The following is a 144,179-nucleotide window of genomic DNA, read 5'->3' as shown; positions in this document are numbered from 1 at the left end:
CAGCTTAGGGAGCCATATAGGAATTCACAAATAGAGAAAAAGCAGGCAGGCACTCCAGTATTCTACAAAAACAGAGGTTCTGTGGTAATATAAGAGTATGGGGCTCCTATCTGAGAACAAACAAAAAATAGCAGGGATTTCTTGTTGGCCTCCAGCTATTATTGGACTTTACCCTATGTAAGATATAAACATTTCATGAACAAGAAGACTGCAGGTTTGTCTAGTGAATGTCCAGTGAACGTTCTAATGATACCTGATCGGCTAGAGTTTGATCAGTATTGGAGGTCTAACCTTTTGTAAGGGTTGCCATCATTTATTCAGCCAAAAGCACAAGAATATTTAGGGCAACTATTAGGTATTTGCTATGGATCTCACCCAAGCTGAGCTTCAAGCCTTTTAGGTGTATTTAGGGCAACAAATCTTACTCTAACTGACCTTCAGACTGAACCCCCCCACCGGCCAACCCTATCCTGCACTACAGAAGACCCCTACTAATGGGTACAGAACCAAAAACCCATAACAATAGCCCTAAACAACCAGTGAAACCTGTCTACAAACACATGTACTAAGTGCATTCTAGATCAGGGATCCTCAAACTTCTTTACTTGTGAGCCACACAGGCATGAAACAATTACATCCAAATAAGGCCAATCAGAGCCAAATAAGGCCAATAAGAGCCAAATAAGGCCAATCAGAGCCAAATAAGGCCAATCAGAGCCAAATAAGGCCAATCAGAGCCAAATAAGGGCTGTGATTGGCTATTTTGTGGCCCGCAGGAGGCTCTGCTTGGAGTAGCTGTGTTTTTATGCCTCTAAACCTCCAAGCCTGCACCTACTCTGTACTTTAGGCCACTAGGAGCAACTTTAAAAGGGGTGGCAAGCAACATGTTGCTCATGAGCCCCTGGTTGGGGATCAGTATTTTAATACAGCGATGTCTACAAAATGTCTGCCAGTGTTTCACCATGCCTCATTGAGCCCACTTCTGGCAAGACTAAGAGAGCCTGATTTTATTGGAACACTTAGGATGCAGAATAATATTGCGTTCCTGCCAAATAGAACATTACCAGAACTACTGGAAGCAGTGAGACCTTAGTTCGAAAAACAAGGCGCCAGAATTGAAAACGCTACACAACAAGTAAAGTACACAACATTCCCTGTTAATAATAATAACCCTTGGTGTTTATTAAAAGCCGCACAGTACACAATCAGATATTTCTGAACATACGCGGCACTTACCACAGAAACTGGAAGAATTCACTGCAGACCAAAGCAAGCTTCTCCTTCCATATGCATTTCAAATACCTTTCCCCCAGCTTTATTACTGGATTTCCACTTTATTAGTGACTGGTTTCAGGGTTAGGAGCAGTGATTGCTTGTATTCTGGGTCACAAAATTCTTTGGAGAGAGCGAAAGAACCATATTGGTTAGGGAGAGAGGGGCTAAAAGGAGACTAAAGCTGGCCATACACGGGCAGATCCGCTCGCTTGGCGATGTCGCCAAGTGAGCGGATCTTCACCCGAAATCCCCACCTACGGGTGGCGATATCGGGGAGGCATGTAGGCGAATTCTGCACGCGGCAATGGGGCAGTCGGTTCGGGGACCGCATCAACGAGCCGATGTGGTCCCCGATCCAACTGGATTTTCTAACCTGGCCGATCGATATCTGGCCAATTTCAGGCCAGATATCGGTCGGCCAGGCCCCTCGGTTCTGCCCCTACACGGGCCGATAAGCTGCCGAAATGGTCTAAGGGACCGATATCGGCAGCTTCTATCGGCCCGTGTATGGGGACCTTAAGAGCCTTTTTGCAATACAAGACCACAACAGAAGATATTCTCATACACATAGCACTGCACATACAAAATATGAAAGACTTTGACCATCACTTATGGCATTATAGGTGGAGACATGCAGATGACTTCTTATTATCCCTCTGGCCAATTATGCATCCAGAAACACTGGTTTAATTGCACAAATAGAGCCTGAAAGTTCAGTGCCATATAGCCAAACTTGCAGACAGCCTGTTTCAATCTCTTTAAGTTTCATCACTGTGAGATTTTGTAACATGGCGTCTGAAGGGGTGGGACTTGGAAAGCAGCAAAAAAACCATTAGGGTTAGGGAGAGAGGCTAAAAGGAGCCCAAGAGCCCTTTCCAAATGCAAGACAAGCACTTCTGAAAACAGAAGGTATTCCCATGCCTGGTGCTACACACATAGCACTGCCTTTTGACCTTCACTTATGGCATTATAGGCCATAGAGACATGCAAATAGCTCCTTCATGTCCCTGTGGCCAACTATGTATCCAGAACCAGAGTCACTATATTTCAAGATGAGCAAAATAAATACAACTTCTGCCCATTCTTTTCATTTAAAAAGTCAATTTTTAATTCTGTTTTCATTTTTAAAACACAACATTGTTTTCAACACTCTAGAACTAGCTAAGTATAAATAGAGACAATGTGCACTGTATAAGCAACTCCTCCCGTTACAAGTAGGCAGAGGCCCACTATAGGGGCTTAATTAGTGCACTGGTTAACTACCTTCTCCTCCTAGGGCTGCCACCATTTCAATATAAAAAGTCCAGACAGGGGCAGGGATTTGACATTTTGGGGTGATGATATCAGGAGGAGGAGCTATGACTATGATTGGCTGATCGCTGCAGAATTTATTTTAGAGTCCCGTCTGGATGCCTTAATTTGGAAATCCAGACAGGCATTTTTCACCCGGATCTCTTCCTCTAGTAGCTGCTTGCAAGAACCAGGAAGCTGGCAACTAAAAGTAGTTTCTCTTTCCCTGTTTGCCCTGTTTTGGTCCAGAAAAAATACAAACAATACATGTATCATAAAGCAATAGGAAATAAGTATGTTTATTGGTTATTAGTAGTGATGAGCGAATTTCCGCATTTCGCCATTGGCGAATTGTTTTGCGAAACTTCAGTGAAAATTCATCAGCGCGGAATTTTTTTTGTTGGCAGTTGGCAGTCGCGTCAAAAAGGGTGCGGTCGCATCAAATCGGGCACGGTCGCGTCAAAAAAGGCATGGTCGCGTCAAAAAAGCACGAGCGAGAAAAGAATAGACGCGGACGACAAAAAAATAGACGCGGGCGACAAAAATAGATGCGGGTGACAAAAAAGACACGGGCGACAAAAAAATCGAGCGACAAATGCGTTTCACGAATTTTCTTGACGTTTTGCAAATTTTAAGGTGAAGCGAAACGGGACAGATTCGCTCATCACTAGTTATTAGGGATGAACCGATGCACTATTTTTGAGTTCGGGCAAACCCTGAATCCTTCGTAAAAGATTTAGCTGAAAACCGAACTAAATCCTAAATTGCATATGCACATTAAGCTACTTAACGCACACTCCAAAAATTCGTTTTTAATTCTGTGTTCACAAAAGTGAATTCGGTGAACACAAAAGTGTTGACTAAAAGTCACATGATTTTAAGGATTCGGATTCAGTTCGGCCAGACACTTGGATTCGCTCAGATCCAAATCCTGCCAAAAAATCTTGGCCAAATCCAGAACCAAATCCTAGATTAGGTGCATCCCTAGCTGTTATTAAACTTATGTTGAACATGGGAGTATACTGCCTCTTTAAAGGGAATGGTTTTCAAGAATAGGCTTTTTAATCATCCACATTATAAAAATAAAAGGAAAGTGCCTCTAAATCTTATGGTTTGTGCTTCTTTAATAATGCCCCTCCAAAACCTTACTAACATTAGTCAGCCATAGCAACCAATCAGACATTGGGGCTGATTCACTAAAGTGCGATAAAATTTATCCCACGCTTTTTTGCATTAAATTAGTCGCGATAATTAGCGCGCGATTCACCATAGTATTATCGCGTGCGTTAAGTCGCCATATCGCATGCGTTATTTTTCGCACGACCGCATGCGCTAGTTTTAACTCATGCGTTAATTTCTGCACTGAAAAGAATATGATCGCATGATTCACAAACACTTAAGCGCGCTAAATATCGCATTCGGCTATGAGAAAATTAACACCTACTACAGGCAGGCGATAATTATATAAAAGTACAGTAAATGAGCTTTTTGCAATAAAATATGGACTTACAGTGTTATTTATTCAAGTCTGTGTTTCCCCTAGAGTGACGCAGCCGCCAGTTTGCAGGGAAATGGGCATTTTTAATACAGTAATTTTCCACAAGTATTGGCGTGTATGGCTAACATGGCGTGCGTTCATTTGCGCGACTATTTATATGCGGCTACAAGTGATGAAATGTTTCGCCAGGCATGGATGCGCAGCGAATTTTTGGACGTGCGGCAAATTTTTTCATGCGTTTCGCAAAACAATCTGCCAATGGCAAAACTCATGAAAAAATTCGCCACGCAAAAATTCACCTCACGTCCAAAAATTTACACAAGCGGCAAAAAATAATAGTCGCGGGCAACAATTATTTTGCCCGCACAACATTTTTGCCGTTTCGTGGATCTTTCGAAAGATTTGCTAATTTTTCACTAAAGAAACCAGAACACATTTGCTCATCACTAGTGGCTACTATTTATAAGCATCTACTATTTATATGCTACTATTTATATGTGGCTAATATTTATATACACCATTTATATGTGGCTACTATTTTTATACACTATTTCTAAGCTACTATTCATATGCGGCGACTATTCGCGTGCGTTACTTAGCGCATGTACCGTCAAATACCGCTTGAAAATAGTCATCGCGAGTTAAATAACGCATGCAATATCGCGCGTAAAATAGCGCATGTATGCTTATAGTGAATTGTGCGAAAAGTCACGAAAATTAAGACGCGATAAAATTTTTACCACACGCTATAAATAGCGCACGTTTTATCGCACTTTAGTGAATCGGCCCAATTATGTGCTTTCACTGCACTAGACTGAAGGTAATTGCTGGTTGGTTGCTAGGGGTCAGTACAACGTAACATGGCCCAGTGGCGCCGCTGTACAAATGATATACCCACAGATCTGATGGAATGTTGTTTCTTTGTACTGCAGGGGACACGGAATGTCCCAACTCCCTCACACTGTGGGACTGAAGCGATGGAAAAGAATACAGGTCAGACGGAAAGCTGCTTGGCATTTGCTGTGTGCCCACGCTTACTATATAATTGTGGAACTACAACTCCCAGAATGCATTGCCAGTATGACTTGTTCAAAATGAAGTAGACGGTCGATTTTGAGACATTTTGCTTTCATCTTTCTAATAAAGAGTTAATCTCAAGCTGCAGGCATACCTTCAGTTGTCTCAATAGTGCCCTTAAGTCTCCCCATATTTCTCCCGTTCAGAAGATCAGAAGCCAAACAGGAAGAAAAAACGCTAAGCTGTGTAAAGAAAGTTCCCATAATGCCTCGCTCCTGCACTGAGAGCAAGACCCGTGTACATGCTCAGTGTGTAAGACTATGAGTCAGCTTCCTGCTGATTGGCTCAGATCCACATTCCTAAGGGGGGGTGAGTTCTTAGCATTCTTGAGGGAGGGGAGAGCAGGAGAGGGGAGAGAGCAGAAAGCTGCATGTCTCTGGCACAGGAAAACAGACACAACAAATCTTTTGACAAAGAACTCTGTGAGTGCTTATGGCTGTATTTACATAGATCTTTCTGATAAAGCTTACTTTATATATATATATATATACTTTTTACCTTTCCTACTCCTTTAAAGGGCTCCTACCATAAATAAATTGTTTCCCCCACCGGAGGGAAACACTCTAATTGGGGGAAATAACATTTTTCTTTCAAAAACTTGCCCCCCATGAACGATATGCCAACTGCCCCAGGAGGATCCCAGTGTGGGCGGCCATATTGCAGCACCATGAGCGAATTGGGGCACTCATTATACACGTGCATGTGATGTAAGATGGGGGGGTGTATGCGCATAATAAGCAAGTCAGTAGTGCCACCCAACATGGCCACGACGGCTGGGGCTTAAAATCTACGTAATCCCAGGATTTCACAACTATTGAGACCACTGGCAACTTACAGTTTTTACGGAACTCGATGCAATTTTGCATTAGTAAATCATGCACAAGTAGCAGCTGCATAAGCCTGAATCCAGTAAAGTAACTATAGCCAGGGCCACTATCAGAAATCATGGCGCCCATCACAACAAAATTTTCTGGGCCCCCCCTCCCACGCCCCTGCCCCCCAATGGCCCCTCCCACAGTGACCCCCTCCCATCAGTACAAAGGACAGGGCCCCCCTCAAACACTGGTGGCCAGGGGTTAAGTTTTGCATTGGTGCCAGGGCAGGGACCCCCTAAAACATTGGTGGTCCTCCCCCAGTGTCCTCATACCATGGCCCGCTCCCTGCTGATTCCTGCTCCCCCACTGCTTCCTCCCGCTTCCCCTGCTCCCCCCAGCATCCTTCTGCTCCCACCCAGCATCCTCCTGCTTCCTATGGCTCCCCCTGCTCCCCCCAGCATCCTTCTGCTCCCACCCAGCATCCTCCTGCTTCCTTAGGCTCCCCGCTGTGTCCTCTGGCTCCCTCCTCCAGCACCCCGCTGCATCCTCACTTTTATAAGGTTGCGCCCCATGCGTACTGACGTCACACCTACACACGGGGCAAGACCAATCGAATTACCTGCTGACCACCAGGGCACGTAATTGTTTAAAGGGGGCCCGAGCTAAAAATCTGTATCACGGTCGGGGCCCCTTTAAAGCAAAAATCGTTCGGGCCTGGTATGACTGTCCCCCCTGTGCCCCCCTGATGGTGGCCCTGACTATAGCCCTGCTGCTTAGTGCCAGATTCGGATGGGCCCCCAACCAATGTATCCCCACCGGCTCCCATTTTACCTAAAGACCAGTTTACATCACAACACAGGATCTTAGTTGGCCCCATGGGGGGGGGGGTACCATATGGGCCCGAGTGCAGTTGCATTCCCAGCACCCCAAGGCTACCCCTCCAATTTATTACATGTAATTGGGTGTGTAGGTGCAACTGCATTGGTGCACCTAAATATATAATGTGCAGTGAGATTGCTTGTCTGTGTATGTAACCCCCAAACAATAAAGGTCCCTGAGCAACTGCCTTTCTATCCCCCCCCCCCATAGAACTCTGTAAGAATGCCTATAGCCCATTCTACATGCTGCGTGTGTCTGGCTATAAGGGCAGGATAACGGGGAACCACAGAGGTTACACTAGGGAAACAAAAATCATGATTCTGCCATTAAACCTTGTCTGCCCGTCTGTGTGCGCCTGTAATGTGATTGGCTCTGCTCACCCATTGGTCAGCTCGTGGCCCTGTAACCAGACACACTAATTATCTTCAGATGTAGATTGGGCACATGGCTGACGGGAAGAGCGGTTTTAGGTCAATTTCAGTGGATTTAACAGAATTAGGAGAGAAATGAACGGATGCAGGATGAGGGCAGAAATCCATCATTCCCGGCTGCTCAGAGGGGTTTTTAGAGCGGGAGAAATGTAATAAAATACCATAAAATACCATTCTGGCTGGATATTTATAGTGAATGGTGTTAAACAAAGGAATCTATGGGGGGGGGGGTTCAGCTGCTTTGGTGTCACATTTTTTCTTCCGCTGGAACTTACATAATATTACGGCATAAAATCTGGCTCTGAGTATAATGGGCCATAGCGTTTAGCTGGATTCTGTTACTTGTAGTTCAACAAGGGGCTGCACTCCTCATATAAACTGTTGCTATCATTATCTGCCTGCCAACATCTTAGGGCCAGTGGCATAACTAGATGATACTGGGACCCACAGCAAATTCAATTTAGGGCCCCAAAACATTGGTACGTTGACCTTTTCTACCAAGATATATAGGAATTGCTCACTAATTAGGCTTTTACTGGGTCCCTTACACTCCTGGGCCCCCCTGAAACCGCGGGGTCTGCTTACTCTGTAGTTACGCCCCTGCTTAGGGCTCATTCATTACTGCCCTCCCATTCCTTCCGCCCTCCCCGCCCGTGACCTTACTGCGCTTCTGCAGTCTGTTTATAGGCGCACACCTGCCCAGCCCCCTTAGTGATGTCAGAGATGGGTAATGTCTATAAATAGCGCTAGATTTCCGGGTGAGGTACGGGTAAGAGTTTGGTGCAGGTTGACACCCCCCCCCCCCCGTGCACCTTGCCATTCATATAGTAAATTACCAATTCTGTCTTCCTAACCCAAGTACACTAGCTCACCATTTACACTCCACGACTCCTAGATTAAAAATCTGTGTAGTCTGCAGCATGCATTTGTACTGACCGCCAATAAGCCATTATAGGGCATACATTTCCTATGTGGGGATCCAGTTATTAGCCCATTGGTCACCTAGGTTTCCTGAGCGGTATTATGGGGCCCCAATGGAAAAAAAAATATCCAATAGCAATAACAGATCGCATTAAAATCACTGAACATTTTTAATTAAGGTACATTGAAAAGTTGCTTAGAATAACATGCTTAGAAACTGCTGTTGGGTGGAGTTGCCCTTTAACTGCAACACCTTCATCTAAATCAGATGCATTCGACCACACTCTGTACGGTGCCACAGCTCCCAGGCTGAGCAAATATTCCATTGAATTACTTGCTGAGTAACATTTAGCCAGGAGTCAGGCTCCCAGCGCTGCTTCAAGCTCCGTGTGGCGGATTTAATTACCCAGCATTAAATAATGCACATTTACCCATGCAGCCTCCTCCTTTGTGCAAGGTTTGTTCGTGCAGAATGTGCCACCTGCTGTTCAAACACTGAATGACACCTGAGAAAGGCTCCACGTTGGATACTAATACAGGTATGGGACCTGTTATACAGAATGCTCAGGACCTGGGGTTTTCCGTAATTTGGATCTCCATAACTTAAGTCTGATAAATATCACATTCAAATATTGAATAAACCCAATAGGCTTGTTTTGCCTCCAATAAGGGGTAATTATATCTTAGTTGGGATCAAGTACAGGTACTGTTTTATTATTACAGAGAAAAGGGAATCATTTAACCATGAAATAAACCCAATAGGACTGTTCTGCCACCAATAAGGAGTAATTATATCTTAGTTGGGATCAAGTACAGGTATTGTTTTATTATTACAGAGAAAAGGGAATCATTTAACCATGAAATAAACCCAATAGGACTGTTCTGCCACCAATAAGGAGTAATTATATCTTAGTTGGGATCAAGTACAGGTACTGTTTTATTATTACAGAGAAAAGGGAATCATTTAACCATGAAATAAACCCAATAGGGCTGTTCTGCCCCCAATAAGGGGTAATTATATCTTAGTTGGGATCAAGTACAGGTACTGTTTTATTATTACAGAGAAAAGGGAATCATTTAACCATGAAATAAACCCAATAGGGCTGTTCTGCCCCCAATAAGGGGTAATTATATCTTAGTTGGGATCAAGTACAATGTTCTGTTTTATAATTACAGAGAAAAAGGAAATCATTTTTAAAAATCTGAATTATTTGCTTATAATGGAGTCTATGGGAGATGGCCTTTCCGTAATTCGGAACTTTCTGGATAATGGGTTTCTGGATAAGGGATCCCATACCTGTACACAATTCTGCTACAGGATCCCACAGCCTCTTAAACCTAAAGTGCCATTCTGCTTAGTATATACCTACTGAAACTACACAGCAAGCGAGACCCCCCAAAGCATCAACTGCTTGTTTTTCTATAACCTACAAAATTAGTTCTATAAAGAAGCATAGTCCTGACAAAAGGCAGGTTGGTATTTCCCAGTCTATTCAGGGCTGGACTGGGCTGGCCAGGAGAAAACCCAGTGAGCCCTTGCCCTCATATGCCCCACTGACTAGGGTTGCCACCCTGGCCAGTATTTTACCTGCTTAGCCAGTAAGATACCAGCGAAGCAGAGCGGTAAATCCCCCTCTAATTTTTCAGGAGTTACCCAATTTTGGTGGCTCTCCCCTAGTCTCCGGTCCCCCAATAGCATTCTCCCCATTTTGAGAAAATCCCTTGAAGTCCTGCGGGGAATTCCGGGCACGCATGCGCAGTAAAGATTCCGTGATCCAAGGTAATTGCACATGTGCAGGTAGAAATTTTAGGTTTTCGCACATGCACGTGATGTCACTTCCAGAAGGGCACACACCCTATGTGACGTCACTTCCGCTTGTTGGGAAAGATTTTTGGCGGCACACTGGCGCATGCTGTACTATTCCCCTATGACAATGAGTAAGAAGTTAACAGCTTTGGTGAAGGCCAGGGCCATTATTATAAATTTACTGGCAATGTATTTGCCGAAAACAACCGGTAATCACCTGTTGTTTCCCCCCTGGCCACCCCTTCTTTGTTATTGCCGTGCCCCTTCTGCATCACAGCCCCGCCCTGTAACATAACTACCCCGCTCATTTCACATCAAAAGTGTGATTTTTAAATAAACTTACGATTTTACCCTAAGGAAAAATAAATACAGACAACCCAAACCTGCATTTGACAGGACTCTCCAAATTCTTCTGTGACTAAAGGTGGCCATACACATTAAGATCCGCTCGCTTGGCGAGGTCGCCAAGCGAGCAGATCTTCTCCCGATATCCCCACCTACGGGTGGGTGATATCGGGTGAATTCAAGCTGATGTGGTCCCCGATCTGACAAAATTTTTTAACCCGCCCAATCGATATCTGGCCGATTCCAGGCCAGATATCGGTCAGACAGGCAAGTGGTTAGTGCCCCTACACGGGCCGATGAGCTGCCGAATCGGTCTAAGGAAGCGATGTCATGGACATGATGTCATTTGGGGTCAGGGCTATGACATAATGGGTGGGGAAATGGGCGGGCTGGGTAGGGGAAGGTAGATGGGGCAGTAAATGGGCAGACTGGGCAAGGTTATAGGAAGAGTAGAGGTGGGCCCATAGTTATAAAGGGTGATCAGCAGCGGAGAGGGTAGGGGAAGGAAGGGATTTACTGGAGAGTACATTTACAGCAAATTTGTAATACCGGTGCTGGCCCTTGCTGGCCAGGCGAGTCAATCCTATTCCCTGATTTAAGCCCCCTCTCCCAGTCACCCACAGTAACAGGTCTGTCTCCAACTCTCAGTAATTTGCACCTGAAACCTAACTGCCCTGCTCCATTGGAATGCATGGATCATCACCCAAAGTCCCCCGATATTGCCCAAAGCAGCGGTGTGTAGGAGCTCTGTCTTGGGGGACTTATGGGGGTGTAAGTGTTGATATAGTAAGTGGTCCAGAAAGTCAAACCACCAGTCAGATACATGATTTTATCTTTCTAACTCTACTAACAAACCCACTCCTTTTATAAAGATTTGCTTTACAACTATCCTTTCCCTTTAAGTGGCTGGACACCAAGAGCCATCAAAATATTTACAACAGTTCATAGCAGAAAAATACATTCACACATTTTCACCATCGCAGGCAGCCAACACAAACAGCCTCTGTTGGACAGGAATTTGCTCTTTAAAACTCTGGAATGTTCTATCGCAGACAGGCAGGGGCTGCTAGAATATCCGTCTGCAGACTGCAAGTCAGTGTCCATCATGTCGGCTCTCATCCTGAAACCCAGGGAATCATCAGGAAGATGCGAGAATGTGTCTCTCTGTGCTTGGGATGTGAAAAGAAAGGAAAAGATTGAAAATGAACTAAAATACACACTCAGTTCCAGCAGGCAGTGGGAATGTGTAGAGCTGTAGGATGGAGTTCTGGGCAGAAAATTGCCCATAATAATCACTCAGCCCACATAGAGAAGGAAGCACATTATTTAGTAGTTTAGGCTGAATACAAGAATGTTGTTTCTTGTGTTGGCAAATAGTTGATTGCACTTCCACTTCCAGCTGGCAGATGGCGAACTTGAGTTCTGAATGCTCAACGTTTCTGAGCTTTGATTGGCCACAGGTTGGTTACAGCCCTGCCCCAACTAATTAAATATGGGTAAACAGAGCAAAAAGGTGGTTACAGTATTGCAGTTATTATCTTTTATTATACAGCCTGGGCATATTATACATATAATATATATATATACTAGGTTCTGCAGAATATTGGGTACCTACAAATTTGGGTTGTGTGCGTATTGCAGGTAGGGAATGCGGATGCAGGGCAGAGGGTCTAGTAGCAAAACAGGCTTCTTCTTAAAGGAAAACTATACCCCGAGAATGAAAATTTAACCAACAGATAGTTTATATCCTATTAAGTGACTTATTAAAGAATCTCACCAAACTGGAATATATATATCAGTAAATATTGCCCTTTTACATCCTTTCCCTTGAGCCGCCATTTAGTGATGGGCTGTGTGTTCCCTCAGAGATCAGCTGACAGGAAGTAATGCAGCTCTATCTGTAACAGGAAGTAGTGTGGGAGTAAAAGCCCATTCATTGGCTGATATGACCTAACATGTATGTGTGCTAAAAAAGTATATTTGTATGACAATGGTTTATTTAGATGAAGCAGGGTTTACATATCAGCTGTATATGTAATATATTTTATAGATATTTACATTGTTTGGGGGTATAGTTTTCCTTTAAGCATCTGCTGCCCTGGGATTATGGTGATTATGATGTTGCTGGTTTTATGGCGCTCAACTGGTACCGGGTCCGGCTTCAGATAAAAGTTCAGGTTGAACTGATTAGCAGGTCCAAATGCAGGAATGAAAAATTTTTAAGATTTAGTGAGGCTTCACCTCTCTATAGACTTTTACGTTCTCTAGTTCAAAGCCTTCTACTGATGGCCTCCCCAAACAAAAACCTTACCTTCCTCCTCTGCCGAACGGGTCAAACTATGGGTTGCGTGTCAGTGGGTTAGTTGCAGTTCTACCCAGTTAGACCTCTCACAGTCTCTATGACAAGCACTCGCCCTTAGTTGTCTCAGGAGCTAGCCCACCTGTAGGGGTTTAGCATTGTGAAACAAACCAAAAAATGTGGAGGAAACCAACACAGGAAGAACATAAAAACAGTTCACAAAGAGTGTCCTGGGCTGAACTGAATCCGGGACCCCAGTGCTGCAAAGATGTAATGCTACCCCTCTCCTATTACAGTGAAAAGCCCACTGTTTTATTATTACAGAGAAAAGGGAATCATTTAACCATTAAATAAACCCAATAGGGCTGTTCTGCCCCCAATAAGGGGTAATTATATCTTAGTTGGGATCAAGTACAGGTACTGTTTTATTATTACAGAGAAAAGGGAATCATTTAACCATGAAATAAACCCAATAGGGCTGTTCTGCCCCCAATAAGGGGTAATTATATCTTAGTTGGGATCAAGTACAGGTACTGTTTTATTATTACAGAGAAAAAGGAATCATTTAACCATTAAATAAACCCAATAGGGCTGTTCTGCCCCCAATAAGGGGTAATTATATCTTAGTTGGGATCAAGTACAGGTACTGTTTTATTATTACAGAGAAAAGGGAATCATTTAACCATGAAATAAACCCAATAGGGCTGTTCTGCCCCCAATAAGGGGTAATTATATCTTAGTTGGGATCAAGTACAGGTACTGTTTTATTATTACAGAGAAAAGGGAATCATTTAACCATTAAATAAACCCAATAGGGCTGTTCTGCACCCAATAAGGGGTAATTATATCTTAGTTGGGATCAAGTACAGGTACTGTTTTATTATTACAGAGAAAAGGGAATCATTTAACCATGAAATAAACCCAATAGGGCTGTTCTGCCCCCAATAAGGGGTAATTTTATCTTAGTTGGGATCAAGTACAGGTACTGTTTTATTATTACAGAGAAAAGGGAATCATTTAACCATGAAATAAACCCAATAGGACTGTTCTGCCCCAATAAGGGGTAATTATATCTTAGTTGGGATCAAGTACAGGCACTGTTTAATATTACAGAGAAAAGGGAAATCATTTTTAAAAATGTGATTTATTTGATTAAAATAAAGTCTATGGGAGAAGGCCTTTCTGTAATTCAGAATTTTCTGGATAATGGGTTTCCGGATAAGGGGTCCAATACCTGTACTGTATTCTTAAGGTCTTTCATGGCTCTTGTGGATTTTAACCATTTTAATCCTGATAATATGAATGAAGCAAATGCTTATAACAGCAAACGGGGAAATAAAAATAATAAATTCTGGGTTTTTTTGCTACAATATGTGCATAGATCTTTTCCTGTGAGTACCACCCTTAATAATAACAGTCCCATAGCTGTGCAATGTGTCAGACAAACACATATGATATAGTGTCAGTGCTGTAACAATAAACATTCCCTCTGGCCCAATACAGCATCGCTCTGTCCTCATATAACTTGTTGTTTTGGTTTTCCACAGGGTCAAAAAGGAAACCTGCATCCTGAACCGGGATGGAACACAGGGAAGATGCTCATTTGTTATCAACACAGGTACAGGGAACGCTTGGGCGAAAATACAGACTGCGCTTAAAGGGGTTGTTAACTTTTAGTATCTTATAGAATGGCAACTTTTCAATTGGACTTCATTATTTATTTGTTATAGTCATTTAATTATTTGCCTTCTTCTTCTATCTCTCAAAAGGGAGGTTACACTTTCTTTATCGTTATTATTACTAGGGTATTTTGGACCCTAGCAACCACATAGCTGCTAAAATTCCAAACTGGAGAGCTGCTGAACAAAAAGTGAAATCATTAAAAAAAAACACAACTAATAAAAAATGAAGACCAACTGCAAATTGTCTCAGATTATTACTCTCTGCATCATTCTAAAAGCTAACTCAAATGTGAGCAACCCCTTTAATGGATAGGCTGATTTTGCTACTCTCGATACAGGCATATACTGTACCTTCCCACACACCTGAATGGATAATGGCTCTCAGTGCTCAGTATTCATAATGATAAGCAGTTGAACATTACTAGTATGTTGAATGTGTAACAGGAGTGCCCCCTGCTGGTCTGTCATGGCGGTCGCTGTTTAACATTGAGTGATAGAACTCAGCAGGAGAGTTTTCACCACCAGGACAGAACAGTAGTGGGCGCTGCTGGTTGGGGTTGGAACTAGGGGTGGGCAAAAGAGGCATGTAGCTAGGGTGCAATCGTGGCGGGGTTAGGTACATACCCCTTCTGTCTGCCTAACCCTAGTTTAGGGCCGGAACTAGGGGGTAGGCAGAAGAGGCTAGAACTAGGGGTATGCAGAAGAGGCTCGTGCCTAGGGTGTAATGGGGGGGGGGGGGGGGCTCTAGGCACATACCTCCTTTGTCTGCCTATCACTAATTCTGCTATTTAGCCCATACAGCCAAATAGCTAATAAAGTGATGAAAAAAATATGGGCTGTATGTTTAAAATTAAAACTCCCTCTTCTGCTGAATTTGCCATATTTCCTATTTTTGAAAACCCTGCATTGTGACATTACCAGCCTACTTGCAAAGCATTCAAAAACATTCAGTCAGTTTAATGGAATGTTCCCTCCCCAACGTAGTGGGTTAAACACATTGTGGCCTATGGGAACAATCTCTTGTAGGCAAATCCAGTAAAGGGTTCTCAGATTTTTATAAACTACACATTTTAGGAAACAAAATACAGATGTAACAGTTGCTGGGTCAGTGACACAGAGGGGGAGAGTTCTGCTGTTTTGGCTGCTAAAAACATCACAAAATCATCCTCCATTGCTCCCTACTGGAATAACATGAACATGCCAGTACAGGTATGGGACCCATTATCCGGAAACCCATTATCCAGAAAGCTCCGAATTACAGAAAGCCTGTCTCCCATAGACTCCATTTTAATCAAATAATTCAGATTTTTAAAATTGATTTCCTTTTTCTCTGTAAAAATAAAACCGTACCTTGTAATTGATCCCAACTAAGATATAATTACCCCTTATTGGGGGCAGAACAGCCCTATTGGGTTTATTTCATGGTTAAATGATTCCCTTTTCTCTGTAATAATAAAACAGTACCTGTACTTGATCCCAGCTAAGATATAATTACCCCTTATTGGGGGCAGAACAGTCCTATTGGGTTTATTTAATGGTTAAATGATTCCCTTTTCTCTGTAATAATAAAACAGTATCTGTACTTGATCCCAACTAAGATATAATTACCCCTTATTGGGGGCAGAACAGCCCTATTGGGTTTATTTCATGGTTAAATGATTCCCTTTTCTCTGTAATAATAAAACAGTACCTGTACTTGATCCCAACTAAGATATAATTACCCCTTATTGGGGGCAGAACAGCCCTATTGGGTTTATTTAATGGTTAAATGATTCCCTTTTCTCTGTAATAATAAAACAGTACCTGTACTTGATCCCAACTAAGATATAATTACCCCTTATTGGGGGCAGAACAGCCCTATTGGGTTTATTTCATGGTTAAATGATTCCCTTTTCTCTGTAATAATAAAACAGTATCTGTACTTGATCCCAACTAAGATATAATGACCCCTTATTGGGGGCAGAACAGCCCTATTGGGTTTATTTCATGGTTAAATGATTCCCTTTTCTCTGTAATAATAAAACAGTACCTGTACTTGATCCCAACTAAGTTATAATTACTCCTTATTGGAGGCAAAACAATCATATTGGGTTTAATTAATGTTTTATTGTTTTTTTAGTAGACTTAGGGGCTGATTTACTTACCCACGAACGGGTCGAATGGAGTCCGATTGCGTTTTTTTCGTAATGATCGGTACTTTGCGATTTTTTCGTATGTTTTGCGATTTTTTCGGATTCTTTACGAATTTTTCGTTACCAATACGATTTTTGCGTAAAAACGCGAGTTTTCCTATCCATTACGAAAGTTGCGTAAAAAGTTGCGCATTTTGCGTAGCGTTAAAACTTACGCGAAAAGTTGCGCATTTTTCGCGTAAGTTTTAACACTACGAAAAATGCGCAACTTTTTACGCAACTTTCGTAGTGGATACGAAAAACTCGCGTTTTTACGCAAAAATCGTATTGGTAACGAAAAATTCGTACAGAATCCGAAAAAATCGCAAAACATACGAAAAAGTTGCAAAATGTTCGTTTTCAAGTCGGAACTTTTCCAATTCGGGTCGGATTCGTGGGTTAGTAAATCAGCCCCTTAAGGTATGAAGATCCAAATTACGGAAAGACCCCTTATTCGGAATACCCTTGGTCCCGAGCATTCTGGATAATGGGTCCTATACCTGTACAAGGGAGCTTCCCTCACCCAAAATCCCTAATAAGAATCTTAAAGGTTGAATGGCCCAGCAGCCTGGGGACTCGGTGGAATATAAACAACTCTTAGTTTTCTCTTTGGACTCTAGAAATACAGTATATGGCCAAAAATATCTGGGCACCTGTCTGTCCAACATCCCATTCCCAGACCAAAGGTATTAATAAGAACCTGCCCGTCCCTTTCCTGCTCTAACAGCTTCTGGGAAGGTTCCTACTAGATATTTAGACATTGTTGGTGGGCTTTGCTTCCATTCATACATAAGAATATTAATTGGGCACTGATGATGGGCATCAGACCTGGCTAACAGTCACAGTTCCAGTTCATCCCATAGGTGTTCAGTTGAGTTGAGGCCAGGGTTCTGTGCAGGCCAATCAAGTTCTCCCCAAACCCATTCTGTATGGACCTTTGTGCACAGGGCTAATAAACAGGAAATGGCTTTCCCAAACTGTTATTATCCTTTATTTATATAGTGCTGACACATTTCCGCAGAGATTATACAGGGATTATACAGAGATTATATATTATTCGCCACAGTCCCTGCCCCAGTGGAGTTTACAGGTTCAGACCCAGACTGATAATCTGTAAATTGTGGCAAATACCAGGGGGGTTTCTGTGTAATGCAATAGACAGCCATTGCTCAGTGGGCCTGTGGTGCAATAGCCTCTGTATACCTGAAATGCCCCGGCCTATTTTGAATCCCAGACTAAGGTCCCTATCACATTATACATACCAAGGCCAATTTTATCAGAAGTCAATAAACATGTTGCCATAAAGTAAGAAACACAGAGTTGTGTGCTTATCTGTACACCTGTCTTAGCAATGGGTGTGGCTTCCTCTGATGAAGTGCCCAGGAGCTGAGGGTCTAAGGTACCTCTGTCGATTGATATGGTCTGAAGTTTTTTTTTTTAATGTCATTTTTGGTATTGTGTGGCTAATAAGCTAATAGTCTATTATTCCACCAAAAATGTATGCATACGACTACACTACAGAACTGCTTTCAGATAAGCTATTATTGTTATATAATATAAATATTATATAATATATATAATATATATATATATTATATAAAATATAATATTATTATTAATAATAATTAATATTGTTTCTCCTACTGAAGGAGTCATGACTTGGCTGAGCCGGACTTGGATTTTTACTATTGGATGCTATTCTCATATCTGTCACTAGGTGGGAGCATTTTTATCGATACATTTTGAAAAAAACATGTTTTCCCGTGGCAGAAACATTCAATTGCAGGCTGCTGTTGCTATATAGTTGCACATCAACCCACTGGTAGCAAATATCAATGCTTGTTCGTTTAAAAAAAAGTTTAGTTGCAGGGTAAAAATGCTTGGCCATGTTTCCTTATGCTACAGGGTCATTGATCCCATGAAGGACAAGTCCTAAGCCTACTGTGTGTTGGGATTCAGTTCATGACAGCCCAGTTAAGAAACTCTTTATCCTCATGTTCTGAGAATCTGGGTCACCGTATTAGACATCAGGGTTATAAATACCTGACTTCTTTTAAATCTTTCCTACCTTTTAGTAACAGTGGTATTAAAGGGGAACTTCACCTAAACACAACATTATTTTAAGCAACTTTGCAATCTACATCAATTACATAATTTTTTTTTAAACTTGAGATAATTCCGAGTATTTTCTCGAAAAACTTGAGATTTTTTTTAGAACGTTCAAGATTTATAAACTTTTTTTTTTCTATTCAAGCTTTATTTAGACAAACATAGAAACATCATAGAAAGATACATTTTTGTACATTGGTTTTCTTCTCATTTTCATGTACTTTCTAGTCATATCTGCACATTTGTTACTTGTATTGTTTTAGTTGAACATCATATTTTTATACATATCAACAATAAAAAAGAAACTTATACATTCGGTAGTTGTGTACTAGTCTTTTTCAGCTTTTACTCTTTTTGTGCTATTGCTTCTGTATTTTGGTGTTTATTTTATTTATGGTTCTATTCGCCCTGTTCATATTACCTATTCTCTGCTTGCGCTTTTGTTAATATATTCTTTCCAGGGTAGCCAGACTGCTAGATAGTCCTGGTAGTTATCCCTAATTGATGCTGTTATCTCCTCCATTAGGCATAGCTCATTGATTACCTTAAACCATTGATCTTTTGTAGGAATTTTGTCTGAACGCCAGTGTACTGGTATTGTGGACTTTGCTGTCATGAGTAGTTTTAGTGTGAGATCTTTTTTAGTCCAATCTGCAGGTTCATATCGGTGAAAAAGGAGTATTGCTGAAGGATTTGTATTTATCCGACTTCCTGTGACCTCCTCGCAGATCCCTTCTACTTGGTTCCAGAACTTGGTAAGTTTTGTACATGTCAACCATATATGTTCTAACGTTCCTTTCGATTGGTTACACCTCCAACAGGTATCATTTGGTATCAGTCCCATTTTATGTAGTACTACTGGCGTTCTATACCACCTAGATATTAATTTGTAGGAGGCTTCCTGGAATCTACTGCTCACTGAGCCTTTTGATATAGTTCTAAAAATTTGTTTCCAATCCTCTTCTGTTATTGTTATGTTGAGCTCCCGTTCCCATGCCTTGGTATATTTGGGTAATGTTTTATATTTTTCCTCTAAGAGTATTTTATATAAAGTAGCTAAGCTATGTCGTATTGGAAAAGGTAATGCGCACAGAGTTTCAAACTTTGTCAGTTCTCTAGACATGGTTGAATCGCTGAGTGCATTGGCTCTCATCCAGGTAAGTATTTGTCTATATCTCCAATGATCAATTGGATCCCAATTTGCTTTATTTTGGTGTATGGGCGGGTCTTTCCCAGTTGTTGATTTCATTAGGTGTGCGAGTCTTAGGTTTTGTATACCAAAGGCATTTACATATCCCTTGTCTAAGGTCCCCGGGACAAAATCGGCATTGTTAACCAAAGGCATTAGTGGGGATGGGTAAGGGGCTAAGTTATATTTATTTTTAGTTTCAGACCATACTTTTATGCAGGCTTCTATTAGCCCGTTACCTTGGATTGGATCAGTTACTGTTGCCTTATGCCTCCAAGGCAGAGATTCCAGGATTCCCCCAGACCATACATTTTCAATCTTTCGCCATTGCATCAATGAGTTACCTTTATTATATTCTATGATTTTAGATAGAATGCTTGCCTGGTAGTATAGTTCGCAGTCTGGCATACTTAAACCCCCTAGGGTTTTTGGTTTATGTATTGTGGCTCTAGCAATCCTTTTGCTTTTACCTTGTCCTACATATATATCTAGCATTGTTTGCAATTGTGCAAAATAATTTTTCGGAATTGCTATTGGTACAGTAGAGAATAGGTATATGAACTTGGGCAATATAGACATTTTAATTGAGTTAATCCTGCCTGTCCATGATAATGTCTTGTGTTTCCATTCTCTCAAAGTGTTTTGGGTATTTTCTAGGAGTGGTTTATAGTTGAGTTCGAATAATTTAAGATGGTTGGCTGGGATCTGTATGCCTAGATATTTTATACTTTCAGGTTGCCATTTAAGTTTAAAGGTGGCTTTCAAGTTGTTTTCTTCCTGTTTCTGTAGGTTCAGTACTAGGGCTTCAGATTTATCCATATTTATTTTGTAGTTAGATAATTTCCCAAATTTTTGTATCTCTTTCATTATGTTTGGCAAAGTTATGATCGGTTTCGTTACTATTAGTATCAGGTCGTCAGCAAAGGCTGCCGCTTTATACTCTGTTTGGCCTATCTCTAGGCCTGCTATGTCTGTATTTTGTCGAATGGCATTGAGAAAGTATTCCATACATAGTACGTACAGCAAGGGTGACAAAGGGCATCCTTGTCGTGTCCCGTTACTAATATTAAAGTGATTGGAGAGTAGACCATTGACTCTTATTTGTGCAGAGGGTGTCGTATACACTGCCATTATTTTTTCTTTAAATTTAGTTTTGATTCCTAATGCTGTTATGGCCATGTCTATAAAATCCCATTTAACTCTGTCAAATGCCTTCTCTGCGTCCATGGCTAGGAGCAGAGACGGCTTATTTGTTTTAGCACACCACAATGTCCAGTTTATTACCTTGTTTGTGTTTTCTTTGGCTTCCCTTCCCATAACAAACCCTACTTGATCTCTATGGATGCATTTTGGCAGCAATGGTTTTAGTCTTTGGGCCAGGATTTTTGTAAGTATTTTCAAATCCAGATTTAATAGGGATATTGGCCTATAGTTTCCACAGTTCACTGGATCTTTCCCTGGTTTGGGGATAATCGTTATATATGCTAATAGGAATTCCCTGTTTAATGGTTCTTTGGTTGATAAATTATTGAATAGGGGTGATAAAATGGGTGCTATTATATCCTGAAATTCTTTATAAAATTTTGCTGTATACCCATCTGGGCCTGGTGCCTTGTTGGGTTTCAAGAGTTTGACTGTATCTTTAATTTCACTTTCTGTTATGGGATTTTCTAGCTTGTCTAGTTCAGTTTGTGGTATTTCTGGTAATTTATTATTTGTTAAGTAAGTTTTTATTTTTTCCCTTAGTTGTACTCTGCTGCTTTCTATTTGGTCTTTGTCTATATTATAGAGTTTCTCATAGTACTCTTTAAATACTGTTGCAATTTTATGTGGTAGTACCTGAGTCTTGCCCGAGGAATCTTTGATTTTATGTATATTTAAATTATTTTGTCTGTTTTTGAGAGCTTTTGCTAACATTCTGCCTGTTTTATTACCTTGTTCAAAATATGCTTGACGTGTTTTGGCAAAATTTTGTTTTATCTGAAAGTTGAGTAGTGTTTGGAGTTCTAGTCTCAACTTCGTTAGATTTTTCAAATCATTATCTCGTTGGTTCTGTTTGTGTTTAGATTCTAATTCGTGTATTTCGTCTAGGAGTTTTTTAATTTTTCCATTTTTTTCTTTTTTTAGTCTTGAGCCGTGTTTAATTAAGATTCCTCGGGCGAGAGCCTTAAGGGCTTGCCACTTTGCTATATTCGAGGAGGTATCATCTTTGATATTCTCTTTATATTCTGTCAATACTTTCTTTAATTCAAGTAAGCAGTCGTTATCTTCTAATAGGCTATTGTTCAGTTTCCATTGCCAATTTGCTCTTACTTTGTTTGGGATTGCTAATTGGATCTGGACTGCCGCATGGTCTGACCATAGAATACTGTGGATTTTGGCATTTTTAAGCCAACTTAAATGGTGTTGTGACAAAAATATGTAATCTATCCTAGTATATACCTGTTTAGCGTATGAATAGTGGGTAAAATCTTTTTCTTTCCCATTGTAGTATCTCCATGTATCTATCATACAGTTATGACGTATTTCTCTATTTGCCATATTTAGTGCTGAGAAGGGTAGGGAGGATTTACCATTTGATGAGTCTAGGGTTGGGTATAGGGCCATGTTTAAGTCTCCCCCTATTATTAGGAGACCTTCTGCGAATTCTTTGAGTTTTCGCATGAACTTCTTTAAGCTGGATGCTTGGCGTTTGTTTGGGAGGTATATAGAACCTATTGTGCATTTTGTATGGTATAGTAATCCTTTCACCAAAATATATCTGCCCTCTTCATCTTTTAGTGTCTCTTGTTCTTGAAAGTCAGTGTGTTTATGTATACCAATTGCTACCCCTTTAGCTTTCTGTGTGGGGTGGTTGCTTGTAAACCATTTACTATAGTTTGTAAATTTCTTGAGTGGTGTTTCTGTACCTTTAATGTGTGTCTCTTGTAATAATACTATATCCCCTTTGTTCTTATACATTTCCCTTATTATTTTACTTCTTTTTTCAGGTATATTGATCCCATTTACATTCAAGGATATCACATTTAAATTATGCATCATAGATCTAGGTAAGTAAAAAGTATTATACCATACACTTTAGTATTTCTTTGTGTAGCACCTTTGTACTTGTTATACAATCTACCGATTTCAAAAAACTTTCTAACATTGTAATAACCATTTAAACCAATAATAACCTGTTGCTTCTTATGAAGCATATCTTTTAACTGTTAGCGTTATAGCTCAATTGTCAATGGGGTTGTATTTGTCTGAGTGTTCAGACTTAATAGCAGGTCATCTGCTGGTACCCCTGGGGGGGTGCTGTACCTAGGGAGGAAGCAGTCACAGAAATTCTCCGCTTTACATCGACCCTTTAGCCAAATATCTCTTATCAGTCATAATAGTAAGTAGATCAGCCATTTTTGTATACTTATCTACAGAGTTCCGGATTCTAAGTGAGTCACTTTTGTTTTATATGTCCTCTGTAGGGCTTCTCTTATCTGGGGTTTGTTTGTTTCTCCTTCTTTTGCTTTTAGGTGTAGATACCTCGATCCATCCGTCTTTTCCGGGGAGCGGTGGGATTTGGGGTGATTGTGAGAAGTTCAGCCATTCCGTCAAGTCTGGTGCCTCGATGCCACAGGCTCTGCAGAACGGTGTTATGTCCTCCGGTGAGTTGAGAGTGAATTGTTTTCCATCTTTGTTTACTTGAATGCTGAAGGGGAAACCCCATCTGAACATTATTCCTTTTTCCTGCAAAATACTTGTTAGAGGTTTTATTAGTTTCCTTTGTTGCAATGTATACCACGACAGGTCTTGCAGTAGTATAATCTCCACATTCATATACATTAGTGGTTTTATTTTCCTTGCTTTTTGTATTAGTTCCTCTTTTACTGGGAAATGGGATAAACAACATATGATATCTCTTGGTTTATCTGTTGGTAGGCCGCGTGGCCTTAATGCTCTGTGTACCCTTTCTATGTTGATCTGACTGGTGGGTTCTCTTTCCAGAATTTGGTTAAATAGTTGCGTAACAATATTTTGTAGATTACCCCCTTCAGATTGTTCCGGTAGCCCCCTTATTCTTATGTTGCACCTTCTGCCCCTGTTGTCTAGATCATCTAGACGTCTTTGTAGCGTGTAAATAGCTTTATCTTGTGTTAAGGTGGCAGCAATTAGTGCTTCTACTGTGTTTTCTACCGCGCCATTTCTGGTCTCTATGTCTGAGACTCTAGTATGTAGCGTGGCTATATCATTTTTGAGGGTGGCTACTTCTTCTTTCAGGGTGGTTTTTATCTGTGTAACCATATCTACAAAGTCCGTTTTAGTTGGTAGTGTCTTTAGGTATGCAAGGGTAACGCAATCGGAGCTTACCGATTCACTGTCTGATTCTTCCACAGGGCTGCGCGGCCGTCTCGGCGCCATTTTGGAAACCTGTTGCTCTCGGTCCGGATCCGTCGGAGCGAAAAATTGTTTCAATAGACGTTGGCTTTCAGATGTCTTGGGTGTCTTCCCCTCCTCTCCGGTGTGTTCTTTACTTTTGCCGTGTTTCCCCATATTTTATAGGCTGATTTTACTGCAGTTTTTGGCGGGTCTGCACGGAGCTCCTCTAGTCTGCTTCCATCCTGTCTGGCAGCTAGCCACGCCCCCCCAAGATTTATAAACTTTATCTAACTTTTTTTGGCTGTCAAAAAGTATGCCAGCTTTAAGATGGCGAGAACCATTGAGTCCTATGGAGGCTTAGAATAGTAGAGAAATAAAATAGTGTCACAGTGACAGCCTGTCCTTGACACATTTTAAAGGGGCGTTAATCCCATCATTGTTTTCTATTTCACCCAGTTTCAAGGAGAAGTTAATCCGATTATTGTTTTCTATTTCACAATTTTCAAGGGAAAGTTAATCCCATCATTGTTTTTCTATTTCAAGTGAAATTTAAATACATATTGTTTTCCAAGAATGAGCGCCAATGCTCCTAAAATGGCCACTGGAGCAATTCCTGTTTGGGAAAAATAAAGAGGATTCATGTAAATGAACGGCCACTGAAATTTCACAAATTTCTCTAATTTTTCAGCTAGAAAAATCATTATTTTCAGAAAATAAACTCGATACTTCCGTTTGACCTTACCAAAATTACCATGATATATAATAAATGCAAGAATAATTGTGTTTTATTCGAAAAAATAACAAGTCGAGTTTACGAGTTTCAAGGTCAGAAAAATTCTAGTTTTAGTAAATCTGCCCCTATATGTAATAATCTGGTTTGGAACAGTTCCCTAAGCCCCGCCCCCTGTTCCCCTGCTGATCTGGCTGACTACTGGAGACTCAAATAAAATGTAACAGTAGTTGCCTGTCCTCAGCCTGCCTTCAGCCTGCAGCCTCCCAATCCCACAATTCCCTGCACACGTGATGTCAATAAGGAAAGGAACATCATAGTGCAAAGCATTGTGGGTTATGTAGTTCCTGCATGCTGTCTGTAAGCTGTGGAGAAGTTGTTACAATTTGTTTTAGTCCCTCCTCCCCTGCCAGGATTTCTGTAAACGATACAGGATGATACTCACAGATTAAAGTGGTAGGTATATTAGGGGTTCAGAAGCCGGAGTTCCTCCTTAAATATGTTTGGATCATGTTGCATGGGAATGAGATACAGACATGATAAGAGACTGCTACACATAGGGCAGTTTGGTCTCTGTTGGGCTCAGACAAAAAACAGCTGCAGCCAGCGCCGACAGATGGACCAGCAGATAAGCCAAAGAGATATCATTTAGTGTGTAAAGCAATGCCTATACTTGGTGCCTGTGCTACAGAAACTGATAAAGAATTTTCATACCATGCAGAGGGCCCGCCCACTAACGTACATAGCAAGGACCAAGAAATGGAGGCGGCGCAATCTGCATAAAGCCCCCTGGGGCAGCTCATTTTTTGGTTAAAGAGAAGGGGGGAGAAGGGGGGGGGGAGTTCTCACAATTTGCCACCCCCTCCCTAGTGATAAATCATGGGTCAAATGATGTTCAGTCCCATCAGTTCTGGTGAAATTGCACAAGAGACTTACTGAAAGGAAGGAACACAATATCTGATCAGGAAAGAAAAAAATATCACAAAGAACTGTTTAGCAGCTGGATTTCAGCATATAAAAATGGTATTAATTATACTTTTTGAAGGGACAGATTCTTTTGGTTCAGAAGCCAGAATTCCCCTTTAAACATATTTTTACTGTCCAGTCTGGTAAAATACCAGCCACATAGAATCCCAATGATAAAGTCTGCATTTTCAGGGCCTAAATATGCCTGGATATCAATATTGTTATATTGCAGGACATCCTTTGCATTCCTATATGGCAGGCCTGTAGCACTGTTGCATTAGTTTGCTACAACCTTAGTATTATTTCGCTGCATTTTAAAAATACTCTCCTTGCTGCTGTTTTTAGCCGAGTGTTATTACTGTAAATTGAAGCTGTGGAACAGGAAGGTTCAGTCAACAGGCTAAACCCTGGCTTGTTCCTCCCAGTTATGTAAGTCCATGAGATGGGAAACCGACTTCCCTCTCTAAAGGCTTTCACTTTGCTTTTATAATATTACTTGGTTTGCTGAGAATCAGGTGTGGCTTCAGTGTCGGACAGGTCCAACAGGATACCAGGAAAACTCCCGGTGGGCCCAGGTGTCTTCTAGTTATTTAGCCTATTTCATGGTCATTCCCTATTTCTGTATGGGAACAAGGAAACATCATGGATGGAACAACAGTATAGTATATAGAGAAAAGAGACTAGGATAATAAAGAGTTTGAGGGAGGAGAGGAGGAATTAAAGTTTTGAGAGTGGGCCCATGGTCCAGGGTTCTCTGGTGGGCCTCCGCCATCTCAGTCTGACACTATGGGGCCGATTCACTAAAGGGTGATAACACTTATCGCATGCTTTTTTGTGTTAAAAAGCATGCGATAATTAAGACCCGATTCATCAAAGTAATTTCCCATGCGCTAAGACGCATATCGCATGCGCAAAAAACCGCACCATCGCAATGCGTTATTTACCTCGTATTGCGTGAATTAGCGTATAGAAATAGTACTAATGCATGATTCACAAACACATATGAAGCGTTAGACGCGCTAAATATCACATTAGTCTGTGCGGATATTAACACCTACTTGGGGCAGGTGGTACTTAAAGAAAATTGCGGTTCCTGAGCTTTTGGCAACACAATATGGACTTTGCAGTGTTATTTATTCAAGTCTGTGTTGGCCCTAGAGTGATGCAGCCTCCAGCTTGCAGGGAAATGGTCATTTTCAGAACAGTAGTTTTCCGAAAGTAATGGTTACGCGCATAATATCGTGCGCCAATATAGCATGCGGTGAAATATATCACGCAGTGGGAAATAACACAAGAAAAAGGCTCATCACGTCTTAATTATGACGCCTGTCCTTTTAGTGAACCGAGCGTTAAAAAATAAGAAGCGATAAAATTTTTAACGCATGCTATAAATAGCGCTCGTTTTATCGACCTTTAGTGAATCGGCCCCTATGTGGCCTTAGAGAAAGGCAATAGCAGAGGGTAAGTAGTTGTTTAGCACTGTCCATTTAAAATAACAATCCCCTCAATGGCACCGGTAGGGCTATAGGTTCAGAAGCAGGAATACATGCAAGACTTGGTCCTGATGGAGCCTCATGCAGGTGGGGAGGAAACTCTAAAGCTGGCCATACACGTGGCGATCTGATCCGCCACACACAGTCAGGGCTGAAACAGCAGATAAGGAGGTAGAAACAATAGGATTTCTACCTCCTTCTGCCGATTCAGCCCTGACGGCAGATTTTGGTCAGGCGCCTTCTATGGCGCCCGATCAAAATTTTCTAACCTGGCCGAGTCGTCCGATATCAGCAGCTTCCTGTGATATCGTCGACTCGCCGACATGCCATACACGCACCGAATATTGTACGAAACAAGGTTTCGTACGATAGTATCGGTGCGTGTATGGCCAGTTTTAGGGTCACGCAGATAAGCGCAGGTTGACAATATGCCCCTATGCTTAAAAAATCTTCTCATTGTGCCTGCGCCCAGAAGCACTGAATCATGCATCAGCCATACACAGCCAATATCTGCCAACAAATGCAAAGTCTTGTGCTTCTCCAGGAATCTCTTTATTCTTGAACCTCAGTAAAGTGGACAGAATTTTTACCCTCCTACTTTGGGAAAAATGGCCTTTAGGAAGTTTGGTAGCATTCTGTAAGCACTGCACTTAGAATTTCCAGTCCAGAGGTCAAGTATAAATTCAGTAAGTTTACTTTACTGGGGTTATCCATTGCCATGTCTACTTGCTTGACATTCTTTATTAAAAGGTCACTATACTTTCCTGCATATCTTAGCATAGTTAACAGGACATTTACAGAAGTTTTATGCTATCTTCAAGTAGAGATTTTGAGATTAAATTAGGTAGAGTGCCATTTATATTCCAGTTTAACTAACCCCACCCCCTTGCTGCTGGGCCACACCCTCTTCTGACTCAGATGATACTATATATAAGCTTTAGAGGAAGCAATGTAAAATAATTATATATAGACAAATAAAAAGAGACACTAAAACAATGTGTTGACAGGCCAGCATGCCTCTTCACTGTGATAAAATGCTGACGTCCTGTTTCTTCAGAAAAGTATTTCTGGTGTTACGGAAGCATTTGGCTTTAAGTGCTATTTCACAAGAAAAGACCATTCCAAGAACATAGGAAATTGTCCAAAATGTAGGTGTCTGTATTTGTTGTATGACTAATACCTTATTAAATACTGCAGCCTATTGTTGGCTACTATCTAGTTACACTGACACCTTTTAGCAGCAGCTGCCCTCACAGTGAATGCAAAATGCCCAAATCTCAGTCAAATAATTATTTAATATCACTAGGAAATATGAGTTTTAAGCTTTGCAGGTCTGGAACATTTCTATTACAGGGCTGCTTGACCCGTGGGTTTGTACATCCTTTAACTGTACCTATGTAATAATCAGTAATTACTGTATACTGTAATACCCAAGTACATGGTACACATAATGGCACAAAACATGGGGTGCTGGAACAGAACTAACATTTTACCTGTTACTACATAACATGACAGTTTTCCTTGAGTAGATAAATACAAACAGGATAACCATAATAAGAAAGGTTAATATCAGTAAGATTTAATTATCAAATAAATAATCCCACAAGCCGTAACACTGGGAATCTGAACTATGGATGGCACTAAATGGATAAAAAAAAAATACTGAAGGATAAACCACTGGGACATGAGCGCGAGATCATACAGCCAATATTATAAAGTAAATGGACAAAATTTACTGTGGCTTAGTAACTGGTAGCAACCAATTAGTAATTTTGTTGATGCTGATATGTTTGATTGATGTAAGCAAAACAAGTTGGTTGCTGTGGACTACTCCCTGAGAGAAATGTTGCTTTTGTAACAACAGAATCACCTTCGGCCATACAAAACCAGATGAGTTTGACCCCAAAAGAGCAGGCCTGGGACCAATTTGGCCATACACATGCTCTATGGAGAACTGCCAGATAAAGACCATATTGGTGGGCCTCATATATATATACACTATATATATAGGCTAATGAGCTCCCAACCTGGTCTGGAGAGACTGAGTAGACAGATTTAATTGGCCATATTTGGCCAACTCAGATATCTCTAGTTGTAGCCAAACGTCTCTGCTGTTTGGGGGTAATAGGAACTGCAATACATGGGGAGATTTCTCTATGGCCCACTTGGGAACTAAATTTGCAGCGATACTTTTTTACTTTCTTTACAGCAATATCTTATTATCAAGTAGTCGGAGTGAAGGACCAGATCTAGATCTCATCCATGGTTTAACTGAGGTCCTCAACTAATTGTAGAGTTTCCACCACTCATTTTTTTTACAGGTCTAGCCAGTAAAAATAATGTTTGATGCCAATGTTTTTAATAGTGGCGGAAGACAATTTTATAGGAAGTCCATTTTTTTTCCAGAAAAGTGGTCAGATTAATTTTAGATGTGTGATCCATTAGTTTGGAAACTATAAGCCAGTGGTTTCCAAATGTTGGGGCTTGGAACAGGGAAGGAGGACCCCTCCTAACCCAGCTTGAAAAGTTAGGGTAACACTTGAGGAAAATGTGTATTTGCTTTTATAGATACATGAAAGCCCAGCTTGAAGGTTAGTTAGGATGACATTTGTTGTGAATACTTATTTGCTGCCCTAAATATTCTTGGAACTATGGGTGAATCCAAAACTCAATGCAGAAACGAGTATTTTAGTCTACAATTCATCCTTTATTGGTTTTGGGAGTTGACTCCCTTGAAAAAGGGATCTACTTCTGAAACATGTTGTGATAAGCACCAGTAAAGGGTGAATTGCAGACTAAAGTACTGCTGCTTTCTGACTCATTTCTGCATTGAGTTTTGGATTTGTCATCGCACTGTGCATGGTGTGTGTGGTGAAAGTGCAAAAAAGCACCTAGGGGTTCCACTCTGACACTGATTGATGAACTATGGCTGAATGACTAATATAATATTTAACTATATCTCTACTCTTTTTAAGGGAGCCATAGGGAACCCTGACCAAAGGGTTGATCTCCAAGAGTCTGGCAACTACTGCTATAAGGTAAAAGATTTGCTGCTTGAACCTAGGCACCCCTATTCTAGGTGCAATAATGGGTGCAATACTCCCCTCCAGGATTGAACAATAGAATCCGAGAGTGACTGCATTGCTATCCTGCATGAGTTAACTGCATTGGGCCGGATGTGCCTGCTCACATTACCCTTTTGTGTTTCTTTTCCCAGGCTTATGATTCTAGCCAGCAGAGGTGGGCCTGACGAGCCGAAAATGAAATGCACATTACTCGTTATGTACAGAAATAAATAAGCTTTTAGGAACAGAGAGCTGGCAATAAAGTGTGTCATAAAATTCCTAGTACTGCATATAATAAGGAACAGGTGAGAGGTCTACCATGACTTCCTTTGTAGCCACCTTTATATGTATTTACTTTGGCTTCTTTGCTTTGAGAGCTGTAATTAGAGCCAAGGCTTTCAGGCAATGCAGATCTGGACATTAATCTCCTGGTTTCCTTATTGGGGCATCTGTATTCAGGCAGAACTTTTTTTTCCCCTTCTCTCCCATCCAGTCCTTTGGAATTTACTGCCCTGATGTCACTCATGAGAACAGAGGCCTACTGATTTATAACCCCTCGCGCTTGACCTCTTGGGGGAAGAAAGAGCTGAAACCTGGTTGGAATTCACTGTGGTTCTTTCCACAGTATAAATGAAGTGGTAAGCCAGAGGGGCTGCATCAGGTGGCAAAGGAAATTAGAGCAAAAGAATAAGTGACTTCAAACAGGGAAATGAAATGCTGCTTATCTGTTTGCCCTTACTAACATGAAAGGGTATATCTAGGGGGAGGTAATGCTTAGTCTGCTACAAGGGAGATCAGATGATATATCAGAGATCAACTCCACCCCTTTCAAGTTCTGGGGTATGCGTTTGGCAATGTATTAAGGAGGCCACCTTTTCAGAATTTCTTTACTGGCCAGGGCTGGGGGTGGGTCTATAAGTGGCGGCCAGTGACATCAAGGGGGCAAAGTCATGACACTGAGAGGGAAGAGTTGTCAAGCTGGAGATTTGGTAAGTATGAAATCTAGGAGGGGGATAAAAGGGTGGTTTGCATAGTTATTACAGATTTACCAGAAAGTACATTGCCAGTAAATTTGTTATACTGGCCCTGGTTGGTATTTTACCAGCTAGGCCAGTAAAATGGCAGCCAGGTGCCAACCCTATAATGTATGGTCTTTGTGCTCTTTTCTTACTGAATAAAACGTAAAGGAAGCAACAACGATATCATTATTCTGATGCATCATTATGTGACTCAACATTAAACAGGGCCAGGGTCGGACTGGGCTGATGAGACACTGAGAGAAAACCCAGCTGACCCAGGTGCCCCAGGCTCACTCCCCATTCCAAACTTTTGGAACTCTACTTCCACCCCCGAGCACAGCCACAGAAAGTAAAAGGTATGAGCAGTGTCAGACTGGCCCACAGGGATACCAGGAAAATTCCCGGTGGGCCCAGGTGTCAGTGGGCACTATTGCTTCTAACTATTTGGCCTAATACATGGTCATCGCTTATTTTTCTATGGGAACAAAGAGACTAAATATATAGAAGAATAGGTTATAGTATGCAAAGATAAAAAAAAAACTATGAATATACTGACACTGAGTATAAAGTGAATGAAAAATAGTTTGGAGAGTGGGCCCATGGTCTAAGGTTTTCTGGTTGGCCCCTGGCATCCCAGTCCTACACTGGGTATGCAGCGCGCAGGGGGGTGGCCCTGGGGGGGTCCTGGACACCCCAGTCTGACACTGAGCATGGCTATTAAAAGTCTGTATACAGTTCAGCCATAAAAAGAAAGGGGACCACTGTTTCTTTATCAGACAAGCTAAATATCCGGAAATCTGCTAGATAAAAATGAGTTTGCTGGGGTCCAGGGATTGCACTTTCACTGAATTTGTCAGACCAGCCGCCTCCACCCCCCACTCATTTTTAGGTGAAAAAAACACAGCTGTTGGCAAAATGCCAGAAACTTGCTTGAAACTTGTGCAATAGGCATTATACTATACAGAATCAAAAGGCTTTTACTGGTTGCTGTGGCTACTACCTCCGTGCCAAAGTGCAATTATAATTGTAAATTGCTGATAGGATGTAAATCAATTTTTAATGAATTCAATAAATTCGTAATAAAAGTTCAGATACATATTTATGCGTTTTCAAAGTTTTGGCTTTGTTCGTTCTGTCTCAGCCTTGGTTCCTTTAGCCTCAGTTCTCATAGTAAAAACAGACCAAGGCCTCGCCAGGCAGCTGTTTGGAAAAGGTACATGAGCCAAATTGTAACTGATCCTAGTCGTTTTTGCTTGGGAGGCAGAAGGGAGAACCCAGGACAAAACAAGAGAATATATTAGTTGTATAATTAATTACAACTTGATTTTTTTTCTTGAAAAAACTCCCAACCCCTCCCTCTCTTTTATATCTTTTCGTCCTTTTTATAACATTGCAGATATAATTTTCAGATCCCAGACTTAATCAAGTACAAGTCCAATTTTTACTGTTTTGCTGTTTGCAGATGTACCGTATATACTCGAGTATAAGCCGATCCGAATATAAGCTGAGGTACCTAATTTTACCTAAGAAAACTGGAAAAACTTATTGACTCACGTATAAGCCTAGGGTGGGAAATGCAGCAGCTACTTCTAAGTTTTAATAATCAAAATAAATACCTATAAAATGACATTAATTGAGGCATCAGTGGGGTATACGTTTTTCAATATTTATTTAAAAGAAAAACAGTAAACTAGCTCTGTAAGCGGAGAAGAGGGTCAACAAAAACAATATGAGTACTACCACACGCTCATTGCACATTGGCAAACTGGCAGCAGACCCGGTCCCGGAGGAGATGTAAGGGGGAATAAGTATTGCTAGTGGGAGCCTAGGCCAGGGCACTGGAGGATCTGGTTGCAGGTGGCCTAATTTGCACACAAAGGAGAGAGGGTGCTAGTCTAGAGGGATCCGAGTATAAGCTGAGGGTGACTTTTTCAGCACATTTGGGTGCTGAAAAACTAGGCTTTTACTCGAGTATATACACTAAATGTCACCGAAGAAGTGTGAGAGGGAAAATGGGGCTGCTGGGTTAAAGCTGCTATTTCTTTTAGGAAAATGTTATGTTGCTGGTGAACAGAGGGCATATATGCAATAAAAATTGTGTGGTTTGGGTGGGGGAGATGTGCCCAACTTATTTACATGGTAGGAAAATGTAGGGTTTACATGTCCTTTAAAGGAGAAGGAAAGGTAAAAACTAAGAAAGCTTTATCATAAGGTCTATGTAAATACAGCTATAAGCACTCACAGAAATGCTATCAAAAGAAACACAGGATTTCTTGTCTCCTTTTTTGTAAACATGTTCTTGTGTATCTGACTTCTCTCAGAAGGCATTTGACCTCTCTCAGAAAAATCCTTCATTCCTGGGGCCAGAGTCTCACTTCCCCCACCCTTAGGAATGTGTGATCAACAGAATCTGCAGCAGCTACTTAAAATGGCAGCTGCTATCTTAAACAAACAGAGAAAACTTCTAGGGCCTTTTACTCAGGTATAGTAATGCTTTCTGCAGAATGGCTGTGCTTATGGCTGTATTTGCAAAGACCTTTCTTATAAAGCTTACTTAGTTTTTACCTTTCCTTCTCCTTTAAGAGCCAATGCCCAAACCTTGGTGCTATTTGAGCCTGTACATTATCCACCCACAGGGCAGCGATTTCTTTTACCATATGGCACTTAATTGCTATATATTTACTTACTTACATTTATTTACTATTTATTATAAATTTGTCTTCCGTGTATGTACTTTTCTATATTGTAGGGCTACATATCCTAGTAGCACTTTATAAAGTTGTACATACATACCTACATTTGGTCAGTTTTAAAAAATAGGGACATTTCCAGGGACAAACCAAGAACTCTCTACGTTCTGTGAAGCAATGGCCTCCTTCCTTCTGAGTTTCTAGATCTTTGTAAAACATCACTGAAGCACCCCAACTATTGTTGCCTTACAAGTGTTGTCACTACACCTCTAATCTAAACATTGCAAATATCTAACATTTATTCAATGATATAGAGACCTTTCTAGTTATAACTATATTTTATCCCATAAAGAGCCACTTTGATGCTGAAGATCCCAGCCCCTTTTGTCCTACCCTGACTTAAACCTGCTCTCATACTAAAGGTGGCAATACACTTTGCGATCAGCTTGTTTAGCAAGGTTGCCAAGCGAGTGGATCTTCTCCCAATATGCCCACCTAATAGGTGGCCAAACGTGGTTAGTTGCATTGGTCGCACAAAAGATTGTTTGTACCCTCCACTAATGTACAGAGTTGAATTGTCAGATATGCAGGTAGAAACAAAAGAATTCTACCCCTATCTGACATCTCAGTGAGACGAACGATATTCAAGGCCTTGGCCGATATCGTTTGCCTCTTCTTTCGCCATACACGTGCTGAATAGTATACAAAACTTAATTTTGTACAATAATATCGAAGCGTTTATGGCTACCTTAAGGTGGGTGATACTGGGTTAATTCTATTGTTTTTAAAACCGTGAGCATAGGTGTCATTAGGGCTGCCACCTGTCCTGATGCTAACGTTATTAATTGGGAAAAAGGTTAACAAAATAGGAAAGCAGGTATTTTCCTCCATCAAAGGGGGCAACCCTAGGTGCCATCGGACTGAGGACTGCATCAAGAGCCAATGAGGTCTCCAATCCAATGTAAAATCAATCCTGCCCGATTAAGATCTGGCCAATTTTAGGGCAGATCTGCGTCAATTAGGCCCATCGGGCGTGCCCATACATGGGCAGATAAGCTGCCAAAGCAGTCTGAACGACCAGAATCAGAAGCTCTACCCATTTATAACCACTTTGAGCCCAAAGACTTTATTTGGCCTTACTAAAGTAGCAACCCAAAGCAACTAACTTTTCTGAGCTTGTAGCAGGTAACCTGCCAAGGAAATATACGATTGGTTGCCATGTGTTACTGCCCAGTTGCAAATGTGCTTAAGGTTTATATATGAGCTGACTTTGAAAACAGAGGTTACTGGAGTCAAAGTTAACTATATAAAAAAGGGCATGACTAGCAATACAACCCTAAGCCTTTTGACTGACAGTTCCTTAACTCTCTATGACCCAGGACAAATGAAAAGCGCAGCCCACATTTAACATGGCCGACTGCTTCTGTTGTTCCGTGACGTACTGCTTTGGAATTGGACGCCTGGCTAATGTGGGCGTGGCGCATTTGACAACAGACAGGGAAGTGGGTAAGACCATAGAGCAGAAGAAGCTGTAGAGAGCGGTGGCAAGCCGAGGCTCGGAGACGGGCAACATGAACCTGAAGGGGAACCGCGGGCGCCTATACAGCACTCGGTGCTGTGGCTGCTGCCATGTCAGGACTGGCACCATTATCCTGGGCACCAAATATATGGTGAGTGCGGCTCAATTGGCAGCCGGTTTTGCTGAAAGCCATTAACCATGGTTTCGTAATGCAGTTCCTGCTGGGAAGCTACGGGCTAAGAGTAGTTTAGCTAAAGTCAGGCTAGGCAGAAAAAGAAAGTAATTTAGTTGAAGTGAGGGCAGAGGTTATAGTAAGGTAGGGAGGTACTGATGGGAGTTGTAGTACAACACCATCTCTAGGGCTGGTATTTATATCTATAAAGCCATAGGGATGGGAGTGTATACAGAGAGGATCAGGCCTATAGAAGTGGCAGCTACTGCACAGGGATGTTTAACTGCAACCCCCACATCCAAATTGTCTACAGATCCAGTCCCCGTGAGTTGCAGCAACTTTGTAGCAGTCACTCCTATGACTCCGTTGGTTGTGGGCAGATTAAGACAGGTATGTCTGGAATGCACCTTTGCAGTTGGTTGTCGCCATGGGAATCCCAATGCCAAATTCTGCAGCACTATACAGGGATTATATGTGCTACCGTATGATTAGCGGAGTATGCCAATCCCTGCGTGGCGCTCAGTGGGGTAGTGGGTATCAGAATGCCGTGTGTTTGCCTGGCAATAGGGTAGGTTTGTAAGGAAGAGCTGTCTCTGTGGGGTTGGTTGTAAAATATTACTTGCCCTTTAACCCCAGGCCTCTGCTTTTGTCATGTTTGTAACAGGTTCTGTTTATGGAAAGTTACAGTCAGGGGTTCGGCAGGAACAGGTTACAAAGTGGCGGATCAGGGTTAAAGGGATACTGTTATGATTATTATGGGGTACTTTGTGTTAGGGTTCCTGACTGCAGACTCATTAAAATGTGAGTTTAGAGCTTGATACACAAAAACTCACCAACGTTCTATTTATTCCTATGGGATCTTTGGAATCGTATTTATCAATGGGTGAAAGTTAGAACTCACCATTTGATAAATACGCTTTTAAAAATCCCATAGGAATAAAAAGAACGTCTGTGAGTTTTCGTGTATTAAGCTCTAAACTCACATTTTGATAAATCTGCCCCTAAGTGTATGAACCTGAGGGAGCTCTCCTGCCAGGACAAAGACGTAATCACGGGAACAAGAAGGACACAACCACAATGGAAGTTTAAACTTGTTCAATTTATTGTCACATGCTCATATGCTTTTATAACTTTCTGTGTACGTGCAAATACATACGGGTGTGTTATAGCAAATAGAAAAAGACCATTGTAGTTTCAAGGATGGCCTTCGAGGATGGCCTGTACCGGACAGGAATGTAACTAATAAGATACATAATATGTATTTCACAATGTGCAAGCCATGCAGGCGCACTATTTGGGAAAAACAAACTATTGTGACATGTTCAAGCCTTGCTGTTTGCAGTTACAAAATGGAGATATATTTCTAAAATGGAGTATGATATGCTAAGCTCCAAGGTATATCAAAGTATGTGAATATATGGATATGTGATTACATTAATATGAGGATATAAGTTGTTCTGTCAAACCTCACACTTGAACCAATAAATGTATTTGTAGCTGTAATATTGGTGTGTAGGCGCCATCTCAGTGCATTGTGCCTGAGTCTGAGCTTTCAGCCAGCGCTACACATTAGAACTGCTTTCAGCTAACCTATTGTTTCTCCTACTCCCATGTAACTGGAGGAGTCCCAAGCCGGACTTGGATTTCTTACTATTGAGTGCTATTCTGATACCTACTGGGAGCTGCTATCTTGCTCCCTTCCCATTGTTCTGCTGATCGGCTGCTATGAGGGGGGTGGGGGATATGTGTGACTGACGTTAGAGCTGGGCGGTATGACCAAAAATTTATATCACGGTATTTTTCAAAATTATATCGGTATCACGGTATTTGACGGTATATAAATAAAAAATAAATAATAAATATTGGTGGCCAGGCCCCCCCCCCCCAGAAAGATAATGCTGAAATAGAACTTTAAAACTATTTAAATTGGTTAATTGTAGTGTATTAGACAAGTGGTTAGAATTAAATTTTCTTATTAGGCAAAAATGTGGGTGGAGTTTCTGAAGGGGCGTGGGGGGATACAGAGAGGAGGGGAAATGATGAAACTGATAGCAAAAGGGGAGGGAAAGAAAGCAATTTATTATACTGATAAAAATAAAGAAAACATACAGAGAGAGACTTTGATTTGCCATCTTACAACCTGACAGCTCCTGCTTCCTCCCTAAGTACGCGCTGCCTTCAGTCACTTCCTGGTCTTCAGTTCTTTGGAAGTGACGTCACATAGCGACCGCAAGTTACTTGCATGTGGCTTCTTCCGTATTTCTTCCTGGCGCTCTAAGGTATAGGTAGCTGTGTTCGCTACTCCTGAATTCTTTTCTTCGCTAGCGGCTTTTTTCTCATTTTCTTCCTGGCGCTCAAAGAAACCGGAATTGCTGTATTGAATGCGCGCGCAACCCGGAAATACTTCACACCGGTATGGCGTTATGCTAAAAATTTATATCATTTTTTTTTTAAAAAACGGTGTTCGGTTTTTATCGGTATACCGCCCAGCACTAACTGACGTTTATCAGAGCACAGGTCACACGGCTGTGGCACCCTAAGAAATGAAGAATATGGCTAGCCCCTATGTAAAAATTTCAAGATTAAATATAAAAAAAGCTGTTTGTCTTTTTGAAAACAGATTACAATGCAGGATTCTGCTGGAGAAGCTGTATTAACTGATGGGTTTTGAAAAAATCATGTTTTCCCATGATGGTATCGCTTTAAGTGCAGGTTGCCATTTTTGGAATTGTGTATGACAATGCCAGTTACTATACGGAAGGCCGACTGACATTAAATCGGTTTGCGGGAACCCTCTCTTGTGACTGCCACAGGCCCCTTTCCTGCAGTGTGAATAGAATGTGGCTGGGAAACAATATTTCCCTACTGAGTAGCATTGAATGGCATCACATTGGCAGCCAGTGAGCCTGGTCACGCTGTGCCATTCTTGGGCATTGTCTGACTCCAGCTGCTGCTTCATGGTGCTGCTACTTCCTTTGTGTACTTTATACAGAGCATAGTGCAGCGTCTACACACAACATCTGTGGCTTAGGCAATCTATGGCCGCATTACAGTAGCATTCTGTCTATCTGTTTTGATAGTCACAACTTGTGGTTGATGTTCAAGGCTGTTGTGACAGGGTGACTCTGTTTATATGGTAACTGACTCACTGCACAAAGTCATCCTGTGAATCCAGCATACACCCTCATCATGGCAGCTGGGATACAGACATATGGATCCACTTTGTTTGTTACTGAATCACCTCACCATTCCCCTAAAAGGATTCCCTGCTGGCTTTGGAGCTGTACCAACAGAATCGTGCTAGAAGGTAGTGATCCAGGTTACAAGGGTGGAACTAAACAAGGACTGTCAGACCTTTTCGGCTTAATTCCCTTAGCTGATAACCGGTTATATAAGGTAAGGGTGAAGACACACCGAGCTGCTACTAGCAGCTACTTGTCGTGGCTACTAAAATAGACAATGCTGATCATTTACTGATAACTGTCTTTACATGTGTTTTAGCAGAGGCAATTCTCAGTATTGTCTATGGCAGGGGATTTTCTGGAGTTTAGTAGCCGTGAAAAAGTAGCTGCTACTAGTAGCTCAGTGTGTCTTCACCTAAACAGATACAGGAAAGCAAAATCGCTGAAATGCATTAGGCCCTGGCTTTGTAAATTTTTTATTAAGCAAAGAAAATAAAGAATTAATCTTTTATTGGTAAATCGCGCTGCTGTCCATTATTATTTTTTATGGCACAACCTACATTTCTGGGACTGGGTTTTTAGGCAAGCAAATAGGCTTTCTCCCTTAATCTTACCCATACTGGAATTTGAAAAGTTGCTTTGAATTAGCTATTTAGTAACATACACTTACTTGACTTAAAGGTGAACCACCCCTTTAACATACAACCAGACATTTCTGGGCATTTTGGGAGTCGACATACAGATTTGGCACTTCCAGACAAAAGTCGTTGGTGGCCTGTGCAACTGATTATTGGGTGACAATTGGCCTGATATCTATTGGGCAGGACAGGTAGTCCTGTCATGTGATCCTCTTCCTGCGGGTGTCACAGTGTGGCCCTGCGGGTGGGTGGCATAATAACTGGCCACTATTCTAGCATTGTATTACACATGGAAGCTCTTGGACATTGGCCTGGGTCGGTTCTTGTGCCTATAATACCTCTATACACTCTCACACGTCTGTGCCTTGTATTTAAAGGGGTTATTCACCTTTTCAATTAACTTTTAGTATGATAGTCTGAGACAATTTGCAATTGGTTTTTATTTTTTATTTATTTATTGTGGTTTTTCAGTTTATGTTCTGCACATCTCCAGTTTTGGTATTTCAACAGCTATCAGGTTGCTAGAGCCTTGCTTACCTTAGTAACCAGGCAGTGGTTTGAAGGAGAGACTGAAATATGAATAGGAGAGGGGCCGAATAGAAAGATAAGGAATAAAAAGTAATAATAATAATAAAATGGTAACCTTACAGAGCAATAGTTGTTTGGCTGCCAGGGTCAGTGACCCCTATTTGAAAGCTGGAAAGATGTAGAAGAGAAAGGCAAATAATTCAAAACCTATAAAAAAATGAATGACACTTTTATTGGTAAATGGCGCCACTGTCCATTGTTCTTTTTTATGGCACAACCTACATTTCTGGGACTGGGTTTTTAGGCAAGCAAATAGGCTTTCTCTCTAAATCTGACCCATACTGGAATTTGAAAAGTTGCTATGAATACCATTAACCCATAAAAAAAAAAATGAAGACCAACTGCAAATTTTTTAGGAAAAGGATATTCTGTAACATACTAAAAGTTAAATTAAAAGAGAACTACCCCTTTAAAGGGTATACTTTATATAGGAGCTTTGCAGACATAGATATGGATAAAGTTGTTCCCATTAATTCTCCTGATCCTGTAGGAATAGCAATGTTTTGGGTTCCTGTAATGAAAAAGTTTACTTTTCCCTCGGGGGCTTTGTAACGTGCCAGAATGCGCCATCTGCTCGTGGGTTCCCATGGGGGCGCAGCGCCAGTATCTCCTGCGCTGAAAGGAAACTAAGCCTAACATACACTTTGCTCCTGTATAGGAGGGTTTTATGGCGCTCACTAGTGCGAGCAGCAGTCACGCACGGAATGCAGAGAAACGGCAACATGAGCTTTCACATATATAAACTTATATAAGGGCGATCATAAAAGAATTTTATGGGGAAGCTCTAGCTAAAATACAAGTGTGGGTGTGATGGCGTGGGGGGTAGGTATTTACATTTGATTATTATAGACGTGTGAATGTTCGCTCATTCTTTTAGAGTGTGAAATTGCATACATGGGTGCTCTGAGCGAGTATCCCACCACACAGTGCATGTACATGTATCATATTTACTGTGGAACAATAATAAATAGAAAAGTGGCCCTGGGTTAAAGTGTTTCCTGCACAAGATGGAGGCTGTTGATTTTGAGGTTGCCACAGTCATCCTGTCATTATGCCCAGCTTGAGGCTACCACATGCACTCAGAATGTCAGCATGGCAATGAACATACATTTAGGGGCATGTTTATTTTAGGGTGTAAGCCAACTTCACCGGTGATGTTGCCCATAGCATCCAATCAGCAATTAGATTTAACAATTCACCTGCAAGTTAGAAAACGAAAGCAAAGATCTGATTGGTTGCTATGAGAAACATTTGAACGTTAATGTTGGTTTTCACACTTAAAATAAATTATATGCACTGATTAGTAAGTGGCAAATCTCTGCACAACGGATGTCCTGTTTACTTGAACTTGAATTCATGCAACAAAAGGGGTTTTGTTTGCCCAAAACATGTGGTTGGTGGCGCCCACGTGTGCAGTTTGCATTGCTTGTCGGAGTATAAAAGATCAATATGTACCTACTGACCCAACAATTATATATTTTAATTAGCCTTCCCTGTGCATATGGAGAGCTTGTACATATATATGCATGGGGTTCAGTTACAACCAAAATGATTCTCAGCCCCAGATCCCAGCTTTTTAAAAGTGTTAGGCTCAAGGTTTTAATTTGTAATTTGGTAAATGGCCACCATCTGCGCACACATGTGGTTAATTCAGAATATTATTGACCTGCACTTTTACATAGCAGCTTGACCCAGTAACCCACAGTTCTAATAAATACCATCTAGCCAGCCACGTGTGTAGCCACAATGTACAGCCCGTTGTTTGATTGGCCAAACTGGGGGGTTCCTTGGGGGGTGAGGGCACCTAAGTACCACTGATCTTACAGTTTGCTCCAGTCAAAATACTGACTGAAAGAAGCATTGGCTGGGGTTGTGGTGTATCCATTCGCTTGGGTCATGTACATTTGGATTGGTTGAGGAACCCATTCATGCACTCTTGGTGGGCATTGGCTCCCCGATATTTTGGTTCAATCAGTTGTAGCTTAGATCCAAGCTCCAGATTTATATGTGTTTGCTGACCTGCTGTTTGATTGAGGATATCTTGAGTTAAACTTAATGTCCTGATTCAGGCCCAGAGTTGTGTACTCATTCTCACATAACATGTTATATAAAGTTACTGGCCGTGAGTCGGAACTGGCAGTGCATGGAACCAAAGATGTCTGCAATCCGAGTGTGTGGAACAAATGTATAAGCTGCAAAGTAAATCATCTTTAGTCCCTTGCCTTGTGGTGATGATGTTGCATATTGCCAGAAATGGCATATTGTGGTGTTGTGCTATTACTCAGCTGTGCGTCTCGTCTTTATTTGGCTTGTGTCTCAATGTTTCCTCCCCACGTCTCCGTGACCTTTATGTGTTGTTTACCTCTCAGACAATGTGTTTCAGGGAGGGGAGGGCAAAGCCAATGTCTCTTTTCTCCCTCTCATTCTGTTTCCTGATACTGGAACCGGGCCGCACTGGCAGCTTCTTGCCATTTATATAACAACTTTTTGTTTTCAGCGCGGGGGGACTGCATGGGTCACATGTCTTTTGTTGTAAAATAAAAACGCAGTTCTGGCTTCCGCTAGGATTCTCACCTAAAAATAACCACCTATCCGTCTGCCATTTTCAGCTGCCCTGTGGGCGGAAGCCAGGGTTACACCAGGCACGCCTGCAGTCGTTTCATGCAATTTGTGATATTTTGTTCCTTCCTGAATTGCTTTATGGTCATCAGATATTGTGTTCCTTCCTTTCAGTAAGTCTCTTGTGCAATTTCACCAGAACTGATGGGACTGAACATCAACTAGGCTGATGCATGATTTAAGTATTAATCACTGGGAAGGGGGTGGCAAATTGTAAGAACCCCCCCCTTCTCCCTCAGCTTGGTGCTTTTCTTTAACCAAAAATGAGCTGCCCCAGGGGGCTTTATGCAGATTGCTCCGCCTCCATTTCTTGGTCCTTGCTATGTACGTTAGTGGGCGGGCCCTCTGCACGGTATGAAAATTCTTTATCAGTTTCTGTAGCACAGGCACCAAGTATAGGCATTGCTTTACACACTAAATGATATCTCTTTGGCTTATCTGCTGGTCCATCTGTCGGCGCTTGCTGCAGCTGTTTTTTGTCTGAGCCCAACAGAGACCAAACCGCCCTATGTGTAGCAGTCTCTTATCATGTCTGTATCTCACTCCCATGCAACATGATCCAAACATATTTAAGGAGGAACTCACTGCTCACAGCTTCTGAACCCCTAATATACCTACCACTTTAATCTGTGAGTATCATTCTGCATCACTTGAAATCCTGGCAGGGGAGGAGGGACTAAAACATTGAGGTGACGAATACACAGCTTACAGACAGCAAGCAGGAACTAAATAATCCACAATGCATTGCACTGGGATGTTCCTTTCCTTATTGACATTACATGTGTAGGGAATTGTGGGATTGGGAGGATGCAGACGACTATTTTATTTAGTTTCAAAGTAGTCAGCCAGATCAGCAGGAGAACTTAGCGAACTGTTCCAAACCATATTATCACAATACAAATCATGGAAAAGCTGCGTATTTTTTAATTGATGTATATTGCAAATTTGCTTGAAATTAAACTTAAAAAGGTCAAGTTGTGCATGGGTGGATTTCCCCTTTAATGCCTTTCAAGTGACTACACCAAGGGGTATATTTATCATGCTGTGTAAAAAGTGGGGTAAAACATTACCGGTGATGTTGCTCATAGCAGCCAATCAGATGCTTTGCTTTGGTTTTCTAACTGTTGAAATCTAATTGCTGATTGGTTGCCCTGGGCAACATCACCGGTAATGCTTCACTCCACTTTTTACACAGCATGATAAATATAACCCCAAGTGTGTAAGGAGAATTGTCTTCATTTTATTTGCTTACAGACCCCAGGAAAATATGTCAAAAAAGTTCAAGCTGCCCTGGGAGCTTTATGAAGATGGTCCTGGACCATAGAAGTGTTTCATTGCAACATTGTTTTGTTCTGGAAGTCTATGGACTCTCTCTGCATTAACATTAGACAGTTAAGTTTGCAATGCACAGGCCAATATTAGCATCTCAGTTTGGTTTCTATGGTTGATATCTGATCAGAAGTTGTGTATTGATCAGGAATTCTACAGAATCAGGTGAGGAGCAGGCATTGCTGTGGATATTGGCCCATCTCCAGCCAGTAGGCTCAGGCCCATGTTGGTATCAGGTTATTGGGTTGGGGACCGAATGAGTGCATTAATCCAGTTTGCCAGTTTGGCTTACCACTTGGATGGCCAAATTAGGCAACGATCAGTTGAATGGATATCCCAGAGTATGACTGGGGCTCTATCAGTGCATGAAATGAAATAGGATTGAGAAATATTGAGTGGGAGACATGGACAGGTAGAGGAATTTCTTAAATTCTAGGTAGTAACTTGTCCAAGGTGCACGTGGGTGCTGGGGAGTGCAATAAATGAGTGTATGTACTGTCATCCTTGATATTATCTCCCTCCTTGGGTTACATTATGTGGGGCAGCTGTGTAGGAGCCATACAAGTCATAGCAGCTAGAGGAGTAACAAGGAATGAGCTCTGCTCAGTGAATATGCAAACTTGTTGGACTGGAATAGTTACACACACACGTACATATAGTATACACACACATACAGTAAAGAGGAGGCTTGCTGGTAGGAGTGTGGAAGGAGTTGTTCTTCTACAGTAGTAGTGACTTTGCCTTTAAAAGATTATGGGAAGGGCCGTATCTTTCCCTATGGCTGCAGATGCTCTCCCTGGGATTGTTTTTCTCCTGCTGGGGGCACTTTCTGGTAGATCACCAAGTGCGCCTCTATGGGAGCAAGCATGATAAATATTGATCCCCCCCGTCGCTATGTTCTGCAAGGATTTGCCTCTCGCTCCTTTTGTACCAGCAGATGAATTCTTTATATTATGTGTGTGTTGTGTAAACACTGTTTGTTTGTCAGATCTGTTTTGTGTATCTGAGTGTGAGTGCAGTGACCTTCAGTAGCATGCAGTGTTCCCAGCTTGGGCTCCATTATTGGATCTAGCCCCAAGCTCCATCTGCCTGGCAGGCACCCAGCCGCATCTGACAGCTCCTTATACAAGGACAGGGCTCTGTGTATATGCCAGTATCTCCCGGGAGCCTGTGTGTATGTTCCGCTGGCTCTGTTTGCTCATGGGAATGATTAGGAGATTGCAATGAATGCTAAATAACATTACAGTTCCTTGTTGCACTTGTGCCAGTGTCTTGCTTTATGGCAGAGATTCAAGATATACAGTGAGAATCAGAGAAAGTGTCTCACAGGACAAAGGAGGGATCACTGGTCCTTATCTGAACAGGCAGTAACCCTTCCAAGACTTTCCCCTGTCTCTGCCCCTATATATTAGGTACCTACCTAGTGCTACCAACCCCTATTTCTGTAGGGAAATGAGAGCAGAACAGGCAGTAACCCTTCCAAGACTTTCCCCTGTCTTTGCCCCTATATATTTGGTACCTACCTAGTGCTACCAACCCCTATTTCTGTAGGGAAATGAGAGCAGGGCAGGCAGTAACCCTTCCAAGACTTTCCCCTGTCTCTGCCCCTATATATTAGGTACCTACCTAGTGCTACCAACCCCTATTTCTGTAGGGAAATGAGAGCAGGGCAGGCAGTAACCCTTCCAACACTTTCCCCTGTCTCTGTCCCTATATATTAGGTACCTACCTAGTGCTACCAACCCCTATTTCTGTAGGGAAATGAGAGCAGAGCAGGCAGTAACCCTTCCATAACTTTCCCCTGTCTCTGCCCCTATATATTAGGTACCTACCTAGTACTACCAACCCCTATTTCTGTAGGGAAATGAGAGCAGAGCAGGCAGTAACTCGTCCATAACTTTCCCCTTGTCACTTTTGGCCTATAATGGTTCTCTTCCCATGGCTTTTCATTGAAAAATAAGTTTTGGGTTTTTTTGTTTATCTTTTGTTGCTTGGGCCATCTAGTCTGTGGCATATATACAAATGGTGGTGCGGGCTCTAGGGAACACAGAGAGAGGGGTATGAGGCAGGGTACCAGCTGCCAATATGGCAACAAATGTCTGAAATGAATTATTGTGTACTATGCAGCCTGATTGTACATATCAATAAACCAGCACTGCTTCAAAATATTACATTTCTGCTATGAACCGAACCTCTGGGATGGAACTGTCATTAACTTTTTTTTTTTTTAACCTAGGTTGTGAACCTGCTGATGGGAATCCTCCTCACAGTGAAAGTAACCCACCCCGATACCGTGCCAACAGTCGATATTCAGTATGAAGTCATTGGCAACTACTATACTTCAGAGAGAGTGGCCGGTGAGTCTGTGCCAGTGCTGCAAAATAGGCAGCAATATTGTGGGGGGGGCGACATAGCAAGTTGGGGGGATAGAGAGGGTTATTGGACATAGCAGGTTGGGGGGATAGAGAGTCTTATGGGACATAGCAAGTTGGGGGGATAGAGAGTGTTATGGGACATAGCAAGTTGGGGGGATAGAGAGGGTTATTGGACATAGCAGGTTGGGGGGATAGAGAGTCTTATGGGACATAGCAAGTTGGGGGGATAGAGAGTGTTATGGGACATAGCAAGTTGGGGGGATAGAGAGGGTTATTGGACATAGCAGGTTGGGGGGATAGAGAGTCTTATGGGACATAGCAAGTTGGGGGGATAGAGAGTCTTATGGGACATAGCAAGCTGGGGGCATAGAGAGGGTTATGGGACATAGCAAGTTGGGGGGATAGAGAGTCTTATGGGACATAGCAAGTTGGGGGGATAGAGAGTCTTATGGGACATAGCAAGCTGGGGGCATAGAGAGGGTTATTGGACATAGCAAGTTGGGGGGATAGAGAGTCTTATGGGACATAGCAAGCTGGGGGCATAGAGAGTCTTATGGGACATAGCAAGTTGGGGGGATAGAGAGTGTTATGGGACATAGCAAGTTGGGGGGATAGAGAGTCTTATGGGACATAGCAAGCTGGGGGCATAGAGAGGGTTATTGGACATAGCAAGTTGGGGGGATAGAGAGTCTTATGGGACATAGCAAGTTGGGGGGATAGAGAGTCTTATGGGACATAGCAAGTTGGGGGGATAGAGAGTCTTATGGGACATAGCAAGCTGGGGGGATAGAGAGTCTTATGGGACATAGCAAGCTGGGGGGATAGAGAGTCTTATGGGACATAGCAAGCTGGGGGGATAGAGAGTCTTATGGGACATAGCAAGCTGGGGGGATAGAGAGTCTTATGGGACATAGCAAGTTGGGGGTATAGAGAGTCTTATGGGACATAGCAAGTTGGGGGGATAGAGAGTCTTATGGGACATAGCAAGCTGGGGGTATAGAGAGTCTTATGGGACATAGCAAGTTGGGGGTATAGAGAGTCTTATGGGACATAGCAAGCTGGGGGGATAGAGAGGGTTATGGGACATAGCAAGCTGGGGGGATAGAGAGGGTTATGGGACATAGCAAGCTGGGGGGATAGAGAGGGTTATGGGACATAGCAAGCTGGGGGGATAGAGAGGGTTATGGGACATAGCAAGCTGGGGGGATAGAGAGGGTTATGGGACATAGCAAGCTGGGGGGATAGGGAGGGTTATTGGACATAGCAAGTTGGGGGATAGAGAGTCTTATGGGACATAGCAAGTTGGGGGGATAGAGAGTCTTATGGGACATAGCAAGCTGGGGGCATAGAGAGGGTTATGGGACATAGCAAGTTGGGGGGATAGAGAGGGTTAAGGGACATAGCAAGTTGGGGGGATAGAGAGGGTTATGGGACATAGCAAGTTGGGGGGATAGAGAGGGTTATGGGACATAGCAAGTTGGGGGGATAGAGAGTCTTATGGGACATAGCAAGTTGGGGGGATAGAGAGGGTTATGGGACATAGCAAGCTGGGGGGATAGAGAGGGTTATGGGACATAGCAAGTTGGGGGGATAGAGAGGGTTATGGGACATAGCAAGTTGGGGGGATAGAGAGTCTTATGGGACATAGCAAGTTGGGGGGATAGAGAGTCTTATGGGACATAGCAAGTTGGGGGGATAGAGAGGGTTATGGGACATAGCAAGCTGGGGGGATAGAGAGGGTTATGGGACATAGCAAGTTGGGGGGATAGAGAGGGTTATGGGACATAGCAAGTTGGGGGGATAGAGAGTCTTATGGGACATAGCAAGTTGGGGGGATAGAGAGTCTTATGGGACATAGCAAGTTGGGGGGATAGAGAGGGTTATGGGACATAGCAAGCTGGGGGGATAGAGAGGGTTATGGGACATAGCAAGCTGGGGGGATAGAGAGGGTTATTGGACATAGCAAGCTGGGGGGATAGAGAGTCTTATGGGACATAGCAAGTTGGGGGGATAGAGAGGGTTATGGGACATAGCAAGCTGGGGGGATAGAGAGGGTTATGGGACATAGCAAGCTGGGGGGATAGAGAGGGTTATTGGACATAGCAAGCTGGGGGGATAGAGAGGGTAGGAGACACATTTACAGGATTTATGCAAGGTGCAAAGCTGTATATGTTTCTGTGCTGGTATGAGTGGGATGTTGTTGGGTAAAGTTAATATATTAAGATACCAGCCTATATGTGTGTCACAGAATGATCATATAATTGCAATAGCTGAAAAATAATAAAACACATAGCAAAACCCATAATAGTTAGTCATATATAAAATATGTGAATGAAGAATGTGGAGAAGCCCCACACCAGGATCTACGCACGTACAGGAAAGGTATAATATAAACATATGAATAGACACACATTAATGGGTAAGGCCCTTAGGGCAGAGTTGGGAATTAACCCCAGGAGCAAATCTTATTCCTGTACTACCTGTTTGTTCAGAGCTGCTTCGGTTCATATTGTCTGTATTGTCTCATCTTTGCTGTAACCTAATCTTCAGAGCCCCAGCCTGCCCCCCCCCCCCCACCAGAGATTCTGTGGTTTACCTTAAAGGGGATAGCCCCCCATGAAATACATATTAATATGTAGGCAATAATATTCAAAGACAATCTTTATTTGGTCTTTATTTTTTATTCTTTTCATGTTTAAAATGTGCTCATTTATTTTTCTAGGAACCATTATGCTCTAGTAACCAAGCAGTCATTTGAATGACAGACTTATAGACGAATAGGATAAAAGTGATAACATAAATAAAAGCATCTGGTTGCGGGGGTCAGTTAGCCCTGACAACTGTATATCATTTTACATTTCAGGCTGGGGAAGGAAACTATATAGACCTAGAGACTAACTGCAAATCTGCATTCATTAAATTTAGACACATACGGGGACAAGTCTCTTAGGCTTCTGATGTACTTGATACTTTATGTAATGTTCCAGGATAACCAACCAGTTATAGTCAGGTCTGTGCCGTATTTGCATCTTGCTGCCTATTTATTTATTTTTGTATGTGAGCGAATGCTAAAAAACTATCAATGTCTTTGCTTTCAATTGCAGAGAATGCCTGTGTCCTCTTCGCCATTACCCTCCTCCTGTTCACCATGAGCGCAATGATGGTCTATGGAGCAATCACTGTAAGTGGATTGGTTTGTACTACTTGCATGAAACATGGGAGAGTGGAAGGGAACTATAATACTTAGGAGACAGGGGGCTTATTCTCCCTGTCCTAGAATAAGCTATGTAGGTAGCTTGAGTGGAGTTTTACCTGCAAGCATAAATTACAGTCATAAGTTACTTGGAAGTTACCATGGAAGTTACATTGGCTCATTGATGCGGTCCCCAAACCAACGGACGCCTATACCCATTGTTCTAATTCGATTGTTTGGCCCCAGGGCCAAACGACAGAATTAGCTCGCTATTGCCCACCCGTAGGTGGGGATATCAGGAGAAGATCTGCTGCGGATCTTAGTGTGTATGGCCACCTTAAGTCTACTAAAAATCTTAAATATTAAATAAACCCAATAGGACTGTTCTGCCCCCAATAAGGGGTAATTATATCTTAGTTGGAATCAAGTACAGGTACTGTTTTATTATTACAGAGAAAAGGGAATCATTTAACCATTAAATAAACCCAATAGGGCTGTTCTGCCCCCAATAAGGGGTAATTATATCTTAGTTGGGATCAAGTACAGGTACTGTTTTATTATTACAGAGAAAAGGGAATCATTTAACCATTAAATAAACCCAATAGGGCTGTTCTGCCCCCAATAAGGGGTAATTATATCTTAGTTGGGATCAAGTACAGGTACTGTTTTATTATTACAGAGAAAAGGGAATCATTTAACCATTAAATAAACCCAATAGGACTGTTCTGCCCCAATAAGGGGTAATTATATCTTAGTTGGATCAAGTACAAGATTCTGTTTTATTATTACAGAGAAAAAGGGAATCATGGGTTTATGGGAGATGGTCTTCCTGTAATTCTGAGCTTTCTGGATAACAGGTTTCCTTATAACGAATCTCATACCTGTATTGTGTGGTCAGTTATAGGATCAGTGCTCCCTTTTCTCCCTGTAGTGACACCAGTTATAGGTGACAGCTTCCATGCTAGTAACTGATATCTGCTTAATCCCTAGCATCGGGGAGGCTGGCTCATACCGTTCTTCTGCTACCAGCTGTTTGACTTTGCCCTCACGTGCCTCTTTGCAATTGGCTCCCTGACATATCTTCCTGGCATTAAAGAATATTTGGAACAGTTGGTAAGTTTGCGCACATGATCAGTAAGTGCCGACTGCTAGTGGTGGCGCTGACACATTAATATATACAGTTATTTAGGGTGCCCTTGTGCAGATGTTTCCCATATATCATTATCTTGTATCATTCTTTGTTTTTCAGCCTGACTTTCCCTATAAGGATGACATGCTTTCCCTGGATTCCAGCTGCCTTCTCTTCATTGTTGTGATTGTGGGGGCACTTATCATCCTATTGAAGGTAAATAATGCCACCGGCCCTACTGTGCCCGGGATTCATCAGCTTCCTGTTGTTCTGCTCTGTCTCTGTGTATGTTGATCCCATTACATGGAGCGTATCCCTTCTTTTTTTAAAAAAAAAAAATATACATTTTCCATGTAAAGCTGATCGTTTAGGAGTTTAGAATTTGCTATTTTGGTAAATGTGATAGCTTCTCTCAGTTACTCCGTTGTTAATACACTAGGGGTCATTTATGAAGCCCCCAAGCAGAATGTATGAACGTGCCTCTCCCTAACGTGCATGTCTGAATGATGCATAAGTTAGAGGACAGAAGGGAGGTGCCTACATGCCTCCCACTTTTCATGAAAAGTGTTGGATCCATGGAGGTGACCACAGGAGTCTGCATTTCAAAGTGGGTCACGCAGACCTATGGCTGATTGGCTTGTTTGGATAATGTTTAGGGCTCTTGGCCCAGTGGCTGTTGGGATACAGACTGCCTGTTGCAGCCAGTTGGGTCGGCAGGAGCAATATTGCTTAGCTGCCCCCTACTGGCACCAGTGCATTTCACACTGTAGGCCAAGTTTTTCCTGTTCAGGATAATGCAGAGCAATTGCAGGTGAGCAAGCTGCTGTATCATGGCTATGCTTCACCCCTTCCATGCCCCGTGCCCCAGCAGCCTAAGGCATTTGAAAAGCAGAGCGTCTCTGATAAAGGGAGGGCATTTATGTATTTCACTGGTTGCAAATGAGCAATGATAAACCTTTAACCAAACCCTAGGCTAAATAATGATGGAACTCTAGTTCTGTCATTGAATATGCAGAGCATTATCCATATATTACAGGTTTGAGTGACAAAACCCTGTGGGTAATGGTGGATCACAAAATGGAGGGCTACCCGTCTCCAGCAGCACTTGCCATAGGCAAAGTTTTTCCCATATATCTGCCTGGGACGGTGACCAGCAACTGGGGGCATTTTCACTGCCATCTGTCTGAAATGTATGTACTTTTTTTGTAGGCCTATTTGATTAATTGTGTGTGGAACTGCTACAAATACATCAGCAACAGAAACATGCCAGAGATTGCAGTGTACCCCGCCTTTGAAACCCCGCCACAGGTAAGAGCTAAAAAGGGTTATGTAATAAAAGGCACTAAGTTTGCCCAGGAGCAGTAACCCATAGCAACCGATCAGCAGGTGGAATTTGCTGGTCACCTGTTTAAAAGTACTGCTTATTATAGAGTAACATCAGCTGTTTATGTTGGGACCTATTTACTATTCAACATGTACTTTGTAATGGGAATGACTGGTTATTGGGCCCCACAGCAAGATCATTGGGCCCCTAAGCTTAAGCAGTTTACATTACTTATGCAAAAACGTACGGAACTTCCATATCAAGCAATTACAGCGCAGAGCAGGGGCAGGTAGGTGGGAAGGGGTTAAATTTAGGGCAAACTCCACTGACCCCCTATAAACCGACTGACTTATTAGTACATTAATCAATAAAACTCTTTATATGAACTGCTTATTATAGAGTAACATCAGCTGTTTATATTGCACACACACACACGGGCATGGCCAAAATATTGGTACTGTGCGCTTGTGTTCATGGGGGCCCCATGTAAATAACTTGTGCGGGGCCCCAAAGTTTCTGATGGCGGCCCTGAGTAAGAGTCCTAAAGTAGCTATACATGGGCAGATTTAAGCTTCTGATTCTGCCCCTTCAGACCAATTGGGCCGCTTATCTGGCCCTTTATGGTGCCATCTAATGGGCCTCTCTGGCCGCAAAATTGGGCAGATATTATGAGGCGGGTTGGATTTTCCCGCTGGATCAAGGACCACATCGGCTTGTTGATGCAGTCTTTGCCCTGACTTTGTGATCCTGTTCGGCATTAGGAAGGCAGGTATAGGGGAGTGGGGCTGTTTTGAGAAGTGAGCTGGCAGCGATTAAGGCTTTAGCCAATGGGTACTGAGGTAGGTGGGAATCCCCTCCTTAACCAGCACCCGCACAGCAGCCCAGTTCCTGATTTGTGCTGCAGGCAGAATCCGTGTGAAATGCAAATCCTTGGGCTGTAGCTGGGATGCTGAAAGGTGTAGTTCAGCTACAGCCCCTGATGTAGAACATTGCTAATGCTTTGATGATGGTGTTTTGCAGTACCTGCTTCCTACATACGACATGGCCATTAAGATGCCCGAGAAGGAGAAGGATCCCCCTCCACCTTATATCCCCGCATAATGCCCCAAAGAGCTTCTGCTGGAACCCTGTGGTGCCCGGAGGCTCTGCGGCTGGAACCCTCGGGGGAACCCATTGTCATCGCTAGTGCCGCAAAGATGAATACAGATGAAAAAGTGTATTTTTGTGCATTATATTTGTATTGCCTTAACATGTAAATCTAATATGTATTTCATTACTCGCCTTCAGACAATCTCTTCTACTGATTAACGTTTACTGGGAGAGTTAGGCTTGGGGAAGGGTTAATAGCGCCTCTTTTCTGCGTATTCTTCGTGTTTTATTCCCACCCTGCTTTTTGTCTGCTGTATATGTGTAAGTGTTCATGCCTTAACTGAGGGTCGGCAGACTCACACTACAGCTCCCAGCATCCTCGGCAACAGCACGTGCACAGCGGGGGCTTGTGGGAGTTGTATGGCAGTTGGCTATCCTTGCCTTAACCCTTTCACTGCAAGAGAGCAATGCAACAGATTGCAGGCAATGCATTGGCGCTGCTTGAGGCAAGTGAAGGTATTTATAAAAGAAAAAAAAATGTTTTCTTAGCGGTTTGGTTGTTTTTATCAGCATGGCGGTACTGTGAGCGAACGTACGCGGTAGTACTTGTGACACATGCGCTGTCGCACACAGCCTTATTCTTTTAACTTGTGTGCAACCTTTTAAGTGGTTACATTTATGCTTTAATAAATCTTTGTAGAAACACGGTGGTCCCCTGCCTGTTATATTCAACATAACCTCTCACCGTTAAAGGGGTTGTTTCACCTTTAAATTAATTATTAGTATGCTGTAGAAAATGATATTCTGAGACAATATGTAGTTGGTCTTCGTTTTGTCTTTGTGGTTTTTGAATTATTTCAATTTTTTTTCAGCAGCTTTCCAGTTTGGAATTTCAGCAGTTATTTGGTAGCTAGGGTCCAGATTACCCTAGCAACCAGGCAGTGGTTTCAGTGAGAGACTGGAATATATTTGGTTAGAGGGTCTGAATAGAAAGATAAGTAACAGATAACAATACAATTGCAGCCTCACTGAGTAATCAATATATACAGTATAGTGGGACATTTATATTCTATATATACAGGATAGTGTGACATTTATATTCTATATATACAGGATAGTGGGACATTTATATTCTATATATACAGGATAGTGGGACATTTATATTCTATATATACAGGATAGTGGGACATTTATATTCTATATATACAGGATAGTGGGACATTTATATTCTATATATACAGGATAGTGGGACATTTATATTCTATATATACAGGATAGTGGGACATTTATATTCTATATATACAGGATAGTGGGACATTTATATTCTATATATACAGGATAGTGTGACATTTATATTCTATATATACAGGATAGTGGGACATTTATACTCTATATATACAGGATAGTGGGACATTTATATTCTATATATACAGGATAGTGGGACATTTATATTCTATATACTATATACAGTATAGTGGGACATTTATACTCTATATATACAGGATAGTGTGACATGTCTAACCTCAGCCTTTTTTAAAGGTATGTTTTCTTTTAGTTAGGGCTGTGACACATGGGGAGATTAGTCACTGCGTTACAAATCTCCCTTGTCGCGGGCGACTAATCTCCCCGAAATGCCATCCCAAATGGCTAGAATGTAAATCGCCCCACCAGTGATCCCAGTCATTTTCGTCTTAGTGAAATGAAATGATGTTTAACGTGGCCTTTATTTCAAAATTACACTCAATGTATTTAAATGGGACACTATTTATGATGGGAACAGTGACATCTAATGGTTGGTTGGGGTAAAACCTTCATGTCCCGAAATAGGTGTAAAAGATTCAATGGCAGTGGAATAACCCACTGAAGGACTGATCAGCCATGGTGTTTTGAAGTAAGAAAATATCTTTTAACCCCTTTGTGGAGCTCCACACACACACACACACACAATATATATATATATATATTTATTTATTTAAATAAAGCTGATATTTACATCATTGTTTTTCCTACATCTATACCATACTGACCAAGTGTTGAGCCACAACAATTTCTGGTATATAGAACTTGCAGAACAGAACCAGCTCCTGCCTAGGGGCCAAAAAACCCAAATCCTTTGTAAAAGATTTGGCCAAATACTGAACTGAATCGAAATCCTCATTTGCATAAGTCTACTTAAGGGTTAAATAGAAGCGTGCACGAAGCATGTTTACATGCCCAAAAGTCATTTGAGTTTAAGGATTTGAATTTGGTTCGGCCAGGCACTTGGAAATCTTGGCCGAATCCTGGATTTGGTACATCCCTGTTAAGAACTATAAAAAAAATAATCAGGACCAATTGCAAATGTGCCAGGAATAAGGTATTCTATAACATATTAAAAGCTAATTTAAGTTTAATGCCCTGCCTGGTTCCTTGGGTAAGGGGATCCTAGCAACTTAATAAGGTGACAATGCCAAACCATAAGCATAAAGACCACTTACACATTGCCTTGCAATACCATTGTCTGTATTATCTCCCCCTATAGTATTGTGTGTAATCTCTCTGATATCTGTGCCTGTATTATAGTTACAGTTAATGTTTAGGTATGGGATCCTGTATCCAGAAACCTGTTATCCAGAAAGTTTTTGTTTTTCTTTGTAATAATAAAACAGTTGGGATCAAGTACAGGTACTAAGATATAATTACCCCTTATTGGGGGCAGAACAGCCCTATTGGGTTTATTTCATGGTTAAATGATTCCTTTTTCTCTGTAATAATAAAACAGTACCTGTACTTGATCCCAACTAAGATATAATTACCCCTTATTGGGGGCAGAACAGCCCTATTGGGTTTATTTCATGGTTAAATGATTCCTTTTTCTCTGTAATAATAAAACAGTACCTGTACTTGATCCCAACTAAGATATAATTACCCCTTATTGGGGGCAGAACAGCCCTATTGGGTTTATTTAATGGTTAAATGATTCCCTTTTCTCTGTAATAATAAAACAGTACCTGTACTTGATCCCAACTAAGATATAATTACCCCTTATTGGGGGCAGAACAGCCCTATTGGGTTTATTTCATGGTTAAATGATTCCCTTTTCTCTGTAATAATAAAACAGTACCTGTACTTGATCCCAACTAAGATATAATTACCCCTTATTGGGGGCAGAACAGCCCTATTGGGTTTATTTCATGGTTAAATAATTCCCTTTTCTCTGTAATAATAAAACAGTACCTGTACTTGATCCCAACTAAGATATAATTAATCCTTATTGGAGGCAAAACAATCCTATTGTTAACCCCATGTCCCAAGCATTCTGGATAATAGGTCTTATACCTGTACTTGTATGAATAATATGGGTTTTGCACTGAGAAAGTGAATGCTGAATTACTGAAACTGGGATAGCTATTTGAAATGATTGCCCCAGTGATGTTTGTTAGGGGATGCTGGGATATGTAGTCCTACAGAGTCTGTGTGCTGGTTCCTTAGCTGAGTGTGCAGGGCTGGAGGCAGGTGGGTGGGCTTCCCGAGTGCAGTGCTGGGTTACAGGACACCTAGAAGGCGTTACAGCCCTGTGTATACACTGCTCTCCTGGCTCAGCACTTTGCACTTGTCCATCCTTCCAGCAGCAGCAGCCACAAAGTCCCAGCATGAAGCAGCTCCTGAGCCCAGTGTTGCTGTCTCTGTTTGGCTTCTTCCTGGGGGCCGTTCATGGGACCCACTATAGGATGTACGGATACCCACCGGCCAGAAACTACAATATGCGCCCAATAGTCTATGGCAGCACAGTGTTGCCCCTTTCTAGGCCAATGCTGTTAAACAGCCCTCCATATACAACCAACGTCCGATACAAGCCAGAGCCCAAGACTCTCCAGGTGACGCAGCCTACAGGTAGGTGGGACACTGCTGGAGTCAGGGTGGCTAATGTCATCTTCATAGGTGGGGGGGCCCATTATTTATAGCCTAACTACCTACTATTCACTCTCCCCTATACTTTCCCTTTGCATACTGCTGTGTGGCTAATGGTGCCCAACCTTCCTTGCACCCCTCTACAAACATCTCCAGTTTATCTCCCAATATTTTTGGGATTAGATAGGCAGCCATAGTTTGCTAATCCCTCATATATTATGCTCTACAGAAACCATTTAGGCACAGTGAGTCCATTGTCTGCAAAGCTTACACTCTACGCCTTTGATGAAAGCAGTGCAGGAAGAATGTAATGTTGCCCATGGGAGCCTCCTGTTAGCCACCCAGCTGGCTGCCCTTACCTCTAGATGATTTGGGCAAAAAATGAGATGTTTGTTGGAAGTATTAACAGAGAAGGCACAAACAATTAAGCCACTAATTACTACATTAATGTGTCTTACTAATGCGGCAGGCATAACTTAAAGGCAATCTTAACTTTTATAAAAACCTGCTGTAACATTTCAATGGTTTTCTATCTCCTGTTGTATATTCTATACTTGTCTTTAAGAGAGTGAAAAGGTTAGATATACTTTAATTTGGAACCATAATGTCTATCATTATAGTGCCACAATGTTCAGTGGAATTTCCCTACTCATCAGGGCTCAATGAAAGGTCTACTTAGCCTTTGGCTCTGTACACATTATTAAACTTGTGTTGTGCAGTTCCACAGCATCACAACTCAGGGGATCGTTGGACTGGCTCTACCTTGTAGCTCTGTCATTCCAGTTCTGTGTCCACTCCTGTAGGTAGAGACCCATAAAGCAGAGGGAAAGATTAAGTGCCACTTGCTTTGCAGTGAAATGTGTGGGTATGGAACCCAAGCTATTGCCCAGCTGAGTTAGCCAATATAGATATCATGTAAACTTTCATGGTGAAATGTGTGGGTTTGGAAGCCCAAGCTATTGCCCAGTTGAGTTAGCCAATATAGATTTTGCATAAACTTTCCTGGTAAAACGCATGGGTATGAAAGCCCAAGCTGTTGCCCAGCTGAGTTAGCCAATATAGATACCACATACATTTTCATAGTGAATTGTGTGGGTATGGAAGCCCAAGCTATTGCCTAGTAAAGTTAGCCGATATAGATTTCACATAAAACTTTCCTGGTAAAACGTGTGGGTATGAAAGCCCAAGCTATTGCCCAGCTGAGTTAGCCAATATAGAGACCACATACATTTTCATAGTGAATTGTGTGGGTATGGAAGCCCAAGCTATTGCCCAGTTAAGTTAGCCGATATAGATTTCACATAAAACTTTCCTGGTAAAACGCGTGGGTATGAAAGCCCAAGCTATTGCCCAGCTGAGTTAGCCAATATAGAGACCACATAAACTTTCCTGGTTCATCCATTGCAGTTTATAGATCTCTCAACTAAAATAATTACTCTATACTATACAGCTCTGATATGTTCCACAATGCACCTTTGTTATATCTAATCATCACTGTACCATGGTAGAAATTAAAAAAAGTGCAATTAAAAAGTGCAATATTCCTATAAAGCAGAAAAGTGCAGAAGGCAGTTGCTGTGATTGCACTCAAGGCTCCGACTCTGGAGCTGCAGCACATTTCACCATCTGGATAATGCAGCTCCCAGTGGACCCTCCAATACCCACCTACAATGACACAAGCAGAGGAGATGCTAACTGGGCGTACTGATTGCCTATCTGCCCACGTGTCTTTATCCTGAGTCACATGGGGCAGATCAGTATAGGCATATTTAATGAAATACAATTAATTCTGGATTTTAGAGTTGCCCACTGTTAGATGGAGTTTCCATTATTATTATTGCAGTATAGATATTCAGTTTAGTAATCAATGCAGTTCAGTAGCATAGCAACAAATGAGTACATTGTTTGGTTGCTATGGGTAAATGGAACAGCGAGGCTACCAGTGGCATAACTAGATGTTCATGGGACCCACAGCAAAACATTAGAAAGCTGACCTATCCTGCCAAGATATATTGAAATTGCTCATTAATTAGGGCTTGACTGGCCCCCCCAGTAACTATGTTACTAAATCAGCCCCATACACCTGTATCTGCAGCAGTGCAAACAAAAATAAGTAGGCAAAGTATAACAGCCAATCAAATCATATTTTATTTGTGCTACAAAATAGATCTTTAGTTTTCCTGGATTTTTAGTGACAATGATTCAGGAGGTAGCAGGGGATACTTATAGACATTGCTGCAAGGGCTGGACTACAAAAAGCTCATATTGTTGCTCTAAAACCAGTGACCTGGGGGCCGATTTGGTGCTGCACAGGAGGCAAGTGATTTTGGACATTTAAATATAACCCCCCTTGGCAGAAGGAGAATATTCTTAGTAAAGGAATACCAACAACCTACCAGTATTCACTTCTATATCTTCCCCAGCCAATCACTGGGAGCCTTAGGGCTTGGCACCATGCTCTGCGGTGGGTGGGATACATCGAGAAGTGCCATGAAAGTATCTTCTTAGCCTCTCTGATCTGTTGCACATACACGTAACATGTCTAAAGGGGTATTACTCCCATTTTTTTTTCAATGGAAAAAAATATCATTTAAAAAGTTAATTTTTAAAATTCTTAATTGTTTCTCAAATTATTGGTTTTAGAATGATAGCAAAGATGTAATTACGATATATAAAGCAGAATTTGGTTATCGTTTTTTGATATCTGTCCCCCTGGGGTCTGTATAAAAGCAGTAGGACTGGGGTCTGCTATAGGGTTATAGGCTATAGGGTTATGGAAACCCTCCAGTGACTTTAAATATTCTTATATTCTAATATGATTTATAAGCCTTATTTAAGCAACCATTGTCTCTTTGATGGGCTGGACACAATTGATTTTGTCAGTGGGCACAGGTCTCCTATTGTGTTAGAAACCCATAAAGAAACCAAAAGGTTCATGGTCTGTCCCACTGCATCCTTCTTTCACTGGGGGCGTGGCTAACCCAATAGGGCTGCATATTAGTGATGGGCAGGTCAAGATCTCCTCGACCCGCACCCGACCAAAACCCGCCAACTCTCAACCCAAACCCTACCCAACCCGGCTTCCTTCTTCTATTTATAGACCTGCGCCCACCCTGCCCCACCATGACGTCACAAAAGGGGTGAGGCTTCCGGGCACGCACCTATAACTAGAGAAGCCGGAAGAGGAAGCCAGCAGTATAAGGTTGCGGGCAGGGAGGGCAAGCGGAAGAGCTCAGCCTGAACCCGCCCACAACCCACAGGTTGGCCCGAACCCGCCCGACCCTCGGGTTAACCCACGGGTCCCGCGGATATCGGGCAGGCCCGCACATCACTACTGCATATGGCATTTTCCATAATAGTGATATCTTGAATGTTTTTTCAAGTCTTTTACAGAGATACACCATAAAACTTTGTCAGATTAGTGTTACGGTACAGTGACCCTCCATTAGGAATGTTTATCTATAAGTCATTTTCTATAGGGCTCAACTTTCTCCTATGTCACCTTCCTCCTATTCTAAAGATGGTTAAAGACCGCTTTAGATTGTAAGCTCTTGTAAGCAGCACCCTCTGATCCCAGCCTTGTTTGTTACTTTCAGACCCCTGTTTGTTATGAGTGAATGTAAAGAGCTGTGTTAGTTGTTGGTGCTATATAAATAAAAAATGATGATGATATAGGTGGGTACAAATGCCAAGACTAGCTTGTGGGGATTGGCCGATTTCAACCATACAGTGTGATCCAAGGTGGGTTAGAGCAGCTGTTCTCAACCTGTGGGTCGGGACCCCTTTGGGGGGCAAACGACCCTTTCACAGGGGTCACCTAAGACCATCAGAAAACATGTATTTATGATGGTCTTAGGATAAATTTTATGGTTGGGGGGTCACCACAACATGAGGAACTGTATTAAAGGGTCGCAGCATTAGGAAGGTTGAGAACCACTGGGTCTGTGCCCAAACTAAATATATGAGATGAAAATGAGAAAGTGAGTAAAACCATGACTTCTCATCACTTTCATTCAGCTTAGACTTAATAAACAGGACAACCAGGCCAAGATTTATGGACTAATGCAGCAAAATGTTAGGATAACCTTATAGCCCAACTATCAACAAGTGAGCTACATGGAGGACTGGGCAGAAGATTCAAATAGCTGTCAAATCTGCCCACCCAGTACGGCCCAATGGGAGGGCTGAGGGGATGAGTCAGTGTAGAGCAGTTGGGCCAAGGGGTGGAATAGAATTAAATATAGCGAGAGCACCATTTAACCATCTGCAGGGAAGACTAAAACACAATAACATTCAACCAACAACTTAGATAAACATAAGGTTGACCCACTAATCTCACTTTCATTCTCCTCTACGGTTGCTGAAAGATATATATATATAGTTGCAAATTGAATCTCCTTAATTCCTGATTTCAGGTAGACCTTCTCCAATCTTCTTACTCGCTGCTTACTCTGTTGTAACCAACCCACTAAAATGGTAAATTATCCCATTTCACCAGGTCTGAAGGCTTCTACTGCTCATTCTTTGGCTCCTATTCTAGCTTTGGTAACTCTGTTTCTTAATTTTCCTTCTCCACAGTTGGCCTCTAAACTGGTGTTCCTCATGTGTATGTGCTTTTCCTATTCTTCTGTTCTTTGGTATTCTTACTTGTTTTTATGGCTAGTGATACTATAAGATATACAGTATGATACTATAATACTATAATATTCAGCTGACCTCTCAGTGATCACCAAACCAATGTTGTCTGCGTTGCTCCATCTCCATAGCATACTGTAATGTTATTTATCTTGGTCTCTGTCACGCTTAGATTTCTACTCTTCAGTTTTATACACAATGGCAAACCCAACAAAGGGCCCATTTATCAGAATGCCTGGTTCTTCCCAATCAGCAGGACAATCAATTATTATTTAGGACAGGTGACAAGGAGAAGAGGAATAGATAATAGACATAATCTATATATTAAGAATAGCCGAACACAGATGGCCATGCTACATCTAGAGGGGGATTAAACGTTTTGTTATGCATGCAAACACACTGGACTTCTGGAAAAAAGCAATGCATTGTGGATAGAAACCACTGGAAATGTTGACTATTTTTGCACATTTAACATAGCCCACTGTTATAGCCAAATATATATGGACACCTGCCTGTCCAACATCTCCCAAACCAAGGGTATTAATATCAAATTGGTCCTCCATTCCTGGCTGTAACTTCTATTGACTACTTCTACTGTCTGTTAGACAGACTTTCCACTAGATTTGGTTGGTGGAATTTGTTTCAGTTCAGCCATAGGAGCATTAGTACGGCTGAGCACTGATATTATTAGGCCAGGGATCCCCAACCTTTCTTACTCGTGAGCCACAGTCAAATGTAAAAAAGACTTGGGGAGCAACACAAGCACCATAAAAGTTCATAGAGGAGCCAAATAAGGGCTATGATTGGCTATTAGGCAGCCTCTATGCACCCTATCAGCTTACAGGGGCTTTATTTGGTAGGAAATCTTGTTTTTATTCAACCAAAACGTGCCCCTAAGTCAGGAATTCAAAAATAACTCCCTGGTTTGGGGGCACTGAGAGCAACATCCAAGGGGTTGGGAGCGCAACATGTTGCCCCTGAGCCACTGGCTGGGGATCACTGTATTAGGCCATCGGGCCTGGCTCACAGTTGGTTTTCCAGTTCATTACTCAGTTGGGTTCTGGTCAGGGCTCTGTGCAGGCCTGTCAAGTTGAATTTTGCTTTGAACACTGGGGACATTGTTGGGCAGAAAGAAGAATGGGCCATTAACAGCATTGTCTACAATGTCATTGTATGATGATATTGGCTATGACTTAAATAGCCAATTTTAATAATTAGAAGGGGGTGTCTACATACTGTACATCTTGCCATATAGTATATTAATGCAATAGTTCAATGTATCTATGGCCCTTGGGAATGTGTTATTTCTGTTTATATAAAAAAAAGTCTACTCATATCAGCAATATGACAATATACAAAATCTTTTTCTGTACATACAAGTAAAACTATAATATACAGTTGTCCTCTAGACATGGCTGACACAAAACATCTCAAGTTGACTGTAACACACAACTTCCTATTTATAAAGGTTTTAATAGATATGAATGTCATAAGTAGTTTTATGGCACTTCTGATCTCATCTCTGCCTTTATTGCCCCAGAACGTGCTTGCAAGAGTCGGCCCATGGACTTGGTGCTCATCATAGACAGTTCCCGTAGTGTGCGTCCCCAGGAATTTGAGAAAGTCAAGATATTCCTCTCAGACATGATTGAAACCCTAGATACTGGCGAATATGCAACGCGTGTAGCGGTAGTAAATTACGCCAGCACTGTCAAAACTGAGTTCTATCTCAACACCTACTTCAATAACGCAGAAATGAAGAAGGCAGTTTCCATGATCTCTCCTCTATCCACCGGCACTATGACAGGGCTAGCCATTCAGACTGCCATCGAGGAGGTGTTTACTGAGAAGGCAGGATCACGAAGGGCAGCGCTCGGGATTCCAAAGGTGGCAATCATTGTTACTGATGGAAGACCTCAGGACAGGGTACAAGACGTTGCTGCAAGAGCACGTGCCATGAATATTGAGATCTACGCTGTTGGAGTTGACAGGGCAGACATGAAGTCTCTAAGGCTGATGGCCAGCGAGCCTCTGGATGACCATGTCTTCTACGTGGAGACTTATGGTGTCATTGAGAAGCTTACCCTAAAGTTCAGGGAGAGTCTATGTGGTGAGTGCTGACAAACCATAGATTTACCCAGCCTCCATATCGTTGCATGCGTTGCAGCCAGGGTAGAACTGTTAAGCTGAGGAACTCACAATTAAATTGGTAAATATATATATTGAACTATGTGTAATTTAAACTTCTAACACTTATACTTTCTATCCAGGAGTCCCATCACTACCAAAGCATGGAGCCCATATCTCCTTGGCCCCACCATAAATGTAGCCCTGCTTATTCATCCAAATGCTTGAAAACTACACCTGCAGTCTTTTAATATATTTCTTAGGATGGCATCAAATACTTGGTTATACTGTATTAATGAACCTTGTTTTGAGCAGAGCAAGGTCTGTCATCTCGCCAGTGTCAAGGCTGGTTTATAGGGTAGGGTCCAGCAGGTCTGGAAAAGCCAGCCCTGGTATTTCAAGTACACAGAGGCACAAACAGTTCCCCACCAGCCCACTAAATTGTCATTTGCTAATTACTCATTATACAAAACTGTACCATATCCAGTCTATACTGGAAGCTCCATACACCATGTCATGAATCATGATCCTTCCTTAAAGGAGAAGGAAAGGCAAAATCACTTGGGGGTGCCAAAAGTTTAGGCACCCCCAAGTGACTTTAATCGCTTACCTCGTACCCCGGGCTGGTGCCCCTGTACGGAGAAAACAGCACCAGCCCGGGGTAGCAGCGAGCGCTTCCTGCTTCCTTTCTGAAAATGCCAGTGGTCGGCGCATGCGCAGTAGAGTGAAACGCCGACTTTTCTGTTAAAAGTTCCACTATTCACTCTACTGCGCATGCACGTGCAGGGAACCCGGAAGGAAGAAGCAATCGCTGCTACCCTGGGTTGGTGCGGTTTTCTCCGTACAGGGGCACCAGCCCAGGGTACGGGGTAAGCGATTAAAGTCACTTGGGGGTGCCTAACATTTTAGCACCCCCAAGTGACTTTACCTTTCTTTCTCCTGTAAAGGAGAATGCATCAAAATGTAAAAAAGCATAGTGCCCAATAGTCCTCCTATTGTTTAGTAAAAACGCCACACTTTTGACTCACCTAATCACATATTTACTCAGTCACACTTACTTCACATTTTCTAGAACAGGCAGCCATCTCTAAAAAGGTATTCTCCCTTCCTTTCCCTCCTTGCTTCATACTGCCCATGTGTTTCATTCCCTCCCCCCCTCCCCTCTGCCAGATCCACTTCTGATTGGCAGGTGGGCATGTGTAGCTCAGAACAGGAGACAGGATCAAGTTACACACATGCTCAGAGAATAGGAAGGCTGCCGCTGGCACCTACAGGAAGGGGAGAGAGATTTCAGTGATGTCACTGTAGGCTTCACACTGCTGTAGGCTGCCAGCACCATATCTCAGAGAAGCAAGCAGGGATCTGGGAATTTAGATAGTAAGTACTTAAAAAGAATGCCTTTAGACTTACTTTCAATTTATATTAACCTTTCATTGTCCTTTAACAGGTATAGATGCATGTTCAATGGGCAGACACGACTGTGAGCACATCTGTGTCAGCAAGAAGGATTCCTACTTCTGTAAATGTCGTGATGGATACACCCTAAATCCAGACAAGAAAACATGCTCACGTAAGGTTTTGCTTTCATACTTTCACATTATTGTGTATGTACTCGTGGTTTAGAGTAATAATGCTAGGGTATTGCAGGCCACCATCAGCAAGTTAGCGTAATACTATAATGCTACTGTGACTGAAGTCATTGTAAAGAAACATGGTGACTTTCCTGCTGATTAAATCCTATTACTGTTGCCCTCTGCTAGATTCCAGTACTGGCCCCTTTGTCATGTTCCAAGTCTACTTACCTCTTCTAGTCTACATATAAAACTGGGGTTTGACTGATATCAGCCATACTAACCGATGTACAAATAGATGTTTGTAGGCCAGGTCAGGGTTGGTCTTGACAGAATCTCCTGCAATCCTGTTGGATCATCTTCCTTGTTTTGATCATGACCTGTCAACATGGTGCCCTGGCAAACGGAGAAGTAGAGATGCAGCACCTCCTCATTGCCTGCAGTTCCAAACATATAGGCTCTTTGCCTGAAGTGTTTTTAAATGAGCCCCAATTATGTCCTATGTGGGAATGAATAAACCTACATGGGAAGGTTTGATGTTTTACTTCAGAGAGATAATATAGTCAAAGTCATTGAAACTATATCAGTTACATTGATGACATTTTCATTGTTTATTAGACAATTATTTCACTTCCCTATGATTTTAAATTATTTATATGAATAGGTGGAAAAGAAACATAAGCTGTTTATATATGCATACACTATATTAATTCTATGGGTCCCTGACCATCTACATGGGTCCCATCACAACCCTTGGTTCCCTAACACTTTCTACATGTGACTCGTGGGTAAAAAGTATTGGTTAAATTCATTCTGAAGCCTAAATTAGATTCTTACATACAACAGGTATTGACATTTGTGCATTGGGAAGACATGGCTGTGAGCACATTTGTGTATCATCTGATGGTTCCTACACCTGCAAGTGTCGTAATGGATACACACTGAATCCAGACAAGAAGACTTGTTCACGTAAGGTGTTATATAAGTGTATTTAGGTCTGTGTTCCTTGGAGCTTTTAGCTAAAATTCTAATTAAGAATATGTTGCCTGTTGAAATTGCCACAGCATTGGCTTTACTATATATTTTTTGAATTGCCCATACATGTAGATGTAGAAATGTATTAGCAAATCAGCCATTCTTGACAGATTCAGAAGTGTATTAGTCTGTGAAGAGACCCAAAGGACCATCATCTCTCCCTACTATACCTGCTATCCCACAGCCACAGTCCCTTCCCAGAGGCTATTATCCCACTACTACTATAGGCACCATCTCTCCCTACTATACCTGCTATCCCACAGCCCCAGTCCCTTCCCAGAGGCTATTATCCCCCCACTGCTACTATAGGCACCATCTCTCCCTACTATACCTGCTATCCCACAGCCCCAGTCCCTTCCCAGAGGCTATTATCCCCCCACTGCTACTATAGGCACCATCTCTCCCTACTATACCTGCTATCCCACAGCCCCAGTCCCTTCCCAGAGGCTATTATCCCCCACTGCTACTATAGGCACCATCTCTCCCTACTATACCTGCTATCCCACAGCCCCAGTCCCTTCCCAGAGACTATTATCCCACTGCTACTATAGGCACCATCTCTCCCTACTATACCTGCTATCCCACAGCCCCAGTCCCTTCCCAGAGGCTATTATCCCCCCACTGCTACTATAGGCACCATCTCTCCCTACTATACCTGCTATCTCACAGCCCCAGTCCCTTCCCAGAGGCTATTATCCCCCCACTGCTACTATAGGCACCATCTCTCCCTACTATACCTGCTATCCCACAGCCCCAGTCCCTTCCCAGAGGCTATTATCCCCCACTGCTACTATAGGCACCATCTCTCCCTACTATACCTGCTATCCCACAGCCCCAGTCCCTTCCCAGAGGCTATTATCCCCCCACTACTACTATAGGCACCATCTCTCCCTACTATACCTGCTATCCCACAGCCACAGTCCCTTCCCAGAGGCTATTATCCCCCCACTGCTACTATAGGCACCATCTCTCCCTACTATACCTGCTATCCCACAGCCACAGTCCCTTCCCAGAGGCTATTATCCCCCCACTGCTACTATAGGCACCATCTCTCCCTACTATACCTGCTATCCCACAGCCCCAGTCCCTTCCCAGAGGCTATTATCCCCCCACTGCTACTACAGGCACCATCTCTCCCTACTATACCTGCTATCCCACAGCCCCAGTCCCTTCCCAGAGGCTATTATCCCACTGCTACTATAGGCACCATCTCTCCCTACTATACCTGCTATCCCACAGCCCCAGTCCCTTCCCAGAGGCTATTATCCCCCCACTGTTACTATAGGCACCATCTCTCCCTACTATACCTGCTATCCCACAGCCCCAGTCCCTTCCCAGAGGCTATTATCCCCCCACTGCTACTATAGGCACCATCTCTCCCTACTATACCTGCTATCCCACAGCCCCAGTCCCTTCCCGGAGGCTTTGAGGGTCCCGGTATGTGTGAGGTCCAGGGCAGTTGCTTCTGCTTATCCTTTGCATGAAAAGACAGCTCAGATGACATCAGGATCCATAATGAGCTAAAGTCTTCAATGCAGTCTTCTGCTGCTACGTGCATTTCCTTTCAATGAATTGCTTTATCACCTGCTGTACCTTCAGCATTCAAAACCTTCTTTTAAACAAAGTACCTTTATTTAAAAACTCTGGTACAGCTCAGATTTTCCCCTGAATTCTACTGGAAATAAATGACTTTATTTGTATTGTAGAGGAAGTTCGAAGAGTTGTTCAAGTAGAAGATCCCTGCAAGTGTGAAGCCCTTGTTGCTTTCCAGAGGAAAGTCAATACACACATCGAGTCACTGACTTCAAGACATATCCTTTGGTTGTTGTTTCTGCTATGCAACGTAAAAAAGGTGGACATCTTATTAAAATGTCCAGAAATGTATAATCACATATAAAAGAAAAGTTGCTCAAAAATTGTTCAGTTACCTCTTCTCCAGTGTAAACAACCCCAACTTGGCCAGCCTTTCCCCATAACTGAGACCTCCCATACCCTTTACCAGTTGCCCTTCTCTGGACCCTCTCTAATTAAATAATGACCTGTTTGAGCACTGGAGACCAAAAAAGGTTTATCTGTCATAGAAGCGGATTATTAAATTCTGATGTAGAATGCCCTGGTTTCTGAGATGCCACTTAATAGGAATTACTGCATTAGTACAGAAATACAGAAGCCTAAAACAGTATTTCTAGCCTACTTCTTTGTTAAGCTTTGGCTGTACTTTAAGGGGCTTTCATCGTGAGTCATTTGGTTGCTCCAGGGCAAAAATGTTATTTATATGTAATTATGGTCCAATAAGGAAACTGTTATACTTCTTAACCACAGAACACTAGAACAACTCACAAGAAAATTGCAAACCTATGAAAGAAGACAATGAGGACACTAAGCGACTGCCAATGGACGTCCATTTGTTGTGCAATACTCTAGGTTTCTGCATTGTCCTCTACGTATATTGCAGGAATGGTTTTCTGATATTTGAGTAGAGGGACTTTTCAGAAATACAGAGCTATGATGGAAGTGAATTACGTAATACTATTGAGCAAATATGATATTCTCTCTGCCACTTCCTCTTTGAAACAATCTATTATCTGTAAATTGATATTCAACACATTTTTTAGCTTTGCACGAGTGCATTTGTGGTTATTTGCTCTAGAAATACTGTATAATGGTAGACAAAAATGTATTATCAAATTCAACTTCTTCTACAGTACATGCAGATGTAGTAATTTAGTGCGTTCTATAGTCCGTGCCCTCAATAATAATAAGTAGCATACCTTTGTTTACCCATAAGGCGACAGTAGTAGAATAAGAGGAACATTCCTACTCTGCAAATTTGTACTTTTACATAAGAATGAAAGATGTCATATTCTCTATAGATACAGGTATAGGACCTACTTTCCAGAAAGCTTGGGACCGGGGGTTTTCTGGATAATTGATCTTTCCATAGTATGGATCAACTTAAGTCTGGTAAAATCAGTAGGACTGTTTTGCCACTAATTTGGATTCATCTTCAAGTACAAGTACAGATGATACAGATAAGTAGGATAAAGTACAAGCAGTGCCTCTTTTACCAACCACTGAGAAAATGCCTGCGTGCCTAGGGTCAGGCGGCCGGCCCAGACCCGACCCTTGCCGGCGCTCCCCCCGCCCGACCGTCCCCCCCCGACATGTTAAATGTATGGGCTCGGGGGAGGACTTCGGGTGGGGGGCCCAGTGAGGGGGTTTAGGGGGCCCCCGCGGGGTGGGGGTTCGGCGGGAGCCCCAGTGGGCCCTTCACCCCCCAGTCCGACCCTGCCTAGGGTGCCCGGCCAGCTTGGCCTGCCGCTGAGTACAGGGTACTGTTTTTTTATGAAATTTTTATTATCACAAAAATGAAATCATTTTTAAAGGGGAAATCTATACCCCCAAACAATGTAGGTCTCTATAAAAATATATTGCATAAACCAGCTTATATGTAAAACCCTGCTTCATCTAAATATATAAATATACTTTTTTAGTAGTATGTGCCATTGGGTAATCCTAAATAGAAAATTGCCATTTTAAGAACTTATACCTGTACTAACAAGCAGCAGTACTGTTGTTAGTTAAGTGAACTATGGAATATGTTTCAACCAAGGCAACATACATGGCACCACCTACTTATACAAAAAATACACAGTAATCCAGCACAAGGCAACTGGTCTAAAAGGAATGTTCCATGTACAGTTAGGGTTAAAGCTCTTAATGCCATTTTGTACCATTGTAAACTTTACAGTGCCATGTAATTTTTGGAATAGAGCAAATCTGAACAAAGTTTCCTGGTCACCCCTAAGCTGTGAATGCAATGAAATGTGCAAGAGGGCTCAGTCAGAAGAAAACTTCACACAGCAATTATACTTTACTAAATTTGATTCTATAATGTGCCAGATCCTGCTCTATCACCCTTCCTTGTTATCTGAACCATCATTTTGTCTTGCATCCATTTCCACAGCCTATCCTGGTATTCAGTGCTGCATCTATATTCCTGCTCACAGTCCAGAATTAGATGTTCTACCCCAGTGTGATACCGTTGTTTCAATTTGAAGCCATTCATCAGTCCCTGTTCTCCAAAGATTTCTTTTTGCCCTGCATTGATGTCTGATTTCTTTCTGTAGTCACACACTATTCTTTCCTTTTAATATGTTTTAATATACACTGCATTTTTATCTAGCTCCACCTTTACCCCAGGGGGATAAGCCAATTTAGATGTTGTCAGGGGCACATATGATATAGCCTAAAGTTCGGGCTGGGGGCTGAAACCTATGTTTAGGGTAGTTAGTTTAGAGTACTACTCCTTGTCTTTTGAATCTATCATACTGCTCATCACCCCCCACTGTAGCACCCTTTGTTGGCAATTACCATTACCAGTCGCTTATCTGATGTTTATTGCTACAGCTCCCCCCCCCCATATCATCTTTGTCTTTTTCCTACTGATAGTGGATTCTCCCTATTTTGTCACTGTCTATTGCCTATTTCATCCACTTCGTCTCTTCCTGCTGGTCTTGTATTTTATTGTGGTCTGCCACCTGCACCAAATCCACTTTTTTGTATTTGGCCAAACCCCGAATCCTTTGTAAAAGATTTGTCTGAATACCAAACCGAGTGCTTGATGTCCTATCTCTATTTTGGTGAATACCAAACCGAATCCTAAGGACCAAAGAGAACTGTGCAGGTAGTGTGAGGTGAAAAATTTTCAACTTCTGTGTTTATGTGACAAAAAGTCACGTAATTTTAAAGATTCGGATTCAATTTGGCCAGGAGTGTGGATGTGCTGAAAAAAAGCAGGATTGCTGAAAGAGTCTTGGCCCATTCCCGAACCCAATCCTGGATTTGGGGCATCCCTACTTGCTATCCTTGTTTGTTGCCCACCTTCCCTATAGGATTCTGCATAACACTTTATAATACTTTATTGTTGATGTAGCTCTATAGAGCCATTCCACTTCATGTCAGCTAATGTCATATGTACATGTTTTCCTAACATGTTGCCATCTCTGACTCTGTCTTTTGTTTTCTTCTTACATTTCCTCCTCCCTTCTGTCTGTGGTTGCTGTTATGCTATGCTGCAGTTATTTACCCTCTCTTTCACTGCTTTCACTCTTTCATTGCTCTCCTTGTTTCCTATATGGGGAGGGATTGACATTTAAAAACTTTCGGTGGGGGTCCATGCCTATTCTGATCAGTCCACTCAACATGTTTCATTTTCTTCATGCATGTATGTATATCTTTATTTATAAAGCGCTACTTATGTACGCATGCATGTATGTTTCCTGCCGAGAACCTTCATTGTGCACCTCTCTTAGCCTTTGGGTTTCTTTTAGCAACTTAGTGCAGATCTCTGTTCCATTAGGTAATATACTAACTCTTGGCCATACATGTTCAGATTTTAGTCTTCTTCCAACGAACGTTCCGATATCGATTGTACATTTAAATGCCTTGATCTAAAACTAAAAATAAAGCCCTAGAAATAATAAATCGGAGGATGTTCTGAACATGAAATAGCTGGCAGACACCAATTGTACGAAAGTGACTTCCTGAAAATGCATTGTAGATCCCCCAAGGATATCGTCAGATACAAAATACATGCACAGATTTTATAATTAACCAAAATTTTGTAACTTGGCTATTAGACTAAACAACAGATCGCCATGCTACGAACGATATCGGCGTGATAATTTGGAGCCTACACATGGTCCAAAAATCATATAAAACTATGTTCCATAAGATTGTATCGGTGCTTGTATGGCTATCTTTAGAAGCTTTTCTGTGACAAAGGTTTGTCATTGTCAGGTAGTTCATAGTAACCAATCAGAGGTTTTCTTTTGTTATTCCACCTGTAGAAGGCGTTTACAAGCTGACTGCTGGTTGGTTGCCAAGGGTATTTGGATCTATCAGACTTTGCACATATTACTACATCTGCATCAATCACACTCGTTCTTTCTTTTTGGTGGCACAGTTATCCCTGCATATGAAAGCAAATATAATCTGTACAGTATGTAACATATGGAAATGTAAGAATAAATTTAATAATAAAATGATCTGTATTTGTTTTTGAGTAATATTAGCATTGCCTTAATCATCCTATAGATTTAATCAACTGAATATATATTTCCTATATGGAAAGCAAGAGTAAAAACACTGTGCTGCAGTTGTATTCCTGAGGCTTAGGGAAGTTCCACATGGCCTGTGTGCATAAAGGGCATATAAACCCAAGAATAAAATATTGCCTAATAAGGTTTTCAGTGTTTACAGTTATTTGTTAATGAATCTCTGGTCAAGTATGTAACATGTTCTTCAATCAGAATACTCTATATAGGCATGTAAAAACAGGTGGAAATTTCAGGTATAGAAGCCCAATGAAGCAATGAATCAGGTGGTCTTTTTAACATTTAATCAGTACCTACTAATTGCTTGTGACCTTTTAAATCAGCACCAATCAGCAGGCTTTTGCACCCCTTAGTTCTCTTGAGCTTTCATTAGGGGTCTACTTAAATGACATCTTATAACGTAACTGCTCTAATGTAACAATAACCCCACTGGGCCCAGACTCCTATACTTTCTGGACCTCCAAGTAGTTACAGGGTCTGATTCCTCTATATTTATGTCCCTGAACATAGTATATACCTAAAAGGTAGAAATGCCAACCTGGATTTGAAGTTATTTGTTGGAATCTTGGCTCATCCGGCCCGCCCACAATCATTTTTACTGCTCTACTGCTTCTAAGGATTTTAGCCAATGGCATAGGGGGTGAATTCTCAGCCTGCGGATAAACACAGGTCGAGAATCAGCACCTACACTCAAAAAGACTTGTGGTTGTGCCTGCACCGGGAGTCATTGCTTTGGCCTGCGTTTATCCGTAGGCTTAGAATCTGCCCTGTGTGGCACTGGCCTTTGGCTGACGATTCTTTTCAACAGCCCAGGTAAGTTACAAATTGGGTGCAAATTACTGACAGTAGGTGCATAGATGCCAGCCTGGATCAGAAGTGATACAGGTAAATCTTTAATGGAAAAAAATATGGACTTTCCTATATTTTTAGCTTTTTTCCCTATTAATAACATTAGCATCAAGCATCTTTTTTACAGGCCAGATGGCAACTAGGGTTGCCACCTGGCGAGTATTTTACCAGCCTGACCGGTAAAAATGATGCTTAATGCCAATGTTATTAATAAGAAAGAAAGATAAAAATATAGAAAGGACGGTATTTTTTTTCAGAAAAGGTGGCAACCCTAAAGGTGGCCATACACGGGCCGATTCTAGCTGTCGATATCAGTCCCTTAGACTGATTTGGCAGCTTATCGGCCCGTGTATGGGCACTAACGACGGGTCTGCCCAACCAACAGCTGGCCTGAAATTGGGCAGATCTCGATTGGGCAGGTGAGTCTCAGTTCCCCCCAAGAGATCTTTTTAGTTTATTAGTTACAATTGTATCTCAGTGCAGGGGGGGCTTTTTACCTTTCTGGGCTCTCTGCCAAAAGCCTTCTTATTTAGTTAAAAGCGAGAAACAATGTATCTAAGTGCAGCTGAAGCTCGTTAAGATTTCTGGGCTCTCTGCCAAAAGCTACTTTTAGGCTGATGCCAGACGTGGCTTAGGGCTGATATTTTCGGCAAGTGGAAAAACGCTTGGCGAAAATACAGCCCTACGCCTGCTACTTGTGCCTCCACCCGAATGAATGAGATACGCTCGGGTGCAGGCACATGTAGCCGATATACGCATGGAAACGCGAGATAATGCAAAGTCTTGCGTTTTCATGCGTATATCGGCTACATGTGCCTGCCCCCGAGCGTATCTCATTCATTTGGGTGCAGGCACAAGTAGCAGGCGTAGGGCTGTATTTTCGCCAAGCGTTTTTCCGCTTGCCGAAAATATCAACCCAATGCCACGTCTGGCATCAGCCTTGATTAAATTTGTATCTTTTTTAGCTTCAGTGCAGAAGATCAAAGGGAAATGAGGGACTTTTCAGTAAGGTCTGGGACTGAGGGTTGAGCTGTTAAAAGAGGGACTGTCCCGCGAAAATCGGAACAGTTGGGAGACATGGACTTTGGGTGACAATTCTAAGCATTTTAATGAAGTAGGTAGGTAGGTAGGTAGGTAGATTTTGGGTGCAAATTTTAGACAGTAGGAGACAAATCGGTTACTGCCAGGACTTAAATTAGGGAGACTCCTGACAAATTTGATCAGAGATGTCAACTCTAGGAGACTGTCTCCCACCTTTTCCGTGACTAATACCGGCCTTCAGGTTGGTGGACGGTATGTGATGTCATTTGGGGTGGGGCTATGACATAAGGGGCAGGGAATGAGTGGGGGAAAGGTGGATGGAGCTCGTAAATTGGCAGGGAAATAGGCGGACTGGGTGGGGTTATAGGTGGCGCAGAGGTGGGCCCATAGTTATAAACGGTGATTCACGGCTGAGAGGGTCAAGGAAGGGAGGTAGTAATAAGTCATTACAAACTTACTGGCAAGTACATTGCCAGTATTAAATTGTAGTAGTGGTGCCGGCCCTAGCTGGTCATCAAATACCGCCCATGGGGCAACCCTACATCAGGGGCCTAATGGGGTTCCGCCAAATCACTTGCACAAGGTTGACGTAATAACTGAGCGTATAAGATCATAGAAAAGAAACATTTTTAAATCATTATACTGAAAAGATTTGTAAAGCAGATCTATACTAGAATGGAGTTATGCCCTAGGCCTAGAATAATTAGTACTTAGTTTGAGGGGTAGGAAGCTGGCACTGCAAAACACACTAAATCATGGTCAGTAACTGAGTCTGTGTTTAAGACATGGAATTAGTTATTAGCAAAAACATTAAAAACAATACTAGTAATAATGGCGCTAATTTCCACACACATCCTCTCACTGGCAAATGCCAGTACAAAACATGGCGGGCAGTACACACACAGCCCAGAACACATACGCCGAAAATGGTGGGCGGGCTTCTGTGCGTCACCTCCGCCTAACTCCGTTACCTGGATACGGGCAGACTCTGCAGCCTGGAGACAGCGGGACTGGCAGTTGTGGGTCCCGGTGTTCCGTCGCCCAGTGTGTGTTGGATAAAAAGACAAGAGAATAAAGTGAAGCGACCCTGGTGTTAGCCGGCAGCCATGTTTATTTACCTGAGCAAAAAGGTGAGCTCTGGAGAAGGGGCTATCCCATGAATAGAGGCATGTCTGTCAGAGGGAAGGGGAAAGGGCTGGGCATTGGGGCATCTGTACTGCCACTCTCACACATATGTGCTGCAGGTATTATTGCTGCCTTGCCAGGTCTGTCCTACCTCAGCATTTGAGTGATTAAGTGGGAGACTGTAAATAGCACAAAGGACATATTACTGGGTAGCAGATGTTTGAGGTATGATGGGAGTTGTAGTTGAACAGCAGGAGGGCTGCAGGCTGGACTTCTCATGCACAGGTGGGGCTCCAGCCTTCCTTGCATTGCCGGGGGCCCTCTGCTCTAACTGTGGCCCTAAATTTGATGTTGTTAAAAATGCCCCAAAGCCCTCCCTTCCCAGCATTGTGTCAGTTACACCTGTCTGGAGGCATACCTGTCCAATACCTGTATATGGATAGCTCAGCCCCAGCCCGGCGTGCCTGAAGGAAACAGTGCCATCTCAGAAACTCACCTTCCACTTTCTGATCTGCAGGTACCACTTGGCTGGGGGGGGGGGCATGGGACAGTTTTGAGCAGAAAATGTTGATACCTTCCTTATAAGAATGGGTCAGTATCCCTTTAAGGATGGTAAATGACACTTCATGTGTCACTACAGGTATAGGATCTGCTATCCAGAATGCAAATGCGAATTCTGTGATAGTTGGCTTTCTAGTAATTTGGAGGTTTCAGCACATCAGGTTTCTGGATAAGAGATTCCATACCCTTTATTACAATAAATCTAATCCTTTCCCCCCCCCCCCCAAAAAAAACAACCTCTCTTACAAAATGTGCGTGAGTGCTGCTGCATACAGAGACTTTTGGTGTAGGCCGGGGTGCAGTCACACACCTTGGCCCCGGGTTGTTTCGCCACTGCCATTCATTAATCCACTGATGCCCACTCTCATCAGCCTACAGCCTTCTAGGATCAGTCTGAGTTTAATGCATTCCGTTTACTATATTTATGATCCTTCATACCTCAGATCCTCTAACTTCACTTCATCTAGCCTTTATGTTCCTGACTAAGGCTAAGTAGTAAAAGACAGCCTTCGGCTCTCCAGAGGCCACACAACTGCATAGAGTAGTTGGTAACATTTTAGATAGTAATGTATGGTTACCCCCTTCTGTTATCTACCTCTCTGTTGGAGAATATATCACATGCCTCAACTTTTTGTTTCCCTTCAGATCGCCATCCCCAATAACATCTGTTTGAAATGCATTTCCTGGAACAAAGACCAAGGTTACATTGCATGTGGAGGAGAGTCTGGGTTGCTGAAAGTATTAAAGTTGGAAATGCAAGCAGGTAAAATACAAGTGCATATCTATGTTATATATCAGTGCTGTCCAACTGGCGGCCCGCGACCCCCCTCTGTGTGGCCCCCCACCTGTCTGGCTGCTTTGATGGCTTACTCTTGTGTAAGCTTTATATGGTATCAGTACTGTGATTAACTGCCCCCCTGCATGGTTCTCACCTCAGATTCAGGCTGTAATCAGGCTGTATTGTTTAAATATGTAATCCCCTGTACTGTTCACACCTTTTAATCTCTGTATTGTTCACCCCCTGCAGTGTTCACACCTCAGGCTCAGGCTGTAATCACCCCCATTGTTCCCCTGTTCACACCTCAGGAGCAGTAGAAACCCACAAATAATCCCTGCATACTACAAAAAGAACATATACTGAGGTGGTACTGCAATTAAAAAGTTTTTTAATATATAGTTATTGTGCAGACTGTAGGAGCAGTGCCAGCATTGTGTCACTGTAGGCTGCCTGTGTGTGCCATACACACAGGCAGCATAGGGCAAGCAGAGTATGGCACACACAGGCAGGGTAGGGAAGGCCGAGTATGGCACACACAGGCCAAGTTTGGCACAAACCAGCCAAGAATGGCACACAAAGTGAAAGTATGGCACGCAGGCAGGGTAGGGCAGGCAGAGTATGGCACACACAGGCAGGGTAGGGCAGGCAGAGTATGGCACACACAAAGGCAGGGTAGGGCAGGCAGAGTATGGCACACACAAAGGCAGGGTAGGGCAGGCAGAGTATGGCACACAAAGGCAGTGTAGGGCAGGCAGAGTATGGCACACACAAAGGCAGGGTAGGGCAGGCAGAGTATAGCACACAAAGGCAGGGTAGGGCAGGCAGAGTATGGCAGGTTTTTGCTGTACTACAACCATTAATATGGGTATGGTCATGTGATAACATGGGTGTGGTTTCAAGTGGGTGCAGTTTCAAAAAGAGGAGTGGTCAAAACTGGCTTCCATTATCGGCCCTCCACCGCGTAGGTCGGAAAAATTCCGGCCCTCGGTACAACAGAAGTTGGACAGCACTGTTATATATATATGTTAGGGATGCACCGAATTTTCGGATTTGGCCAAACCCTGAATTCCTTGTAAAAGATTTGGCCGAATAACAAACTGAATCCTAATCCAAATTAGAACAAAGAAGCGACAAAGAGAACTGCGCACAGCGAGCAGCGAAAACTTTTCAACTTCCCTGACTAAGAGTCAGGTGATTTTAAGGATTCAGATTCGGTTAGGCTAGGAGTGTGCATTCGGCCCAATTGTTGTAGTAAATTGTTGCAGTGGACCACATCTCACTAAGTAGTACTTTATTTCATCAGCTTTCTGCATAATAAAAAACTCTTGTTGTTTTGTTCCTAAATCTGACCGATGAAAATATATAAATAATTTCTGTACAGATGACTATGTATTTAATTCTATAGAATGATTATATATATATATATATGTGTATCTTTGTCTTTTTTTAGAAGATGCAAAACTGAAAGGACTCGCAGCACCCAGCAATCTCTCCATGAATCAGACGCTTGAAGGACATAGTGGTGAGCTCCTTAAATCAAACCGATTTATGTTTGTAATAGTCATTCATTTGATGCTAGGTATTTCTATGGCTTTAGTAAACAGGTCTTCTAGGACCAATCCACCCTTTTTACTTAGGTACGAGGAAAAGGCAGCAAAACATTCAGATCATCTAAGTGAGTTATCCACAAGCTAATGTGGCCTTATATGTTGACCACCAAAGTTGCAGGCTAATGCTAGGCACCCCACCCCCTTCCCAGTGAATGTAATCACTTGCATTAAATCCTGGGCTAGCGCTCCTCTTGGCTTAAAGTGCACCAGGCTGTAAAGCCAGTAAACCTCAGCAGACATCTCTGCTAATGCCACTGCCATCCTCTTCACTGTCTTTGACAGCCTGCCTATGTAGAGTAAAAATCCTAAAAGTCAATGTTTGGATTTGTACTCTACTTGTGCGTGCCCCCTATTCAGAACAACGCAAAGAATCAAGTGTTTGTACCCTGGGCTAGTTCATTATTTAGTGAATAGGGGCTGCCAGTCCAGGGTCGAACTTAAGTGATTATAATCACTGGGTGGTGCCTAAAACATGGTTTGTGTTCCCATAAGCTACCAGAGACCCCTGGTAATGTGCCACCTGCTTCAAGATTCTCATATTGCCTCCTGGTTCTCTCAAAATATGAGTGTAATATTTGTAAGGAGATTTTCCTCCTAATCTTGGCATGTGTCTTGTCCTTGATTATTTATTTAGATAAAAACCATTAAAACTGAGGCAAGGTTTCCAATAAGTTCCCATTTCTACCTTGTGTAGAAAGGTAAAGCATTTACAAAATTAAATTATTATTAATAATTATTCATATAGACCTGTAGAAAAATAGAAAGTAAAAGAAAAAGAGTAGTACCTAATGCCAGTGCTACAAAAGTAATATCTATGTTTCTGCTGGTCTTTTATAGAGAGATAAGTCCCATTATAAGCCTAGCTCTACCTGTTGTTGTCTAGATTAGAGATAATAGGAGTCAAGCTTACACTACCACAGCTGTGTCCCAGGTAACAGTTTCTTAAATAAATCAATACATAAAAAAGGTTTATATGGAGCTGAAAATCATTTGTATACATGTGCATGATTCACCTGAACATTCCACAGAAACCAAATCACTGCTGTAGAGTTTTACATACACAATATTTCCGTTGTGGTGCTGTTAAAGATTAAAGAGAGAATTTCAGTTAACAGAATGCTTTGCCTCTGGATTGTCAGGCTCTGTGCAGGTTGTGACATGGAATGAACATTTTCAGAAGTTAACCACCAGTGATCAGAATGGGCTCATCATTGTATGGATGCTGTATAAAGGTAACTGTCACACACACATTGTTATTTGAATTTACATCTACATTTACAGCTTTGAAATAAATGAACAAAACACAGAGAACACACATGCTCTGATTTAAGCTTACTTTGAAAGCCTATGGAAGCCTGGGCAGTGTTCCCCCATCTGTGCAGTAGCAAGGTGGGCAAGTGGGAAACTCACAGGTTAAAGTGAGGGGCTTTTGTTGACACTTAATTCCCAGTCCTGATGTCCATTGGTGGCCTGTGGCCTGTGGCCTGTTGCCAGTGCAGGGCATCAAACACTCCTATGTTAAGCAAACTGGGATACTTTCCCAATATGACTATTCTGATAAAATTAATATTAATTTCCTTTAAAATGTACTCACAAGTAAAGCTTTGCTGCTAATAGTCAGTGTGCTCTTCATTTGGTCTCTTGTGTTCTAGGTTCATGGTACGAAGAGATGATTAATAACAGAAATAAGTCAGTGGTTCGTAGCATGAGCTGGAATGCAGACGGACAGAAGATCTGTATAGTGTATGAAGATGGAGCTGTCATTGTTGGCTCAGTGGATGGTAACAATGTTTTTCTTTGGGGAAGATTCATTGTGTTATTCCTACAAATCCCAATTTTTTTCCCCATACACTTACAACATAATAACCATTTGAAAAGCTACACTATGTGAAACAGACAGTTATCAGTACAGGTATGACACCCAATATCCAGAATGCTTGGGACCTGGGGTTTTCCGGATAAGATATCTTTCCATAATTTGGATCTCCATACCTTAAGTCTACTAAAAGATTATTTAAACATTAAATAAACCCAATAGGATTGTTTTGCTTTCAATAAGCATTAAGTGTATCATAGTTGGGATCAAATACAAGGTATTGTTTTATTATTACAGAGAAAAGGGAAAATCATTTTTAAAAATTAGAAGCATTTGCTTATAGTGGAGTCTATGGGAGACGGCCTATCCGTAATTTGGAACTTTGTGGATAATGGGTTTCCAGATAATGGATCCGATACCTTATAAATAAAATTAATCGACTGGTATAATGGCTATAAGCTGGTATTTATTGTTTAATGTTGCTAATCCTTTGATGGTATTAGTTAACCTTCAGGCTGATAGTTAACATTGTTTTTCTCTCAAAAGTCTTTTGCTTGTTGCAAACTAAAATGCATGTACTTGTTTTTTGAACTATGTATGTACCAGGGAATCGCATTTGGGGAAAGGAGCTGAAGGGCATACAGCTGTGTCATGTTGCATGGTCTCCTGACAGTAAAATTCTACTCTTCGGCATGGCAAACGGAGAAATACATCTATATGACAACCAAGGCAATTTTATTGTAAGTAATTCTTCAGCCATCTTTTGAAGTTTGTTGCTGATATTTCAACACTGGACTGATATTTCATTCTGGATCTGTGGGTGAGAAACATGGGTTAGAGTGCAAAGTGGAAATACATTGCAGTTTGCTCCAGTTTTTTCACTTTGCATCCTGACACGCACTTTGTAAATGAGCTCTTGCATGCACCATTGTCCTGAACACAATCCTGTTAAAATAATGCTGTGTTTTTTCCATTAGGTGAAAATGGTTTTGAGCTGTTTAGTTAATGTGAGTGGGGCACTGAGCATTGCTGGCATGCACTGGTATTCGGGCAACAAAGGCTATGTGGAACCAGATTGCCCCTGTCTTGCTATCTGCTTTGACAACGGGAGATGTCAGATAATGAGACATGAGAACGATGAAAGTAAGTAACAGTTGTAATTATACTTTGAAGGAACACAAGATAATAAAAAACAGGGGGAATGTTCACCCCATGTATGTTTTGGATTGTCCTATTTTTTATTTTGTTTTCATATTTATAGTTTTTAAATTATTTTCTTTCCTCATCTGCCTCTTTCTATCTTGCAGCTGGAAATGCTGTGTGCTTTTAAAGTTAATGTTACTTATATTGTGCTTTCTGTTCCAGCCCTATCCTCCTCTTCTTCAAGTCTGTTATTAAAACTACTAATTGGTTGCTTGGGTAAATTGCACCATAGCAACCAAATAATAACTGTAATTCCAGACTGAAGAGCTGCTTAACAAAAAGCTAAACAGTTAAAAACACAATTATTAGGCAAACTTAGCTCTTTGATGGAAAATTCCCTACAATATCTAACTTTAAAAAATATGGAACTATTAAATGTAAATGGTATTAATGGAAGTCAGGCTTCAGTGCTTCAAACTTTGACCCCTTTGAGTTTATTTTTTACTAGGTTTTTGTCTTCCTTTTCTTTTCAGTCTCTCCATCTCTTTTTCTCACTCTCGTCATCCTGTTTATCATTTTCACTCTGTCCATCATGCTTGTGTCTTCTGGCAGGGATCATGCATTTATCATCCCACAAGTAAATACTCTCATTAGCAAGGTGTCCTCTCTGGAGGCGTTTTAATCAATAAACTGTTTGTTTTTTTTCTCCATGGTACAGAATATGATCCAAAAAAAATCTTAAATTCTGACTTAATGATTGTTTTTGAGACTTTTAACAAAATATTACTAATACTAATGGCAGTCAGTCATGTTTTCCCAGATCCGGTCCTTATTGACACGGGAATGAATGTCGTGAGTATCCAGTGGAACCACTGTGGGAGTGTCCTGGCCATTGCAGGTTCCCAGAGAGCAGCCTCTCAGGACAAGGATATTAATATTGTGCAGTTCTATACACCCTTTGGAGAGGTATGTTCAAATAAATGTTAAAGGCAAGTCCCTGTATTGTGCAACAGTAATGTTATATTATTATATATTATACTTACCTCCCCCCCTTTTTGGAGAAGGGGCAGTCAGGTTGGCAAAACAGTCAGGTTTAGGAACTTCAAGTAACAATTACTTACAAAAGGAAACCAGTTTTTTCGCACCAGTATCATTTTAACCTCGTCTTTTAGACCGATTCTGCAGCTTATCTACCCATGTATGGGCACCAACGAGGGGCCTCCCCCACCAACATTGGGCCTGAAATCGTCCAGATCTCAATCAGGCAGTTCTGATTTTTCCGTTGTATTGGGGACCGGGTCGTTGATGCAGTCCCCAAACCAACGCCATTTTAATTTGATTGTGTGGCCCTTCTCCATAAAACGAACGGCGCCTATGCCCGCCGTTTTAATTTGATTGTTCGACCTTGGGGCCAAACAATCGAATTGGCCTGATATCAGCCGCCCGTAGGTGGGCATGTTGAGAGAAGATCAACTCGCTTGGTGACCTCGCCAAAAGAGCAGGTCTTACAGTGTATGGCCACCTTAAGTTGCCACACCATTTCAGGGTGCAGAGACCTGAGGCTACCCCTGTAAATACAATGGTGGCTGCATTCTTTAGTGCTTTATTGTTGATGGGAGGGAGGGGGAGGCATATATAGGAGCCCCCCCCCACTTGTTGTTCATTCAGACATTCAAGTTAGGGAGCATCAGAAAAGACACAAGCTGCAACAGGGCACTTTACTTGTGGTCTCCTGATGTTGCGGTTTGCTCTTAATGCTGGATGTGTAATCTGCCCCTAGGTGCAGAGTACAGCCTTTCCCATGGTGCAGTTGTTTGTTAGATGAGCACTAAGGAGCATTCCCAAGAGCTTCTTATTGCTCTAGAACAGGGGTGTCAAACTCAATCACATAAGGGGGCGGAAATCTAAAACACAGGCTAAGTCGCGGCCCAAATTTTTTAATAATATACTTAGTAAAATACTAAGGGGTATATTTATCACAATGTGTAAAAAGTGGAGTAAGACATTACCAGTGATGTTGCTCATAGCAGCCAGTAGATGCTTTGCTACTGTTGAAATCTGATTACTGATTGGATTACATTACTGGTAATGCTTCACTCCACTTTTTACACAGCATGATAAATACACCCCTTAGTCTTAGTTACTATGTGAGGAAAATGGAAATTGATCAGGCTGAATGGTCAGACACACTCACCAAGGGCCAAATAAAACAGCCAGGTGGGCCGGATTTGGCCCCGGGGCCTTGTGTTTGACACATATGCTCTAGAACTTGCACCCCGGGGAAAAGTAAATGAGTCCTTTTATGCTCCATGGTTTCTTTGCTATTTTAGACATTACTATATGTTGTGTGATATTGTCCAGTGCAAAATGTTTTAGATGCAGTTACCTAGGGATTTCTGGTGTATGCACTGTAGACTGGCTAGTTATTAAAAGAAACGTCTATCCCTTGAGTTGATCATCCAAACACAGAGCCTTAATGCCATTCTTGACCCTACATTTGTTAACATTTTTACCTATCGTTACCCTGCCTTTTTTAGCACCTGCGCACATTAAAGGTTCCTGGCAAGCAGATTTCAGCTGTTTCATGGGAAGGCGGTGGTTTGCGGATTGGGTTGGCTGTGGATTCATATATATACTTTGCAAATATCAGACCAGATTACAAGGTAAGGGAAGCTATACATGTTGTTCCTTCTTAGCAATTTTGGGACTTGCAGGGTAAAACTTTGACTTTTTTTAAGCAATTTAAAGTCATCTATGTATTAAGGAGCTAGTTTGTCAGAAATTTGACAAATCAGCAAATAGATGATGTTATCCTGCAGCAGGTAGAATAACGGGAGCACATTTGTATTGGTTGTTATGGATTACTGCATTGTAGCAGAATTACCCATTGCTAATAAACAAAGCCAATGTACTTTTTGCTGTAAGAAGATTATTTTATTTGCCTATATAAAGTATGTTATTTAAAGGGGAATTCCAACTTCCGAACCAAAATTTGTTAAAGAGCCCCACACAACACAGAAACCCCTAACTTACCTCTAACTATAGCCTGTTCCTATAAAAAGTATGAATAAATACCATTTTATATGCTGAAATCCAGCTGCTAAACAGTTGGTCATTTAAAATCCTAGTAGGGGAGGAGGGACTAAAACATCGATGTTATAAATTGTTACAAAACTTTTACACAGCTGGAGGAACTACATAACCCACAATGCATTGCACTGTGATGTTCCTTTCCTTCACATGTGCAGGGAATTGTGGGATTGGGAGGATGCAGGCTGAAGGCAGGCTGAGGACAGGCAACTACTGTTACATTAGGTGGTGTTTGACTTTGAACACAATGCACTTGAATGTTTTTTAAATAAGTAACTTGCTGTCTTTCTTTCTGGCAGTGGGGCTACTGCTCTAACACAGTGGTTTATGCATGTACCAGGCCAGACCGTCCAGAGTACTGCGTTGTCTTCTGGGACACCAAAAACAATGAGAAATACGTGAAATATGTCAAGAGCTTAATGTCAGTTACCACGTGTGGGGATTTCTGCATTTTAGCAACCAAAGCAGATGAAAGTCAACAACAGGTAAAATGTGGGCAATCATTATGTTTGTTTGAGCCTTCTTAAGCCACTACCATGCTCTTTGTATGATTACTGCTACTGTTTAAGCTACATTTCTAAATTTTAGGTTGTGTAATCTTATCCTGATAAAAGTTCCACAACAATTGAAACATTTGACATTTGGTCCTTATATGACTATCAGCAGGCATATCACTGCAATGCTATAAAAACATACACACTTAAAGGAGAAGGAAAGCTACTGAGACATTATATTGCCAATAGATTAGTCACAATAATGCAAGCTAGATCTCAGTGTGATTTGTCAACCCACATGGTTCCTACTGCCAACAATTAGATCAGCTATTGGGACCTATGTAGACCTGTCAGTCAGGAGTGCATCAGTGTGCTGACTCAATCTGAGGCCAAATTGGATGCGTTATCACCCAGTGTGTGGCCATTTAAAATCTTTATGTATTATATTATATTATCAAAGACTGAAAACTCATAGAAATGACATTTTTTTAAAAATTATATCTGTTTTTCCTACTTTCAGGATGACCGAGAGACAGATGCTATTGGGGCAACGGTAAGATTCCCTTCAATGATCAATGGTCTGTGCAGAGAATAATCATAAAACTGAGCTAGTATCTATCTATCTATCTATCTATCATCTATCTATCTATCTATCTATCTATCTAGCTTAGTTTTATGATCATTCAATTCCAACATGGATTTTTCCCCCTTGTGCTAACTTTCTGTTTCAACAGTGTCTCCAGCTCATCACCATAGGCTTCATGACTGTGATTTACAGATAATTGGTTAAACAAACAAAAGAAAAATACTATTTTGTTGTAATATGGCAGTTTTTTAACAAACAGTTAATGGCTCTGTGCTGAAAAATGCCCAAACAGAAAAAAGTGTCTATTTAGAAATCTCTTCTGCTGCTCCCTGAAACAAACTGTTCTCTAAAATGAAAGTTTTTTTATTTTGTGCAGTCTGTCTATTTTACCCAGTTTTATTTTTATACTCAACTATTCCTTTAAAGTTTAACGATCCCTTTTACTAGGTTCTCATTCAATATTTAAATCATAACTTTTTTTTTATTTTTATTTTTCATAGTACGTGTTGGTTTTGTGCAATTCTATTGGGACTCCCCTTGATTCGAAATACATTGACATAGGTAAGCAATAATTGTTACAGAGATCAGCAGTAATCACTGCATAATAATAAAAGTTCTGTTTTTGATTGAAATATTTGTTGTATTGAAAGTGTCACAGTGTCACAGCGGCTGTGATATTACCCTTATTTTTCACAGGCTCTACTTGCTCTTTAATTTCCAGCACAATAATAAAAATAGCCAAAAGTGAAAAATAGGAAAAAATCTATGGAATGTACACAGTGGTCTGGTATGGAACAGCAGGATTCTGTATGCACTATAAAAGTGCAGGAGTCCTGAAGGCACCTGTAGTCTGTGCATATCTGTGCTACTGTACAGACAGTGTGCATACAGGAAGGTATTCCTATTAAATCACTAGCTCGGTTAGCACTTTCCTTTTTTTTCTAGATAATGCTCCAAAACAGTAGCATCCTTTCAGATGTGACAGTTCAGACCTTAAATCTATCAGGTTCCTCTGAAAGTAAATAGCAGCAATATATACATACACAGACATCCAAGAGACTCCTCCGGCCATACAGCACACCTTCACAAATGGACCTTTCATTGCCTTATGGTAAACACAGCCAAATGTTCCACATTTGTCTCTTTTATACTCCCCCTGCAAAATTCCTCTTTCTCCTTCAGCTGCCAGCTTGGGAAGCTCCTCTCCGACACTGGAAACTAGGCCTCTGTATATCTGTGAAAAGCAAACATGGCTCTGCTTGTTTTTCTCTCCAGCTGCTACCGACCAATCAATCCATTTATTTGAATATGAATGCAATATATATACATTTATAGTTCTGCCTATAGAATGTTTTTTGGGGTTTATAGCCATAAAGAGATTCTGGGAGTTTTATAGTGGCATCAGGGGCCTAGATATCATATAGATTGTAAGCTCTACAGGGCAGGGACCTCCATGCTCTTGTGTCTTTGACTCTTAACTTGTTGCAACTGTATTTATCTGTATTTTTTCTTATACTTTGTATTTATCTATTATTATCTTAATAACCTGTTTGTATTAATGTATTCTACTGTACAGCGCTGCGTACATAAGTAGCGCTTTATAAATAAAGATATACATACATACATATAATAGAAACCAATAAGATCAAATAATTGTTGCACACATATCCTGGGCTTAAAGGGGAACTCCACCCAAACACAACTTTTTAAAAAGTAAACAACAGTTTCAAGCAACTTTACAATATGCATCAGTTAAAAAAATATGCAGTCTTTTCATGATTTTTCATGTAATCTGTTTTGGATCAGTTCCCTTGCTGATCTGGCTGACTACTTTGAGAACCAAATAAAATATAACAGTGGGTGACAGTGGGAATCCAAGATGGGAAGCTCCTGTGACATGTAAATAGCTATGTCATTACTACCATAGAGACGCTGAAACTTTAACTTAGTGCAGTCAGTTTAATATATAAAATATGGAATTTCTAGCCATATTCATCTTTAGGGTTTAGTTTTCCTTTAAGGCAAGCTTTGCATCGTCGCAAAACCTTGTGTATGTGCAAGAATGAGGGACCTGATGCCCATGCACAAGCTACACAGTTATAGACAGTGATTAGAGAGGGGAAATGTGAGGTGAGCATCTAGTAAGTGCAGGAATGAAAGTGAAAGTAATTTCTGTGCAGGAGGCATAGGGGCTGGGAATGCAAAATAGCAACAAGGTGACCTGATGAATTGGCAAAGTCAGTTGTTCTTTAAATACAAATAAAATATAATAGCATAAAATCATGCCAGCATATATATTCAAGCTTAAATCAACAGTAAAATGAAGGGTTTGGTGACACATTACAGGGCAAACCATTATATTACCTATTGTTCGTGCATTTATCAAGAAAGGATACTTTTTTTTTTATTCTTACCATTTTGCCCATGGATGTGGTAATGAATTGAGCTATATAAGCTCCTGTGTCTTATGTGTATTATTTCTAGTTTAATTTGGCGTAACTTTGATATGTCTTGCCATAACTTAGTCTTGTTTTTTTTCTTTTCACAGTCCCCATGTTTGTCACCATGACCAAAACCCATGTTATTGCAGCATCTAAGGAAGCCTTCTACATCTGGCAGTACCGAGTAGCCAAGAAGCTTACAGCAATGGAGATCAATCAGGTGTCACGCACCCGTAAAGAAGGCAGAGAAAGGTTTGCTGTCTCATCTCTTTCCGTTGTAGCACTGGAGATTTTTTTCATACCTTTTTTTTCTATATTATTGATTTAATGTATGTATTCATTTTTAACGCTACCTTTCAGAATTTTTCATATCGATGATAATCCTTCAGGATCTGTGGAGGGATTAATGGATTACGCCAAAGCAGTGGAGGTACCGAACATCCATTATCTTTACTATTATTGTTATTTATAGGACCATTTTATTTATCTTTCTAAAATGAAAACATCAGCCAATGAATTTGGTATTTTTATCCCTTTACATCATCATTTTTCATACTTTTCCACTTTTGTGGTCCAAAATGTAATTAGGGCTCTCCATACCTAATAAAAAAGGTTACAGCTATATGAAAGCATTGTCTTGTCAGCCATCCTGCTACAGTTCCAGTAAACTCTTTGGAAGCAAATCTAATTGTAACTGAACTCCAGGTAGGGAGCATGACTTTTAAGCTGAGTACCCCTAACCAGTGCTGTAGGCTTTCCATGTCACACCTTTTTAAGCAAGAGTAACAACTGATGGTCCCACAGAAAATTTTTTACAGGGGTCCTATGTTCTAAAGCTTTGGGGAGACAAACAGTAAGAACCCCCTTAACCACTAGGGCTCTATAGCCAACACTGGGTTTGCTATGTCTAATGTTACACCCAAGACATGTCCTTATGTTATGTGAACTGAAACAGGTGTACCTCTGATATATATGTGTACAATTGTAATGCCCATAGCAAACGGAGAAACATATTGTATTGCACCTGAGAGTAGAACTCTAATGGTGTAATGTTGCTTCCCTTTGAATATAAATGGGTTTGAGTGAGGTAACAGATGCATCTCATGTAGGAATGCATAGTGAATTCTCTTTATGTGAGGTTTTTCTGGGGCCTTCTGTAATTGACAGTATTTTTGAGTACATATTAGCATTTTAGAACCAATATTCACCCCATAATGCTTTCTTAAATCTGTTTCAGGCAACAAGAGATCCTATCTGTTGTATAACTGCCTCTGATAAAGTCCTCATTGTGGTGAGTTCTGAATATTCATTACATATGATATTCCATCTGTGAATAGACTTCATGCAAATCGTTTTTGTCTTTCCAATGCATGCTCTTTGGCATTAGAGACCCTATCAGCTCTGACTTAATAAGACAATGTCCCTCCTACTAGGCCACTCCTGCAACCATTTTATTGTAAGTCTATTGTAATCACACTGTCTAAGGCCTATGGAATATTTACCGAGTTTGGAGAAAAACGCACACAGATGTTTGGGCCTTGGAAAAAGGAAATGAGAATTATGGAACAAAGAAAAAAGTAATGTCTCTTTAATGCAAATGAGACTGCACTGGGCAAATCCATAATGGAGAAGGACCTTGGAGTCCTTGTAGATAATAAACTTGGCTGTAGCAAACAATGCCAGGCAGCAGCTGCAAGGGCAAACAAGGTTTTGAGCTGTATTAAAAGGGGTATAGATTCACGGGAGGAGGGGGTTATTCTTCCCCTTTACAGAGCGCTGGTAAGGCCCCATCTAGAATATGCTTTCCAGTTCTGGTCTCCAGTGCTCAAACGGGACATTATTGAGTTAGAGATGGTCCAGAGAAGGGCAACAAAGCTGGTAAAGGGTATGTAATGTCTCAGTTATGAAGAAAGACTGGCAATTTTGGGGTTGTTGCACCCAAACCATTTAGAAGAAGGGAGGTTCCGTTTAAATATTCGGAAAGGATTTTTTACAGTGAGAGCTGTGAAGTTCTGGAATTCCCTCCCCGAATCAGTCGTACTGGCTGATACATTATATAGCTTTAAGAAGGGGCTGGATGGATTCTTAGCAAGTGAGGGAATACAGGGTTATGGGAGATAGCTCTCAGTACAAGTTGATCCAGGGACTGGTCCGATTGCCATCTTGGAGTCAGAAAGGAATATTTTCCCCTCTGTGGCAAATTAGAGAGGCTTCATATGGGGTTTTTGCCTTCCTCTGGATCAACTAGCAGTTAGGCAGGTTAAATATAGGCATTATGGTTGAATGTGAGGGATGTACGTCTTTTTTCAACCTAACTTACTATGTTTCTATGTTACTATGTTTAATCCTTAACTTGTAGTATTATCTGCAATCAGATATAGAATTACCTGTATAGAAGCTGTAATGGGGTTTCTAACTATGCATTCTTCCTATATTATTTTCAGTAAACTAATTTTTTGCTCATTTGCACCTGAGCACTTGAAAAATACAGTACCAATAATTTAAGATGTTCCTCCATCTCCAATGGTTTCTTTTACTAATAATGCTGGTATTTTTACAGGGACGTGAATCTGGAACACTTAGAAGATACACTTTACCCAGTGTGAGTTTGGTACAACAGTATATGCTAGGCACCCGTGCATATCAGATGAGGCTGAACTGCAATGCCAGGTATACACATTCTGTATTTTCCTTATTATAGCCAGGGGTACGTAGCAATAAATTCTTTGCTTTAACTTTCCTTATGGAATATAAGTGTGTTAGATGTTGGATGGATTGGTGGCAAAGATGGAAATACAAATGGCTAGAAACATGTCATTCAGCACCATGGACAGCAGATGGCTTTCTGCGGTAGACAGATTGTTTTATTTTGCAGTGGCCAAGGTTTGGTAAATTGCAAATAAAACACCATTATCCATATCAAAATATTATTAAAGGAGAACTGAAGCCTAAAAATGAATATGGCTAGAAATGGTGTACTGTATATACAGCCCAGAAGTTTAGCAGCCCTATTACAGTAATCTAGGCCTTCAAATGTGTCCACAGGAGCTTACCATCTTGAATCTTGTTTGGTCATCCTTTGCGTGTCAGTGCTGTTGTAAAGCAAAGTTTGCACACTGTTTGTTCTCACTGTTTGTTCTCATTGATTCCAGCCGCCTTGCAATCATAGATATTTCTGGAGTTCTGACTTTCTTCGATTTGGAAGCCCGATACACCGATAACACAGGGCAGCAAATGACTGGAGAGCAGCTTAAGCTCGAGCGCAAAGATGTTTGGGACATGAAGTGGGCCAGTGACAACCCAGACTTGTTCGCGATGATGGAAAAAACAAGGATGTATGTCTTCCGAAATCTGGATCCTGAGGTTAGCCAGAAATGTGCTTCACTTCTTTATCAAATGCTTGAGTATACAGAGACTTATTATTTATTTATCCTTGTTTTCCAGGAGCCTATTCAAACATCAGGGTATATCTGCAATTTTGAAGATTTAGAAATAAAATCTGTTCTTTTGGATGAGTTGATAAAGGTAATTTTATTATATAATGCATAATTATATGACCAAGTTTAATCAAAGGTCCTTTTTACAAAGCACATGTAAACAAAAACTTCCCTATTTACAGGATCCTGAGCACCCAAATAAAGATTACATCCTTAACTTTGAAATTCGCTCCCTGAGAGACAGTCGGGCACTGATTGAGAAAGTAGGAATTGAAGATGCTTCCCAGTTTATAGAAGATAACCCACACCCTAGGCTTTGGTAAGGAAATGACACTGTTATGTCTACTACCAATGTTTCCTTTGTTAGGTGCCTGCCCTGCTTCTATACCTCACCCCCATATGTAATAAAAGGCACTAAGTTTGTCCAGTAGCAGTAACCCACAGCAACCAATGTTTGCTTTCAAACAGGTGACTAGTAAATTCTACTGACAATTGGTTGCTATGGGCACTGCTTCTGGGCAAATTTTGAGCCTTTTATTACATAACCCCATTAGGATTTTGTGGAAATAGCTAGGTGTTATATGGCTAGTACATTGAGCAATAAAAAGATCCTTTTATCAAAGATTTAGCACATTGTAAAGGTGGCCATAAATGGGTTGACCAATATGGTGCCCAGTTAATGGACCCACAGGCCAAATGGATAGATATCATGAGTAGCCATAAATGTGTATGGCCACTTTTCTGTTGTTCTGTTTCTTTAAGCCAACCATCTGAATGATTGGAACTAAAGGAAGTAAAGCACTGGAAAATTTCATTTAGTACAGATAATTCTCTGTCCACCAGGATTGCAAGATTATCTATCAAAAACGGCCTCTTGACCTGCCATGCGTGCCCATATTGGTGAGCAGTATGGTCTAAAGCCGAACCGCTTGACTAATTCTAGGAATGTATGGTATTCCTAGTCACATAAAGCTAGAAAACTTTAGGTATTGTGCTGATATACTCAGGAGTACATTATTAGTCAAGTGGTGTCCTTACATTTACCATAAGTCTTGATTTATAGTTTAAAGGGTAACTGAACTTTTTGCTAGTTTGTTTTTAAACCTTCATAATCTTCCTGTGCACTTTTCTATTTTCTAGTTCTTAATTTCCCAGTTTGCCTACCTGGCTGCTTCTGCTGTCCCCCTGTGATGAGGCATGGATGAGGACAGGCTTTAATGACTTTGCTTTAATTCTAGTTTTCCCTTTTTTAAAGGGTCACTGTAGCTTTGCATGCCAGCTTTTTCAATTTATGATATCTGACACTAGTGGTGGGAGAGAAGCATAAAGAAGTCATACGGGGTATCCTTTGTTTGCATTTGCCATACAGCTGTTTTCCCTGGATGTGTGAGGTTTTGTCTCGGGTTTATTGAAATGATTTATGGAAGACTGCAAGAGGATTTGTACTGTCTGTGTTACTTCCAACGGTGCTGTGTGGAATGTTAGATAGTGTTTTGGGCTACAGAAAATTCAGTACTGCAGGTGCGGGGCCATGTGAAACAGGGCTGTAGAACATAAATGATACTTGCCATTACATATGTCCAAAACTAAATACAGAGATACCACAGAATGCCCTTTTATATAGATATCTAAAATCTGAGGCATAAGGATATTGGACATGGTGTGATTTTGCCTATTTTGTCTTCTTTGTTGCATTGTATAATACGAACAAGAAACTTTGTGCTATGCCCTCATTGTAAGTGATGCAACTGTCCCTTTAATAAACTTCATTTCTGTACAAGGACATGAGAGGAGAACAACCAATTAGAGGAAGGGGTGCCTTACTGCATGAAAGACCATTTTATGTGAATTTTACAAACATTTTTCCTGATTTTGTCCAAACAGGCGCTTATTAGCTGAAGCTGCCCTTGAAAAGCTGGACCTTCCGACTGCCGAGCAGGCATTTGTGCGCTGCAAAGATTACCAAGGCATCGAGTTTGTCAAACGCCTAGGAAACCTGCAGAGCGAGTCCATGAAGCAAGCTGAAATCGCTGCCTACTTTGGCAGGTTTGTGGAAGCAGAGAAAATGTACTTAGACATGGACCGACGGTAAGGAAAATGTATACTTGTGCTAATAACCCTTAAGGAGGCTTAAAAAGGGAGAGTAGGTACATCAGAACAGTCCCTCTGTTTCCATTTCGATGCAGATATGGTCTAGAAAGCAGAGGGACTTCAAGTTCTTAGAATCAAGATCCTTAATCATGGAACAAGGTGAGGGAGGGGTTAAGTGACTCTTTGCCAGCATAAGGGGGGGGGTGTGGAATTGGTCCTTGCGAGTCAGAGGCAGACCAAAATGGTTTCCTCTCCACTTGAGGAATGAGCTTTGTCTGTGTAAAACAAATGAATGAGCTCAGTAAGGAAGAAATTTACCCTTTAATATATGAAGGCCTGTTACAAGTAAAATCTGCTGGTTATTATTCACACCATTGGTGTGCATTGTATGCATTTGTTCACAGTTAAAGGAAAATACACATTGTTCACAATGAGCTTTTTCTTTCACAGTAGTTTTTACAGGGGGATGACATAAAGGTGCATAATCTATTTGACACCCGTTTTTCAAGTAAATATGGAAAAAAAAACAAATGACTGTTTACAGTTTTACAAAACAAATCCTACAGAATTTGTATGTTGAATTAGCTCTGTGCAAAAGCACCAGGCCTTATTGTATTTTTGGATGTCTGTTGTTCCAGGGATCTTGCCATTGGACTGCGCATAAAGCTGGGCGACTGGTTCCGAGTATTGCAGCTGCTGAAACATGGCTCTGGTGATTCAGACGATGCCCTGCTGGAACAAGCATATAATGCCATCGGTGACTACTTTGCAGATAGACAGAAATGGTATAAATTGTCATTTCCTTTGTTTATATATCAACTCATCAGAATATTGTTCTATATTTATTATATTATATATTATATTTATAACAACATAACCATTTTTGAGTCACTAATTGCATAAGTACTGTTTGGTATTTCATGTTTATTTTTCCTTTATATAACTGTATATCTATCTATCTCTGCCTGACTATCTAATTTATCTGTCTGCCTGTTTGATGTTAGGGTGAACGCTGTACAGTACTACGTCCAAGGCAGAAATCAGGAGCGACTAGCTGAGTGCTACTACATGCTGGAAGATTATAATGGCCTTGAGGTTCTTGCCAACTCACTTCCTGAAAACCATAAATTACTTCCAGTAAGTAACACGTTTGCTTCATTGTTTTTTGTTATTGCTGACAGTTCAGCAGTACTGTGCAATAAGAAACAAAGATCCAGTGGGATGTTATACATTAGTGATGTGCGGGTCAGGAAAAACTCCACCCACATCTGACCCTAACCCACAAAACCTTAACCCGCACCTCACCCTAACCCACAAAATGCCATTGTAGGACCTACACCCAACCGTACCCATGTCTTTCCGCTCTGTATGCTACTTCTATACACTACTACCCTCCAAGACAGGGAAACTTCAGGAACAAAGAGTGTACTTTCCCAGTCTGACCTGCACCCAATCCAAACCAACAATAGTTGCCCAAACCTCAACCCTAACCCACCTGACCTAAGAATAAACCAGGGGTTGCTGATCAACTCGTACATCACAAATATACATGTGGCAGGATGAGAGATCAGCTGTTAAAGAAAAAAGGGGTCCAATACAATCCATTACTGCTATGATAGGTACTTATAGTTAGCTTTAGCAGAACCTATAGGTGAGCAGTGCAGAAATATATCTTGCCAAGCGCCAGAAATAGAAGAGGGAGGGACTGTTACTGGGTTGAAATTGACTCTGGGTGAGCAAGGTAGGGTGGGTAGAAATATCAAGAGGAGGCAGGGGGAGAAGAGCATCTTGGTTGGAGAGAAAGACAAATAATGGAAAGATGACGTTGATAAGAGATTCAGAGGAGTAAACAAACGAAAAAGGACAGAATTGATGGACAGAAGAGAAAATGGTGGAGAAATGGCAGAGGAGAAGAAAAGAGGGTGGAAAGAGTAGGAGGAAATGGAGCATACATTAAGAGAGAGATGGAGACTGGAAAGATAAAGGAGTTAAAAAAGAAAGGGCAGATAGGAAAGATAAGGGAAAGATAATGAGGAGAAGAACGGGGTTAGCAAAGTCAGGGGAGGAGAATGGATAGACAGTTGATGGGTGTAAAACCTATGAAGGATTGAAAGAAAGGGAAGAGTGACAGGGAGGACAGGTATGGGCAGAAGAAATAGGAATGAAGGAGAGGACTAGGATACATTAGTAGTGAATCTTACATCTTATATTCACACATATATGCAGACTATCCATAACTGAGACCTAACCAGGCCTTTTGCCCAACCAGGAGATTGCCCGCATGTTTGTGACGGTGGGAATGTGTGAGCAGGCAGTGGCCGCCTTTCTAAAGTGTAACCTGCCTAAAGCAGCAGTAGATGCCTGCGTGCATTTAAACCAGGTAAGCAGTGACACTGAATGGCATCATCACCTACAGTATTTTAGGTTCATTTCCTTGTTTATATTTCACTAGCAATTAATATGCAGGATTTGGCACTTGTATACATCGACTGGTTTCTACTGCGATATACAACTGCCTTCTGGCTACCTACTAAATGAGCCCCTGGAATTTTGAGGGATCTCATCTAATAATGCGCAGAAGTGCCCATCTGTGAACATGTCAGTTATGAGAGGTTAGCACAGATGTACCCCTGCCATGGTACTCTGCCCTTGTGAGATGTTCATGGGCATCTTTAGTGTTCCCTTGAGTAGTATGTCCCCGTGTCACGTTCATGGGCAGACTGTTGGCATGTTTATGGACAGGCACTTTATTCCCGTGGTTGGATGCTTCTGAGCTCTGTATCCGTCCTTAGAAAGGGGTGTGACCTAGCAGTCCAGGGGGTTTAGTATGATATGTGTAGTAATTGAAACTATGGCAGAAACATTCCATTTTTTCCTAGCTTGTAGGGGAGATATCATATAGCTGTGCCAGCACAGGTATGTTCTTACCACACATTGAATGCATTGCAGATGTCAAAAACTTATGTATGATTACAGCTGGGGCAGCACAGTGCCAGTACCCATTATAGATAAAAGAATATAAAGCATTGTGCACTTTTCTAATGTACTGTAGGTGTATCTTCTGTCTGTGATCTGCCTTCTGGCTATTAATGATAAATATACTATCTGTGCTTCATCAGTCAGCAATACACTTGGCTTGAGAGTCTAGTGTGTCCGTACCCAAAGGAAAGTTTCATTCCTTCAACAACATGGGTTAAAATTATCCAGCAAACAAAACCAAAGTAATATAGATGAACCCCCAAGCTATTTCTGTGCCGACTTATTAATATTGGTACATTTTAGCATGGGAACAGCGCCATCTGCTGAACAAACCATATATAACAGAGTAACGGAAATTTCTTTTTAAAAAAAAGAATGCTTGCTCGGGGCTCATTAATTTTGCCCCTTAGTATTACAAAGAAGCCATGTGAACAAATACTCAGATTAGTGTTATCATCAGTAAACGATTATATCATAAGATATTATGGGCACAGGATACAAGCTAAACTGTTTTGCATGCTCTGCATTTGTATAAGAAAGACCATTATTGCACAGTACAAATGTGTAAAAGAGAATACTGTTATCCCTGAGTTACTAACACTAACAGGTATTCTTTCCCAGGCATCTCTCTCTATTTGTCCATCCTCATCACTTACTAAAGCTTTTTAAGGGGTAAGACACACAGGGCTATTAGTCGGTGTTACTTTTTAAAAAAGTTGCGGTAACTAATCTGCACAGCGAAAACTCGTAATCTTTTAGATGGACTTAAAAGTTGCGCCGACTAATCGTTCAGTGTGTCTTCGCCCTAAAGGGGAAGATATCTTTACAATTAACCTTTAATATAATGTAGACAGTGACATATAAAAACAATTAGCATTATTTATTTGTGTCTTGCTTTGTATTCTTTAGCTCTGGGGTTTGTAATTTAAGCTGTTACCTAGTTGGTAAGTTCATGGACCCCAGCTACTAGATATCCGTCGTGATGGCAGGATGATGGAAGAAGCAATATAATAATATAATCTCACAGCCAATCTGCCTTCTGGTTACTGGGTCACTGCATACAGATAGCATGTCAGGATTCCCTACTGAGCGAGAGGTGTTGGTTGTGGGGGATTTAGTAGCAATAAACAATTAATACGTGAAAGCCGTGCATTTAACCATCATCAGTGCTTCCTATTCCAGTAGTGACTGTTCACACAACCTTTCTTACTAACGGAAATTTCACTCGGTATAAATGAAGCATGTTTCTGAAGCATTTAGCAGCAGTATTGTAGCACCTAGCACAGCTATGCCTTATTGCAGCGGCCCCCAGACTGTCAGGATCACTTCCTTCAGGTGTGCGGATGGTATGGCAAATGCTATGTGTTCCCACGTCCACCAACTCCTTCGATTTAGCACCTTCACCAGTAGCCCCACATGATTTATAAGCCGTATGGCAGGAATATATAAACAGTGTTTCTTGTTCTAGTGGAATAAGGCCGTTGAGCTGGCTAAGAATCATAACATGAAGGAAATTGGATCTCTGCTTGCCAAGTATGCTTCTCATTTGTTAGAGAAGAACAAAACACTTGATGCCATTGAACTGTACCGCAAAGCCAACCATTTCTTGGAAGCCGCCAAGCTCATGTTCAAGGTATATTTCTAAATTATAATTATTATTATTATTATTATTACTATTATTATTATTATTAATAAATGTTTATGTGGTGGCAGTTCTACTTCATTTACTGATCTTTAATTTTTCACACATGAACTGGGCACCTTTTATTCACCCCTAAATCTTGTAGTTAAAAGGCTGGCTCACCTTTCAGTTTAGTTCAATATGTCATAAAATGGCCAGTTCTAAGCAACTTTTCAATTGGCCTTCTTTATTTTTCATAGTTTTTTTAATTATTTGCCTTCTTCTTCTCTTTCCAACTTTCAAATGGGGGTCACTGACCCCGGCACACAAAAAACTCAATTTAATTTAATTGCCATTGTTACTTTTTATTGCTTTTCTTTATGTTTAGATCCTCTCCTATAAATATGTCAGCCTCTCATTCATACCACTCCCTGGTGGCTAAGGTAATTTGGACCCTAGCGACCAGATAACTAGAGAGTTGCTAAACAAAAAGTGAAATAATTAAAAAAAACCACAAATAAAACATGAAAACCAATTGCAAATTGTCTCAGGATACTACTGTCTAAATCAAACTAAAAGTTAACTCAAAGGTGATCAACCCCTTTAATTAATAGCCATTTACCATTTTCAGATTGCCGAAGATGAGGCAAAGAAAAGAAGCAAACCCCTGCGTGTTAAGAAGCTTTATGTCCTGGCAGCATTGCTTGTGGAACACTACCATGAGCATATGAAGAATACACAGAAGGGAAAGCTGAAAGGAAAGAGAACAGAAGTAGGTTTCACATGGCAAATGTCCCATTGCTACTGCCTAGAGATAAGGGCATGTCCTGGGGTTATGCAGTGTTTAAGCTGCATAGCTGAAGGAAAATATACATGGTGCTTGAATAGAAGGTAAAGGGGTCTCCATATTAATAAATAGGATTGCAAGGGGTCAGGAGTTGAAGAGCAGTATATTGTTGAAGTTATTACGAACCTTTGCCAATGATTAAATAATAGTAGGAACATTTACAGATCCATTGGGACAGAACCACATTAGTGGCCCAATGCGGTCCTTGCCCAATGGTGTTTTTAAAACTGTCCAATAGGTATCTTCTTAATGCATGGTCAGGTATTGGTTTAACGAGCCAACATAATGGCTCTGAAGTCAAAAGCTAATATCTTCCTGTGTATAGATACTTTAAATCCAACAGTAAAAAAAGAGTTTTTCATTGTTTTTAGCTTTAAAGGGACAGTATATCCACCTTTCAACATTAGTTTCAGTGATTAGGGCATGGGCTAAACATATATTTTGCTATTGTTTTAATCAAGAAGAATCTGTGGTATTTACTTGAGGTCAACAGGGAAGCTACAGCTACTCCATATTTAGTCGTTACATGGTAGATATGTCTATGTAGATTCTCATTCATCTCATTCATTCTACTAGATTCATGGCAGATAATTAAATTACCAGAGCATAGAAAATCCTTCTGCATAATAGACTCCAAACATGAAGAACTACTTGCCCTGTTTAGTTAAAAAAAAAAAACACAAAGTCATACATTTTCATGGTTATAAAGCAATAGGCAAAAAGTATGATCAGCACAAGCTCTATTGAAAAGGGGATATACTGCCCTTCTAAAGCATGGTGTACCACATAATGGAAAGACCCCTTATTCAGAAAATGTAAGATCCAAATAACTCTGGATAACAGATCTCATACAACTACTATTATGCAGATTTTTTTTTAATTTGATATTCACTGCACTGCTCACCAGTCTGATCTTTCTCCAGGCGACATCCGCCTTAGCCAGTTTGCTGGAAGAAGACAGCATGTTATCTGACAATCGAATCATTGACCATGCCTGGAGAGGGGCTGAAGCCTATCACTTCTTCCTGCTGGCTCAGAGGCAGCTCTACGAGGGTTACCTGGATGCTGCTATGAGAACAGGTGGGAAAATATCTCCACAGTGTTTGTCACTTTGATTTACACCTACATTAATGGCATTGAGGTTCTGTCATAGGCTCTCTTTCTCTAATGTAATAATTTGGTTGAAATGGAATATTCCAGCTTTAAATTTAAATTTACCTGTGTTTTGTCTGATATTAAAGGAAAAGGAAAGGCATTTTGGCATTTTACTGGCAATAGATTAGCCACATTAGTGCTATATTTATTCTGCAGAAAACTTTACCATACCTGAGTAAAGAGCCCTAGAAGCTCCCTCCATTTGTTTAAGATAGCAGCTGCCATTTTAGCTTGGTCTCAATAGCTTCCTTCTGCAGCTCTGGCTGCTGGTAGCTCAGATCACACATTCTGATGGGAGGGGGGTGCAGGAGAAGGGAGAGAGGTGAGAGCTGTGCAGACTCTGGCCCCGAGAATGAAGGATTTTTCTGACGGAAGAAGTCAGATACTGAAGAACATGTTTACATAAAAGAAGATAACAAATCCTGCGTTTCTTTTGATAGAGGACTCGTTTCTGTGAGTGCTTATGGCTGTATTTACATAGACCTTTCTGATAAAGCTTTCTTAGGTTTTACCTTTCCTTTTCTTTTAAATATTGTATATCATGATTTGGAACATTGTCAGCACCAATATTTCCTTAGGCACTATCACTACCTGTCTTCAGATTATTTTATTAAACATTGAACATCATCACCAGATTTACTTTTCCCAGCGAATAACATGGCATTTTATCTCTGCGCAGCTCTTCACCTGAGAGATTATGAAGACATCATTCCTGCTGTAGAAATCTATTCACTTTTGGCCCTTTGTGCTTGTGCAAACAGAGCATTTGGCACTTGCTCTAAGGCCTTCATCAAACTGGAGTCCTTGGAGAATTTAACCGCTGAACAGAAGCAACAGTATGAAGATCTGGCTTTAGAAATATTTACTAAGCACAGCCCAAAGGACACCCGAAAGCCTGATTTGGAAAACTTCCCCGAAGGGTGTGTATGTTGTGGGATGCTGACAAATAGATCTTTTCATGGGGAATAAGGAGGGGGGGGGGTACATGCTTATTACAAAGCGACCATGGTTAATTAATGGTTCACATCACATTGGGGATAATAGGTAATGACCAATAAAACAGACCTTCATTTTTAGGTGTGTTTCACCTGTGTGTAAACAGATTTCCAGATATTCCACTGGGCAGAACACTAAAGCCCTTTTCCATATGTAGCTTGTTATTCACTAGCCTTGGACAAGGTCCAAACTGGGATTTAAAATAGGCCCTGGCATTTCAAGTCCTAAACAAAATAGTCCAAAAAATAGTGTCTATGGCGCCTTTACAAGAGCCTCTCTGCCAACTGCCAGAACCCACAGATTGCCAGTTCGGGCCTGCCTAGGACTTGATATTTGGGGCTTATCATGACCTGCAAGCACAACAGTCGGTATAGGTAAGGGTTGTCTGTAACGCTCAGAGACAGGAACACCTGGGGGAGACTGTTTGGTATATGGAGAGGTAGATGTGTTTGTCATAGACACCTTTACGTGAAACAACCTACATAGCAATTTTGTACTCATACCGTCTTATTTTCATTTCAACAGTGGAGAAGGCAAGCTCCCAACATGCATTGCTTCAGGAAGAGTGATCACGGAATACCAGTTCTGGATGTGCAACGTGTGCAAGCATTGTGTGCTAGATCGAGAGATCACTAACTACAACTTCTGTCCTCTCTGCCATAGCTCGATAGCTTGAAAGGGGGACCCCTTTGCCATATTCAGCCACAGTGGAAGATTAGGGATTAAAGCAGATTCTGAAAATATTTTTAATAATTGTCTTTCAAGTGAAGTCCAGTGCTACTATGTCCTGGAATGCACCTAAAATTGGCTCCTTTTGTTTATTTTTTAGCTCTTAGCCAATATAGTGGCATCATATTTTCTTTTTGCCTTTGGGTGGTAAGTGAGGAAAAACTCCACCTCTGTCCCTTGGCTGTTATGTATTTTGTAATAAGGGGAATGACAGCTGCATGATTTGGCATTGTAACACTCACATGGATACTTATAGCAGTGCTGTACGTCTCATAATGCATGTTCCAGGGCTGGATTATATATAAATTATATAATGCAAAGAGAGGTTTATGAATCCCTTGGGTGGTGGGGGACACACAAAATCTATTGGGGATGCCTTGAATATGCCACAAATGCAGTGCTAATAGTTTACTGGTCATAAATTCCCTTTCCCGTCCATAGATATAAGTCTGTATAAATAATGTGTATTTTATATCAACTGGTTTGTGTTTGTACCAAGCATTTTATTATTACCATTGTGCGGTTTCCTTTAACACACACAGGATAACGGTCAAATTGCAGTTATTTGTTATATATGAAATGTATATTTATTTGAAAGGGATATATTTTCGTACCATTTTGTATAAATGTCTAAACAGCTTTGCAGGAGAGTAAATGAGAACGTGTTTCTTACGTGTTAATGCACTGACAGTCATCTCATTCTCCGCTATCCAAAATAAACTGCTTTTTTTTCTATTATTGTCTTCCTGTTCAGCTCGTGAAGCTGTTTCCAGAACTAACAGTTTGCAGAGCGTTCCTGTTTATGAATTCACTGAGTGTGAGGGATAAAACTGTCAGACGTCTGGCAGGCAGCACCGGAACACGTTACCCATGGCCAGCAGCACAGCGGAGTCTAGGTGTCCCAAAAAGTGTCACTGGTGTGTAGGAAACAGCTCAGGATTAAAGGTTACTTTGTTTTGCTGACAGCCAATAACAGTATGGTTCCTGATTGGACAGTTTAGTACACATACACGAGGGCTACTAATTTGCACAAGTTGCATAGATATTGCTCCCACTTCAAGGTGGGTGATAACGGATTGATCCAATTTTTTGGCCCTCGGGCCAAAACATTGAATCGCAGTGCATTGAGTCAAGGTGCTCCTTACCCTGACAGGATTTTTTAAACCTAATAAAGTTAATAGATGTGATCGAAATATATACCCCACTCCAGATACCTTTAGACTTGCCAGATTAGGTCTTATGGGACAGAATAAATTAAAAAAAAAACCCAAAGGGCCTTATTACCTTAGTAACCAGGATTTGGTTTACATGAGAGACTGGTTCGTGACTAGGAGAGGAACTGAAAAATAAGCTACACAAAGTAACAATAACATAGTAGCCTCACAGAGCAATCTTTTTTTAGCTGCTGGGGTCATTGACCCCCATTTGGGAAGAATCAGAAATCAAATAAATTAAAAACTATAAAAAAAATAAGACCAGTTGAAAAGTTGCTTGGAATTGGTCATTGTATCACATACTAAAAGTTAACTTAATATTTTTTAGAATAAATAGTTGGATTTTACATGCGTCCGTTGTATAATAGTCCTGCAGCAGTGTTGTAGTTCTACCAGAAAGATTTTGCTGAATGCTCCATAAGAATTTTTGTGCACTTACAAACGAAAAAAACACAAACTCTGAAACTGCGATTTAAAGATTGTTACAATTTATCTCAGCTTCCATAGACTTCTACATGGCCTCGACAGCTTTAAGATGGTGTATTTTTACATTCACATTTTCGTGGTTTTGAAACATAATAAATGGGATAAAAGTTGGCTAGTATTTTAAACAAAAAAAAATACAAATTATGGAAAAAAAATATGAACATTACTAAATGGGCCCCTAAATATCCAAAAGAGAGTGCATCACTGAATTCAAATGTCCGTGGTACTTTTTGAGTTATTGCAGTTGCAATAAAAGTCCAGTTTAAAATGTGTCCCATCATGGAATTATATGGTACTACATATACCCAGAGTATGACACACATGATCGTTTATCTCTCTCTGCTCACCCCCCACCCCCCCCTCTGATCATTCATCTCTCTCTGCTCGCCCCCCATTGTTCCTCTCTCTCTCTCTCTCTCTCTCTCTCTGCTGGTTCCCCACTCTGACCCCCCCCCCCCCAATTCTGAGTGTTCCTCTTACTCTGATGGCCCCCCTTTCCTCTCACTCTGTGTCTAAAACAGCCAACAACTAACAGGTGTATGATTAACAAAGGATTCTTATACTAAAAAATATTATTTTCCTGGGAGTAATTTACAATGTGTAGCAGGTCCATACAACAAATTAGCAATTCCAGAGTAACAGATGTGAACCTTTTCTCAGCAACTCCCTGCACCTTATAAACGTTTCCAGAACACCTGGATTTTTTCTTGCAACTCCCTGCACCTCATCATATACAGGGACAGGCAATGTTTCATAGGGCAGGCAGAGTATGGCACACACAGGCAGCATAGGGCAGGCAGAGAATGGCACACATGGGCAGCATAGGGCAGGCAGAGTATGACACACACAGGCAGCATAGGACAGGCAGGGGTATGGCACACACAGGCAGCATAGGGCAGGCAGAGTATGGCACACACAGGCATCATAGGGCAGGCAGAGTATGGCACACACAGACAGCATAGGGCAGGCAGAGTATGGCACACACAGGCAGGGTAGGGCAGGCAGAGTATGGCACACACAGACAGCATAGGGCAGGCAGAGTATGGCACACACAGGCAGGGTAGGGCAGGCAGAGTATGGCACACACAGACAGCATAGGGCAGGCAGAGTATGGCACACACAGGCAGGGTAGGGAAGGCAGAGTATGGCAGGTTTTTGCTGTACTACCACGATTAATATAAGTATGGTCATGTGATAACACGGGTGTGGTTTAAAAAATTGTTAAGGGAAAAATGGGTGTGGATGTTTATGGAAAGATATTGTGAATCCAGTGCAGATGAAATTTGGTCCCAAAAGCCTTAGCCTCACCAAGGGGCATATGCTAGGTATGTACAGAACCCTCAGATCACCCCTTTTGCATAGTTGTATATGTATTGAGGGAAAACGAAATTGCATTATCTGTGAACAAACATTTGTTATGTCATTTAAATTAATCACCAGCCTTTTACCTATGGATCCAAACTGAACCCTAAAGGTTTAGCAGAACCCAAATATGAAAGTGGGATTTGAGTATATCCTGAACCAAATACTGAATTCTGTGCAACCCCTGTCCTAGACATACTAAAGTAAACCCTATTTGTCTTCTACTATTTCTGTAATTAGAAACAGGAACTGATAGATTTTCTTTTTTCTTTAACCTTAAAGGACAAGTCAACCCAAAATATACGTTTTTGCCCAATAAATGAAAACAAAATTCTTAGTAACTTTGCAATATACGTTCATACAAATTAGTAATGGCTTTTGAGCTATTTGTATGATAATACATTTTAAATAACTTTGAAAGCACTAAAGTTTTTTAATACATTTATATTGGAAAGTTGCTTAGAATTATGTTTTATTTTATGGGAGATTGCCGTTCTGTAATTCGGAACTTTCTCGATAACGGACCCTATTCTTGTACTATAATGAATAATTTACTCCCTGTTGTAAAATATGGGGATATTAGAAGTCACTGAGGAGTTCCATGACCTGTATAAAAGCACTTGGCCTTCAGCCACATTCCTTTATATATGGCCATGGAACTACTCGGTGACTTATAATATCCTTTTTTTTTACAATTATGGGTACATTATTCACTGTATAATACACACCAGCCATAGTTACCATGTAAAGTATATCCTTATAAACAGTGCTTTTTGATGTCGTAGGTTATAACATCACTGAGCACTGTTTATGTCACATTCCATTACAAGACCTGCTGCCCTGCACTGTTAGAAAGAGGGAGATTTAGCAGGCTACTTTTGTCCAACAGTAGCACCGGCCTGGGGTATCAGGTAAGTGATAACAATCATTGGGGGGTGCCTAACTTTTGGCACCCCCCAGTGATTAAACTTTTCCTTCTCCTTGAGTTATCAGCAGGTTAAAGGGATGGGCTAAAGACCAAGCATGTTTAGTAGCCTTGAGGAAGCCCATGGGGCAATCCAATATGGCAGTTGCAAGCTGGTACCTGGAAACCAAAGAAAATGTGTCTAAGCCCCTGAAGAATTTCAGAACGGGCCTTAAAAATGTAGTAATTTGGGAATGGGCAAAAACAATAAAAATGAACTTTAAAGTATTTTGTTTCCAATTTTTAGCAATGTAAGCAAAGAAAATTAGATGTTACTACTTAGGCCAAAATATTCTAGCTAGCAAGTCCCCTGTCCTACACTGTCTATTGGTTTACTAAATCTACGGTACATTCACATTCTAGCAATGCAATTATTGCTGGTATAAATATATAAAGCATAATAGTAAAACGTTTAAAGAATTTTTTTGAAGAAGAAAGATTATTAAAAAAAAATTGTTTATTTTTTAATATGACTCTGAAGATTTTCATTCATCCAGGTCATGGTATCTCTAGTATAATCTAAAGCAACTGGACTTGCTGAGTAATCATTGAAGACGTTTCACTACCCATCCGAGCAGCTTCTTCAGTTCAACTGATTGGTATGGGAAGTCCTCCGCGTATGTACTCTTCCACTAATCCAATCACAGTGGCACTTTGTAACTCTTCATAAAGGTGATTTATTGTTAAAGTCACTTTACGTTAGAAGCTCAATGTTACCCTTTGTGCGTTTTGGCCCTCCACCCACCCTAAACGCTGCAGGTAACATACTGTCAGTTCAACTGATTGGTATGGGAAGTCCTCCGCGTATGTACTCTTCCACTAATCCAATAACAGTGGCACTTTGTAACTCTTCATAAAGGTGATTTATTGTTAAAGTCACTTTACGTTAGAAGCTCAATGTTACCGTTTGTGCGTTTTGGCCCTCCACCCACCCTAAACGCTCCAGGTAACATACTGTGTTAATCCTTCAAAGATGCGCTAACAGAAAAAAATCAATCGAGGATCGATTTTTTCTGTAAGCACACCTTGGGCTGAAGTTGGGATTTCCAATTCTGCTTGGTTGAGCTTGTATGTTATCATAATATTCTGGATCAAGAATTTTAACACTTTCTTCTCTTGAAAAGGTCAGAAGGAAAACTAGAAGTTAAAAGAGCTGGTTTCTTGGACTTGCAGTAGCTACATGTCTGTCCCTTGCAGAGTATACAGGGCAGAGGTTTAAGCTTTTCTTTTGCAGAATCTAGGTTTATCACCGTATCCTTCACTCCAAGAGGTTTTACCAAAGCAGGTTTGGTTCTAATGTGCAAAGGTACATGTTTTTTGTCTCTCTCTTTGCTGAGGTCTATCTTAGACAGTTTTACATCCACTAAATCCTTTACTTTTACAGGCATTTCCAATGCATATTTATTGCATTGCTTTGTATCTCCTTTGCTATAATCTTGTAAAATAGTGAACTCTGTCTTCTTAGAATTATTAGGAACTTCATCCTTTAATTTCTCTTCTTTCCAGGCTGTGACTACCTTTGGCCGGTTTAGTATGGAAGAGTTCCTTATACTACCGACTATAGACACAGGTTTAGTAGTGGTTCTTGCAGTACAATCTAGACTGCTTGAGCTAGGTTTGATCCTGTCACCAGATATATTAGCAGTTGGCATTACACTAGATATCTGGTTGCTTTGTTTAGCAAAGCATATATCTGACAGGCTTGGTTTTCTGATAGCAACTCCTCTCACTAGCAGTTCATCTTTTGTATCCTTAGGAATTTTAATTCCCGTCTAAAATAAGCATGTTAAAAAGTGTTAGAATAGTGGCAATTTAACAGCATTGATCTAATTCTTTATGTGTTACAAAACTATGAGATTTTCAAAAATAAATGCATTAATGGCAATAATACAACATTAATTATAACTCTCTAATGTGTTGGTAGAATGGCATGGTCACTGGACCAAAGCTAGTACATTAAAATAGAAGATATAAGCATGTAGAGCTATAGCTTGGTAAAAAAGGAAGAATTTTAAATTGCCATGGTTTCCATGTATGATTAAGGTTCATTAGGCCTATGCATTTACTTCTTACATAACCATTCATAAAGGCCTATATTGTTTGGTATATACATACCTGTTTATATAGAAGTTCAAATGATCCCACATCACATTCATTATCTTGTTTTCTGTCAAGGATGACACGTAAGATGTCCTCTTGAACTTGACCAGAAAGCTTGGTATTTACAGGTGTGGTGGTTGCCAGTGCTGGTTTACCATTAATCTCTATCAGCCATGGCTGGAAATTCTCACCAAACATAAAATCTGCACCGTAGAGTTGAAAGGTGTTTTTCCTTTGCTCAACTTTATCCTGGGCACTCTTCATTGTATTGATAATTATCTCCTTCATTCCAGGCAAAATCACTTCATCCCATGCATGTATTGCTCCTATCTTCTGAAGATACTCTTTAAACTGATAGTCAAACCACATGTTTTCTGAAGGTAGGTCTGGATGACGCTCTGGAGAGTTCTTACAGAATTTCTGTATGGCATGGTTACATAGGTGTATATTTCTAAAAAAAAAACAAAATGAAAAACTTTTGTACTTTTTTCTAAATATAACATTGGATAACATGGATAGTCAAGTTCCCAAGCAATTAAGTGCCTACAAAATTGCCTGCGAAATTATGGGGTAAATTCCACAGAAAACTTTTATGAAAACAAAATGGTATATAATTATGGGTCTGATTTTCTATGATATGAACTAGATTTCTAGCAGTTTCACATATTCAGCCATCTACTAACCTGTCCAGAGTCTTTAATGAGTAAAGTTGTGAAGAGAAGCGTAGATAGCAATCCTTGTAGAACCAAATGGTCAGCGGGTTCCAGTCTGTTACCATGAACCACTGACGCACATCAAATTTGGTTCCATGTATCAAGAGTGGCCGCTCTATATACTTCTGTACTACGCAAAGATCATCGTTGGGAACCAACGGGTTATAATCCAATACTGACATTATGTCCTTCAACTTATTCTTACAATATATGCCTAGAAAAAAAATGTACAGTCAGTTTCATCAATAACTAAATACATATGTTCTAACTATAAAAAGCAAGATCTCTTACCTCTTCCTCTGGATTTAGCTCCTGGTTTCATAATCCAGATGTTCTGTTCACCTTCAATTTCCAGCTGAGGACACACTGCCTTCAGCTTTCGTAAGATTGAACGGCACCGTTTCACATAGTGAATAGCATTCACTATGGTTGCACCGTCACTGTAAAAAACACAAGTAAGTTTGATCTTTAATAAATGACTGTCCAATTATCATACCTAAGTTATAAATAACAGTACTATATTCTGACACAAGTATAGAATGAACACAATTAAATTGCCATGGAGATAACTCACTCTATAACTCGGTAATAGTCACTCAAGAATTCTTCCCAATATCTCGGTGGTTTGGGTTTACTGCGTTCCTGATCTATGTCATTGTGCTCCAATTGGTTCAGGTATGTCTCACAGATTTCAATAGATTTCAATATGATATCTGTATGGACACTTCCCTTGTCAGTGGTCTTCTCAGCTTTTGGAAAAAAAATAAACAAGAAGAGGATTAACTGAAGGCTTGAAACAAAACAAGCAATAAACACACTTGTTTGAAAATCCCATGGAAGCACAATCTATTTTTTGCACTTGCAACCCCCAAGTTAAGTTGAATTAAATGACAATTACATTTACTTGTTTAAATTGTGCCTGTTTGATAGATTTCTAATAGTAGCTTAACATATAGTTTGGATAAACTGCATTATAGTGACCAGTGGAAACCTGATCATATCATAAATTTCCCGCAAATAAAATTATTTTCAGTATCATATCCAGTTAAATTGCTTCCAATACTAGTTTAAAAATGATCAGTGATTTTCACTTACCTAACCACTTGGGATCAGAGTTTGATACCCTCTTTAAAATACCACGGGCAGCTGTTTGCCGGAAGTCATCTAAAGAAAAGAAAGTGTAATACTGTGTAATACTGTCCATCATTTCAAAACATGAGCTGTCTATAGCGCTAATATCTTTTTTTAGGGATGCTGTACATTAAACAGGTATGGGACCTTGGGTATTTGTAAAAAGTGATATTTTGGTAATGTCATACCTTATGTTTGCTAAAAATCATTTAAACATTAAATGAACCCAACAGAATTGTTTTTGCCACCAATATGGATTCATGCAGCTTAGCTAGGATCAGATTCAAGGCTCTGTTTTAGGCTGATGTCAGATGAGGCGTAGGGCGGATATTTTCAGCAAGCGGAAAAGCTCTTGCTGAAAATACCGCCCTACGCCTCCTACATATGCCTGCACCTGAATGAATGGAATACGCTCGGGTGCAGGTACATGTAGCCGAAATTCGCATAAAAACGCAAAACTTTGCATTCTCTCACGTTTTTATGCGTATTTCGCCTACATGTGCTTGCACCCAAGCGTATCTAAAAGGGAATCATTTTAAAAATGACAATTATTTGGCCTTCCTGTAATTTGAAACATTCTGGATATTAGGTTTCTGGATAAGGGATCATACAATTCCGAACTGTTAATTAAAACTTTAGTTAAAAAAAAAATAAAATCACCCCCATTTCTCCAAATAAAAATAAGTGGGGATTATAAATAGCAAGAAGGTATATGTTCTCTTACCAATAAATTTCTCCCGGTCATATATCTCTCTCAGTCTGTAGCACCGTGGGATAAATGAGTTAGGATCTACATCTGTGAACCAATGTACATCTTCTACAAGTGTACACAACCCGGCCTAGAAAAAGACAAAGGAAATTAATGCAATGTTTTTCTTTTTCCTAGAAAAAGAGAAAAAATCCATGTAATAACGTTAGGTGGTTAAATGTGTGCCAAGAGAAATATTTGGTAGCGTGGTTTTAGTAACTATAGCTGTAATACAGGACTCACCTTGGTTGTGAAGCACTTGGAACTTTGGAAATGGTTAATTATTTGATCCTGACTCAGTGTGGAGTAGTCAAGTGTTTCAGACTTTGGAATCCAGAGAAGGTTGGGCTTCACATTGCATAGAAGCTTTGCCTACAAAAAGGAACAAAGATATTTGTTATCAATAATCAGTTATAAAAAGGTTTTCCATTAACATGGGCCAAAATAATGGGGACCAGCCTTGTTTTTATTTTGTCCTTATGTCAAGGACTTTCTATTACTTAAAAATATGAGTTTACCTTGAAATTGAAGCCTTCTTGACCAGCACCTTTTCTGGTATCATTATCTGAAAAGAAAGAAATATATGATGAGGATACTGTACATTAGGTTCTATAATCTAATGTAAATATGTCCTTAAAATCAATTCAATACTAAAACCTCAGTATCCCACAGATTACCAAGATGCAGGTTTTTGGGCATCCTTACCAGTTCTGAAACTTGTTTTTTCTAACCATCCTCTGTTTTCTAGGCATCTCCGCAAAACAGGATAATGGCCATGGAGAGCAAATATCTTCTTATCCTGGAAAAGACACATTATTATAGATTGCAATTTATTCTCATTCACATATTAGGCTAGCAGCTGCCTTGTAAACTTAATTCTGTTATGGGGAATTTAATATCAACAAAGGAACATAACTAAATGTTTCACCCACTGCTTATACTGTGGGAGTATAATGAGCATAATATCTGGCATTTTTTAGTTTGAATCCTAAACGAAACAAAATTATGTTCGTATTTCTAATGAACAATGGAATTTTCTTATCTGGTTCAGGCTTTCACTTTATTCTGTGAATTTAATTTTACCCCAAAACGCCATAAGGCTAGTGCCGAGTTCCGCTTATTGTGACTGCACCTAGGCTGATGTAATGGCTCAGATTTTTCAAGAGTAGGCGCAGATTCTAGGCCTGCGTTTATCTATTATTGGCTCTTGTGGATACATAAAAAGATGAAATAGGATGCTGGGAGTTTATTAATAGAAGAAAGGTCGGTGATTGAACATGCCATATATATGTATATATATATAAAGGAAAAAATAAATTCAGCATTAGCAGGACTTTGTGAAAAATGCAAAAATATTCTTTATCGTGCAGAATTTCTTCATTTTGCACAATAAAGAATATTTTTGCGTTCTTCACTAAGTCCTGAAAGTGCTGAGTTTTGTTTTCTGTACTCCACAACCTATTACCTGGCACCCAGGCAGAATATATACAGTATTGTTTCGGTGAGTGCCCTTCGATATTGTGTTACATATATTTGATATTATATATATATATATATATATATACAAACTAATAAAAACTTTTCACTCATTTGTAATATGTATATAGATATACAATAAACTGTCTAGATACTTATCTAGAAACTTATGAATAATAAAACAGTAATTTCTAGTATGGTTATAAAACAAACCTTTATTGCTGTCTCTACTAAGGCCCTGGTACCTCTCACTAGATCCATTCCCTTTGTTGTATCTTGGGTTTTCTTCACATATGCTGTATAAATAAAAAAAACCCATTAAACATTAGATTATAGCTTTAAAATATTATTACTATGAATATGTCCTGTAGATCTTAAAATCTAAAAAATGAGTTAGACTTTAGGCAGCTCTTACCATCATGTTTGATTTTCTCCTCTTTACTTTTTGGGTTCATAGTTGAAGTAGCTGGTTTCACTTGCTGTTTTTCATATCTTTTCTGCAGAGATAAATGATCATTTGATAAGGGAGATCTTATAACAGTTTATAGTTTATAGTATACTGAGGGTTCATTTGAAGGGGTTGAACTTGATGGACTTCCAACCAAATTTAACTATGTAGCTATAATAATCTGATAAACTGTGATTATGGGATCCTCACTGATGCTAGGGCCCAGGGACAATACAGTTGGGGCTTTACTGGCCACATTTTTATTGGTAGATACAGGTATCGGACCCCTTATCCAGAAACCCATTATCCAGAAAGTTCCAAATTACGGAAAGGCCATCTTCCATAGACTCCATTTTAATCAAATAATTCACATTTTTAAAAATGGTTTCCTTTTTCTCTCAAATAACAAAACAGTAGTTTGTACTTGATTCCAGCTAAGATATAATTAATCCTTATCGGAGCTAAAACAATTCTATTGTGTTTAATTACTGTTTAAATTATTTTATTAGCAGACTTAAGGTAGGAGATCCGAATTATGGAAAGACCCCTTATCCGGAAAACCCTTGGTCCCAAGCATTCTGGATAATGGGTCGTCCCATACCTGTATTTTGTTATTGAAACCCTATTCCTATTCACTCTTTATTCTGACATTCAAACCATTGCCTGGTGACTAGGGAAAGTAATACTCTAGCACCCAGAAAGCCACAAAATATTTCATCTAGAGATGACCAGAGCAACAGTAATTAATTAAATAACACAAAATTGCATGTTACCCTGAAATGATGTTGCTTGATCATACAAATTGGGAATTGTAACCTAAACTCCCCCGACACACACAAACAGAGACTTACCGTAAGCATTCTTGGCTCTATCTGAATTGAATAAATCCGCTGAATTTAAAAACTGTGGGAGACAGTGTGATATAATTAGGGAGTTTGATCAATTAGAGAGTCTACTTTCTCCTACTTCTATACATTCATATATAAATTCATATCTTACTTTATAATTGTAATATATTCACACTATTAAACATCATACTCATCATACAGTCTGTAAATTCTTTTACAGATACAGTCTCCGTCTGTATCTTATGCTGTCTGAAGAGAAAATGAAGGAACCTGGCACCACCCATACTCACAACTGCCCATACAAACTCAAACTCAAATCTAATTTCAAAATTGTCATATACTCAAACAATTACCCAAACCCCTATTCTAGGGTGATCCTAATTTTTTATTATAATGATAAATACCAAATGATAATTAGCAGGTTGCTAAGGCAGCAACACTTACCTAAATATCTAAAAATACGAAAAAAATCTATTGATTGCAGATTAGATACAAGCCAGAGACAAGTCTCTGTCTGTATCTAACGCTGTTTCAAAAGAAAATGAAGGAACCTGGCAACACCCAGTAGGACTTAAACTGGTTACCATGGCGATGTGTTGTGACATCACACTGCTCTGCTTGATACTCAAATTACGTAAGATTCTCTGTAAATTACATTACGTTTCTAGGCAATTCATGCCTGTTTTTGCAGAAGTTGCTTAAACTTTTTAAGATTTAAGTCAACTTTATACGTAACACGCAATTTGAATAACTTTTGCAATGTGGCCAGGCCCCCCCCCCTTGAAATGCAGATTTTTCAGGGCCCAGCACTGTTTATAATCAATTGCATACTCACAACTGCCCAAACAAACTCTAAATCAAATCTAATTTCAAATTGACATACTCAAACAATTACCCAAACCCCTCATACATATTCTATTCTAGTGTGATCCTAATTTTTTATTTTAATGATCAATACCAAATGATTAATGATAATTAGCAGGTTGCTAATGCAGCAACACTTACCTGAAAATGTAGAAAATACGAAAAAAATGTATTAATTGCAGAGTAGGTACAAGCCAGAGACAAGTCTCCGTCTGTACCTATCGCTGTCTCACGAAAGACTGAAGAAAAAGGGAACCACCCAGTAGGACTTAAACTGGTTACCATAGCAACATATTGTGACATCATAATGCAGTGTCCCAGCCTAGCATTCCTTTTGTTTGTGCTGTATGAAGTAGAATAACTTCTAATTTTCCAATTGACTTATCTGATACTCAGTGTATCCCATATGTCTGGAATGTAACTATAGAGAAATTCTATAAAGTTGCAACTAACACAGATGATCTGATTCCATTTTCCTGAAAGTGTCAGCTCTCTTAAAGGAGACATATTGGATAAATGGGGAGCAACGCTAATTTTGTAGGCAATTATGAATAATATCCGGTGCTGGTTTCCCTTTGGGCTAAACATTAACCCTATCTGTAACAATGGCCCCTTTATTGGAGCTCCCTATAGATCCTCTCACTTCTCTGTCCAGTGTGAAATGGAGAGTGGGCGTGTCCTAACGTTCCCTGCCAGAAGCACAGTAGGAGGGGGAGAGCCAATCACAGCCCTGCACTCACACAAGCACAGACAGGCTTCAGTTCCCTATCAGGTCAGCCTAGCTGCTGATTGGTTCCTATCCTACAGTGCAGGGTACGGAGGGCCGCCGGCTCCCCAGCTCATCCAGAGAATTCAGCCAGCAGGAAGTGGAACAGATGGGCGGGGCTAGTGGGGGTTTGGGGGAATTTCTCAATAAATCAGTCAGAAACACAACTTTTTAAAGCACAATCCTTCTATATCTAGAGGAGTATAATTCATTGGTACATTGTTATTTTTTATAGGATATGTCTCCTTTAATAAATACTTCCCAATGCCCATTTTACATATTCTTTTACTAGTACAGGCATGGGATCCCTTATCCAAAAACCCATTATCCAGAAAGTTCTGAATTATGGAAAGGCCACCTACCATAGACTCCATTTTATTCAAATAATTAACATTTTTAAAAATGGTTTCCTTTATCTCTATAATAATAAAACAGTACCTTGTACTTGATCCCAACTAAGATATAATTACCCCTTATTGGGGGCAGAACAGTCCTATTGGGTTTATTTAATGTTTAAATGATTCCCTTTTCTCTGTAATAATAAAACAGTACCTGTACTTGATCCCAACTAAGATATAATTACCCCTTATTGGGGGCAGAACAGCCCTATTGGGTTTATTTAATGGTTAAATGATTCCCTTTTCTCTGTAATAATAAAACAGTACCTGTACTTGATCCCAACTAAGATATAATTACCCCTTATTGGGGCAGAACAGCCCTATTGGGTTTATTTAATAGTTAAATGATTCCCTTTTCTCTGTTATAATAAAACAGTACCTGTACTTGATCCCAACTAAGATGTAATTACCCCTTATTGGGGGCAGAACAGCCCTATTGGGTTTATTTTATGGTTAAATGATTCCCTTTTCTCTGTTATAATAAAACAGTACCTGTACTTGATCCCAACTAAGATATAATTACCCCTTATTGGGGGCAGAACAGTCCTATTGGGTTTATTTTATGGTTAAATGATTCCCTTTTCTCTGTTATAATAAAACAGTACCTGTACTTGATCCCAACTAAGATATAATTACCCCTTATTAAGGGCAGAACAGCCCTATTGGGTTTATTTAATGGTTAAATGATTCCCTTTTCTCTGTAATAATAAAACAGTAACTGTACTTGATCCCAACTAAGATATAATTACCCCTTATTGGGGGCAGAACAGCCCTATTGGGTTTATTTTATGGTTAAATGATTCCCTTTTCTCTGTAATAATAAAACAGTACCTGTACTTGATCCCAACTAAGATATAATTACCCCTTATTGGGGGCAGAACAGTCCTATTGGGTTTATTTTATGGTTAAATGATTCCCTTTTCTCTGTTATAATAAAACAGTACCTGTACTTGATCCCAACTAAGATATAATTACCCCTTATTGGGGGCAGAACAGCCCTATTGGGTTTATTTAATGGTTAAATGATTCCCTTTTCTCTGTAATAATAAAACAGTACCTGTACTTGATCCCAACTAAGATATAGTTACCCCTTATTGGAGCCAAAACAATCCTTTTGGGTTTAATTACTGTTTAAATAATGTTTTTAGCAGACTTAAGGTAGAAGATCCGAATTATGGAAAGACCCCTTATCCGGAAAACCACTCGGTCCCGAGCATTCTGGATAACGGGTCCCATACCTGTACAAGTACTTAATTAATTTATGATCTAAGTGCAATATGCAGTGGGTACTTTTAAACACAGTCGTGTTTTGAAAAACATGACGTTTTTTTTTCCAGTATAGACAGTAGTGTCCTTAGGAAATTTCACAAAATGCAGTTATATAGTGTGAATGGCATAACATGCCAATGTGTGTGGCATAATTAACACATTTAGCACGTTTAACTACCTTCAGAACATCAGTTGGGTCAATAAAAGCAACAAGCTAGAGTAACCCTGGAATGACTTTCAGGCCCAGGCTGCAGTAGTTCCAGGGTTGCCTACTATCAATGTAACCCAGTGGTACTCAACCTTCCTAATGCCATGACCCTTTAATACAGTTCCTCATGTTGTGGTGACCCCCAACTATAAAATTATTCCTAAGACCATCAGAAATATGTGTTTTCTGATGGTCTTAGGCGACCCCTGTGAAAGGGTCATTCGACCACGAAAGGGGTCCCGACCCACAGGTTGAGAACCACTGATGTAAACATTTGCATGTAACTTATCAGGGCAAACTGAAGGGGGGGGGGCATATGCAGTCACTGAAAGCTTAAAGGGCTGGCTCAACTTCAGGTTGACGTTTCGAATGTTATAGAATGTCTTAGCAACTTTTTAATTGGTCTTCACTCGTTATAGCTTTTCTTTTCTGACTTTTCCACTTTTAAATTAAGGTCCCCGACCCAGCTGCTAAAAAAATGATTGCTTTGGGAGGCTATAATTTTAAACAAATAAAACAAGTTGTTAGAGACAATAATTGTTTGTATGTATGTATGTATTTATATCTTTATTTATAAAGTGCTACTTATGTACGCAGCGCTGTACAGTAGAATACATTAATACAAACGGGGTTATTAAGATAATAATAGATAAATACAAAGTATAACAATAAATACAGATAAATACAGTTGCAATAAATAAATAAGTCAAAGACACAAGAGGATGAAGGTCCCTGCCCCGTAGAGCTTACAATCTATATGGGAGGGTAACTTACAGACACAAATAGGCAAATATAAGTGCTCTAATTGTAGTTTTAGAGAAAATGAGTTTGTTTGTGGTTTCAAAAACCACTAAAAATTAGAATGTTGATAAATGGGCCTCCTCATTTTTTGGTGTTTTTGTATACTCACAGGATACACAGAATAAACTATTTTAGGGTATTTTGCCTTAATAACTTTTTTATTGCCCAGTGTGATTAATCACAGTTTCATTATTTTATATTAAATCACTAATATTATTTAAATGTCAGAAACATATTTGTAATTTTATTACAATTGTAGCCTTACAGAGCAGTTTTTGGCTCCTGTGGATCAGTGACCCCTTTGGAAACCTAATTCCTGTAAAGGATTTTTTAAAAATATTATTAAATAGTGGAAACAGCTGGCACAAACTGGACCAGAAAATAATGTGGCACAGTTAGAACATTTTGTTTATTCAAAGAAAAAGCATATCAAACACAAAAAATAGCCCATAGGCTAACTAATTTTTTTTTTCGTTGTCTTTACCATAAAACACTAAAATCTTAATCTTTTAGAAATATTATTAATACAGGAGTGATAAAAGATGATGTTATCTATAATATGTAAGTAAAGGAGTAACTGTTGAGACACTCACTTATGACGGGTAAGTTCTGTATAAAGGGACACATAAAATCCCCCAGTGTCTAAAAAGACAACCCAGGGGCAGGTGAGGTAGGAGATAAAGTATATAAATATAATATATATGCAAGGTATAAAGTAGAATATAAAAGTCAAATATACCATCTTATAAAATCACAAAGGTCAGACATGATAGTGCTGACTAGCTAAGACCCTACATGCACTTTGCGACTAATCTCCCCGAGTTGCCTACCCCTGCCATCCCGCCGCGTCTGCCATCCCGCCGGCGACTTACATGTTCGCCGGTGGGATGGCAGGGGTAGGCAACTCGGGGAGATTAGTCGCCCGCGAACAGGGAGTTTTATCGCGGGCGACTAATCTCCCCCGTGTGCCAGAGCCCTTAGACTCTGTGTTTGATTAATGAATAAAGCATCAGTTATGCTGAGAACCTTGTCTCAGAGTCTTGTTCTATAATAAGGTTCTGGTTGGTTAAAATTACCAACATTATTTGGTGACTGTCCCGACGTGATGGTAAGCCGATTGCTGGACAATCGAAGGAACAGAAGTAAGTGAACCTGCAGAAGACTCTGTGACGAGTATATATGTTAAATGGAATCCTGCAGAAGACTCGGTGAGTATATATGTTAAATGGAATCCTGCAGAAGACTCTTGGTGAGTATATATGTTAAATGAAATCCTGCAGAAGACTCTTGGTGAGTATATATGTTAAATGGAATCCTGCAGAAGACTCTTGGTGAGTATATATGTTAAATGGAATCCTGCAGAAGACTCTTGGTGAGTATATATGTTAAATGCAATCCTGCAGAAGACTCTTGGTGAGTATATATGTTAAATGGAATCCTGCAGAAGACTCTTGGTGAGTATATATGTTAAATGGAATCCTGCAGAAGACTCTTGGTGAGTATATATGTTATATGTCGTTTTTGTCAACTCTGTTAACTAACCCTAACATTCTGTCTTTCTGTGTCTGTCTGATTCTCATGGTAATATCCTTTACATTTTGTATTGGTTAAAGTTTAGAAAGCCTAACACTGACACTTCACATAGATAAAGGATATTATCATATGTCAGTCTCTATATTTTTCTTGTATCCAAACATACTCGTTTTTGGCATTTGTCTAACAGGACTAATTATCATTTTTCTTCTGGATATTTGGGATTACTGTCTACGTAGACAACATGTTCCATAGGTTTAGACCCAAACCTTTACCAGCTATGCTGGAAGAAATATGTAATCAAAACCCCTTAAATGATAAAGGTCTCATTAAATATCATAAGAAATGGGTTAAATGGGGTAAAGAGAAAGATGCCGCCTTTTCCTGGCCAGAAAATGGTAGCATGGACTCTAGAGACCTTAGTAGTTTATTAAAACAGAGTAAAGATAAGTGTAAAGGGAAAGATCTTGACTTGCATGTTGTGTATTATAATATTTGGCAAAATTATGCCAATTCTAAAGTGATTATTTTACCTCTTACTTATAGTCATGGTTTATTCCTATCAGCTGACTCAGATTCAGCTCCTGCTTTAAGTAAGCTATATTCTGTCCTTAATATGGATACTCAAGGGAAATTAAATCAGGCCCTGAGCACCCCAGTACAAGACCAAATTGGGTCTCCTGGTTCTAAAATTCCAGAATTCCACAGGAGGTACAAGGTTCCTCCACCCTATGGGGTGTAGAAGCACTGAGTCCCTCCACTTTACAGAGAGTTTTATCCACATTGCCCTTCTAATGAAGGCTTTTGGGCAGATTTATAAGGCAGCCTTAAGATGACCAAATCTGTTCCCAATTTCTTTGTTACAAATGCTCAGACCAGGTATAATAACCTCATTAAAAGGAACCCTGGTGTTGTGTATAGTGTAGATGTAGTATATTATTACAAATATACTGGATATTCCAATATTTACCACAGCCAGGTAAAAGGAAACAACCACGGTTCTTTTCCAGAGATGAAGCTAATTTATTTCGATTATCCAGCCCAGAGACAGCAAATGATACAGAGTTCCTTTAAATATGCCCACAGGATCTGTTCTATAGGGATCAGCCTTCAGGACTTCTCTCTAACCTAACCTCTCTATCTTTGTGTGTGTTTCTACGTTACTGTCCAACTATGTGAGTATCAGAGTTTCCTTAGTTATACTCTTAGAATCTCACTGACAAGATAATCAGGTATCAGAATCTTATTGTGTTTGTTAGTCGGGTAGTTCCCATAAGGAGCCGTCTCACCATAAACAACTGTACACACAATTCAACTTTGAAATGCAAAAGACCCTCCAGTTGGCTTCCTGTGATATCTTGGTGTTGATCACCCCCCTATAATAAATCCCAAGGTAACCAACACAAAGGCACTTCAAAGCAATCCCAACTTAAGCAACTTAATTAACATCTGACTGACTCATTGTTTAAATCTATACAGATATCTTGTGCACTATGTACATTCATATAATTAAATGATACTAATTTCATACACTTGCAGGTGAGTATGCACAGTCCCCAAACATATTACTACACTCCCCCACTTGGATCAGTTCTGCTCAGAATTGATCCACAACACATTAAAACATTCTTTTTTTTTTTTTATATAACTGTATAACATGATAGTTTGTAATTGTGTTATAGAGAATGCTAAACCAAGGCTCTTGAATTTTCTAGAAATGCTAATAGAACTGGTTACATATCACTTCTCCAGCTCTTTTTTCCCCATTTAGGATGAATAAGTATCCAAATCTATTGCAAGTGGCAGGTTTTGGTGGGTATATACAGGATTAGTTGCAACACTGAATGAGTCGATCATTTCCTTTCCAGTCATCAGTAGATATTTTCAGTCACCAGTCAGAAATATTCACCTGCTTACTTAGTTGTACTTACTAAGTTGTACTTAGTCTTTGCAGAGAATTAAATCCAGTCATTAAACAGACTGTGAAACATTTCTGTCCACAAACTTCATTCTTTCCAGGGTTAGGGTCTTTGTGATCCAGGCAGGATTCCTTGCCACTCCCATCACTCCCCCACTTCCCTACCCAGTACACAACACATTAAGTTCTTGCAGCATCTGGGGTTTTTCCTCCAAGCGTTTGGTTCTCTTTAGTTCAATGTAGCAGTTGACTGAGTACACAGGATCTGGTATTGGTGCTGGTGTTGGATGGATCTGTAGCTCGTGGTCTTCTTACAGTCTGATCTTTTTTTTTCTTTCTCAGAAAACCCACATTTAGCCACAAACTCTAGCTTTGGACACAATATCACCCTTACCTGATCTAGTCAGAATATTAACGGATATATCCCTGCAAATATGCAGCCAAAACATCAATATTCTGAGTATATGTGTTCTTTATAAATCCACCCATGTCTGTACATTTAGCTTCCAACACCCCCTATGGACTACATGCTAAATATGAGCCCTTGTTTAGCATCTCTAGACAGATATGTATAGCAACACTAAAATATTTGCACTTTCTCTGGATTTTTTTTTTTTTTTTTTTTTTACATTGAAAAGTATAAACATATACAGAAAGACACTGAATAAAACAAAACACTGAATAATAACAAGGTGGATGTTACTTAATTAAAAGTAGACATTCAAGTCCTGAAACTTTGTAAATAATGTCCTGTTTGTATGTTAATGAGTTCTTTTCATTGCATTTCCATCTTCCCACTTAAGACTCCTGCACTGATTTAGACACTGACAAACATCAGAACAGTTCATTCATTTTTTTTTCTTTAAAAATCCCATTGATCTATTACATTTGTGGGAGAACATTAGTTATAGAAGAAGCCTGAAGAATATATTTTGACATCAAACAGTATCCAGCCCATTGCACTACTGCATCCAGTCAAAAAACTTCTGTGGTGTCAACATCCAACACCTCTCCCTCTGTGTCATGCAAATTCCTTCACACCCCCACTTGGAACCTTTAGGTCTCATCTACCAATGTTTTACTGTCATTAAAAAAATTTGAAAAGCTGCTTAAGTGTGAGATGAAGAAAAAAAAAAAAAAACAAGTTTAACATGACCAAAAAAAATTCAGACACATTTATCCTTCTGCTTGAAGATCTTTTCCTGGAAGATAAAACTTAGAGAAAAATATTAATTCATATATTCTACATAAATTACATTGTCTCGAGATAAATTAAAGGAAAGTGCAATTGAACATTTAAGTGGCATGTATGGGTTTAGAATTCTATTAAAGTTCCTCCCCCATGGTCTTTAACACCAGAATGTGTAAGAGGGGCACGCCTTAATTTGGAAAGTTCTGTTTCCAGTAAAGAAACTTGTTGTTTTAAAAGATCCCTTTCAGCCCTGATCTTATCATATTCAAATTTAAGTTTTTCATGTTCCCTTTTTAGTTGGGGAAAGGGTATCCAAGTTCTAGATTTGCAATCTCTTTGATTGTTTTGTCTATTCTGCCATCTAGATTCATATTTTCCTTTCTGGCTTTCTGAATTGGAGAATATTTTCCCTTGCCTAGGCCCTTTAAAATCAACACACTCCTTTCTCTGCTGTCCCTCTACTCTAAAAATTCTAGCAGCATCCACTACAAAACTTTCCTCCTTATTCTTCTTTCGCCACAAATTATCTGCCCTCAACAGAATGTCTTTTAGATCCGTAGGATCAGGAGTGATAGATAATATTCCTTCCCTGACATCCTCCTCTAAAGCTTCTAACAACATGACCCTATGAATTAAACCGCCATGTTCAAATCCTGGATTATCAATTAGAATTTGTTCCATTACTGTGGCTATTCTATGTGATAATTCATAAGGACATTCCTGCTTCATTTGCTTTAATTTACCGGACAAAGACACATTTGATGTGATACCATACAATGCTCTAAGTATTTCCTTTAACACATCCCTTGTCCTGCGCTGCTGTCCACAGTTCTGTACAATCCTTACCCATAAACCATTTCCAACTACTCTCTGTAACACTCTATCTACATCCTCAGGATTCAAATTATACGTCTCTCTGACCCTTTGCAACTCACAGAACCACTTCATGAATCTGTTGATATCATATCTTGGTACCTGCCCAATCTCTCTAACTATTGCATCCATCTCTTGAGGCTTTAATTGTTTTGAGATGAGCTGTACCTCCCCTGTATTGTCAGTATTTAATACAGTTGTAGTGACAACAGGGGCTGCTGGGAAACTACATGCTTGATCTAATTCATTCCAAGGGTACAGTTGTTTATGTCCTTTAATTTCTGTGTTAAATTTAGAAATATTGTTTTCACAAGATTGGTCAGAATTATTCCCAACCTTATCAAAAGCAATATTTATTGCATGTTTATGCTCCTCCAGCTCCTTTTCTACATCCTGTAATTTTACTGACAATTCGTCATTTACACTGGTTAAGTGGTCACATAGATTGGCCTTCTCAAGCAATGCCTCCCCAGTGGTTATGGCATGTAACCTTAACTCTGAGATCTTTTCATTTGACTCTCTCAGTAAAGTCGTATACTTATCTGCCTGTTCTGTGATATCAGTCTCCTTTTGTTTAATAATTTCTGCCATTTTTAAACAGCAGGAGACCAATCCCTGTATGATAAGTCCTTTGCGTTTTGCTTCCTTAGTCTTCTTATTAAAAACACTGTCAGCTATAAAATCTTTCATTAAATCCCATGAATTTTTACATTCTTGAGGGATTTCATATGGTCCCCCATGATTTTTAATATAACTAACCAACCAGGTGCTGACCATTTCTCCCTTAGTGCTATTACCACTGACTAAAGCCATTGTATATATAAAAGAGTGCTAACTTAAAATAAATTATATATATAATAAAAAAAAAACAGTATTCTTACCAACCCTTTTAGGTTCACAGTCACAGATTTCCAGACCACCGTCCTAGGGTTCCACACTTCCTTCCAGGGCTTCACTGCAGACTCTTGGGTCACAAATCTTCCACGCTTCTTCTGGTCACTAGTCACGGCACCAAAATGTTGCGATATATTAAATCAATCCGGGTCACGGCACCAAAATGTTGTGATATATTAAATCAATCCGAGTCACGGCACCAAAATGTTGCGATTTTCAATCAATCCGCAGCAACCCCGGTTCGTATCCGGGTCACGGCACCAAAATGTTGTGTATAGTGTAGATGTAGTATATTATTACAAATATACTGGATATTCCAATATTTACCACAGCCAGGTAAAAGGAAACAACCACGGTTCTTTTCCAGAGATGAAGCTAATTTATTTCGATTATCCAGCCCAGAGACAGCAAATGATACAGAGTTCCTTTAAATATGCCCACAGGATCTGTTCTATAGGGATCAGCCTTCAGGACTTCTCTCTAACCTAACCTCTCTATCTTTGTGTGTGTTTCTACGTTACTGTCCAACTATGTGAGTATCAGAGTTTCCTTAGTTATACTCTTAGAATCTCACTGACAAGATAATCAGGTATCAGAATCTTATTGTGTTTGTTAGTCGGGTAGTTCCCATAAGGAGCCGTCTCACCATAAACAACTGTACACACAATTCAACTTTGAAATGCAAAAGACCCTCCAGTTGGCTTCCTGTGATATCTTGGTGTTGATCACCCCCCCTATAATAAATCCCAAGGTAACCAACACAAAGGCACTTCAAAGCAATCCCAACTTAAGCAACTTAATTAACATCTGACTGACTCATTGTTTAAATCTATACAGATATCTTGTGCACTATGTACATTCATATAATTAAATGATACTAATTTCATACACTTGCAGGTGAGTATGCACAGTCCCCAAACATATTACTACACCTGGTAATTCTCAAAACAGTTACAGGAGAAATGTGGTTTGCTGCTTCTATTTTAGTTTATCTACTCTCCACCCTGGGCTGTGTCTGCATGAACAGTCTATCTGCACTGTGGGTTTGTGGCTTTAATAGGGAAACCACAGACAACTTACTGTATCTTTCTGCTACAACTCCTGTTACTCTCTCTGACCTCTGAAACAGAAGTTTTACTCTATATGTCTGACATATTGCACACTCCACATCTTCATCTCCCTAACAAATGTGAATCTATTGAATTATACAGTATGTCTTTTGCAATGAGTAATGCTAGACTGCAGTTGCAACCCAACAAGAGGGGTGTATAGTGGGACATTTCTCTAGCATCTTTTCACCTAATGAACAAGCCTTCACTTCATGTGAATGCAATATTTGTGCCTGTGCTACAGACATTGAAAAATTGTGTGCTCATGTTACTGCCCCTAGTGTCCTCATATATACCTCACATAACGTGCCAGCATTATTGAAAAGCATCACATTACATTTTGTGTCTGCATGTGTAGGACAATGCACAGCTGTGCTAATATGAAGTCACATTTTTTCAAAGGTATGATACCTACTAATCCCTTTGATATTCTAAAAGATTTACTATTGTTCTTAACTGAGAACCATAGCTATTTACTAAATGAGCTGCTAGAATAACAGCCCATCAAGGGAAAAGTTCCTGTTACTGATTTACCATATGTAATAATCTTTATGGTTCCTAAACAGAAGTGCATTCTGGTTTTGCTGTTTGCCAAGTAAACACTAACAGCCCCACTAGTACATTGAAAAAATTTAGGTAGCCCACCAAGTAATGAAGATTAATCTTTTTAGGGCACCTGTTGTTATCACTTCTTTCCTTTGTATTACAGGTTGATGGTCTGATCCATAAATGAAACTTTACCCACAGTTGAAATCTTCCAATGAATGCTGGTCCTTTCGACACTAAACAAACTTTTGCCTGCTACTACTCTATTGAATGGACATTCATATGGATGCAATTGGAGGACTGTTTACAATCTCTACACGTGGCTTCTTTACTTTTTGCCCAATCCCAACAACAGCCTTGTGGGCTGATAACGAACTCTTAAAACTTCATAAGACAACTGCTACAGCTGAAAACCAAAGTGACTGCTGGGTTTGTTCTCACATCCCTATTCATAGCCTTGGTATCCCAATGGTTGGAGTTCCTTTCTCATGGACTGATATTGAAGCTGGTTATGTAGTAGATTTTTCTAATATTGGTTTTAATTTATCTAGATTCAGGGAATCCGGGAAAAATGGGAATGATATAATGAAGCAACCTCAAGCTCTTGTTTTAGCTGGAATAGTCCGCCATCCTTCAGTATGTTTTACCGTATTCCACAGACAGAACCATGTAACTATTAAGAGTAACTGTCTTTGTTCCTAAAGTACTAGTTGGGGAAACAACATGCAATTCTACTGATTTAAATATTACTCAAGTCCCAACTCATTATGAAGCACTCAATATCTATGCTCATTGTACTGAAACAAAACAAATAACAAACCTTTTAGCAATAGAACCCTGCTACTCATGGGCCAATAATAGTATTGAATGGGATTTGGATTATATGGATGGTCCCGCCTATTATAATATTAAGTTCCTAGCCCGCCAAGTCATGATGCAGGGTACATATTTTCCAATGATTCTTCCCCAGGGTACTTACTTCATTTGTGGTAAAAGAGCATATGCATGGCTCCCTATTGGAGCAGAGGGTAGATGTACTATAGGTAAGGTAGTTCCTGCTGTTAGAATTAGAAAACAACTAAATTGATACTCACAAATCAATAGTCCTCAACCTAAAATTGCATAAAAGGGACCTTTTTACTAAGGGTGACATGATATGGTCTCTATCTCCCTCATGGACAGGTTGGGGCATTGAAATGATGAAACGTCTTAATACCTATGCCTCTGTCATGGATAAAATGATAAATAATACTGATGTTTCCATCATAGCTATGAATGCAGAAATTGCCCAAATACGCAAAGTAGCCCTCCAGAACCGTATGGCTCTGGATTATTTACTGGCTGAACAAGGGGGAGTCTGTGTCTTAGTAGGAGAGGAATGTTGTACCTACATTGATGACTCAGAGTCCTTTGTAGAAACACACATGGCTAAAGTTTTGGAATTGCAACAACAAGCCCGTGACATTGCTAAAGAAGGCTTTAATCCTTTCAAGTGGCTGGGTAATGTGGGAAATTGGTTAAGTAATTTTATTGGAAACCTTTTTAAGCCAATACTGGTAATTATTGCCCTTGTCATTTTTCTGTATTTACTCATAAGAATGTTATTTTGTATTATAAATCACTGTACCCCATCCCATAGTTAGGAAATAATTTGAGTTTTATAACATAGTTAAAGGGAGGACTGTAGAATTGTCATGAAATATGATTGAAATTATACTTATATGAAGTCTAGGTAAAAGAGAATTTATAACTTCTGTGGGTCTCTGTGGATAAGCTGATAAAAAGGTATCGGGGCAGGACTTAAGACCCTAGTGTTGCTGCCCCTATCTTGATAAAGCTAGTCACCATTGTCAGAATGTCCTTACCCTGACATCTAACTTTGAATTGCTTATGTTTTGTTGATATACCACACCTAATTTCTATATGCTCCTTTGTCTCCGGGGGTTCCCAATCCATATGATAATGTAAGCTGTTTCACAGCTTAAGAGGGGATGTTGAGACACTCACTTATGACGGGTAAGTTCTGTATAAAGGGACACATAAAATCCCCCAGTGTCCCCTATAAAGACAACCCAAGGCAGGTGAGGTAGGAGATAAAGTATATAAATATAATATATATGCAAGGTATAAAGTAGAATATAAAAGTCAAATATACCATCTTATAAAATCACAAAGGCCTGACATGATAGTGCTGACTAGCTAAGACCCTACATGCACTTTGCTATTTGCACAGCTGGAACCACAGAGCACACAGACAGTTGTAAAAGGTGCATCATATACTTTTTAGATAAGGTATGTCATCCTCTATAAAAGGCTAAGACTTTCAGGGTCTCATTGGAAGCCGTTAGTGACACATTTCATGTTACTGTTCTGTGTTGCTGAAAGCTTCCCTATGACTCTGTGTTTGATTAATGAATAAAGCATCAGTTATGCTGAGAACCTTGTCTCAGAGTCTTGTTCTATAATAAGGTTCTGGTTGGTTAAAATTACCAACATAACCTCATGGTGATTCAGCTTGAAATTACACTGTGTGGATGTGACTGAGCCTCTTATGTCAAAATACTTGGGACCTGCTAAAAATGACCATGTCAAAACTTAAGGTTGCTATACACATTAAGATCTGCTTGCTTGGGGATGTCGCCAAGCGAGCGGATCTTCTGCCAATATCCCCACTTACGGGTGGGCGATATCGGGCGAATTTAGGCTAATTCGGTCATTTGGCCCTGGGGCTAAACGGTCGAATTATTCAGAAAGCTCCGAATTACAGAAAGGCCATCTACTATAGACTCCATTTTAATCAAATAATTTAGAATTTTAAAACTGATTTCCTTTTTCTCTGTAATAATAAAACAGTACCTTGTAATTGATCCCAACTAAGATATAATTACCCCTTATTGGGGGCAGAACAGCCCTATTGGGTTTATTTCATGGTTAAATGATTCCCTTTTCTCTGTAATAATAAAACAGTACCTGTACTTGATCCCAACTAAGATATAATTACCCCTTATTGGGGGCAGAACAGCCCTATTTGTTTTATTTAATGTTTAAATTATTCTTTTTTCTCTGTAATAATAAAACAGTACCTGTACATGATCCCAACTAAGATATAATTACCCCTTATTGGGGGCAGAACAGCCCTATTGGGTTTATTTAATGGTTAAATGATTCCCTTTTCTCTGTAATAATAAAACAGTACCTGTACTTGATCCCAACTAAGATATAATTACCCCTAATTGGGGGCAGAACAGCCCTATTGGGTTTATTTAATGGTTAAATGATTCCCTTTTCTCTGTAATAATAAAACAGTACCTGTAATTGATCCCAACTAAGATATAAATAATCCTTATTGGATGCAAAACAATCCTGTTGGGTTTAATTAATGTTTTATTGATTTTTTAGCAGACTTAAGGTATGGAAATCCAAATTATGGAAAGACCCCTTATCTGGAATACCCTTGGTCCCAAACATTCTGGATAACAATACCTGTACAAGTACCTAGGGTTTTTTTTCCACACAAATAGATAAAATAAACTGTCCAAGGTCACAAAGACCTGAACTCAGTCAGAGTCCACCATCTTACTGAGTCACTGTGTAAATTCCTGCAAGGTTACGGCATGTTGTGTGCAAGCTCTGTATAAACTCTTACTTAGTCCAACTGTGCATGGCCTCGTGCTTTGAGCTAATACACTTTGAACTTAAATGGCAAGATCTAGCTTGTTGGTTGGTGTTAGGTTGCATAGAAATGTTTTTGTCTTCCCTGAGTGCAAGTTCTGTGGCCTATTTCCTGAGGTTTCATGTTCCCACCGTTTATTAATTGTGTCAGATGAGGAAGATGTAGAAAAACTGATCTAATGTTCATTTATCAAATTAGTTGTCCCCTCAGATGTTGCAATATATGTTATTTTTCTGCTTCTGCATCATTACAGTTTGAGACTGCCTCAGTAAAAAAAAATAATCTGGCCCTCGGTACCACAGAAGTTGGACAGCACTGCCTTTATAGGTTAATAAAAAGGCTGATAATCTGGTAAAATGCTAACTAAAACTTAAGTATAAACACAATCTCCCTGCTGCTCGATGCCTGTGTTTAGTAGCCATTGTTTATTTGTGTGTTATCCCCCTTCCCTAAGCACTGTTTGAGCTTATTGATCTGCCAGCACCAACAGCAGAATGATACAGCCAGGGAACAGAGGGAGACAGGGGGAGGGAATTGGGAGGGGTCTCCCTGCTACTGCTAAGTTCAGCCTGTCAATCAGTGCTGTGACCACTTCCTGTGTGGAGAATGAAGAGTCACGCCCACCTCTCATTGCAGCTTAGACACTGAACTGGATGGTTGTGTGTGCAGCTCTGGTATAATGACAGTTTTAGGAGGTAAAATGCTTTCAAGATGTCATTTTTTCTGCATCATTACACATTTTAAAGGGAGGATGAATAGTTTAACTGAAGATAAATGTTATATAAAATGCCTCCTTTACGACAAAAGCAGTTGAGAAGGCACAAGCAGGGGGGTATGGTGCCCTGTGAGGAAGAGGAAGGAGAACGGAGCCTGAACAGTTCAGGTTACAAAGCTGCACAGGGAGGGGGGTGTGGGGAAAGAACGGAGCCTAGGGCTAGACTACATGGTATATGTATGTATGTATGTATATCTTTATTTATAAAGCGCTGTATATAAGTGCTTTGGTCTACCTCAGCCGCAAAACCTGTGTATTTAAACTGTTAATCCCTTAAGCATTTAAAATGTGATTATTTATCCAGGCTCCAGGGCCAGGCAGCAAAATAACTTGTGTATTTGAACTGTTTCCTGATGCTGAGTATCTTCAGGTTCAGCTTCTTTAAGCATTTAAAATGTGAAATTGTCAGATACTGTTTTCCCTTATATTCATGTTAAGTATTGCAGCTATTGCTGTCAAACGTTAGTGAATAAAAACTGAAAAAGGCATTACTTTAATTGAATGGACTCTTCTTTCATATACTGTATATATATTGATGTATCCCAGCTAGCTAACGTTATTGTTTTCAATATTCAGTGCCTTCCTTACCATACTAAAAGTTACAGAAGACTCACAGGTGACAGGTAAGACCTTTTTCAAGTATTGAAGCGTGTAAGAATTTAGGGGTGTGCACAGGGAAATGGGGAGTGGCATTGTGAGGGTGTGGCCAATAAATCTACGCGCCACCACTTTAAGTAGTGTCCCCCGATTTCACTTTGAAAAGTAAAGTAGTAGTAAGTAGTACAGTCACATACCAAACGCAGCAGGAAGCAGGTTGTAGTGCAGACAGCTATTGTAATGTCACATGTTGAATAAAAACTACATTACCCAACATGCACTGGGAGAGGCAGGCCAGGTATACTAGGTATAAACCTGCCTTAGCCCAAGTCTATACCTTGGTTTGTACTTTGAAAACCACCTGAGCATTTAATAAATTGCCCAATCTGAGGACAAAACTGCCAACATGCAGAAACCCTACCATTTTAGCAGGAACCCCCCTCCTATTTGCATTAATCTATGGACCTGACAGAATTGCCTATCTCTCTCCTGGAGATCAGCCCAGTAGCATTTGATTCTCAGTCTTCCCAGAAGTCTTAAGGTTGCCAAATGAGCAAATCTTTCCCACAGTATGCCCACCTAGGGTTGGCGATATCGTGCTAATGTGATGGTTTGGCTCTAGGACCAAGTGATTGCATTGCAATGAAGAGAATAGGAAAAGTCAGAGTGAGAACCGCATCAATGAACCAATGGGATCCACAATCCGACAAAATATCAAGCCTGTCCAATACACATCTGCCCAATTTTTGGCCAGATGTGAGTCGGGGAGGCCTGTCAGAGGGCAGATAAGCTGCTGAGTCGGTCTTAAGCACCCAAATAGGCAGCTGAAATCTGCCCCTGTATGGCCACCTTTAGGCTAATTGAACCTACTGGGCCCCTGCACAGTGCCATAACCCCAAAGCTAAACGCCACAGCTGTTTCCTCCAGAGTCCTTGCCACATCTCAAGATTATGACGTGACTCCTCACGTTACATACATCACAACCATCTTGAGAGGAAAAACTAAAAAGTGTGTATACCTGAGGCAGAAGGGTTTTTATTGCGTCAGTTATGAAAAGCTTGTGGGCCACATTGTCATGAAATGCTTGTGGGGTAAACTGCCATAAAAATGCTTTGGGCCAGTGGAACCACCCAGCAACATAGATCTGGTAGCTTTGAACATTTCAGTCAGTTTGGCTCGAATGAACAGTAATATCTGTGTATTAATGATAAAAAATAGAATGATTGTGGCAAAGATTGATGTTTCTGTAATGGTCCATCTGCCAGCCAGTCTTTCCTACACCGTGCTTTTTGTCTTAATTTATTCACTTTGTTTTGTTTTATATTTGCTTGGTTTCCTTTTCTTGTTAATAGGGACAGTCAGGTGACTGACGGTTTTCCTTTTATTCTCAGAATGGAGAGTGCTCTGCTTAAGGCTGCTAATGCTAAACTGGAGGGAAGGCAGTTGGAAGCTGCAGAAGAGCTGTATGAACGAGTGATTGAAAGCTGTCGGCAGGGGGGGTAAGAGTACCAACAGCGCTATCAGCAGGGTCTCTTGTCCTTTTTCACTAACAAATGACGGCCTTTTTCTGGTGATCCTGACCTATCACTTTCATTAGGCCTGCATTATGTAGCCTGAAACTGGTTCTGTAGGCCTCAGCAACTGATTCCTGCTTTCTATTGCTAGTCTTTGCTGTTGCACCACCCTTATCTACGGCCATTTCTGTAAAGTCCAAGCCTGAATGTCAAACCCATGGGACCACAGCTCTCACTAAGTCAATGTGGCTGTAAATGTAAAAGAAAAAATACTTTTCAAAGGCTTTATCTTTGTAATTATGCCTTCTGTTTCTCTCAATCTTCCATTACTTTTAGCCAGTGCAGCCCTGAGGACCTTGCCGTTGCTTTCAATAATAGGGGCCAAATCAAATATTTCCGAGTTGACTTCTACGAGGCCATGGATGACTACACAGAGGCCATACGAATCAAGCCGAGCTTTGAAGTGGCATATTACAACAGAGGGTTAATTAAGTATCGCTTAGGTGGGTGCTGCTTGAGAATATGTCTCTTTCTGCACATTATCTGGCTTCATTCTTTCCAATATGTATGTGTGTTTTTATATAGGATTGATATCCATTTATATAACTTAATGTAGAATTGCTCAGCATTTTACATTTATTTTTTATTTTTTTTTTAGAGTTCATGATATTAGCAGTTGTTTCTTGCTAATATCATTAATGTGCAACACAAGTGCCTCCTGCTATTTTGTACAGGTGGGGATAAAACTGCTAACTGCTGAATTGAACAGCAAATGGCACTAAATTTGCATTCATATTAGCAGTGAACATTTTGTGCAAAGTCAAATAATATTAGAGTAAATTGTGCTTCTAAATAGGATACATTTTTTTGGTAATGAAATGGGAGGGGGGGGGGAGTTATATGGCTATACTTATATCACTACACCACACATTAATATGGACTAATATAAGTATGAATTAAAGGCTAATTCCAGGTGGGGCTAATTCATGGCCTATGGATAAACACAGCCCGAGAATCAGCCCCTACACTGGCAACAGCCTTTCCCTATGCAGCACCTGGAGCCTGGATGCAGGGACATGGAGTGGATTTGGCCACCAAAATGCGTATTTACATGTTTCTAAACCGAAATCTATTATCTCTTAAATCTCTTAATGCCCAGTGTCCCTGTTATGTTAGTGAGGTAGGGGCTTTTAGAAGTTTGGAAATCCCACCCTGTATTTGGACTGTGTGCATCACTCACTGTATGTGCTCACAATAGGTTATTTTGATGAAGCCGTTAAGGATTTTCAGAAGGTGCTGGCATTAAATCCAGAGTTCAAGGATGCGCAGATAAGTTTGCAGCAAAGTCTTCTGGACAAAGAAGAGAAGACGAGGAGGATGGCCGACCTTTCCAAAGACTGTGCAGTATAATGTTCAAGGGAACACCCCCCCCCCCCGCTGGTTCTGCTTGATTCTGCCTGATGCCAATGTGTTAGAATCTTGTTTTAATCAGAAAAATTCCAACAGAACAATCAGGTGCAGAGAGGCGTCTGCATTGTCTGGAGTATGGATAAAGTGACAATTAAATGGACACAATTATGGACTAATTAATTACAGATATAATCAACAACACAATGGTTTCTCTTCCTGAGTAAAGGTGGCCATACACGGGCCGACTATAGCTGCCGATATCGGTCCCTTGGACCGATTCGGCAGCTAATCGGCCCGTGTATGGGGAGAGCAGAGCGGCCTGGCCGACCGATATCTGGCCTGAAATTGGCCAGATCTCGATCGGCCAGGTTAGAAAATCTGGTCGGATCGGGGACCGCATCGGCTCGTTGATGCGGTCCCCGATCCGACTGCCCCATTGCCGCTCACATAACGATCGGATTATTATTTTTTTTACCTAAATGGTCCCCGATATCGCCCACCCGTAGGTGGGGATATCGGGGGAAGATCCGCTCGCTTGGCGACATCGCCAAGCGAGCGGATCTGCTCGTGTATGGCCACCTTAAATCACGTGCACTCCTGTGTCTCAGAGGAATTCTGTGCAGAAGTCGATGCAGTAAGATTCCATCCATTTTTGGCCTGTGGACAGTGCTTTTATTTCAGCAGGGCCTGTCAATGTGTTACCTCATCAGAGCAATCATGGCCGCTTCCACAGCTAACTCCCCATATCTAGATTAACCTATAGGATTATGCTTTATTAGGGTTGCTCCTCTAATTCTCATGTTCTGCAGCCCTAATACTACTTCAGCCTTCACTGCTTCCTTTTCTGGCCCTAGATTAGTGGAATATGTTTGGCCCAGTGGGGCCTGACTCCCCACACCAGGATTACCACTTCCAGCTTTGTAAAATAAGGGACTCCCTACATAAATATATATATTTATATATAGTATTATTATATGTACAGTAATCCTTAGCAGCCAATCAAATATATTATTTCTCTTCTTTCACCTCCAGTAGACACCTCTGCCTTCATTGTTTATTGGTTGCTGCTTCCCAGTGTAGGGATGTGTGACTTATGCCCAGTGTTAAAAGTTAAACTTTAGACTCACTGCAGAGAAACATTAATACAGAGTTTAAATGCTTGTATGTATTTGTGTTGGCCAAGAGCTGGATTCAGGTCTGGTTCAAGATTCAAAAGAGGTCCAAACAGCCACCCACAGGCACAGTAAATGGTGATTGTTTCTCAGGACCTCTGGAATTTGCCAGAATCCAAGGCCGGAACTAGGGGTAGGCAGCAGTGACACATATCTAGGGAACAGCGGTGGTTGGCCACTATGACCCTAGGCACATACCTCTGCTGCCTTCTCTAACTCCGGTCCTGCGCAAACAGAGCAGCATTTCATGCCACTGGGCCCATGGGAAGAACTCAGGGACCATAGAGTGCTTTTCGATAAATGTGATTATTTTTGCACTAAATAAATGTGTTTATGTAAGATGCTGCCTATTCTTTGTGTTACTATACTACTGATAGCCTCCTGTTGGCTCACTCAGTCACTGCAAAGTGCCTCATTGGGTGAAGGATTTCCATCCATTTTTAGATTTAGTTGTTAACAATCTGTAAGGCTAAGAACCCACGGAGCAGTTCAGTTGCCCGTAATAGATCTTTGCTACCATGGGAAACTAACCGCTCTGAAATGGCTTTCCACCGGCAACAATAGGAGTCACCGGTGGAAATCCCTTTGCATCGCTTCAGTAATGCAAAGTCGCACAAAGTTTCCTCCTGCAGCACAACTTCGGAAAACAAATTGATGCAAAGGGCTTTCCACCAGTGACTCCTATTATTGCCGGTGGAAAGCCTTTTCAGAGCAGTTTGTTGCCCGCGATAGCAGAGAACTATCATGGTCGATTGAACTGCTTCATGGGTTCTTGCCTAAATCAAGTGGAATCTATTTAAGGTTAACTTAGAGGGTTATTCTTATTGATTGTACCCAAAAGTCCTTGTCCCGGTTCCACATCCAAAGTGATGAAACCGTCCAGCTTTGCCATCTGATTTATGGACTTGCTTGGCATAATAAACTCTACAGACGATGGAAGTCTTTTGTACCCTATTTAGAAAGGGCAAAAAGAAGGCAGTATGATCCAGGAAAATTGTTCCGCGTGCTTCTCAGCATATTTGTGCGGAACGCGGTGTTTCAGCCTGACAGGTTGTCTGCGAGAATCATTTCAGGGTGGAATTGTAATGCTAGCAAATCGACTTGGCTATTAACTGTAATCTAAAAGCTGTTCTTGATATGGGAAAGCATTGCTTCATGCACCAGGTATCCCTCGCTGGAGCCATTTTGGCATAGCATTATAACAAGCATGAAACAGAACCTGCAGGGAGCTATAAGCCTGACATTAGTGGCAGAATGGATAGAATTTAAATCAGATCACCAACATAAAGGGAGAACTAAAAACTTGAGTTTTTCCCCTTCCACCCTCTAGGAAGTCAGCGATTTGTGTACCAGGTGCTGTCATTTTTTACTGTAGTTTTGCATAGGTGGGATATAGCTACAGTCCTACCTACAGTATGTAATGCTGGCGTTACATACTGTAACGCCAGTCATAAAAATATACTTTTTTAGTAGTATGTGCCATTGGCTAATCCTGGGATCATAGGATTGACAAAGCGCACAAACAAGCCAAAGCACACATACATGCTAGGCCCCATCAGCCAATGAATGGACAGAGTCTTTTGCTCCCACACTACTTCCTGTTAAAGTTAGAGCTGCATTATTTCCTGTCAGCTGATCTCTGAGGGAGCACACAGCCCATCACTAAATGGCGGCTCAAGGGAAAAAAGATGTAAAAGGAGCAATATTTACTGTTATATATATTCCAGTTTGGCAAGATTCTTTAATAGTTCACTTAACATAATATAAACTATCTGTTGGTTAAGTATTCATTCTGGAGGTATAGTTTTCCTTTAAAGAGGGAATTGGGAAGAATTTGGTCTCAGAGATACACCTGAAGGCCCATCTCGAGGGTCAGTTAGGTGAGATTTGGGGTAAATAAGTAGTTCCTTTGCTAGATATTCTGGTAACTGGCAGAATGAGTGATACATACTGTATCTGTACTCACTGGATGAGCAAAAGCAGGCTCTGGCAAAAAGTTGACCAAAGGTTGGACTTTCCAAGTGGAGCTTGAACTAAAATTTTTGGCAAACACTAGACTAGATTAATGGCTTCTGTACAGTTATTATAGATTGTAATATTTTTAATAACTATAAAAATGTAGCCATGTATCAAGTTCAGGCATGGGAAGGTTCTGTCAAATTCCTTTTGCTGCTGATGGATTAGGAACTACATAGGTTTTATTGTAGTTACCGTTTAATATATTTATGTCACGGGCTAAAGTGAATGTGGTTACATATAAACATACAGTTCTGTTAATACACAAAACTGTGAGGGATCTGATTAAGCTAATGGGATTTTACTGCCAGTTAATGCATATTATCATTCCATCCATAGTAAATATATTTGTATTCATTCTACCGCAGAGCAAATGGAAGCATCTCCGACGGACATTGGATGGCAGCAGAGCACAGCTTGTAGAAGCAGACTGCAAAGTATAATAAAATAAGTTTAATTGTAAGAATTCCGTTTGTAGCCCTAAAATCATGCCAGATGTGCACAATGCTAATCCATAGTACTTTGCCTATCGTCCCCCTGTTGTAATATGATTGTAATGCGGTGCCCAGCTATACAGGTGGTCATATTAACCACATAGTTTCTAGAATTGATGGTAACCTCAATTGTCTAATCTAATCTATGGGACAAGGTCACTCAACTCCAGCATCCATTCCGATATTCTACCCATGTCTTGGGCATAAGTCGCAGTTAAACGCAGGCCAGGAGAGGCAGAGTTGGAAGCCAATGCCATCCTTTTCCTTGGCAGTTGTAGTCTTTCCTGGATAATCGCTTTCTGCATTTATGACAAACACAATATTACGCAGCTCCTGACTTGGAAGAGTTATCGCGGTGTAGTGCTGAGCAGAAGTGGCATTATATAAATAATATCATTTTTAATGTTATTATTAAGAATGAATGGAGTTGCAATGATGCAATATCAAGGGATCCATTAAGAAATACTACAATATGGCGGCAACTTTACCCTATAGCCCCATTGCGTCATGTGGTGTCTAAGGCCTACCTGATAGGGTCCATCACCCTAACCATGGAGGCCTCTCAACATAATCCCTGCTTCCCCACCACATACCTCCATTTGCTTCTACTGCTTGGCCCTGAAACCCTGGGGCCACCACAAACTAATCTCCTATGCAGTTCCCAGGCAGGCAGCATTCCTGGACTGGAAAAGCCCACTGGGGCCATGGCCCACCTGGATTTCTCCTGGTATACTGCAAGCCAGCTCCAACCCTTAATGTAGAACCTTTAAACAGTGGTGTACCAAGCAGTTGCTTGGCCCCCCTACAGATAAAAAGGGACCTGGCGCAACCTAGCATCCTTATAACATAACATATAACTTGCAAAACACTATCATTATTTAATACTAGCTGATATCTTATTTATATTCTCAATAAATAATAGATTAACATTCTTTAGGGGCGGCCTGTTTAGTTCTTAGATGTTTTTGGTTTTTTTTTTGCTGTTGAGTGTAAGCACCTTACTACCTTACTGGAACAATAGTTGCATGCCCAAAGGGCAGGTGTTACAGAAAGGCCCCATTGCAGCCTCTGTTATAGGGCAGAAAGGGGGAACACCAATGTGCCCCCCCCCAGATCCTCTCACGAATACAGTGCTGCAGAGCTGTATTCATGGGAGTAACTGCAGGTCTTTATACTCCAACATGGAGCAGCAGTTTAGCAACAGAGAAATACAATGTGCATAAAAATGTCTGATTGCTCCAAATTTTTGCAGTTTGCACACTGCCTTCCCTCAAGTTAAAGGAGAAGGAAAGGCTAATAAAGAGTTACTCTCAAGCTGCAGGCATACCTTCAGTTCTCTCAATAGTGCCCTTAAGTCTCCTCATATTTTGCCTAAAACACTGAGCTCTGTAAAGAAAATTCCCATAATGCCTCACTCCTGCACCAAGACCCCTCTCCATGCGCAGTTAGTAACACTATGAGGCAGCTTCCTGCTGATTGGCTCAGATCACACATATCTAAGGGGGGAAGGAGTTCTTAGAATTCTTATGGGAGGGGGGAGCAGGAGAGAGGAGAGAGCTGTGTGTCTCTGGCACAGGAAAAAAGGAGACAAGAAATCCTGTGTTTCTTTTGATAGAGCGTTTCTGTGAGTGCTTATGGCTGTATTTACATAGACCTTTCTGATAAAGCTTACTTAGTTTTTACTTTCCTTCTCCTTTACTGTAATGACCCCTACAGCCTCTCATCCTGTAGTTAGAACTATTTCCCTAGAGACTTAGGGCTCCTTTCCACTGCATTCCAGTGATGGTGCAAGTAGCTTTGGTCAATCAAAGGCAGTTGCATTGCAAATAAAGGATCACTGACCCCATTCACCTATATTATCCATCTTACCCAACCTACATAAACTACATTCACTTCTCTTCTTTTCCATGGGTGGCCAATCATAAGGATCTCTGAATCTCTTTTTTTCTTAAAGCAACTTTTCAAAATATATATAATTTAAAGGAAAAGCTGTGTGAAGGTTGCACAAACAGTATTCATAAACCTTTGTCTGCTTTCCATTAATAACATTTCTTAATGCTGCTCCTGTTTCTCCTTCGCAGTCTAACCATCAGCAGACGGCTTATTCCTTTGAGAGTCCCAAAAGGATCCTGCAGGTGTAGCTGGACAATAACGCTCTCATTTAGCCTAGGGCGGCCAGCTTGCCAGGTATATGGGAACTGACACACTACCATTCTTCCATTCATGTGCTTTCCCATTTACACAACGGCCCCCCAAAAACCTGAATGCACTCAACAGGAACAAAGTAGGATCCGCGGCATTATTCCAATCACTTGTTTCAAGGAATGGCGCGTATAGATATATTTACAGTGAAGATATCTCACTTTTTCCAGACTAGTTCCCATGGCAATACTGACATCAGAAACTTCTCACAATATCTAAATACGGGCCATGGCCCCATTCCAAGGGCTAAAGCTTCCAACGAAACGCTTCCATATTGCAATTCAAGCACAGCTGTGATATTTATGTGGGAATTATTATTTATTGTATAGAACGAGAATCAGAGAGCAGAACAACCCTCCTCAGACAAAATAAGTCATGGCCATAAAGCATGTTGCTTCAGTCTTCTCAGTCCCTGTAGATGCAGGTTTCCAAAACCCCCTACCTTATTTTTGAATTTCCATGTCTGGGAAACACGGTAAGACTTTCTTCACATCTAGGAACGTGATCTCTGTGGTCTTAGTCACTCATGTTTAACAACATCTATTACCTCTGTGGTAACCGAAACACATGGACGGGAACATCTGTTCCTTTCGTGGGCTTGCATGCTCATTTAGAGTGACATACGAGGGTCCTGTTAAAAGCATCCCAGACCGTGGTATATATTTACTGTGACAAGCAGCGTGGCTACCAGCCAGGAATAGTTTATTGTACCACGCTCACTGTTTCTCTCCGAAGGGACATTATATTTAATGCGTCCTGTTTGAAGAGAGCTGATCCACACATTTCTTTTTTGTGCAATGTATTCTTAGCAATGACAATAATACATCAGCAACAGCTCTGAAGTCGTACAAAGTCCGGCTCATGGGGGAACAATCCCATGATTACAGCCTTACATAATTGTTGTGGTAAGAAAAGAAGCAGGTGTCTTTGAGAGAGTGATTTTTGCTCAATGACAATTTTATCCTGCTGCTGATGCTACACATTCAATGCTAGCTAACAAATCAAAACACAGTTCGGTGGGTTCCGAAGTGCGAATGAAATTCTATACTACAGAGGTCAGCCAGGGACCTTTGAATGTACGTCTTAAAGAGAAAAATGTAGTGTGTATTACAGTTGTATATATCCAAAGCCATAGGAAAACTATTGCACCTCTTGTACGTATCCAGAACTGTAGAACTTTGTTCACTTCTGTCACATTCGTGTCGTGGTAGAACGGGTACTTTTGGGAAAGCCTCTTATGAATGAGAAAATGCCTGTTTGCACAAAAAGATATTTGGAATAGTGTGCCATCATACATGGAGATCTTCCAGGCTTCAGTGGGCCTCTTGTCTGCCTTACCTGCCGTGGTTCCTTGGCTGTACCACTGTAGGAGCTGGACCTCCACCTGGATCATGATGTAGTATGAGGGCCACCAGAAGAAACCCATTAAGCACGCTAAGGCCCTCTGTAAGTAATAACGTAGGGCTTTAATAACCTAAGACTTCATGACTTACTGCAGTCTGAATTTGCCAAAGGAGGAGACCTTATACATAGGTTCTACAAGCGGTGCTTAGCTTTTCTGGGAACTAATGAAAAGGAAAGAAAGTAATGAAAGGAAGAATTTGAGATGGACAGGACATCTTGCAGGCAGGAGAAAAAGGTAACAGAAAAAAGAAGCTATGAAATATAAGGAGTTGATATAAAGTAAAATAAGTAGGGATGCATTTCATATGTGATCCAAACCTAGAAGAATATCATAAATTGAGATTGCCGTTCAACAATTGTGACCAATCATGACTTTTTACGTAAAATCGAGGTGACAAAGTGTGGTAACGTTGCAAACGTCAGTCTCAAGTTCCAACTTACTTGGGTGCTGAAGACACATTTCCCATTGAGTTCTATGGTATCTGGACAGGTTTTAGGTGGCAAAACAGGAAAATATTTTTTTTTAAATAAATGGAGCACAGAAAGAGCAATTTAAGACAAAATTGTGGGCATGATTATTAATAAATCTGCCAAAGTCCCCTAAGTCATGTGAACAATTTTTAAACTTATGGAATTTTTTTCTTTTTATTTCCTCAAATATGAATATGCACATTAAGGTACAATTTCAGTTTGGTTTTGTTGGGGATTCGAAAATTTGCCTAAATCTAAACATGATGGATTTTGTGCATCCCTACAAGAAAGAGAAGAAAACGAGGGATGCACCGTATTCAGGATTCCATTCGGTATTCGGCCAGGATTTGGCCTTTTTTGGCAGGGTTCAGATTCGACCGGTCCTGGCTGAACCGAATCCGAATTAGAGTATGGTAATTATGGTTTGGAAGGGTTAAATATCTGCGCGAACACGGAAGTGGAAAATTTTTCGTCGAGCGCAGAAACGTTTAACCCTTTCAAATCCCTTACAATGGATTCGGGGTTCGGCCGGACCCAAAAAACTGGGTTTGGTGCATCCCTAAAAAAAACTAAAAGATTTTGTTGAGGACGTAGAAACAGCCAAAGGATCAAACTAATAAGTACAAAAGCCAAGATAAATGGCAGGGTGAGTATGACCAAATAGCTGGGAAACAGGATAGAGTAGAAATAGAGAGGATAAAAGGGCAATGGAGAAGCAACATAGGAAAACAGAGGATAGAAAAAGGTGGTAATGGAAAAAAGAATCAGAGAAATGTAGGTAACATGTCTAAGGTTTCCTAATGGGCTGTGGCCCCTCAGTCTAACAAGCTACAAGTTACAGTGGCTAGAAGCCAATTTGCAAACGGGGTATAAATGGACTTTTCTGTGTATTATTCTATAAGAAATGACCATTTAGCAGGGCGCTTGCTACTGTAATTGGCTTCCTAGTGCTGAATCCGTGAACCCAAGCCGCAATAAGATGAGCAAAATGAGTTGGCTAAATTTATACAGAATGTATTTCCCTCTGGTCAGGCAAAGTGTTGATAGCGGAATTGTATGTGGCTGAAATGCTGCGATATCTATCAGCTTTCTTTGGCTCTCAGACACACCGTGTCCATGGCTCCAGTAGTTATTTGCTATTGCATATCCATGGGATCCGTGGGAACGAGCACAATGTTAACTAAAGCGAAATGGTTATATGTGCAGAAATATCTGTCTGGGGAAGAAAGCTGAGAGCTGCTGGTCCAACTCTTGTTATAGAGATAGGGGCAAAATACTTGCCTACTGTAAATAGTGCATTTTAAAACAATGGCACATGAAGAGGGCTGTGAGGGGAAACATCAAACTATAATTCTATAAGCCTTTTATAAGAGTAGAAACGAGTGCAGATGAAGTTTTTATTGCAAATCCCATTTGTTTGTCTCATGTTGAATACAGGTGGTACTTTTGGTAATAATAAATTCTTACTTAAGTCCCTGTGTATTCATTGTATGTGTGTTTTTTTACATAACGGAACTGTATTTGCATTGGATACCTGCATGGTTCCATAACTGCACAGTTCAGAATCCTGCATTGGGAGCGGGTACCAGCGCAATACCTGAAAAACAGTAGGAATTTGGTTGGAAAACCCCTTTCTCCTCTCTGCATGGGTGTCTGTGGGCACCCTGCAGGGGCAGTCGGATAAGATGATGGCTGTTTAGTTGTGGTGCTCATAGTTTTACCCAGATTTGATGTCACTTCTGGGTTTTTGTAACATGATTTCTGGGATTGCGTGGCTCTCAGTGGGGGGTCAGGTCGGAAGATTTTGCATTTGTTTTTGGGTCAGTTGCCGTTGATGAAGCAGTTGTGCGAGTAAGCTTGTCTGGATAAGACTGGTGGGTCCAAGTCCAGGGCGGATATAATGAATTAGACCCACGCAGGACCCTAGAATAGGCTGTTTGAGCCAACTCTGACTGATAGCAGCCTTCCTTCAGCAGAATGTGGGACCTATCCCAATATTTTCAGCAACTGGGATCAAGGACTATGTTTCTAGAGTAGCCACGTGTGTTATTTTGGCAACATTTCCCAACTTATAACATTCCTAATAAAACTTTCATTATGATGGGAATTTCTTCCAGATATACGACCCCAAAACAACTTTAACCGTCTTCTATTTATAAAGAATTTGCACCTTGCACCTTGCCCAGGGTGTCGCTTCCTTGATTCAGACCCACCGAAACAGCTCTCTGATCTCCCTGATACCTCCAGCCCTGACATACTGAGAACCACTCCCATTAGTACCTACACAAGTTTAACCCCCACTAGAGTTGTCACCTTTGACCTCGGCAAACCCTCATCAAGAGGGCAGGATGATGACATTGGGGGCAGAGCAGTGACATAATGGGGTAGGGTCAGACTGGGGTGTCAGGGGCTCTGCCATTAGGATGGGAGTACTGGTGCATGCAGTTCTGGACAGGACAACTTACACAGTTCTGTGACCTGGGTCAGAGGTACCGCAGGGCCCACCAGGTTTTACAAAGTGTCCTGTTGGCCCAGTCTGGAATTTGGGGGCATGTT

General features: G+C 40.8%; 7 protein-coding genes and 2 long non-coding RNA genes across 9 annotated transcripts; 4 read left to right on the top strand and 5 right to left on the bottom strand.

Annotated features, from left to right (window-relative positions):
* Positions 1–35,644: 35,644 nt before the first annotated feature.
* On the top strand, positions 35,645–53,970 carry laptm4a (lysosomal-associated protein transmembrane 4 alpha). Its single transcript, NM_001004797.1, is given in 7 exon segments — positions 35,645–35,780; positions 46,394–46,514; positions 49,637–49,713; positions 50,716–50,838; positions 50,975–51,070; positions 52,064–52,162; positions 53,199–53,970. Coding segments are annotated over 7 exon segments (696 nt in total). The 5' UTR covers positions 35,645–35,681; the 3' UTR covers positions 53,280–53,970.
* A 2,814-nt stretch (positions 53,971–56,784) lies between these two features.
* Positions 56,785–69,145, top strand: matn3 (matrilin 3). Its single transcript, XM_018094062.2, has 6 exons — positions 56,785–57,140; positions 63,334–63,903; positions 65,368–65,490; positions 66,338–66,460; positions 68,233–68,337; positions 68,854–69,145. The coding sequence occupies exons 1-6, from the start codon at positions 56,900–56,902 to the stop codon at positions 68,898–68,900; spliced, it is 1,209 nt and encodes a 402-aa protein (XP_017949551.2). The 5' UTR covers positions 56,785–56,899; the 3' UTR covers positions 68,901–69,145.
* A 6,317-nt stretch (positions 69,146–75,462) lies between these two features.
* wdr35 (WD repeat domain 35) lies at positions 75,463–102,769 on the top strand. Its single transcript, XM_002934481.5, has 28 exons — positions 75,463–75,665; positions 76,867–76,984; positions 78,450–78,521; positions 79,749–79,841; positions 80,262–80,390; positions 81,032–81,165; positions 81,403–81,568; positions 82,389–82,534; positions 84,106–84,231; positions 84,958–85,143; positions 85,673–85,705; positions 86,239–86,299; positions 88,287–88,431; positions 88,540–88,609; positions 89,417–89,470; positions 90,740–90,849; positions 91,332–91,542; positions 91,624–91,704; positions 91,799–91,935; positions 93,501–93,704; positions 94,346–94,492; positions 94,712–94,844; positions 95,977–96,087; positions 98,155–98,319; positions 98,939–99,079; positions 100,078–100,234; positions 100,989–101,229; positions 101,831–102,769. The coding sequence occupies exons 1-28, from the start codon at positions 75,642–75,644 to the stop codon at positions 101,979–101,981; spliced, it is 3,546 nt and encodes a 1,181-aa protein (XP_002934527.2). The 5' UTR covers positions 75,463–75,641; the 3' UTR covers positions 101,982–102,769.
* A 3,889-nt stretch (positions 102,770–106,658) lies between these two features.
* On the bottom strand, positions 106,659–109,315 carry LOC116411000 (tubulin monoglycylase TTLL3-like; the record flags this gene model as incomplete). The annotated part of the gene is made up of 4 exons (XM_031902762.1): positions 106,659–107,832; positions 108,176–108,611; positions 108,844–109,087; positions 109,165–109,315. Coding segments are annotated over 4 exons (1,503 nt in total), but the record flags the coding sequence as incomplete, so codon positions are not given.
* A 96-nt stretch (positions 109,316–109,411) lies between these two features.
* Positions 109,412–111,451, bottom strand: LOC116410999 (tubulin monoglycylase TTLL3-like). The gene is made up of 6 exons (XM_031902761.1): positions 111,430–111,451; positions 111,271–111,317; positions 110,996–111,124; positions 110,729–110,843; positions 109,969–110,037; positions 109,412–109,622 (listed from the first exon to the last, which is right to left on the bottom strand). Exons 1-6 carry the CDS (start codon positions 111,449–111,451, stop codon positions 109,444–109,446), a joined length of 561 nt encoding a protein of 186 aa, XP_031758621.1. The 3' UTR covers positions 109,412–109,443.
* Positions 111,452–112,772, bottom strand: LOC116411080. Its single transcript, XR_004222824.1, has 3 exons — positions 112,644–112,772; positions 112,442–112,524; positions 111,452–111,551 (listed from the first exon to the last, which is right to left on the bottom strand). It is a non-coding gene; the product is annotated as an uncharacterized LOC116411080 (long non-coding RNA).
* Positions 112,773–121,605: 8,833 nt separating this feature from the next.
* Positions 121,606–124,221, bottom strand: LOC101731904. Its single transcript, XM_012971314.3, has one exon. It carries the CDS (start codon positions 124,157–124,159, stop codon positions 122,597–122,599), a length of 1,563 nt encoding a protein of 520 aa, XP_012826768.1. The 5' UTR covers positions 124,160–124,221; the 3' UTR covers positions 121,606–122,596.
* LOC105948521 lies at positions 121,606–124,490 on the bottom strand. The gene is made up of 2 exons (XR_001171940.3): positions 124,228–124,490; positions 121,606–122,496 (listed from the first exon to the last, which is right to left on the bottom strand). It is a non-coding gene; the product is annotated as an uncharacterized LOC105948521 (long non-coding RNA).
* A 5,704-nt stretch (positions 124,491–130,194) lies between these two features.
* Positions 130,195–135,375, top strand: ttc32 (tetratricopeptide repeat domain 32). Its single transcript, NM_001045750.1, is given in 6 exon segments — positions 130,195–130,263; positions 130,920–130,966; positions 132,332–132,439; positions 132,791–132,957; positions 133,713–134,081; positions 134,446–135,375. Coding segments are annotated over 3 exon segments (426 nt in total). The 5' UTR covers positions 130,195–130,263; positions 130,920–130,966; position 132,332; the 3' UTR covers positions 133,865–134,081; positions 134,446–135,375.
* The last annotated feature ends 8,804 nt before the right edge of the window (positions 135,376–144,179 follow it).

The sequence above is a fragment of the Xenopus tropicalis genome, chromosome 5 (assembly GCF_000004195.4).
Source record: "Xenopus tropicalis strain Nigerian chromosome 5, UCB_Xtro_10.0, whole genome shotgun sequence".
In the NCBI taxonomy this organism is placed as follows: domain Eukaryota; kingdom Metazoa; phylum Chordata; class Amphibia; order Anura; family Pipidae; genus Xenopus; species Xenopus tropicalis.
The sequence above is the reverse complement of the archived record's forward strand: the minus strand, read 5'-3'. Positions and strand labels throughout refer to the sequence as shown.

Bases quoted from the DNA above. Each gene is read 5' to 3' on its own strand.
- matn3 (XM_018094062.2), top strand. From the start codon at position 56,900: ATGAAGCAGCTCCTGAGCCCAGTGTTGCTGTCTCTGTTTGGCTTCTTC. The intron at 63,904-65,367 runs GTGAGTGCTGAC...GTCCTTTAACAG, and splicing joins GTTCAGGGAGAGTCTATGTG to GTATAGATGCATGTTCAATG. The intron at 68,338-68,853 runs ATATCCTTTGGT...ACCACAGAACAC, and splicing joins CGAGTCACTGACTTCAAGAC to TAGAACAACTCACAAGAAAA.
- wdr35 (XM_002934481.5), top strand. From the start codon at position 75,642: ATGTTTATTTACCTGAGCAAAAAG. The intron at 78,522-79,748 runs GTGAGCTCCTTA...CTGGATTGTCAG, and splicing joins GACGCTTGAAGGACATAGTG to GCTCTGTGCAGGTTGTGACA. The intron at 84,232-84,957 runs GTAAGGGAAGCT...TCTTTCTGGCAG, and splicing joins ATATCAGACCAGATTACAAG to TGGGGCTACTGCTCTAACAC.
- LOC116410999 (XM_031902761.1), bottom strand. From the start codon at position 111,451: ATGCCCAAAAACCTGCATCTTG. The intron at 111,125-111,270 runs GTAAACTCATAT...TCCTTTTTGTAG, and splicing joins AAGAAGGCTTCAATTTCAAG to GCAAAGCTTCTATGCAATGT. The intron at 110,844-110,995 runs GTGAGTCCTGTA...GTCTTTTTCTAG, and splicing joins CCAAGTGCTTCACAACCAAG to GCCGGGTTGTGTACACTTGT.
- LOC101731904 (XM_012971314.3), bottom strand. From the start codon at position 124,159: ATGGCTTTAGTCAGTGGTAATAGCACTAAGGGAGAAATGGTCAGCACC.